This window comes from Chiroxiphia lanceolata, chromosome 10 (genome assembly GCF_009829145.1).
Source record: "Chiroxiphia lanceolata isolate bChiLan1 chromosome 10, bChiLan1.pri, whole genome shotgun sequence".
Lineage (NCBI taxonomy): Eukaryota > Metazoa > Chordata > Aves > Passeriformes > Pipridae > Chiroxiphia > Chiroxiphia lanceolata.
The window spans coordinates 18,145,079-18,289,257 of record NC_045646.1 but is presented as its reverse complement, the minus strand read 5'-3'; the positions used below and the strand labels follow the sequence as shown (position 1 = coordinate 18,289,257).

Here is a 144,179-nt window from a genome sequence, read left to right as displayed (position 1 = left end):
GATGCTCAGTTCTTTCACCAAAAAAAAAAAAAAAAAAAAAAAAAAAAAAAGAGTACATGAGGGCCTTCAATGTAATTGTGTAACCAAGGCCCCTGAAGCCCGTAAAGGTTTTCAGAAGTCTCAGGATTAGGCTTTAAGACTGGACACCTATTCCCAGTCTTTATCTTGCCCCTTACTTCCTTTGTGGTTTTGAGGAGTCTTATCTCTGTTGCATGGATGTGTCACAGGATTGATAAAATTTCTATCAATTTGTGTATCAAAGAGTTGATACACAACAGAGATACTCTGAATCCTGTTGTGATTCGCTGGTCAGGGAAACACAGGGACACTTACAACATGCCAGCTTTCCTGCTAAGCCAAATTTAAAGCTCAGTAGCTTATAAAAAATAGACACAACCCAAAACTTGGGTTGAGAACTTTCTCCTTTAGGAGTGAGCACATGTACAGTCTTGGTTTTGGCCACTATTTATTTAAAGTCTATCAATGCTGGATAAATACAAAATATAAGGTAATGCAGCTGTTAAAATGGGATTAAATGGTTCCCCTCTTTGCTCAAAGGAAATCTTCAATAGGGATTCCTGTCTGACACTCATTCAATCATTGACCATTAGCTGTTTCCAACCAATTTAATGAAAATGTAACAACTTATACTGAAATTCTATTGCAGGAACCCATCATCTAGCAACACCTTGCTGAACTGGGGACCACTGGAGTTTTTCCTTCTGTCAAAATAGTATTAGGGTCTTTTTGAGGTGGCTAAAGTATGCCTGTCTACTGTTTAAGAGTCAAACATTTTCAAGCCCGTCAGATGACTTGGACAATGAGGCAAAGGCAAAAAGACCCACTTTGGAACTTCTTTGCAACATTAACCATCTAACATGAAAACAAGTTGAGTCCTTGCTTCATGCATGAGTTGTTGTCACCGGTGTTTATTGCGTAACATTTGGTTGTTTAAGAGTTATTTGGCACTTTTCCAATACAACTGACAGCTAAATAATATATAATCTGTTTTTCAGCAAAGCAATTACTGAGTAAACCTGAACACACCGAAGGAGTAAACGACAGGTTACAACACCTAGAACAAGATACCACACCTGAAAAAGCTAATATTACCAGAATAACTATTATCTGTAATCACCAGAATATGCTGAAATTATTGCTTTATTTAGTGGAAGATTAAGCCACCTGCTCTTAAAAGTACATGCTAAGTACTTGTTTACTGCTCTTCCCCCCTCCTTGCACACACTTAAGAGATTCCATAGTTATCCTAGCAGCACATTGCTGGTAATGATGTGTGAACCTCAAGTTTCAGGACCAGACTGTTCATAGAGACAAAGTCCTCTTAATCAAGCTACTCATTCCCCTTGAAAAGCAAAACAGAGAATCTAATCTTATGTCAGAGCTCATAATTAGAGTTGTACAAATACTAGATTTTCAGAAAAATAAGGAAGGTAATCTAAACTGCTATGGGTTCCATCTTTACATTGAAATGAACCCTCTGATTCCTCACTCTTAGCAAAATATTTTTTAGGGTCAACATTTGAGACAAAAATCAAAACTTCACAACCTGTCCAGCTAGATTAATAGAAGCTTAAAATTTGAATTAAAGTGTTTCTATTTTCTCCCACATTTGATTAAAAAAAATTAAACATTTCAATTAATCTAATCCGTATATTCTGGAGGAAATGTATTTTTTCAGTACTTTCTCACCACTAAATCAGAAATTTATTACTTGTTCCTACTATCATACACTGCCATTCTTATCATAAGTGTGATAAAGAATTAAAGCCACCAAGGCTTTTCTTTAAGCTACCCTCTCTGCTTTGAATTTCACAGTAGCAATATTGAGTAATCATCATCAATGGATCTCCCTAATCAGAGGTGTTCATTTAGAAACAAAAAAAGTGTGATGATAATAACCACAGCAACAAACTGTAGATGGAGAGGGCACAAATTACCACTTCCCTTCATCCTCTATGTCAGTTCAATGCTTGTGATAATGTTACATCCATCATTAAGCCCTAGGAGAGCCCAGAACATCATAAGACAATGAAGATGATAGCAGAGCACTTTGAACATACTGTATGGACTTATTAAAAGGCAGTCTAGTTTCACTGAAGAATTATTATATACTGTAAGATTTTCCTGAAAATCACTATATCTGCTCTGAAAATCATTATATCTTGAAGCAATTAAATGCATTTGTGCAGTCTTCAAAACCAAGATAATCTATCATCTCATCCACAAAATAAGTATCTGGAATAAATGTGATATTTGAAAAGGAACTGAACCAAAACCAGATCCCATCATCTAAGCAGTCTGGAAGAGTTTTGACCCAGTTATGCACTTCCCAGCACACATCTTCCTCTCTAGTAAAGCAGACTAAGGGTATGTGCACATACTCTTTGCAGACAGATACGAACAAGCCTCACCTTTGCCGCAAGCAGCTTCCCCACTATTCTTCTGCCATAAGCAGGATGCAGTGCCAATGGCAACACCTTGCCCTTCAGCAGCTCCCATCTCCACACTGTGAGCCCTGTAATAGCCGTGGCAGCACAGCTTCTGATCCAGGAATTGTGCACACATGGTTGCACCACTTAAGTGCCTGTTTACACATTGTCTTCAGTCCTGCCTTAACATTCCTCTCCCAAACACCTCTGTGTTTGCAAAAAGTCCCATCTAAAATCCAGACTTGGCTCTCAGCTCCAGCCTGTTTCTGAGCCAAGTGCAGCACACACGAGCATACCCTGGCCCTAATCCTGCACTCACTCCTACATACTACTCCCACTGAAGTTAGCTGTCATCCCGCATCCAGGAAAGGTGGTCAGGACACACAAGTCTTTTTTTTCCCCAAAGTTGACAGTGCTGGCAACCTTATTTCTAGGTTGCTGCTGTTTCATTGCACATCTTCGTCCTCTACTCACTGCAAGCACGAGCAACAATGGAGTTCATGAAATTATTTGCTTTTAATTCTCTGCTCTTGTGGACAATTCTTCTATTCTCAGGTGGCACTTAACATCCCATTTTTATTTATGCACCCTCTAGGGCTGCACAAGCTGCTGTTATTTGGGACAGAAGGAATCCTGTCTCCCTCTGACCTCTTATTAACCACTTCCTATTTACTTGGATACATTTACAACACTTACTAATGCTGGATATTACCAAAATTATAAGCAATAAGCATCAGTGCAGACCATTTGATTCAGGCTGTGTAAAATGCCACAAGATGACTGTAACCAAATTTTATTGTATGTATTAGTTATTGTATGCATCGATGTATATTTTTATTGCATGTGATAACGCTTTATTTTATGTACTAAAGCAAGTATTAATTTAGGCAGGCTTTAAAAACATGTAAATAAGTCTATATTTACCCAAATATATTTATCTGGATGGAAATGCTGATCTTCCCCATGACCAAATTTCTGAAGGTCACATACAAGCAGGTATAATCAAAACTTTTCAGGCTTTGTTGGAGCAGTGTTTTTTCAAAACTACCAAAATCAAAAGGTTCACATACCCACATTTCTATGTGAGTCAGCAGGACCACTAAGAGAGTTTTCATAAACTTCTAGCAGTACATCAAAAAACACTTTTTGAGAATATTCCTTTTGGAATAATCCCCATTTTACTGCAGTCTTCACAGTCCAAGAGGGAACAGTAGATGGTGCTGTTTGATGTCGTCTTCTACCCTCACACTTTTTTATCAATGGAATTATCACGTTGTTCTTAATGCATTTTTACAACATGGATTAAAGAAACTTAGTATTAGGACCTTACAGCTACATCACCACGTTTAACGATTATGAAATATTTATTCTATAATTATATTTCTTTATTGCTTTCCAGACTTCATTTCAAGGCACATTTCTTGGAATTTCTTACCTACTTGGAAAGTGAGAGTGGTCATTTTACTGGTCAGAAGGTCATTAACAAATGCACGATAGAACCAATCTTTGTCGTAACTTGTCATGAGAATTCCCCCAAATCCTCCCAAACCTAATTAATTGCAGGGGGAGCAGGGGGCAGCTGGAGTCATAGAAAAGACCACAAAAAATAATTAACAAACACTTCAAGATTTCTTTTCATCAATTTGCAAAATTCTAAGTATATACCCTGCAGAAAACTAAATTAGTTATAAGTTTAAACCTGACAAGTGGATTCCTTGTTCGACCAAGAAAAAACAGACTTAAACAGATTTTAATGATGTTGGTTTCAACAAGCTAACATATAATTTATGACCTGGTATCACAGTTTTTCTTCCTGTTGTTAAAAATACAGTTCCAGTCTCTTGGCTGCAGGACACCTTTCTGTCACTCTCCCTTGACTGACTTGCTCAACGTCACATTCAAGCTTCTTGCCTTCACTTTAAAGTCCTTCACAGAAATAACCTTCTGCTGCCACTTCTATTTATAACTAGTTCTGTGAACTTAATGATTCACCACTTGTGTTAAGCTTAATGGATATGTCTGTTTATGCCCCCATCTACTCTACACTTTCCTCTGCACTGTCTACAGGATCCCATACATCTGTAAAACACCACTTCAGTCTCTTATACATTTTCATTGTCTCTCCCTCAATTATAGGGCTTTGCAAATAAATAAAGTGCAGCTGAAATGTGTCTTCTAAAACTGAGGACATTTGTATTTCTATAATATTTACACAAAAACACAACAAGATCAAGACAGGTATGTGCAGTAATATTCAAAGATATTCTAACACTTCAGTAGGACCATTCAGTTGCACGCACAAAAGTTTTTACAGGACCGACTGCACTGTTTGAACACCTCTGCTTATTGTGTGCTTCTCATGCTTCTACAGCACAACAGCAGCTCAAATCATCAAAAGCAGCTGAATGTTTAGATGCAAGATTTCTTTGCATGTCAATGCAGAAAACAAAAGTGCCTAACAGAAAGTTTGTATGGTCAAATAAACAAATCAACAATATTGTACAAAGCAACAAGCAAACAGGAACTAAGTCTTGCATGCAACTTGTTCCAAAGTACAGCAAGATTTTGTTTTCAAAATATGGGTTTTTTCCACAAACAAATATTTCATGTTTTATTTTCCTATCCAAGGAAATGGACTTTTGTCAGCCTCCCCCCACCACTGTTTTCCTTCTCTCTATCGCTACTTCCCTTGTCAGCGGCAAAGGCATTTGGAAGAGTTAGTGTCAGACCAAGGCAAACAACCCCACTCCTTTCCTTCAGTGTGGGGAAAGGAGACACTCAGAGAGTAAGACCACCCCACCCCCCAGTCTTCTATCTGCATTTAGAGACTGGCAAATTTTCAAAACCTGGGAATAGCTTTTGCAAAAGTCTTCCAGACTGGGAAAACAGGAGCAACATTGCTGCTGGAGGGAGTAGACTTCCCAGTACTGCAAATGCTGTCTGAAACAGGTACCAAACACAGGTACCCAGCAGCTGAGGTGAGGATCCCCTGCAGGGACTCCACATAACCTGCACAGCCTCAGCCTACAAGTGGCATGAAGGGCCTGGCACAGCCTCAGCACAGTGAGAGACAAGCAGCAAAAACAATGTCACCTTTTAGAGCACTGCTGTCAGAGAGCTCCTCCATCCCTTGCTCTACGACAGAGGAGAAATAGTGGCCTGCCAGCAAAAAGGGAAGGACTACCCTATTTGTCTCTGTTTGTGATGTGAAACAAGGCATGTTAATTCCTGCACTCACATGAAACATTTGATATGAACTTTGTCTGGTTTAGGATAAATTTTCTTATAGCACAGTCTTAGACTTAATTCCATAAACAGAAACAACAAGAAGGGCAGGAGGAGCTGCAGTGTAAGAAAAGGAGCAAACTGGACAAGGGAATCCTTGTGACTAGCTGCCTGAAGGACCAGGGTGGCTGCCATGTAGGTACAGCATAACTACCAAGCCATGTCCCTGCCAGCCCCTCAAAACCTCAGCTGAGAGCGACTCCTGATCCTCCTGCACCATCAGCCAGAAAACTACACATGCTGCACAATGGTCTTAAGCATTTAACAGCTCTAGTCTTTTTAAAACAGCATTTTTCCCCTTGGTTTTTTTCATCTAATTTATTGGAGGGAATATATTCACCTTTTGAGACAGGGACACATTTCAGCTCACAGCAGCAGCCGTGAAGAATAGGGGAACAGCTCTTTCCACACAAGGAAGACAGCTTTAAAAGTTAAGCCATGGCTCTGAATTAGGAAGCAAGGCCTGAGACCACTCCAGTCTCCCCTTGGCAGCCCAAAACATTTAGCACAGCAGGCAGCTTGAATGAAGGCTTTCTTTTCCATAGCTACCTGGGCTGCAGCCACTGCAATCCAACTAAATAGCAGGTGACATCTCTGCAGATAACTAAAGAAGCATGGGCTGCTTTTTGAGTTCAGACATGCCATTTTCATCATCATCTTGGGATATTCATGTTTTGCAATCACTTCCCTTTTCTGTCCATGAAAATTCCTCATGTACCCACTGCCATGCAAGATTTCAACCCCTGAGCACATGCACACAAGTTAAAGCAACAGCATGGACACAATTGTTCACCCAAGTATAATTCCCCTGTGGTAGGTTCTGCAGGGAGGCTCCATGTATTGCACAGGGAATTCCTGTCTCTCCATGACATCCGCCATGCTCCTTCCATACTTTATGGACTGGACATTCCCTTACATCACGAATGAAGGCTGGGTTCCTCCTCCTGTTCTTTGCTGTGGCACTCTCACGCTCAACAGGAACACAAAAAAACTGCCATAACAGAGCAGGTTGTAACTATCACATTATTCAGCACCTGCAATTCCTGGGCAGAGTCAGTGTCTGTCAACCTGTTGCAGGAATAGGCCTTTGCTTTCTTGCTGTTTTAAGATGCTAGGCCCAGCCATAAAACCTACAAGCCACCGCAAAACATGAAGCCATTCATTTCCTAGGGTTTCATCCTTGCCTTCTTTTTGCTTTACAATTCCCTTCTGCAAAAAAACTGGAGCAGAGACACACACAGCCTGATCATGTTTCTAACTCTGTTATTCTGTTTCTTGGAAAGTACAAGGGTTCTAAAAATTCATGTCTAAAACTATATGTACAATCCTACATTGCCAGTCTCTCACTGTGGAGAACTCACTGAGATGTGGTTGGAGTTCTGTCAGGTATTTAGGGCACACACCTTCCCCCTCCACAACAAGGAGGCCAGCCTCCCCTCCTTTCATCAAAGCCTGCTCCAGCAAGAACAATCCCTTCTTCCCTAAGTATGTGCCCCTCCTTTTTCTTCTCCCAAACTTCCTTGTTTTTCAAACCCTTCTTCAGACGCCTCTGCCAGGTGCTGATCCCATTTGCCACTCTGCTTCCCACTCTTCAGAGCAGGCTTTGACATATTTCCTTTGTTCTTTGCCATCTTCACACACCCTTTAATGAGCCAGGTAGATTTCTTAAAATTTTTGTGTGTCACGCTAATCTGCCTACTCACACCGGGCACAAACACAGCTCCCACAACTCCTGAGGAACACAAGCCTCAGAAACTGGACATGTAACTCTGCCATGGTTTTGACCAGATTGCTTCCCCGGTCCTGCTCACCATGCAGGTGCCTGAAGGCCTGTGCCAGGGGAGGGAGGGTGGAGGGATGGCTACAAGAGACACAGGCTGGAGGGAAGAGCAGCCCCCATCCCTATGGCAGCCGTATCTGTTGGTGCTGCCTGAAACTCCTTGGTTAAAACTTTTTCAAACCCAAAGAATACACAAATGCAAGCAACCCAAAGGTACATTCATACACTACAGACAAACTCACACTTAGTTAAATTCTTCTTCTGTAGTGCTGCTACAGATCCTGGGTGCTCCTCCCCTACCTTTCCATGATTCCTGCCTGCTTGAGACTTTTTGCTCTCTGATGGAAGAGGGCAGCTTCTGTCTTGGCCAAACTGGCCAATATAAACAAAAACAGCTCCCCAACATTTTTTTTTTAAATCCAGTTAGTGAGAAGCAACTTCTTGTGCACCTGATTTTTATTAAGTACCTTTGAGTTCTCTCCAGAAAGCCATTGAAACTAAGTTGCTGTGACATTGGATCTCTACAGGGAAGATGTAGTGGTAAATTTGCATGTTTTCCCAGCCTTTTATCTTCTGATGACTACATCCCTTCTTTAGATAGCAAAATGAAGGCCTTGAGATCTCATGAGCCCCTTGTGCTCTATCCCATACAGGAACAATACTGCTACACAGACAATTTGGTGGTGCTCCCCTTGTGGAACAAACCAAGTGTCCGTCCTGGGATTTCCTGTAAGCTCACTGCCAGCTGTAGTGGTGCTGAGTAACCCAAAGGTGAATTGTGCATCCCTTGGCTTTGCTCAGCAGAGTTTTGGGACTGCTAGTGATGTGAAGCACTTTGGACTGCATGTGGCACTCCAGCACTTGCAATGGATGCTATGGCAAAAACATGCCAATGGGATCTGGCAGCTGGCAGGATGGCAGCCAGCAAAAGAGAAAAAAAACTTCTCATTGAGTAAAACTTTAATCTGATTCGAGAAAGCTATCTGCTGTATCCAAGACATATTGAGGATATCAAGCAATTCTATACTACACTTTTTTAATTAAGCCTTTAGCAGGGTTAACTGTGAACTGTTCAGTCAGTAATCAAGGTGTAACTTTCAGAACTTTTCCTACCAGGGCACTACAGAAAGGAGAGTAACAAAAGAATTTCTGCTTCCATAAAGCATATACGTATTTATAATGGATCCCCCACCTATATCATTCCCAGCAATCCCATTTAACCATTGTTAGTTAAGTTCCTCTCAACCAATTAGTGGGCATAAGAAAATAGCTTTTCTCCTTTCCCTTTAGTCAGAATGTAAATATAGTTTGATGTGTCTGTATGGAGGTGCTGCATATGATTTTCTTTTGCCACATTTCGTTTGTTTGTTATTCCTTGAGAATGTGGGGCAGAGCACAAGCAGTGCTGGGCAGCAGAGGGGGAAGCCACGACACTCCACTTACTCCCTCTCTGCAGGACAGAAGACAAATATCAACACCTGCTTTCCTCCTGAGAGATTTATAAACATTCATCTGCTATATCACCACAGAGTAACTGTCCTAAGAAGGATTTCCACGGGCTGGAATCTGGCCCATGTACCATCTTTAATTTCCTAGAGGTCATCTATACACCTGCAGATACATAAACCTACAGACCACTGCAATATTGCTACCCAGCAGCACCAGTGCTTTCTCTCACAGAAGTGACTCAACACTATGTCCGAGTCCCAGGTGTTAGTTCCTGAACAGCTAGGACAAAGTTCCTTTGGAATTCTGTCACTGCTGTTCACTGCCACCTTCTCTTGACATAATCCAAGTGTCAGGTGTCAGACTGTATCTTAGAAGATCTACCACAAAAAGAAATCACTTTGGAGGGAACAGCCAGAAATTCTTTTACCTTATTACAGAAAGAATCACAAGACCTTCATTTGATTCTAGCGACAGCTGAAATTTGAGCTGCAAATTTAAAATACTAGTTGTTAATAGGATAATTTCTACTCTACCATATTTGTTGTAATAGTTCGTATTTTTCTATCTATGAAGTAGGACCTCATCAGAATCCAGTAATAGTGGGCTAGGAAGTATTCACCTGTGGCAATTAAAATTTCACATTCAGAAAGTCTGCATAAAAATAATGGCTATGAGGATGCCATTTAGTTTACAAATCACAGCCATAAAAAGAAAAAGAGGAAAATGCCAATAGTAAGTTGAATTCTGTATTGCTATATTGTGAATTGCTATATTCGGCCTCTCTGAGGAAGGAGGAGAAAATCACAAGTGAATGTATATTAAAAGACTGTCTTTTTATGTAAATGCACCTGGGGAAGGTAAGATAACAGCAAATTCTATTATAGGTACACACATCATTTACCACCATCAGCAGCTTTTGTGTGCTATATTTTTATCCAGAACTAGTTACAATAGTCAGGAAAAAAACACTCACATTACTCTAGAAACAAAACCAGGCTGACCTCCCTACACTGCCAAAACTTAGATTTAATTTTATGAACCTGGCCAAGATCTCCTTTGTTTCCTTTTGTCCCCAGCTCCTCCCAAAAGATCTCTTAAGAACATCCAAAGTAGTAGAGGCAACTTTGAGATATTGGAAGTATTCAGAGATCCTCTCTCTGTAGCTACGTTAACAATTTTCAATTACTGTTAGGCAGTGCCTGTTGCTGATGATGCTTTTGGGTAACTTTATCTGTCAAGATATTTGTAGTCTATTTTTATACAGGCAGGAAGCCAAAAGAAAAGAAAATAAACCACCTACCACTACAAATGAATCCAGTAAAGGAAGGAAAAGCAAGCATCAGCATTACATAGAGAAAGAAATACTTCCCTCCTATCAAATTTCCATCCTGCTAAACAATCCAGCAACCAAAAAATTAAAACTAACACAAAATGAAGACTCAAGAATGAAAAACTTGGTTTTCACTGCATCCTGGCATCACAGAGCTTTCCAGACAAAAATCTTACATTCTCTTCATCTTCATTCTGCTGTACCTGCTTCCACTATAGCTGTGTGAGGTGTAATGACCATACAGGAGAGGTAAGAACACTTACAGCAAAGAACACTTGTAATAGCACTTTCTAGTTTGCCTTGAATGCTTTTACAATAAGCAAAAGTTCAGCATTAATAAAGATCAATGAGTCACCTCCTAACTCATAGAGCTCTCTAGTTAGGTAAGTGGAGACCTCTACAAAGCTGAAAAATAAGCAGTGACCAATTTTAATTGAGTACAACAAACATTGACTGATATAGTATTGTTGAATAAAAATAAAAAAAGCTACTGTTTTCTGAAAAATTAGCTTATGCATGACAAGTGTCTTTAGTGACCACAAGGAGTCAGGACAGTCATTGAAAAAGCTAATGAGACTGCTCACAGCTCCTGCAGAAAAGCACCTCGTGATATTACTTCACAGTAAAGAGAACCTACTTACTGCACCTCAACCTAAGACTAGAAGTATCCCATAATTCTTACAAAAAGCAGCACAACTGAGACCTCATGTCCTTGTCAGATTCAACAAGGGTTTACTGCACAGAACTGTTTTCAGGGAAACGTCTGTGATTACACCATTATGTAGTACTTTAGACTCGTTGCAAGTTCCCCTCTGTGTGAGTGAAATGCTGCAGATTCCACAGATATTGTTCATGGCCTGACCCAGCCACTGTACTGCTTTCCTTAAGAGACAAGGAAAAAAAAAAATCACTGAGCTTATGTGTCCAAATGAGATGAGAAGGAAGAGGACAAGGAGATATTGAATATCTCTTTATAGCCAAGGGAATCTATATGCTAGCCAATTTATTCCAGGGATGTACATGTGCAGCCTGAATAGATATCACAGTTTACCTAAAAAGATATTCATTACCACTTTAAACCTGTACCAATCAATCAGCTGGGAGATGGGGCTGGGAAAGGTTGAAGTGAGAAGCTGTGCAGTAAAAGACATAGAACAACTGTAAACTACAGAGTGCAGCAAGATGAGTAAAACCTGCATTTGTCTCTTGTTTTGGTATAATGTGACTGTTAGGATTTATTACCCTGGGCATCTCTCATGTCATGTGAGAATCTCTATGCCTGGGAAGAGTGTGGTTGTACAGCACAAAAGTGCAGAGGTTGATGAACTGATCAGTCAGAACACAGCTTTTGCTCCTTTTCCCTCGCAGTCTTTTTTCCATCATTCCCAGACGCTGAACATTGTTACCCATGTCCACACTGGCTTATCTAAACTCACGATCATGTGTCACAATCCCATCCAATACATGCTCCATATAGTTAAGATGTCTTAGCATATCTTTTGCAGAGCTACTTAAATATAAAACACGCAGCATCTCCGTGCCTCTGAAAGTTTCTGTTTCTGTCCTCAGAGGACCTAATTCCCCATAGGCAATGGAAGTACACACAGAAATTTTACGTATAACAGGAGAGACAGGAGAGTGAACTAATCAAAATATTCTGGGTAGTTTGGGGATTTTGTTTTTGCTTGGTTGGTTTTTTATGATACATATTTGTGAACACTTAAAAAAAAAAATCTACCAAATATCTCAGTTTGGTAAAAGTTAAATCTCATTGTCCAAACGGATATTTTCTGTGAAATAGATTTTTCCATCATCTGACTTGAAAAACTTTATTTGTTCATATATTTCAGCTGTCCTTCCACATGATCTTGCAACACCCACCTCACTTTTTTGAGGTCCAACTGCTTATAATTTCCAGCAAGTAGCAAACTGACCATGGGGATGCTTCCTTTGAAAATTTTCAACAGAATTTCCAAAACATGTTTCCAGTGGGATCTGGTGTATTGATTTCAACTAAATCTGTTTTTAAACCTATATAAACACTTGCAACTATGTCGTAGCAGTTTAAAAGGGTCTAAATTCAGTTAGATGAGAGCACACACCCTAACCTAAAAGCCACTCAATTCTGGTGCCTTCACAAGTTGTCTCTTGCCAGTGAAGCCAAAGCCTAAATTCCAGGCATGAAACAAAAGGAGCCTGTTCTACACCTCACCTCATAATTAGGGAAACAGAACACAATGGGCAGTTAAAAGGTGGGGTTTAGTGGTGGTGATGTTTGCTTAGTGACTATACGTACATCAGGTTTAGTTCTGTGTTTAGGACACCAAGAAAATCCAAAAACCACCCAGGCTTACAGTGAACAGCCTTTACCACAACTTCACTGCAACAGTTAAAACCATGTGCTTCATCATACCATATCATACCACTGCAACTCACTGATGCAGATGGGCCCCTGGCTTTCATATCCTCCTTCGGAAGACACAGTTGCACCATTCAGCACAAACAGCTTCTTTAAAGAAAACAATACTGACAGACCTTCACAGACAAGTGAAGTATCTAAAAATCCTACTACTGGTTTGGAAAAGTATTCAATCTGTAAAAGCAGGAAGGTTCTGAATTGCTTATTACAGGTACAGGGGTTTATGAATTTTTTTCCTCTATTCTGTTAATACTGCAGACCCAACACACCTACAAGCTACTGAGACAAAATTCACTATTTCCTGTTTTATCATCAAAATTGACAGAAGAAAAAACTCTCAGAGATGCACAAATATAGGCAGGGTTTGGAACAAACTCTTACAAGCTGTGGTGAGGATAACAGGATGCCAGAAGGAGCAATTACTCTTCCACCTCCCAAGGCAGAGCCTCAGTGCACACAGAACCACAGTGTGATATTTGCAAGCTCATTTTTCAGCCTCGAAGAGCAATGCTTCCCATCTCTATAATTTATCATCATACAAAGCATCAGTCTAAAAATCCTACTCAATGTTTTTAGAGAGAAGAGTATAAAAGAGTATCAAATCCGCCACATACCAGAACTTGTGCTTTGGGTTGGTTTTGTTTGTTTTTAAAAGAGTACAGTCAGTCAGTTCAGCTATTTGAGCACAATGTAACCATCCATCCAACAAACAAAATTAATAGCATCCACTCAAATCTCAGAGCATTGGTAAATATCATCATCTTGATTGTGTTATCCACCCTTAGGTCTTCAAACTTCACATGAAACAGTAGTGCAATTCTTCCAAGCTTTAGTAGGAATGAGGATCCAGTGAAAAATTAATTAACTGCTGGATTTGACCCCTTTCTATCATTCAAAATACCTGTAACTTTCTAATTTTACTACACTAAACGCAAGTTTGATACTAAGCAAAGCTAAACCTTATTTTGGTGGAATTTTTGTACAGGAAGCTTTTCACTTTTTACAAGAACCATCACAATCCAAATTTAAGTGAAAACAACACAGAAATGCCTTCACTGACTTCCCTCCACTTTGGATCTGATTTTAAGTCTGCAGTTTTCTTCTGTACTGTGAAAATACAGGCTCAGGATAAAGCTCTCTGCAGCTCTATTTATTCAGCTTGTGTCATGACAGCTTGAGAAAAAAGTCCCAGTTACTCCTCCAGTGAAGAAAAAAAAAAGTTGAAAATAAACAGCTCACCAGAGCACCAAAGCAGAAGGAAACATGAGATTAAATGCCAGCATTTTACACCTCTATTTTGTCCACTAAACCCAAAATGACACTAAGATTTTTCTAGCTAAGAAGAAGCACTTCCAATAAAAATCAATAGAAGTATCACCACCAATCTTATGGGGAACAGAGCTGCTTCTTTAGAAAATCCCATCCTAAACTCCTGGAGAAGTGTTGACAGCTTGGGTCACTAGAAACTTGAAAGCCATTTGTGAGGGAGCAGCCTCGCTATCTAAACACACTGCAACAGCAGTTGGTCTCGTCGGAAGAGGAAACGTAATTTCCAATTACTCCACTCTTTCCTCTGTTCCTCTCTGAAAAACACCCAGTGGAGTGTGCATCCCACATTCAAATGAAGTTAACCAAGGTTCAGGAAACCCCAGGATCCAAGGTGGCCTCAGATTTCTCTAGCCAGAGTGCTTGTAATTCTACTGCCCAACATGGATTTTCAAAGCCAGACTAAAATCTGTGATATTGTTACTCTAAGTCTTCTTTCATTTTATGATTTATAGAGTGCTAATACTTTCCTCTCCTCCTTGTACAAAAAGGAGTTTATGACCAGTCAGGCACCAGAGACAAGTCTGACCTGTGTGCTGTAATAAATCAGGTGCCAGGAGCAGATGGAGAAGGGTTGGGAAGCATACTAAAGTCATTCTTGAGTTACACCTGTGGTATATAGTCTACTCAAAAGATTTTTGACCCCATAGCACAGGCATTTGTTTTCAAAGCCGGCAACAACAAAAGAGGGGTAGAGAAGGAGAGAATGTGAGCTGTTGTGGGTCCCATTTAACAAGAACTCAGACTCCACAGATTTCCACAAGGATCAGTGAATCTGCAGTGGGGTTTTTTTGTCAATGTCAAACATAACTATAAATCTGAATTTTATTTTCTAGATATTTTTCCTGTTTCATTACAGAAAAATGCTGCCAGGACTAAATTCAATGTTTTGATACAAACTCTACTGCAATTTTAACAGGAGTTTTAACTAAGTTTTACGAACTATGAGATTGGTGTGATTGCTTGAACTTAAAATTTCCACTGTGGGCTAAATTTATACAACATATTTGGTCTCCAGACCACATTCCTTTCCCTGCTTTCATTTCCATCTGTCATATCATCTCTGAACTTGTCCTTGAATATTATTGCAACTTTGAATACAACGTTTCTGTGGTTTTTTTCTCTGGCCACTTCTTTAAAAATGTATTTTTTTTTTGTGTGGTCTCTAGACCAAGATGAGGCAGAACAGGCAAGATTCCACACTCCCACAAACAAGACAAATCAAATACTGAACACAGAAGCTCATGCAGAGGTTCCACTTAAGTCAACAGAAGCCACATGTGGCCATTCACCTATGACTTTGAAAGTGTTTACCTTAATCATTATTGGGGTCAGAGCAACATAACTGGCTTGCATTTTTCGTAGATGAGCTTCCAGTAAAAAAGCATAATGCAAGCATATGACAACAACATCTACTCAAGCAGTGTCTGCTCAGACATCAATAAACAGTCCCTCCATTCCCATTGCACTCAATTACTTCTCTTCCATTCTCAGTAATAGTCTCTTACGATTCAGGTTTCCCTTCGCAGTGTCTCATATTTTCCACTAACTTAAGACATTTAAACAAAGATGTTTGCTTGACTTTTGGCCTCAATACTACTTTTGTTTCATTTAAGATTTTGAAGAGAGTACATTAGAAGTTGAGGGTTTTTTTAAGGAAAGGAACAAAGGAAAAGAAAATAATTCTCTTTGACATCTGTTCTTTTGACTTCCAGCTAATTAGAAAAGCTGTATTGCCAAGTGTTATTTGTTTGCTGTTGTTTTCCTTAAATATTTTTAGCTCTTTTCCATCATTTCCCATAAAATCCTAGGCCAAAACATCACTTAAAACATCACAGAATTTGTGTGTTGCTAAGATGATATTCACTCTTTACAGGAAAATAGATTGTTCTGCTTCTCATGTGTGTAGAGGCAAAACAGTTACAAATGACAAAATTAAATGAAGTGATATTTCAAAGGAAATAACGTATTTATAGTAGAAAAATATTTTATTACCCTCACTGTCTTGATCTGGGTCCGTTTTCTGAAACCAGCTAAAGAGTAAGTCCATGCTTCCAATAGCAGAATTAGTCTTACATAAATAAATGGTTCAATAGTCAGCAAGATTTTGCTGTCTTAGGATGGACCCTTACTGATATTAAGAGCAGTGTGTTACAGCATGCCAGCAGTGGGAGGGAATTGAAAATAAGTGAAAATGAGCTTCCTAAATTAATTTATCTGAAATAGGTAACTTAAAATTTTTAATTAGAAAAATAATCACGGTTTCTACTCTTGCTCCGTGAAAAGAGAAATATATTATTTTATGGATGCAGTTGCACATTTTTTCATCATTGTCAATCTACAATATCCTGTATCTTGTGTTTACCACAAAGAAGGTTGGTCACTCCAAATTTGCCAACATCTGGCTTTAGTGCTTAAAGAGGTAAAAAAAAAAATCAGGAAACCAAACATACTTTGTTTAAATAGGTGTAAAATAGCACTGGCAACAATAGCACTCAAACAACCTTTTGAGTTTCTTGAAGTTTTGCTTTGGACAAGACTTTCTGTACCCTCTCAGCTTTTCTACCAGGGCTCACCAAAAAGTTTGCAAGTATCAGCTATAAAGTCAATGGCAACAATACAGAACAACAAGCCACAGGACCTGACCTGCCAGCAGCAAAACTTTAATGCCCCAATACGGTCAGGTACGTGTGTGACACATCGAATTCAAAACTGTCATTCAGTAGAGAGAACAATTTGCTCGTCTTACTATAGCCTGGATGCCAACCAAACCAATTTTTTCAGCACCTGGAGCACCCTTGTGCCAGGATAAGTGGTATTCCTGACAACAGTGCATGACCAACATTTGCAGTGAATTTAAAATAGGATGTTCTCAAAACAGCTCTTTAAAGTAACAATTCCTTTCCACATTAAAGATACATAAATCTCTGCTGACTGACAGACATTGAGTCTAGTGGTTGTTTCTCTTATCTCTTCTTCTTACTGATTTATATCCCAACTAAGTCAGTTATATGATTGTCTTACAAATGTGAAACACAGGGAGGGCCTAAAATCCCAAACTTTTATTATCTGCCCCTTATTGTTGAATTTCTGCGAGAGAAAATAAAAGAAGCAAACTCAGTCAAGCCGTGAAGCAAAGAGAGACATCAGTTACAAAGATTACATCACTGACTGATTTCATCTTCCCAAAACCAGAGTGTATTCTATTGAGTTTGATGTGCCAGGACCAGAAATTGGGAAACATATCAAAACAAATATTTAAAAACCAAGTACGCATTGTTGCTCTGAGATAGGATTGTTTAAAATATAAACAGTTATGCAAATAGGAAACATATTGCCTGGAATACATGAAATGCAATGCACAGTAACCAGCAAAAGTAAAATTGGGCAGTTGGATCCTTACTTGGATCTTCTTAGCCCAGCTGCTTTGGCATTGTGCAGCTATGCCCTTTCCACATGAACTAAAGGTTTGGCCCAGATGTGAGTACAGATAAAGTGTGACTGTTCCTAGGCAGTACTGGAAACCTATGATGCCCAGTAAAACTGCTGGTCTATATTTGCAGTCTCTTTCTTGCCTTGTTTCTTTTATTCTTCAATTATGTGGGTTTTTTCTCTCTTCCCAACAAAATTCCCCTCAACTGCAACTGAAATGCAGACTGTGTTTCACAGTGCATCCAGACAGCCAGTCAGAGCAATGGGACCTACTGTCTATCATTACATTATCCCCAACTTAAGGCAAATTACTTTACTGTTCTCCTGAAACAGCTGTCACATGGAAGTTTTACAAAGCTGTAAGAAAGTTAAAGCTACACAACTCTACTGTCTACTGTTCCTTGGGTAGTGAGCTCTCTAGTTCATTGTGTCAGGGAAAAACTCTCCCAGTAAACACAATTCTTTTAGGCTCTTTAAATGAAGGAAGGTGTCAGGTATTGTGAAATGAACGGGAGGAAACCAGGAACAATATCTGGTTTGTTTAGCTGCAGCTTCCCTGGAACTATGGCTGATGGGCTAAGCACAACACAGGTGACTGCCTCAAACACAAATGTGAATGTTTAGTCTTGATTTGAGTGGATTACCACTGAGAGCCCAAGACAATAGTTGCTATAAAGTCATTGTACTTGTGTGCTGCCTACTGATGTGGCTGTTCTCACTTGCCGGGCTAAAAGTGGATTCATAAGTGTGGTCAACTGAGGTTAACTCTGCAGTGAAGATTTATATACATGCTTTCTGAAATCATCAAAAAATGAACACCATTTCTCTGACATTGTGAACACTGGTACACATGCACTAAAGGAAGTTGACAAGCTTATGTCACTAAGCTCGTTTAGTTAAGCTGGTGCTATAAAGGAGAAAGCAAAAAGAAAAGTTAAACAAGAGGCTGTAGCACACAGATCAGACAAAATTTATCCACCCTTCACACAGCTGAAGTGAGCAACAAATGAACACACTCAGCAACGAAAGCAAATAACACTGGTCAGTTCAAAGGAGGCTTGGATCCATGTTTGTGGAAGAAACCAGAAGCAGCAGCCACCAATTGAACTTGTTAGTTCACAGTGGTGATGGATGGGTTGATTAGATTTTTCCGGGTTAATAAGGGCAGGCTTCAATGGGTCAATAAGCTTCTCATCTTGTATACATTCTACTGGTAAATAAACTAACACTAGACAGTCAAAGTAAGAAGGGGAAAAAAAAAAAAGTGATTAGGCTCTTTTGTTCCTCAGTATCTGCTTTCCCTTGTTGTGAGAGATGTGATGAGCTGTGGATTCTGCAGCAAAGCCTGAATGTAAAACACTGAAGGGGCAAAGAATTTAGTTTTGACCTAAGCACATTTGGGTGGTATAATGATGAAGGACAAGAAGTAAAAGTTAAAATGAAAAGCAAGGAGACAACTGAGAAATATAAAAGCCTAAGGTCTTCACCTTTCTCCCTTCTTTTCTGACTAATGAAAAAACAAGTCACAAAGAACATGACACCATTCAAAAGAAACATGTCCCACAGAGCGTCAGGGGAATCAATTTATTTTACTGGAGTCTTGCCTGACTGTAAATGGACAGAGTGTGAAATCAAAGCAGAAATGCAGCAAAAGATTCTCAAGAGAAACCAAAAAGGGAGAATATGCAGAAATCACTTGCCCAAGAGGAATCAAACACCCCAAAATTCAGACCTTAAGACTTAGATCCTTGCATCCTCCTGGGAAGCAGGTCAGCAGTAACTATGAAAAGGAGGAGACTAAGCACAAGCAGCTGTCAGGAAGGTGAAAACCAGCAGAAGGTGGGCATCCTCAGGCACCGAGTGAAAAGAAAACAGGTAGGAAAGGAGAAGGGCTGAAATTTCTCTACGGTACAGAGGCAGCAGCAGGTGGTAAAAACTAGCCAGATGCTCAGATGATGAAAAACTAGGTCTGGGCTGGTTTTCAGGGACAGGGGCACTGTATATAGTTCTTCAGTGACAGAATCTACCCCTAAATTGAAGATCGAAGCCCAGTCAGTGTAAACAAAACTTTTGTTACTGAAACTGGCTGCAGGCCCACGTAACACAAATGGACTAAACAGATTACATGGCTCACAGCAAGTGTGAAACTGGGAGGATTTTCAGAGGTCCACCCAGAGCCAACACTTATCTAACTTGTTCTTTAAAGACTCCAGAGAAGACATTTCTTAAATCTTCCTCTGTTAGCTGAACTATCCTTCATCTTAGGAAGGCTTTCAGAATATGTGTAAACCTTTCTATTAAAATCAGAGTGCAATAAAACTTTACATTCAAAGAAGCCTAACATTTTACATCTATAATCCAGACACCTAATCAGCTGTATTTAAAACACTTTGTATTGTAACAGGAAGCTCTTTCTTAAGTCTTTAAAAAAATACTCCGTAAAAAGTAACTAGATTCAGTAACCGCACTTCTACAGTTGATTCCAATTTTCCGTAACAAGGAAAGTGTTCCTGGAAATATGATTCTTATTGTTGCTTAATGTTGATGAGTTACTCAACCAAAACTAATTAGTTCTAGAATGGAAAAGTTGTATATGTGAGTTAGGCATGGTCTCTGGAAAAAGCTGTTCTACTGCTGTAGATCAGCTCCCCTTTATGGAATAAAATGCAGGAAAGGCAGATAGTCAGCTTCTGGAGTCTATAAAATCCAACCAGGTACAACTGTGCCTTTACCTTTGCACTCTCTATTGATACAAGGAAAGCAGTGTAATTGCAATAACTTTTAAAAAGAGCAGGCAACAAGAACACAAGAATTACTTCCCAATTTCAGAATAGCCTTTGAAATGTTTATAAAATGTAGGTCATTCTGACTGTGTTTACTCAGCCTAAGCACCATAGGGCTGATCTAGTCAAGTGTTTTATATCATCAGGTAGCAGGAGCCAATTCAGACTGTCATCTGCTTTGGCCTTGATCCCACCATGGACTCAGTCCTATTTGAACAAAACAAGTCATAAGTTCAAGATACTCTGCAGTTTGACAAATTATAGTGAAATGAAGAGGCATGGAACTAGGGAGCTAGATATTTAGCAAACTATCCTCCTGTATTAAAGATGCATTGTCAGCCCTCAAGAACTAAGTACCTGCAAACTAGTGTTCTGCATCTCAGAAAACAAAAACCAATTCCCCCAATAATCTCTATATCTATTCAGTTTAGTATATAAAGAAATTATGACAGCAATCTTAGACAAAAATAATCTGTTCTTCCATGTCTTACACACTACTGCTTTTTTTTTCCATGTGTAGAATTCTTTTCTGTCGAGTTGATAAAATTAAGTAAATAGATGTTAACCTACCTGATTACTGGACAGAGATACACCAGAAGCTGATACAACAATCTCAAAATAAATATTCAAACAAGTGAGTTGAAATGCTCTCAGGAAGCTTCCTCATTCGTTTGATTAACACAGAGGGTGCCTAACCTGAATAGTTTTAACTGAACTGCTAAGTGCAGAGTAGATGAAGTCCCATCTTAATTGACTGAAGTGAAAAAAAATAATTTTAAAAAAAAAAACACACAACAACAAAGCCACACTGATTTAGTGGCAAATTTTCTTGGAATGCCTAGAAGCTGTACTTCAGTCTTCAAGATGACGATCAGGTTAATTCCTGTGTAGTCACAGCAATGCAGAGATGCTTTAACTTGGGATGGTTTCTTGCATGGGAACTGCAAGGAGGTGTTTTATAGATTGCAAAACTTGCTACAAGCAAAGTCACCAATTTGCAGCCTAACCCCATCCAGGGACATCTAGACCCTAGAGGGAGATGCGATTCAAGAAGATCTGAGTCACTAAACTATTGTTATAGCTATTCTTTTTGGCCCAGAGTTTTCCATTTGTGGGTTTTCCATTTTTCAGCAGGTTTCAAAGGTATTGTTTTCATGGCAATTTTCTACAGGGCTGGAGGGGGTGAACACTCTTTTATCAGCTCTCACTAGAAGGAAGGAAAGAAAAAGTCCCCAAATATCTGGATAAGTTTGCCTAAATTTAAACATGTTTGAATTCTATTACATCCCTGAGTCACTGAGAATTGTTAATCAAACCACAAGTTCCCCAAAACAACCATGAGAGATTCCTGAAGCCACAGTTCTGTCTGTTTAAACACCAGTTTCAACATGAATCACCAAAGCTATTTGAGGTAGGAGTGAACAAAACTTTTAAGTCCCTGAGATTAGCATTTCATCCAGCAATAACATGTAATGTAGGAACATCTGAAACATGCAAACAAGGATAATGTCCAAGTGGAGAAAACCGGCAATGAGCAAAGGTTACAGAAACAGATCCTTTTGCATTGGAAACAGGGTACAGGCAGAGAAAGAGGTTTGTGCATCCAACTGGCCTCAATGAACTTTGAGAAATCTGAAGACTTTTTGAAAATACTGAGTGTCCAAACTAATTGAAGAAACTTAACTCAAGAAGTTTGAACAAAGTACAGATTCCCATATTTTCAGTTTGTGCAAATGCAGAAAAACACCATGAAATTAATCTGTTCTGCACTGGGTGGTACCCAAGTCCCCCGAGCTTTAAGCACTTTATGACCAGTCTTTCTGTAAATTATAGAAATTCAGCTCACAGTTGGCTGACAGGTGTCCTGTCTTGTGATTCAAAAAGGAGGGAAGGAGGGAAGGAGGGAAGGAGGGAAGGAGGGAAGGAGGGAAGGAGGGAAGGAGGGAAGGAGGGAAGGAGGGAAGGAGGGAAGGAGGGAAGGAGGGAAGGAGGGAAGGAGGGAAGGAGGGAAGGAGGGAAGGAGGGAAGGAGGGAAGGAGGGAAGGAGGGAAGGAGGGAAGGAGGGAAGGAGGGAAGGAGGGAAGGAGGGAAGGAGGGAAGGAGGGAAGGAGGGAAGGAGGGAAGGAGGGAAGGAGGGAAGGAGGGAAGGAGGGAAGGAGGGAAGGAGGGAAGGAGTTTCAAATTGGAAATAAAATATCTTATTTGCTTTTGCAGAAATTTATTAAAAAATAGAAGTAAACCACAAAAACAATATCTAATGTTTTCCTTTTAATTCTAATAAAGGCCACATACAGTTTAGAGAATTCAACCATATACAAAATAATTATACTTAATGGAAGTGAAGGAAATTTCTTATAAGTGCATATAAGGAACACTGAACACATCCTTAGCTGGAGTAAATTCATGATGCAATGCTGGATTTAGGAAAAGGAGACTGATTTGCAATCAATGGGGGTCTGTGCAAGAGGGAGATCCCAACTAAAAGAGTGATGGTCATATGCCTCTAAAAATTTATTTTTGACTAACTAATCTAGTAGGTATTTATAAAGCATGACAGGTTTGTCTATGCTGATGCAAAACTAATGGTCAGCAACAGAAATAGTAGGCACCAAACTAAAACTCACAGATCAAATTCCTCCCTCAGTCACACTCCATTAGCTGAAATGACAAATGTTCTAGATTTGAAATCCCCATGCTGCCTGGCATACATAATCCTACTTCTTCCCCCTCTGAAAAGTACCAAGTATTTCAGAAAAAGGTACAAAAAAAAATTTTCTATTAAATGCAACATAAGAGAATCAGACAGAGGTAACCTCTCCTGAGGTTACACCGTCCAATCCAATATAAATTTTGGAAGTTTAAATAAAAAGTGGGGGAAAAAAAAATCTGAAAGTATTTTATCAGAAAAAATTAAAAAGGCAAATGAAACAGGCACAGTTGCCTCTTGATTCTCACATGGCTCCATTGGTTGAGTCAAAGTCTGGCAAGTAATCAGATGACAATAAGAAATCATGATAACCAAATCCAGCTGATTAACTGATTAATCAGGATGACCAGTCCAAATTTCATCAAATATGTCCATTAAATATGTCCATTGTTATTTTAGTTTCATCAGACTTGGACTGGTGAAGAGCACAGACTGCACAATACAGCTGAAGTAGTGCTCTCTTGCTCAGTGCATAAGTAGCATATAGGACAGAAGTTTAAACACATAAGTGCTGTTCATGGTTACTGTATTCTGCAAAATTTAAATAAGTAGATATTGCCATTGCACACAAAGGACATGCCTATACATGGCAGAAAAATACCCACAAAGCACGAGGTTCCCAGGCAAGTCACACAGTAAGAGCAGTTGCACGAGCTTTACCTCCCAGGATGTGCCATCACCAACCCAGATCCAACGGCTAAAGGTGAAAAAAAGTAAGAAGGGAGAACCCTTATGGCCCATAAAATGTGAGCTGCGATAGCCAGTCTGGAGAGAGGGGGCACAACTGGTAGAGTAAGTTTTCATTTCAACTTCTGCATTATTGATGGAGAGAGAAGTGGTGGAAAAAGCCCAAGTCAGACAGAGACCTCAACTGCAGACACCCAGAGAATCCTGGTAAATGCACAGGGAAGCCATAACAGCAACACAATCAGCTCTGACACAAACAATCAATGTTTCCTAAGATCTCTTTATTCCAGACATGAGAGAGGACCTGAAGCAAGTTAAATCTGAGAAAAGAGAACCAGCAGAACTGTAGAAGCACAGAACTGTGCAATCTAATGGTCACACACCAAGAGGAAACGTCCATCCAGTCAAAACATCTCTTCTTTATAGCGTGTATATTTACACAGTTTTAATCATGAGTCATGCCAGGACATAAACACACAAGTGAAAGAGAAATCTGTTGTTTAAATATCTCTTAAGAGTGGCTGAGAATATGATTAGAAGTGTTGGGATGTTTATGCTTTCTTTCAGTTCAATTGTGCCATCAGACACAAATCATGGGTAGTACCTGTGTGACACCTCCCATTCACCCTATCCATCTAATTCTCTTCAGTGAGAGGAAATTTGTTTCCTGCATGGCACAATGGTGTAATTCAGAGGTGACACAACGTTCTGACTATAACTTTTGCTCCTAAGCTTAAAACACCAAACACACTCCAAATAACACATCAGTTCTTAAGTCTGTGGGCTCTCCTGAGACAAGGAGCATTTCATTTTGTGCAGCTGACTGCAGGCCAAAGGTTTCAAGAACGAGTGGCTGGAAAACCTGTATTTCCCTGAGGTTCTTTTGATGCAGGATTGCTTGCTTGCCTTTTTTATTGAAGACACTGATTTACATCTCTCTGTATAGATATAGAATATTTGTGTACAACAAAGCAGCTGCAAGCATGGCATGCGATGGGGGATGCAGATAGTTTTTAAGGCATTGTTTTAAATGCAAATCATGTAAACAATCAAAATGTTGATATAAAGGTTTATGAAAAAAGCTTTACCTGTGTACCAGGTGGGATATAGTGAAGTTTAGGCCCCACCAAGAGATGTAGATCTGGAGGTTTAGTGAGTTTATCCTATAGGGCCACTGGGATAGGGCCAGCTGTGCATCCAGGCTGACACCAATATAAGGCTAGAGAAAAAAGTTAGGATGTGGATGGTACAAACTGATTTTGTAGCAAAGAAACCAAAGCTTTGTACGCACAGAAGGATGCAGGATCAAAGCATACACATGAAAGTTAGAAAACACTTTTCTTTTTTTTCTCCCCCCTCCTTTCTTTAAAAATAAAAATAAAAAAAACCAAACCCAGAAAACCCCAATACTGAAGTGACTTGAGGGCAATTAGGGGCAAAACAGATTCCATTTTGCTCACAATTCCAAGACCGGAACCAAACGTCATGATTCAGCAGGGGAGTTTTCATCAAATGATCACAAAATGAGAATTGTCATTTTCTAGAGTGTTCCTGTGAAAGCCAGGAACCCTGCCAGGCTAATAGCACTCGCTGCTGAAGACAGATTACCCTTCCTCTCCTCCAGCCCGTCAGTATCAGCATTGATAAATAAACATGAGAGAACTCATGTGAGGCTCTGACAGTACCACTCCACTGCAATTAACTCATTCCCTCAATACACAGCAGTTTAGATGAATCAGCAAATACCAGGGAGATAGAGGAAAGAAGAGACAGAAGATGTCCCGCCAAAACTTCTGACTATATAAATAAAACCACATGACATTGCATGTCCAAGTAATTTAAATGGCTATCTAATGATTCTAATGTGCATCAAAAAGTTTCATAGACTTCTCCAATAAAAATTCTCTGCTGGAAAGTAAACCAATACATATTTACTTAAAGATATTTTATTTAAAAGGAAAAAACAAACCTTAGAACCTTAGCATTATGTTGAGTGGACTTATTTTTTCCCTTCCCCTAAAAAATTACAATTTGTTGGTTCATCAAGGTCACTGTGGACCACAACACTTACAGGTTTTGCTGGAACAGGGACCATGCTCAGCACATTAGGGCCCAGGTTCTGTTTCAGTAGCACATTACCCTGTCATCGTGCCCTTTCCAGATCAGACCTGTGTATCTGTCTGTAGAACCCCCTGTGCCCAATCTCCCCATAATAACCCTGGGTAGTCACAAACATCTATTAAACACAGGTTTGAATCTGTTACCACATTGAGACATCTCTGTGACTCAAGGCAAGGTACAAAGCGGTCACTATAAGCTTTTGACACTTGTGCCAACAAAGCTACATCCAGTTTCAGTCCTCTAGACACAGGAGGTAGGAATAATGTCAGTCAGCATGCAACTGTTACTCCGAGACAAGTACTGCTTCGCCAGGGCAGAAAACAAGGACGGCTACCCCAGCACAGCACACTGGCCCTGACCACAGTCTTCTAAATGAGCCAGAAAAAAAGAACAATTTTCTTTTATCTTATTGAACATACACTGAGTATCTTCTTATACACACAAAGACACCTAGCTGTGTAACCTAAATTGTCAGAATCTTTTATCCTTGTGTTAATTTTATGACCCCTTCCGTTGTCCTTCTTCTTGGGGGATGAAAGCAAATATATGGCGGGGGAGGGTAACTGCTGAAGGTCATCTATATTTAATGCAGTTTCATGTGCTGGGTCACGTAGCATTCCCAGGCTGAAAAGAAGGCTCTGTTGCTGGGAATTTAAAAAACAAGTTGAAAGTAGTGTGCAATCATACTACAAGGAGTTGTCAATCAGGTCTTACTGTGCCTTCCAATTTTTTTCAGAATAGCCAAAAAAGTGGGAAAGTCTCCAGGCGTGTCATTCTATCATGGAGGGAATAAAGTCTTTGGAGGTTTCACATTAATTTGATTCAAAACAAATTATTCACTTATTCCCAGTACTATGAGCTCTATTAATTCACTCAGCTTACTTACAGAGCAAAGGATTTGCTGTTACACATCCCACACAAAAAAAAAAAGGGAAAAAAAAAGCCTGTTTCAGCTGCTTAAGTTTGTATTACATATTGCTGCACTTATTGAGGTTCCAAGCTAGGGAAGCAGGCTTGCTCAAGAAAACATGGCAGCATGTGTTTAATTTTAAGCATGAGCTTTCCCAGTCCCACTGCATTCATACACTTGACTGACGGAAGATTTCAGTGTAGACTAGTGTGCTCTTCTGAATCCAGGCCAGAGAATACTTGAACAATTCCATAAAGTCATTTTAGATGTTCCTCTGATGAGAAAAATATTTTCTCTCTAAATACGAGGCTCTGTCTGTCTATACCTACAAGTATTCCACAGATGAAGCAACAAGCAGCATCTGATATGCAAACTAGAGAAAAGAAGGTAGGGATATGTATAGTGCTAGGCTTGCTTTAATTCAGGTGTACTTAATTTTCCAGGAATGCAACAGAAGTCACTGCCATGAAGTTTTCCGTGCATGAATAACTACAGCAAAATAATGCTCAATGTCTGCAGCTGCCTACAGGCTCCAGGAAAACTTGGTCACATACAATATGTATTGTATCCTCCCCATGGATGCAGAAAGCTTCATTTCTAGAGAACAGAGCTGTAAGCAATCAAAATGGACCCATGATGACAGATTCAGTACTCGATGTAACTCACATACTAGCAAACACCAGAACTTACACAGCCTACCCCAGATCAACCTACTCCAGATATACACTAGCACGAGGGTACTACAAAATACCCACCATTTTATCTGATGCTGCTTGTTTGTCATACTTTTGGCATTCTGAGAAGGAACAAACCTTAATACACTAAAATACATGTGCACACATAGGTATGCACATATACATATAAAACTAGAAAAAAACCTAATATTTCTCAGCAGAAGTTTAATCAGAATTAGACCTTCTTGCAGACCAGTCTGAGAAAGCTGCAGTATTAATTCACAAAAGCTAAATGGAAAGTGCAACATGCCTGCATTTCACTGAAGCCTTTCATAAAGTATCTGAAAACCCTAAAACTAAATTCAAAGTGGACACCTCCCCAAAAACAACCCCCACACATCAGCTGCAACACATTACGGAGGACCACAATAAATAGCAAAAAAATACAGGAACTAAAGCAGGATACATGATCTAATTGGTTTTAGCATGTTTCTTACTAGCAAGGAGGAAGGAACAAGAAGCTTCTTAATAGAGATCACCAGATGAGTAATATTAACTTGGTAGAGAGAGACAAAGAAAAATAAAAAACAGACAATAAATGAATCCCTCTCTTCTTGTGACACTAAAATTTTTAAAATTCAAAGCACTTATTAGCATGTAGAACTGAGTATTACTGACACACTCTCACAGCATCACATTCCCTTGCCTGGGCTAAGTCCTCTTTATGGTGCTTTCTCTCCACCCCCCTTTCTTCTCCAGTGCTTAGTTTGGAGTAGTCTAGGAATCTCAGAGGTGTAAATCATACTTCACAGTCCAGAGTTCACCATGAATGGAGTTATTTTGGCTCTCCTATTCCCATTTCACACTCCACACACAGAAAAACAGAAGTGGCTGTAAAGGAGACTGACAAAGTATCAGATCAGAGGTTTCTGTGAGCTCTGGAAGCACTGTACAGATGCTACTTTCACACATAGAAGACATAAAATGAGGTGGACAATTCTCATATTATAAGAAATGGTTAACTCCCTCAGCAGCTTCACATCATGGTATGTATGTAATTTTTTCCCATCCTCTCCACCCTCACTCCCTTCTGTTTCCAGTGCAGGCAGCCAACACATCATGCAACCAAGAGGGACCAAGAGTTGCAGTGCCTTGTCATGTTTCCTTATGCCAAGAGAATGAGAGGTACCTTTTAACCTCATTCTCTCAACACATCAGTGTGTCAGACAGGGCTCTTGCTTGTCCTCCAAAGCAAGCATTCAACTCCCAAGGCTGTACATAGGTCTCATGCCACACCTCTAAAATTTCTCTACCTCCACTAGTTCACTGGTTTAGATACCAGGAGGGGCAGAGGGACGTGGCTGCACTGAAGGTACAGAAACACTTGTGGCTGAGGACATGCCTGTGGTGCTGCAGCATGCAAGTGTCCTCTCTCATTTGTTACTAATAAGATCTCCTGGGCAGGGACAAATAGGCTTTGACACACTGAAGAAAATGAGGCCAGTAATGCCACCAACATGTCCTGTGGCTAATATTGACAAAAACACAGTACAGACAGGACAGGGAAAAGCCTCATGCTGTTGGCATACACACACACACACACACCCCCCAGGCATGCACTTTGAAAATTGTTTGAAGAGCTTGAGGTCTTGTTGTTAAGCAAGTTGTGAATGTTTCCAAAAAGCCTAAATGCTAGACAATGGCAGCACATTGCTAAAGAATGTTTAAGGGATATAGGCTGATCGCATAATTGCCTGGTAAGGCAAAAGCAGAAACAGTTTAGAGAAATAAAGGACATGGGTTTGAATGAGACTTAAAAAAAATTATCTTTAATTTTTAAGATGACAAAGCATACACTGCAAAGAATTAAAAACCACTGACTACAAGATAAAAATAGTAAAAGATCTATCAGGAGAGCAAATCCACATTTACACAGCCTTTCAGAACACAGTGTTTGAAAGAGTAAGTCTCTTCACTTGCTCCAAGCCCTTACAAGGCACCCAACTGAGAGCGATTTTCATTTCATACACTCCAAAGTCAGGAGCATGATGTGAACACAGATAACTTGAACTTTCATTTTTTCACCCCAAACTCTGTAGATGAAGCAGCCAGGACACGTATAACATAGACAAAACACTGATTTGTGGGAGAACTGCAACTCTGGTCTTGTTACTATAGTCAAAACCATTTTAATTGGAGTTGGACGAATCAAGCAGAAGTACATCTGTGAATGTTTTCTGGCCTCCTGAAATGCTTATGTGCATTCATTTCCACATCAGTGTTCTGCACATATCCCACCCCCATATTTAGACAAATGGAGCAGCCTCTGCCTCAGATGGCCTCTGCCTAGCCAACAAATCCTTGAAGGCTGAGCAAGTATCACCTTATTCTTATTATCTTCCTTTGGCACAGCTATGAGAAACAGAGCACTATGAGCTAAGTCAACACCTACTTCTACAAATATTCATGCTGGTAAGTGGGAAGAAAATTTTAGTTTTATGAGAAGAGGATTATGCATAACATCAACCTCCCTGCTTGCACACACACCAGAAATGCTTAACACATCCCAACAGGAAATGAGAACAACATCTGATGGTTCAGCCCAGGCTGAATACATATAAGAACTTTTTCTGAATATTGAAAGAACTAAAAATCTACTCATCCTTAAAACAATCAACACAAAATCACAAATACTACACACTTCAGAAAAATCAAATTCTTAACCTTATAATTCTACTAGCAGAAAAAGAAAAGTTAATACATACATGGAAATTTATTTGCCCTAGTTTGGCTTTGTATGCACAGTAAGGAAAAATCAGAGCCTACCTTCCACCTGAAAATGATTACTGTGCTCAGTCCTCTGAGCAGCAACTGGCTCTGTAATGCAGCTACATTTAATGTACCTAAGCAGTTCTATAACAAGTAGAGACCATTAATCAGAGACCTTGGATATGGCAGGAAACAAATTAAAGTCTCAGAAGACTATACCATGTTCTATCACAAAGCAGTGTGTCACATCACATGCAGGATATCACAAAGCACTTAAGCACTGTTCTTTTATATTAAGCATAGCAATACGTTCTATGTCAGAACTCTATTATTTTTTTTCAATACTTATTAAGCAAGAGAAAAAATAGTAAATTGTGTGGCAGTCTAACATGTTCAGTATAACTCTGAACAAAGCTTGTGCAATATTTTAGCAAATATTTACTGCAGACACAGAGAAACCCTTCTGCTGCTAGGTTTGTGATCAACTGTATTTACCACTCTCTAGGACTGAAACATACACTTCAATTAGAAGCTGGTGAAGAACAAATGCATGCAAAACATGGAAAAGGCAAGGACTCTAAATTCACTGAATACACAACCTGTTTTTCCACTAGATGCATTTTAATTACATTTTGCAGATGGTTTTTTTCAGTGTTTTGCCATAGCATACGAAATTAATTTTTGAGGGGAGGAAATGCAAGAAGAGCTTTTCTATATTTACATGTTAAATAGTATTTGCTGGTCTAGGCAAAATGCATTCTGCTATTCGAGAGAGGCACTTCACAGGGACACTACACTCCAGTTCCCAGGTCTGAATGATTCAGAAGCAACAGCATTCCCCTGCAGTGGGTATGTGCATGCAAAAACTACTCCTCTGTCTTAAACTCAGAATCTCGGTGTAGGATGGATTCCCATTCTTGTTGCACCAAACTGGAAGCAAAAGCAAAAAATGTCCACTTTTCACTGTTATTTTAAAGTTGACAAGATTTCTCCAAAATTTAGAAAATATATATTCCAGCAAGAAATGGATTACAGGAAAAAGAAAGAAAGAAACTTCTTTTTCCATTACCTATTTTAAGCAATGCTTTGATTTATTGTGAGGGGAACAGATGAATAAGATAAATGTGTAGATCTCCCCTTGAGATCTACGGAGACCGCAGAGACAGTCCGGTGCATTTTGCAGAGTATTTTGGTTTTTAAGGAGTTCAAAGAATACTTTCTTCTTCAAAGTCAAATTTCACCACCACTGGCCGGGTCATGTTCCACTTCTTATTTCGATTCCTATCCTCGATGAACTCCTGGTAAGGATCTTGCTTTGAAATCTCTTTCTTGGAGCGTACATAACCAAAAAAGACAGTTAACGCCAGGAAAGAGTAAAACAACATGACAAAGAGGACGAAGAAATAGGCGTTGTCATATGGTTTGTATTGTGGCTCTTTTTGTTCTGTAGCATTTTTCCTTGTGTCCAGGTTCCTTTCCAGAAGTTGCAGAACACATTGCGAGATGAGAGAAGCTAAAGCTGTTTGGTTCATTTTGGGGAATTCGAAAGCACATCAGAAAACAGAGGGGAGTGAGCATCCAGGGGCCCCAAGTGATGCTTTGCTCAAGTGGGACTCTATCCACTAGCTCCAACAGGAGTTGGATCTGGCCTGTAATCATTTCCTCTTTTGGTAAAGAATGCTGTTAAGCACTTATTGGGTCCCAGTCACTTGATAATGAAGCATTTGGCTGATAAGCCTGCCTTGCCTGTGAAGTCTATTAATAATAACAGTATCAAATCCCTGAGACATGCATCTGCCAGGCAGTTTAAAATGTGCAATTTAGTGTTTTATTCCCCTACCCCCCATCCACACCCCAATATTTGGGGAAAAAAATCTGCTCAGGTTACTAGGTGAAAGGACTTTAAAAACACCAGTGGGATGTGATAGGTGTGTAGGGGCAGAAGAAAAAAAAAAAAAAGGCATTTCAGTCAGCTGCTATCTACGAGTTAAGCATGAAAACTCAAATTTCAACTCGAATTTGACAGCCTCAGAGCTTAGGTGGAAAGTTGAATGTTTTAATGTGTCTACATTAAGCCTTAGGACTGATAGTCTGTAGCTGTGTGCTGCCACAAATACCACACAGGAAACATGCAAGAGAGTAATATTAAAACAGAAAAGAACTGCTTATAAAGTCATTCTGGAAAATGAAACCCTTGACTGCCACTGACAAGTGGACTACACTGAGTATTTTCAGACAAGGAGCAAGGAGGTTAAGTCTTCTCCAGTGTGGTTTCTCACAGGTCATGTCTACTTGCATGATAATAGCAGAGCAGTGCTCTGTGGATTCCTGCTTCCTATTGTGTTTTACAGGCTAGGTCACTCTAAAGTAAATTGTTGTTTTACAAAGTAGTGAAACCTTATCTTGCTACAAAAAAAAAAGAGTCCTTACTGCCACAAACGACAATACCAGCTGTTTCTTTCTGTGATCTGAATTCTGGGGAGTAAGCACCATGACTTTGAAGTGGAGAGCACATCACCAGACTAGCAGTTTGCCAACTCTGCACTGTTTCTTTAGGCCTGACCCCCTGAACTGATTGTATGATGACTAATTCACATGCTAAGATTGCAGTATATCGGTATCACTAAACAGCCTGCATTTGTCATTAAGGGTTTCTTGTAAAAAGAAAGATGAAAGTGAAGTCTGTAATTTTATATGAGCAGCAGACTATGCTATAAGTACATTTAGAATATGCAACTTCTAGAAGAAATGTTCAGCTCCACATTTTAACTATTTGTTTTAAAATCAGCCTTAAAAAAAAAAAAAAAAATCCCATAAAGAGCAATACCAAATCCTGTTCTTGGTTGGGGCCAAGTTATGGGAGAGATCTTATTCACCTATTCTTGTGGGTAAAGGAGAACAGATTCGGGGGACCTAATCTCATTTTGAGGAAAGAGAAGAAAAGCTTTATCAGCAGTTTAACTACAAATAAAATACATGTATTCAACTAGTATAAAATCTTCAGGGGACCTATGCCCAATTTATATTCATGTAACTGGAAAAAGATTTTCATCTAGGTTTTGCGACTTTTCCAGAACTCTGTAAACTCTTACTGTTTGTTTGTTTTTTAAAGAATTTGCTTCAGTAAAAGAAGTATGTGATTCCACACAAATTAGGTTGGACACATGCTAATCCTGTAAATTTCTTGCCTGTTTGAGAAAACACATGACCTCTGTTAGCTAAGTTTCTGGGCCTTTTCAGTATTGGCAAAATAAAACAAAATGGGGGGGGGGAGGGTGGCTAGGACACCACAAATGAGAAACAAGTGACAAAAATCACTCCAGTGAATTCCCAGTAACAGATTTGGGTACACTATGAACAAGGAGAGCTGTGCCTGCACTTCACCACACCTCTTAAAGCACAGCTGCAGCACCTTGAAGTGTACACTCATTATTTCTTAGAAATAAGAGGGTCTAACACTGCATATTGTGCTATGCAGTAAGCTTCACGTATCTAAGCAGTTTTTTAACAAAAGGTACACCACTTTGTACCTTTTGGGGATCTGACTGTCTGAATAGCAGGGAAAGAAAGTATATCAGCCTAACCCTGGAAGCTAAATTATCATGTTAACCCTGGGCCATGCTTGTCAACACATGAGCTTCATCCCTCAGGTAGCTCACAAACCCAGAATCCTGGCCCACTGAACTCAGTGCTACACCTTCCTTTCCAAGCATGCTGTAACATGCCCATCTCTCCCCAGAGCAGAAACTACTCAGGACCAGAGTGCACCACCCTTAGCACAACAGATACCACATTTCACCAGTTTCCACATGACTGCTCACAGAGCAATCTCCATCTGAGAAAGGATGACACACAAAGGAAGACTTCTAATCTTAACACTGTCAGCTGCAAAAAAAAAAATTTAAAGGCTTTGCATACACATGTAAAAGAAAACCATAAGCCAAGGAACACACATACCACAGAAGATGAAGTCTTCCCCCTCTAAACTGAAAGAGGCCTCCAGGCATCATTTCTGGGTAAATGGAGGGACCTCAACTGCCCCCTGCCCAGCCTTGGGAAGTGTTATGCCTTCCAGACACAGCTGGAAGCTCATTCCCTCCTGATTTGGAGGAGCTGCTCACTGATAGACCATTGAACTCACCTGTGCTGTCCTGCTTTGCTCCTCCTGAAATTCTCTTGCACAAACACACCTGCATCAGGAGTTAGATGATATGACCCCACCCAATTAAAGGCAGATGCTTATTTATCCTCCTGCTCATCTAATGCAATCTGAGTTTATTGTAATTTAGGGTATTTCCGTCCACTGTTTCTGCATTTAGTTGAACAGATCAGTATTCTGTTAGGCTACACAAACAAACACTACTTTAAAGTTGTTTTTTCTCTCCTTTTTTCAACCTCCCCCAAAAACCTAAAAGTACATAATGATGCTTTGAACAAGATCCTAAAGAGCTATTTCCATAAAGTGGTCCAGTTCTTTTTAGAGATGTAAGTACATGAAACTCTTCAAATGCGGGGGGACAATGAGTGAAGATTAAAAAGAAAGTAAAAGATTAAAAGGAAAAGACCATAAGAAAAACTCAAAGGGGGGGAAAAGATCAAAAAAGAGGATTAACTATGTTACTTGTTGTTTTTCAGAAATTAAAGAAGTATGGAGGATAAGGAATTTGTTTCCTTTTGGCCCTAGAAAAATGCCAATTATGGTAGCTAAATTGCCAGGATCACATATCAGTATGCTTTGGAAATGTGAGAAATGGATGGGAAATATAAACACAGGGCAATAGCTTACAGTTATGTTATGAATTAAGCCACAAAAATATCAAGATTTAGTCACTGAACAAGCTGCCAAAGTTAATCTTTCCTGATGAACTTGAGCAGGATCAGAATCGAAGCAACAGAACTGTAGTTTCACAGATCAAAATCGCCTTGTTCACTCATCTTTGTTATCTCTGGGTCTTCACATACCTAAAATTTCCAGTAAAAATCAAGGGAAAGTGACTGGGTGTAAGTGACATGGATATAAGATCAAACTCTTTATCTACTTTGTGTATTCATTTTAGGAAGGTTTATTTAAGCTTTAGAGATAAAAAAAAAATAACTACTCCAAGTCTCTTTTTGTCAAGAGAGCTTGTGATACCATTCACACTAGTACAGATTATGTTTTCCTTTAGATTTTTTTGGACACAATAACAGAACACTCTTTTGGAGCATGGAGAAACTCCTTACTCACAGGTCTTTTAAATATATGGCATTTATGTATCCCTTTATGAATAAGGATTACAAAAGAAGGCAGGTAGGGATTTCTGCCCCAAACTTGATGCATGTCTAAACCCCAGAAATAATTTACCAAAGTCTATAGGGTAATTTTACCCAAACTGACTACTTTTCCAGAGGCTCACAGATGGTTTTACTGTGGTTGGTTCTCACCAAGGCAAGGCAGACCAGTCCTGCACCCTCCCACTACCCCTGGGGTCAGGATCTGGCCTGGGAGATCACCTGTGGGACTGACACAGACCTCAGATGTAAGATGTCATCACCGGTACATCTCAGTCTCTGAATTGAGACCGGATCCAACGAAATGCTCTGAAACCAAAGCCAGCCTAAGGCGAGGGTTCACAGGAGAGGTCTGGTCTGGCAAGTGCAGTTACCCAGAAGCCAATATGGTCCCAACCATACCTAGTTCTGCTCACACGTGGATCACCTGGGCCCACTGCAGCACTGGCATAGCTCTGCCATGTCTCAGTAGTACCTGCAAAGGGAGAGGGATTTTATTTTACACAGTGCTCCGTGCACCGGGAGCTGAGGTGCATGGAGCACCAGAAACAGCACACGCTTCTCCCAACCATTCCCAAAGGACAGACTGAGCTCTGCTCAAAGGCACCCATGTCTGCTGTGGGTGGGAATGCCTCTGCCCTGGCTGCTCCCCTCAACCACCTCTTGCTGAGGAAAATGTGCATTTAGTAATACTGAGGGGCTACAGCATCATCTCCCCTCCCCATCCACTGTGTGCCTTTCCTGGGACAGCAGCACCCATGCGGAAAACCGTATTTAGGCTTTACCCTCAGCAGAAACCACCCTTCAGGTTTCTCAGAGGATTCCCAGCATGGTTCCTGCTGTCTCTCCACCCACAGGAAAAGCCGTACTGTTTCCACAGCACATGGCATCTGGACACCCTGGCACCAGAGAGACCAGATGGCTCACACACCACAGAGCCCCATCCCACCACTGACAGCTCCTGGTCGAGCGCTGTCCCCCTCCCACATCACACCCCTGAGCTTCCCCAGTCCCAGCAGGTCAGGAGCTGCTCCCGGCAGTGGCTCTGTGCTCTGCTCAGGGCTGTGTCATCACAGCTGGTGAGGGCCATGTTTTGGCTGCTTCCCATGTATTCCACAGTGGCCCCTGTGCCACCCATGCCCACCACAGGTACTCTGTGCTGCACTCAGAAACCCTTCCAGGCTGTAAAGGAAAAGCTGAACTCCATCTTACCTTTTAACACACATTCATTTTCCCCTTTCTGAAATCAGGCAACCCTGACTGTTCAAAGTTTCCCTCAGGTTTCAGAGCCAGGCAAAACAGTGATGTGCCATTTCGGGATGTTGGTGCAGGTGCTGCTGGCACTGCCCTGCCCAAGGCAATGGGAAGGTCAGAGTCCTTGGGAAGAGCAGGCAAGAGAGAAATTCTATTGAGCTGATCCAGATGCTGGGAAAAAAGGTGTGGCTGGTGGGAACCTCCAGAGTGGCAGGACTCAAGTTTATTGGAGAGCCACAGGGGAAAGGGAGGCAATGGGGAGCAGCCATGACACAAAGGGAAGGGAACATCTTCCACCATCTGGAAATTTTAGATGGAGATGATGGAGAAAGATCGGATGGTCCCTGCAAGCCACACCATCCCCAGCCCCAACAGACCCTTCCCCAGGTTAAACATGGCCAAAAGAGCATTTCAAAAGCCTTGGGAGATTTGTACCCTTTGTTAATTATTCTGGTACTGACCATGGGGACACTCACACAAACGTGGCTCCAAAGAAATTTTTTCCATCTCTGAATTGCTGAACTATAAAATGTTATGGGCTAAGTGTGCAGAGGACACTTAACACCCTTAAAAAGTAACAACCACTCTTAAAAAGCTAAATTTTTACAGGTATGTACACTTGAGATCATTATGAATAAGTGCATATATATGGAGAGAAAAATACTTGTGTAAATGAAACTGAGTCTGTGAGAAAAAAACGTGAATAATTGTACAGAGCTGTGAGAAGAATTGAAATCATAATTGTGTACAGCATAAGCAAAGATACCTGAGTGAGCACTGAAAGGAGGAGAGTGAGGGAAGAAACAAGTAGCTTAACATTTGGTCATGGCCTAAGGGACAAACTTTGCTGAAGATGAAGACACCGAAAGGTTAATAAAGCTTCTGAACTGTTTCCAATTCTCAGACAAGGAAGTAATAGTTCCGCTCTTACCAGTAACTGCTCTTTCATATTTGTGTATCGAGCTGGCTTTATTAAATTATTCAGCAAAGGTCAAATGTGATGTGTCTTCCTAGTTTTATTATGATTTTTCATGACATTGCCTGAGTAACTGAATAATAAACAGTGCATATAAAAATGCTGCAGTGCCCAAGGTGTCCACAGGCGCTCTGGATTATTCAGGCAATGTAAATGCATTAAACAAAGATTTAAAATATGTGTGAACACTGCAAAGTGTTGCTTGTGGGAACCATGATAGCGATAGAGAACCAAGCACCAGCACCATGTACACATGCTGATTTTGAAGCCTGCTTATATGAGAAATAGTTTATAAGTTTTTGAATCTGACTAAATCATCTAGCTACAGCACTTTACTCCCTGTGACTGATGAGAACTTCTCAGCCTGTGATGAGCTGCCTGGAAGTGCTGGGAGACAGTAGGTGAAAATCTGACAGATCAAATGGCCTGTTACCAACAATGACCACAGGAGCAGACTACAAGTTTTATTACTTTACAACAGACAAATATCTTGAACAGATTCAAATCAACCCACATGATTCTTTAAATAACCCTATGACTCTCCAGTTGCCCTAGGCAATATCTAGATGTCATTGGAAAAGCCAGAAGAAATGAAAAATGGGATCTAATCAGGATGCAGGTTTTCTTGCAGTTAAGTGAGCAGCAGAACATTGAAGTGAACAATACAAAGAAGTTCAATTCAAGCTGTTCAAGGTTTGATTGCCTCATTGATATTGCCTTAAATTAATTTTTTGTTGTTTTATGCAAAGATACCTTTTAGTAATCCACTTTACAGATTTTAGGGCAGAAGACTTGATGGATAGAAAATATTGAGAAAGTTCATGGTTACCAGCACAGTAAAATGTGCTTTACACATCAGAAGTAAACAGCAGTGCTCTTATATATGTATGAGAATATATCACAGAATTTAGACATAACAAATAATTTGAATGCTATAGTCTGCCATAATTCTGAGAAAATGCAAATACATCCTTGCTACAAAAATTATTAGTAGCAGGTGATAATTTCGGATGGGGTTTGGAATTCCAAAATTAAGTACCGGTATTTTCTCTTTACATTTGGAGATCTAGGTTACAGACCTGTAGCCAGACTTTTTAAAGCTTGAATTTGCACAGACCTTAACCTAGGGATTAAAAAATTAATATCACATATATGCAGAAATGGATTTCTGAAGATATAGACCTTGTTTAACAATCATCTGGTTTTAGTGAAGATTTGTAGATTCAGATAGGCATTTTGTGCCTTTCAAAGTGGTTCAGAAAGATACGCATCAACATCATTTGTCACTTGTAGAGATGAGAGACTTTTAGGCAATATTGACTAGAAAACCCCGTGTGACTATGGGAAAAAAATGTTTATTTCTAGGTTTTGTTTAAATGGGAAACACTGAAATATCCAGGGAAAACAAAAGGATAACAGGTGTCATTAAAAATTATTCTTTTCGTAGCTCATTCATTAATGCTCGAATAAAGGAATAGTAACACATATCAAGGTAAATATATGGCAAAATGCATATATTGGGTATTGTGATAGGAGTAGAGGTTATTTCTAGATAAAGGAAGATTTAAAAGAAAATAATAAAGTAAAAATCATGGTTGTGCCACAATGAACAAATATTTTTGCATCAAAACCTGTCTCTCAAGAGTTTCCTATTCCAATGAGATGGCAGACAGCTGAATAAGCAGCTGTTGTTATTTATTTTCATCTTGTAAAATATGCTCACTCACACACACACAAAAAAGAAAAAGACAGGAGGGACCCTGAAATCTGCCCTTTCTCTGCTCAGCAGTGATTGGGTTTTGGACTCCATTGCTGTGAGCACATTCCTCCAAGCTATTGCATGTCATTTCTGTCAAATGCAATATCCATGGCAGGCTCATTACCCTTTGACTTTCCAAGTGTTCAGGATTTGTGCCCCAGACAACACATGTTGTTCCCAAGAACCTCTTCAGCCTGGACAGTGATAACAAGAAGGGATCAACTGTGCCCCAAGCAATCCTTATAGCTCTGTCAAAGACTCCTACAGCGCATCATAAATCTGGAAACTGCTTAGTCCCCTCTGCCCCAGGCTCCTCACTTCCCCTGACAAGACCTCATCCTGGTTCCCTGCTTGCATGGCTTGCTGTGAGAGACCCAGATGATTTCCATAGAATCAGAATGGTTTGGGTTGGAAGGTACCTTAAAGATCATTTCGTTCCAATCCCCCCACATCTGCCTTTTCTCCTTATCTGACTTGTTTCCAGGCTCTCCAGATCTGCATTAGGATCTCACACAAGAAAGTGCTTGGGAGAGGCAAGTTGAAAAGAGGAGGGAGCAGCCAAAATTCCTGTTCTCTAATTTGAGGTCAATAAAACACCTCAGTAGCATTGATGGGACGGGGAGAAATCACAGCTCTGTCCCAGCCCCACAGCTGTTGGAGCAGAAAAGGACAGGCAGTGAAGGTGGCACTTGGCAATTCTCCTGTACCAAGGGTACACCTCTCCTGGGAAGGAGCTCTCACACTCACAGACATCACCCAGTTCCAAACTGTGCAAACAGGCTTCTATTCTGCATTTTACAGCAAAGGGATTGCAAGTGGTGAAACAGAGGTTTACTTAGCCTTTGTAGCAAGCCCAGGACAGGAGACAAATGCCAAAGGCCAAGTCCCCAGGGAGGGGAAGAAACATTGAAAAAAAACCCAGAAATATTAGAAGTTTAAAGCAGGGAATAGGTATAAATAAGAGTCTTTTAAATTTTGATAGTCTCAGAAATTAAAAAGTATATCAGAGAAACCTAAACTGGAAGGAAAAAAAAGAAATCCCCTTTCCCCATTTTTCAGCATATTTTTAATGTTGTCTTCTACATTCCTTCCTTTTCCAGTGGAAGAGGGCTAGAATCAAAAGAACAAAATAAAAATAAAAAATAAAAATAAAATGCATACAGAAATAAAAGATGAAAAAAAATCAAGGCAGTTACATCCCCTACAAAATAGTGAGGAAATTAAATGTCCACCAAGCCTAGGGTAAAGTACAATTTCTTTGCACACTGATGTGCCACTAAGACTCACTCCACTCATTTTGCAGGGTCTTCCCCATGTTTCCATCAGCTTGTGTGTAAGCCTAGCAAAAAAATCTTGAGGATTCTAAGGAAAAAAAATATAATTCAGGACAGATACTGCCCGTAATTGATTACAAAGTTCCTGCATTGTATGAAGCCACCAAGTTGTCCTATTTGTGCTTGGCTTAAGCCTATTTTATTGTTTTTAAAATGGACAGAAAAGGCCTCTTATAAGGAAGATGTACTATAGTACCAACAGCACTTGAAAAATGCATAGTTCATTAACACACACACACACAGTTCCACGTGGCACATTAGCAGCACCTGGGCACAGAGCCTGCCCAATGCTCCTGCAGCCAGGGATGTGTGCACAACACACATAATGAATACAGTTTGCATTGAAGATAACATAGTTTATTTCTTCATGATATTCAGATTAAAATGTATCAATGTATTTAGCACAATACTACATTTTAGGACAAAATCATCAGTGCTTTGCAAGTCTTCATAATGTTTATTCATTATAAATAGTAAATATTTACTGAGCTTTTTACATGAAAGACATTTGTTTTTTGTATTCTTTTTTATTTTATTTTTTTTGTGGTTTTTTTTTTACAACATGTGTTGTTGTAGAGGCTGCAACACAAAGATAATATTTCATTTTTCCATCACCCTTAAGACCAATGTGTGAACTAACCTCTGTACTGAACCTAGTCTAACTCACTACTTCATAGTCCTTAACGCTAAAAGGAATGTATTTGTGTTCTGCCTCCCTCTTTTTACAAGAATAGAGAGAAATAAATAATCCCACCTTCCATCGTCCTCCTCCTCTCACCATCACAAAACACAAATTTATTGACATTCTAAAATGTCACAATGCAAACTTCTTGTAAACCTTGGTTCCTATAATTATACTTTCTATATTGGATATCGCTGTATAATTTAAACAAATGTGTCAAATACAGGCCCACCTCTGTCTATGTCCTGTATATCACTAAAAAAAATGTAAACGTAATCAGTTCTTCGTATTGTTTCCTGAAGATGACCTTTAAATCACGATTAGCAAGCTGGATTTCAGTAATCCAGCAGACTGCAACGTCTCTGTATTTTATCATCAGGAATTATGCACTGCAAAAATAAAAGTACCTGCAAAAATATAGTTCTGATTCTATCTCTATGACTTTGGATGATCCCAAAGTTTGTGTGAGGTACACAGTATTGCACATTGCTAGGCAGTTGTGAAAAGTCAGTCGCGTTGTTGGTGGGTTTTTTTCCTCCCATGTTTGACCAAAAAGGTACAACGGACTGGGAAAACTCCACATACAAAAAGGTAAAATCTGCTTTTCATGTTACACAAGATCTCGTCTCTTGGTAAAGCAAAACTCATGAGTGACATTTATTGACAACGTGATTACAGAAACATGGTAAGGTAACCAATAAGTTGCTCTGGAAGTCTTTTGCATTTATCCTAGCTTCCTTAGGGACTGTGATATTTCCTCTTGATGACAATTTCCAGTGTGTAGAATGAAAGCGGTCCTCCTGACCTTGCTTCAGAAACTGAGCAGTTTTAAAGTTAGACTAAAGTCAGCACTGGATGTCAGATGAGTCAGAGTACGCAGAGCTCAGCCGCTCTAAGTTTAGTTTCAAAATGTTCTATTTGTCCCAATCAATGTCCATTAATTTCAACAGCAACAAAAAAATGGAATGTTTGCCAGCCAGTGATGTTCAATACGCTCTGTTCTCTATACCCACTCATAATGAAGCATGTCACATTTATTCATTATTGCTTTTGGCCTTTGTCTTCTGTATAGCTTTGTCCAACCTTCAAAAGTCTACTAAAAGCTATGACTGGAGAGAACATAACAAGCCTGCTTCTCTCAATGGGACTGCCCCAGTTTAGGCTGCAGCGTGTTGAGAAGATCCCTCTTATCCAAGCCTTGGAGTGAGACCGGAAAACAAGACCAGCTTTAACTTGAAGTGGACAGTTCATTTATGCAATATCTGGCTTCAGATAATGAAAGGCACCTGCAAAAAAAGCAAAAGAAGCTTTTTAAGTCATGCAGTGACAACCTCACAGCATGGGGCCATGCCAACTACAGGTTGACATTGTCATATTTAATACTGATATATCAAAGGAAAGGGACTAATATTTTTATTCCTAGGACAAGTTTGACAAAACTCTATGTATCTGGGACTATATACTGTAATGATTCTTGAGCTGACCTCATTAAGAACATGTGTTTCTAATAGCGGAATGCCAGCGGTTATTTCATTTTGGACAACCCTTATGTTTTACCTAATGGCAATCAGGTTTCATGTCTCAACAATTAATAACATCAAGATGTTGTTGACATCACTTAAGAAAATAATTATGCAGCAGAAATCTTGCTCGAACAATCAGCTATCTCACCAGTGCACTCTGCACGGCTCTGGAGAGAAGTAGCCGTCAGCCTTTAGGATCTCTGCTCCCAATTTTCTTGGTCACAGACACAAAGTGCAGCCCGTTGGTAACCGGGTGCGGTGTCGCAGTGTCCCCACACTCACTTTGTCCGTACTGTCCGTACTGGTATCCCGTGACGGGGTCCATGCTGTAACCCGTGGTGCTGTAGGTGGGCGGGCAGTAGGACTGGGATGTGGGCAGGCTGTCTAAGCTCTTCATGTGATCCAGCCGCTGGCTGCAGCTGGCTGAGACAGTGGTGGTGGGCTCCAGGCCCCCGGTTAAAGGGGACAGGGCGTAATCAGTTTGGGGCTGGTGAGGCACACCACCATGGTTAGTCAAGAGTCCCATTACCTAAAATGTAGAATAATAAAAACAGTTAAAACGTGTGATGAACCTTGTTGCTTACAGAGCCACGGAAGTTCCCAAATCTGTAATTTGATTTCCTAAACCAGGTAGACTTGATACTTGAACTGTGCATTGAGTAGAGGAAGTAGAACTTGGTTGCATCATCCACCAAAATAAAATCTGATGGGTAAAAAGCAATAAAAAGTGATACCAATGGCAAATAAGGAAAATTAATATTTTAAATGTTTATAGTTTTAGAGTGCCTGATCCCAGTCACAGCTGGGATTTCTGCATGTTTATTCCTTGAGGACTAAACTGTAAGAGAACAAAAAGCACGTAGTGGCTTTCACCCATGCCGTCCTGCATGATCAACAAACATACAAAAAGATGTGAAAAAGCTCACACAATTTTCTTCTCCAAGATCAGCAATCATTACAATGAAGTTAATTTGGAGCAGATCACAGCAACACTACCAGAAGCAACAAAGAACCCCACATATTGATGATTTTCTCAGTGCTGGGAAAAGGGCAGAGCAGCAGCACCTCCTGCTGCTTCATGCCCTGTGAAGAAAAGAATGTGAAAGAGTAAAGTGCTGGTCATAGCACCAGTTATCAATTTCGTCCTCTGTGTTAGAGGACACGACAGAAAGGGTCAGGTATTCCAGACTGGCTTCTAGTCAACTGTGACTCCCTTAATAAGCTGTTTCTACAGTAGCAGTTATGAAATCAACAGTCCCAATGAGTTTGAAAAGAGGTTACTGGGAAATACATGCTTGTCCCTATAAAAGTCCAGCCCTCTAGGTTATGATTTCCAGTAGAATAAAAAAGAAAAAAAAAAAAAAAGAAAAAAGAAAAAAAAGCATCTGCGCTTTCAAAGAGAAGCGAAGGAAGAAACTAAAGTGATAAATTTTTGCTGTACAAAAGTCCCTCACACTGTAGGATGGTATTTCCTTTCCTGGCACATCTCTATAACACACTTCAAAAATAAGTGTGGCTGAGAGATTTGCTTCCTTCTGCTGGAATAAATTGCACTTCAAAGCCTGACAAACAGTCTGCAGCTCATAACGAATGGCTGGCGTACAGCTTCTGCCAAAACTACGTGTTCTGATAATTTACAGGCTGTTCGTGCTCCAAAAAGGCATCACAATTATCTGACCTGCTATTTGATAATCAGTTGGCTTCACAGCACTTCTTACCATAAACTGAAGAGAAATTATTTAAATCAGAGTCTATTTTGTGAAGAATAAGTTAAACCTCATAACAACATATCTGGTTCCTAAAGCTCTGATGCTCCTCCCTAAATTGTACTTCTTTTCCATCTCAAACTAAAAGACATTCTTACTGCAGGGAGCTTGTGGTCCCAGCTCCAAATTTTGTTTGTTTTTTAATAAATAAGTGAAACAAGATCCAGGGATAGTGGTTTAGGTAGGAAGGAAGACCTATCCAGGTTTTGAATGTCTGATTAGGAAAAGAGCAAGAGGTACAAGCAGAGTACTTCAAAAAGAGACACCCAGATATCTGCATCAAGAACAAAAAATATCTTTGCATTACATGCACCCAAGACATCTCACTAAAAAAAAAAAAAGCCTGAGAAAGAAGTTCAGTTACTACATACAGCACTGAAATGTTCACTTCTGTTTCACTAAGCAGGAAAACATGAGTTTAACTGATGGTATCTGTTGAATGCTTCAGTTTGTGAAAAAGAAGTTTCAAAACACATGCAGAGTTCATTCAGATACTGAAATCTTTTTTAAGTTAAAAAAACATAAGAATTTATATTCAGGCTGCAAGATAGTTTCTACTTCATTCAATGAGTCTTTTCAGTGCACAAAACCTGTTAAAAAACTTGAGGTTAATAATAAAAAAACAACTCTGGAGTCACCACAGTTTGAAAAATCATGTTATCTGCCCAGCAACTTGCACAGCATTTTGTCCCAAAATTCCCTAAAAGGTGAAATAACTGGGCTCTCAACTTTTTCTTCCAAAAGTTGGTTTCTGAAAACTATTAAAATTACTAAAGATTATTTTAGCAAGTATTTCTGTTTCAGAAGTTACAAATCTTTTTCTTATAACTTTGGAAATAGATATGGTCTGAAAATCTAGTGTGCTTAATGACCTGCCATTGCATCAGCAGGACACAGTATTAGAACCTACATTCATTTAGGTTATATTAATCCTTGTCCTTTGAAATTATCACTGGTAGAGTTAAAAGAAGAGAAAGATCTACAAAAAAACATGGCTTAACTTCAACATTTACATTGAAAATTACTACTTTGGAAAATATTTATGTTGGCAGGAGTATCATGGTTTTGACTACAGTTTAAAACACACAGGGGTTTATCAGAAATCTGAAGTAAGTGCACAACCCTTTCCATCCCTGCACAGCTCCAGTGTGATACCAATATTTACAGACTGTACCACATTCTGTTCCAAGTTCAAGAGCAGAGAGAAGGGGTTGTGCTCACATCACTCTCACAGCCCTACTGGAACCCCAGTGGCACTTTTCCCTGCCTGAGCACTCTCACATCACACCCTGTCTCTGCCAGGACTTTTAGGACTGATTGCTGAGTTGGCAAACAGCTATATTACCAACTGCATATTTTAACTAAAGTTTTTTTCACTTTAATATTTTCGATAGAATAGAGCCCCAGACAAATATTATTTTGACTTTACCAGCAGAAAACAGTGAGCTCTAAACTTTTGGGATTGGAAGCTATTTTAAAATTTGAGATTAGTCTTGAAATTTAAACCTGGATCCAGACATGGTCTCAAATGCCTCTCAAACTTGAGTAGCCTCTTTATTTGGGTAGAGATTTATCTCCTTTGACAAACTAAAATTAGCTTTTTGTGAGATTTACTTTAAAATTTTTAGGTTAATTAGATAATAATACAAGCCTTTAGGCATCATCTTGCTAAGTGATGCAAGATGATGGATATGCACCTAGTAGATAGACTAGAGCAGAACTGACAGAGCTCTCTGTCTTGGAGGTGGAGAAAACTGAAGCTCAAACAGTAACTGTCTTCTCAAAAATATCTTCTTCAGAGGCCTTCAGAATCATCCTGCAGTTGATTAGTATCTAAATAATTAGATTTTTGGTCATGTCTGTTTTGAAAGCTCTAAGGGAAGTAGCCTCAGGGCAGAAGTCTTTTGTAGGTATGTGCCATGACCTTATCACCCATACAAGGAATTACAGGAAGGGCATGGCTGACTTTCACCTAATCAATTAGAAATCCATTAATAGGCCATGTCTGCAAGATCCTCAGCACCCTCAGCTTAGCAGTGCACAGGAAACACACAAAGACCTAGATTTTGCAACTCAGATGTTCCATGGATATGAAGCAGTACAGTTCTGAAGAAGTAAACAGACCTGATTGTTTTATAATAACTAAGGTACAAAATATATTTATTCATTCTCTATATGTACTTCCTTCTGAATGATTTTGGGAAAGTAGTAATTGTCAGCCTCACTGATATGGAACCCAAGGGCTAATCTGACACCTATAATTAAATGATGCAATAACTATTCAATTTATTTTAGAATAGAACACCTATAAATGAAAAAAAAAAGGATATAATTTTTTACAAAACACACACAGGAATGTTAAGGCACAGCCTTTGCACTTATACAGCAAAATACAGTATATGCAACTGATAAAATCACCATATTTTATTAGAAAACAAAGGAGAAATTAGGAATAAGTAAAGGAAACACAGTGGACTGCAACAATCAAACTCTATAGAAAAGTTGAGACCACATCTGAAACAATCCAAAATATTCCTTAGGACAAATCCCTTGCTGGTGGAGTTAGCACAGAATCACCAGCTGAGGATACGATCCAGAAAGAGAAGTTGAGTGATGAAAGCCTTAAAGGCCACGTACAAAATGTGTGGTCCATTATCAGGTATTAGAAAATATTATCACCAAAATAAAGACCATTAAACTGAGAAAAAGCTTATTCCATTTAAAAGAAACTTTACGTCTGTTAACATGGTTGGTATTTTAGGATGTAGGACCTACCATAGGCACAATAAAATTCTCATATGTTTTAATTCATTTACGGATGCCTGCGTTTAATATGCTCTGTGACCATGTCTGCAATTAATATGATTTATGAGAAAAGAACATGTGCAATATTTTTTGGGTACAGTGATACATTATTTACCCCCTCCCGTGAATGAAAGATTTAATGAAACAACTCAAGGAAAATGGTTGGCAGTTAACATATTAAGTTGAAGTGACAGAATCATGAGTAAACTTTAGCACAGTTAATGATATCCTCTTATCTGACCCTGACACATTTGCAGCATGTAATTTACAGAAGCTCTGTCCAGGGAATCTTGACAAATGCTCCTAACGATGTCAGGGCAATGTTCCATTCTAATGTAAAACAGATGTGGGTCAGATACCCCCATTCATCACTAACACTGAAAATTTCAAACTCCTCCCGAGATGAATGGCATTACCTGCTGTTAACTCTTTTCACTGTAGAGAAATCTCTCAAAAAACAAAATATTGTCCAAGAAAGAATACAAAAAGGACTGTTATAATGCATTATAAAGAGAGATTTTAGAGGATTAAATTAATTAGGGACATGGATGTATACCTGTAGGATCCTAGAATGATGTTGCTGATTCATTTTATATATATGAATATTTCTGCTGAATATAAGAAACCTGACAGAAAGCATTTTTGTGTCAAATGGCAAGTGTTGGTAACCACATCCTTGGTGGATGAAAACAGGAGCAAATGCACTGATTTTGAACATTGATGATCTGACCTTCTGTATCCTCATATCAAATGAGACCTCATACTGATTTCACACCACCAGATATCACCTACACTGAAATAAGAGAAGTTGCACTGGTGTATATTTAGGATAATTAAGAGGATAACTTGCTCTTTCATGAATTATATTTTTATCTACACAAGATTACTGATGTTCACAATGCTATCACATGAAACTCCTGTCTTTTTTTAGGTGCTAGATCATAGAGACATGGAACCTGATAACATTACCAAAAAATTGTAAGATCACTTAATTCTTAAGCTTCTGGTTGTATGAAAAGCATCCAAAGATGACTCAAAAGACAAAAGAAAGATCAGAGATTAACATATAATTTATATGAATGATTTATATGAATATATAAGTATATATTTAAAATTAAATATTTCACAACTTTTTCAGGCAGTCTCAGAGATTGTAGGCTCATGAATTTAAACGCTCAACTCTGGAAATATTACTTAAAACAATTCATAACAACCTAAATTTGAGATTGGATTGCTCTCTGTCTGTGAACTCTCCTTCTCCCACCTTCTATTAAAACTGAAACACAAAAGTAGGATTCTGGACATTATGAGCACCAGCCCAGCTCTTACACACCTTCCAGCCACAACTACATGGATTTGTCTGAAAGCCAAACAAACTGAAAGACAGAAGTTAATGTGGACATTCAAAAATGTGCAGTCATCTGTTTATTGTTGCTGCTATATCAATATATTTAATAATACATTATGTTATTTGTAAATGTATATTTTCAATATTTTATATATTAGAATATTTACAAAACAAATAACAAATGTTATTTTGCATGATAACAGTTACAAAACTGTTGAATATGATCTATTTGTACTCACAGAAACAAAAATAATCAACCCCATTGGCTGAACTTTTGTTTTTTAATTAAAAAAAGAAACCACCAAACTCGTGTTCATGAAAATTATATCATGTGAATTTACTTTCTTCCTCACAAAGAAATCCCTGACCTGTCTCATGTTCTTGGGTCATTAAGCAAAGAGCTCTCAAAGCCAAGTGCATTGTGACAAAGATCATGAGCTTCTCACTGCTGTGGGACTTGAATGCAAGTGAAATGTTTCTGTGGGCAACCAATGCAGCAGTAATCCAACAAAAGGTATAGGAAAAATTAATAGCTGCTTTTTTTTCCTCCTTCTCATCCCTCTTAATGAGGTAATGAAGGTTTTTAGCCCCTGGTTCATGTGTCTCCCTTAAAAACAGAGTTAACAAGACAATATGAACATATCTAACTCATTTGACAGCTGCCATCAGTTCCATACTTCAGGTTAATGAAAACCAAGTGCTCTCAAAGACTTAAGGGAAGCCCATTGCCTAAGATCTATCTCACCAAAAGGAGTTACAGGGTAGTTCTTAAACTCAGGCAGTGAAATGTTTTGACAGTAGAAGAAAGAAACCTTGAAAGAGCTTGCATCTTTACTACTGTTCATGGAAAAGTTTGGAATTTTCTTATTAAGATTATTCCTGAGCACCAGATAACGGCACGGGAACTGCAGACTTTGTTAAAGCCTGTTATGATCTTCTACACAACCTCTTCAACATTCAATCCATTTCCCAGTTTAAAACTACAGCTTTTAAAGCTACTGGTTTGATTCAATTATGGTGGGAGAAGGTACAGAAGAGGAAAAAGTAGATATGAGAAGTTTTTCTACAGGGCAAGGAGGAAAAAAAATATGCCTAGCAGGAGACAGGTAGCACACACTTCTTCTTTTTCCAGTAAAACCTTAACACTGCAGTACTGTTTAAGCCTGGGTGACCTACAAGTTAAATGTCCTACAGGTTAAACATAGAAAGTACATGGCCTCATGGGCAGGAACCTGAGCAGAGTATTGTTGCTCCACCTGAATCCACAGCAGCCCAAAACAGCTACAGCACTCTCCAAACCAGCAAACTGCCTGATCTCCTGGTGCAGGGCAAACTCTGCTGCTTCCACACTAATAAAAAGCACATGACGAGGTCAGGGGATGCCCGTGTACACCGGAAAAGCCTTTTCCCTTATCTTAAACGAAGCAGTTCAAAATATTGATATCCTGTCCTAAAAACAGTCTGCTGTTTGCTGTGACCATACACCTGCAGGTGCGAGACAAGTGTTTCTGCAGCCGGATCAAAGAGCTGGCAGTGGCCTCTGACACTGGGATCAGGAAGGGACAAGCCAACTCAGAAATATGCCCAGGTGCTGTACTCATACATTAATGCATAGATATGCTACCCACTCAAAATTTTGAGTGAACAAATATTTGCAAAAAGAAAGTGCACTGAGCAACTGAAACCTAATTTGAAAAGGGAATACAATATTCCCATAAATGTATGCACGAGAGGCAAGAAGCTGCATAATAGGCATAGAAAACATAAAAATATGCAATTTACATATATTACACACTAATAATCTCTGTTCTGATGCTATTTTTAAAGAACTCTGGCTGAGATGGCATGCTTGCAGTTGAGTTGCTTTTTCATTAAATACAAACAAGGACACTCCAGGCTATCAGCTCCCCAGGACATTAATCCCTGCCTTTTTCCTGCAAAAGTCAACACTTCACAGGTCTGCAAGACAGAGATTCTCTCACTGCATCCAGGTAACAATGAATAAACCAGATGAACAAGGAGAATAATTGGTCATCTGGAAGATACCTGCAGATCTTGTCTTGATGTTAAAAAGTGCCAAAAATTAAGAAGGTGGAACTCTTTTTGTTCTCTTTTTTTTTTTTTAAAACGAGAGCAACAACATTTTAATACCCAGCTTGCAAGACAAGTATGTTATATGTAGCATTATGCTTCCTAAAACTGACCAAGACATACCATGTCCTCTAACCTCCAAATTCAAGGCTAACACAATAAAAGTAAAATAACAGCACCCTGGCCATCTCTCCCTGTCCTGTGCCTTCACCCAGTGCTTGCCTTAAACAACATATTTGTCCATCATATTCAAGAACAAAGTTAGAATGGAACATCCCACATGGAAAATAAGGCTTCCCCAGAGTTCTGTGTGTCAGACCTCATTTGCAATAAATTGATGTCAAAGGGGAGAAAGAAGCTTAAGTATACTAAGAGTATGATCCTGTGAATCTTAGTATTAGATTTTGTTCTGCACATTTTGAGGGTGGTGGTTTTTAAATCACAAAAGATTATCTGGGCTTCAGACAAAGCCCCCCCTCTCCACCTCCCCTAAAGTCACCATAAATTCAGCTTTACACACAGTTTGTCCAGAGCATTTGCCAGCAAGAGACACATGGATGGGTGGAAACATTATGTTAATTGCTCACACACCCAGATTTATTGTGGTCAAAAATCCACTGGCTAATAAAAAGACCCTCTTTCTTTCTCATCTAAATTCCATGCACACTGGCAGGGCACTGCAACGTGCCCACTCAGCAGGAAAACTCCTACTTCTCATCTTCATGAAACCCCCAACGCAGAGCTGGCTTTCAACTTTCCATCCACTGCCACCTCATCCTCTCAGGCAGCACCTGGGAGGCTGTGGGAAGAGCCCTGAGGAAGGGTGGAGAGGGGATGACCTGTGACACACCCCACAGCCAAGGGATGTTTCACACACTGACATTGCAACCTACGTGACCAACAGCTGAGGTTCCTTTGGTCTTTGAGACTTTCCTGTTTTGCTACAGCCCCACAAGTGATTTATATGTTTGTGGCTGTTTCACTCTCTTATATAAACACGAAGTCTGGGTATGCCACTCTATAAAGCTCTACATTTTAGCTCTTAACTCATTGTTTAGGCACCAAAACTGACTTGAAGGAGCTGTTGGTAACACCACATGAATTTAGGGCTTGGATTTTTATTTGTTTAATGTGAAGACCTTTATCAGTTGGTGAAGGTAATCATTCAGTTGCCAAGTTGTTGTTCAAAATCTAAATGGATGCAAGTTGTCTCCTCTATGCACTGAGTGACAAATGCATGATGTCAGCTTTAGAGGGATCAGTGTCCTCCTAAACCTATTGGTAGAGTTGCTGGACACAGCCGGGAGCTCTAAACACTGGGTTAGAAAAAGATTTCGAAAGTTTAAAGAGGGGAAAAAAAAGCCAAAACAACAGAAGTTTCATAGTGTAAAGACAAGGCTGGGTGTAAGGAAGCACAGTAACTGATTAAAGCAATTTAATCTTCTCCAGGATCTCCCTTGATTATATCAAACCTCAAATCAGCAAGACTTTGGGGGGAGGAAACCTGGCCTCACTTTTTTGTCCCATTCTGCCCAGCCATCACAAGATTTCTTTACTGTTGTGCTCTCCTTCTGGGTCACAGACAATAACAGCTTTGTGAAAGGAAAAATAAAAGATCACGTTTTCCATAGCCAGAACCAACATACATTTCAACTGACACTAACAAACACTTTTGATGGATTAACATAGAATCCCAAATAGCTAATTATGTCAAAAATGTAGAAGCCTTGCACACTATGAAATTAGTCACTAAAAATAAATAAATAAATAAATAAGGCAACTAATATGTCATGCATTTTGTTGGAGATTGCATTTAGAAATCAGAATTCTTCCAAAGGAAATCTATCCAAGTCTTGTTGGAAGTACATCAGTTTGTTTTTCTGTTGGTATTTTTTTCCTGAGGTTTCAAGCCATAAAGTTTTGTACCCCACTCTATGCTATAGGAATCTGTGAATCTTAATTACATTTACCATTACAAAAAAGGGTTTATGAACTTTTGCCTTTGGGCAAAAATGTTTATTTCATTGCCTTTGTTATTCATTCTTTTCAACTCCAGTGCCTTTGAACTTTTCAGCTGCACAGAGTTATCACCGTTGCACAGGAACCAGGAACTGTACTCCCGAGATGCAAACCACAAGTTGAAGAAAACGAAGGAGGCAAAGATATACGAGTCGTTATTTTGGCCACCCTTTGTGCCATTAAAATCTCATTTTCTGCCTATTAGAATGCCCTCTCCCTGCTTAGGCAGTGGTGATAGTCAGTGATTAGTGTGTAATTGAGTATAATTGTCTTTTCACTTTTCATTTGTGTCATTCTGAGCTTCTCTCTGTTTTTCTAACCACTGAGAGGAAAAAAGGGTAAAAAGCAGATAAAGCTGTTAAAACTCTCACTTTCAGCCCTGAAGAGATTTCTGATTGTAATTATAGATTACATCCTCTTTGTGAATCTTCAGAATTTAGTGGACATCTCTTTCCAAGCACCTGGGCAAAGCTCTAGCTAATAAAATAAACTACCATCTATTTAAACTTTAACTAATAATGTCGGCTTCAGACAGATGACATGTGTAGGAAAATTTAACCAACCTTTTGACACTCAATTATCAAAGCAATTTATTAACATGATGTCCTTAAAAGAGCTCACGCGAATTAGAAAAACAATTGTGGTATTCATGCATTTATACGTTGCCAAAGAGCAGTAATACTCCTAATTTATGTATTTATAACTTGATTATAACTCATCTCAATGCACACTCATCTCAATGCTCAATGCTCCTTGGAACTCTTCTCGTACAACTTGCCTGTAATTTTCCTGGACCAGTCGGTAAAATCTTGATGAGGTTATCTTAAAGTGATATTTTATTCACAGAAAAGCTACAAGATCTATCTTCAGGAGAAGAATAGTACATTACAAATGGTTGACAACTGAATGCAAAAGTGAAGTCTGCCTGATTCCATTATAAATCAGTTGAAATTAAATATAAGCTATGACTCTTGATTCAGCCAGTAGGAGGAAAAAATTAAAAAAAAAAAAAAAAAAAAAAAAAAAAAAAAAAGAAGGAAACTAGCAAACTGAAATCATGTGGCTTATATAAAGAATACATTATGGTTTAAATTTGGCAATTCATTATACTGTGGCCTGAGGGAATAGACTCTTTGGTTCTGGTATACAGCAAATCCTCTGTCTGAAAACACAGGACTGACCTGAGGTGAGAGGCCATTGCCAATGGCAGGGTTCATGGGATTTGAGGGCCCGGACGGAGGCACAAAGCTGTCTGTATAGCTGGAAAATCCATGCCTGGTGCTGGGTAGGCAATAGGCAGAGCTGCTCTCTGGATTCGAAGGGAGGCTGCTTTGGTGTACAGTGCTTGGAGGGAGAGGCTGAGGCCTATGGACGGTACTGCTTGGATCAGACACAGCTAGAAGCAAAAGAAGCGTGTTGATATGTTTCACTCCTTTATTTCTGGCATAATAAGTTCATTATGTGAATCTCAACAGAATTGCATCAGAACCTGCACCTAAATACTGGTTAAGTAGGAAGGTAAATCTTTATTATTGCTAGATATTTAACTGGCTTGTAAGATCACACAAAAATTCTTAAACAGACTGTAAACATCATAACAACAGACACATGCAGTTTTCAGACCTTGGAGGACATCCTTAGTGGGCACATATTGGTCAGCAATATTATATATATATATATATATAGAGAGAGAGAGAGAGAGAGAGATAAATAAAGGAAAATATTTATTTGCTTAGGAGACTAATAACAGGTTTTCCCCTCCTGGTCACAGCACAGAAATTCTGCTGTGGTTTGTAGCAAGCCTAGCAATGCATGGGAGAAGCTCTGGGCTTAGAAAAATTCCCTTAATTAGAACATCCATCAGCAATTAGCATCCAAATCTCAAGGAGGAAACACAGTAACATATTTTATAAAACCTCACCAATAAGGTTTTTCTTTAATATTAAAATCTAACATACTCTAGGTTTGAGGCTCTGTTCCCTCACCCCTCAAATCCACCAAAGTTCACAGAATTTCTGATAACATAAAGAAAAATTTTTACCATACTGAGAGTTGCTATTGTCTGATGTGAAACAAAATGGTCTGAATAGCTGGTTTTTCCGCCATCAGATAAATATTCAGAAGTTTCCAGTGCACCACCATTGAAGGCCTCAAAGAATCTAAAGTGCACCTGCCTCCTTCTGCACCACTCTGGGCAGCAGAGGAGGCCAGTGCAGTAGAAGGGCAGGGGTGTGTGTACATCTCTTTACCAAAGCTGCACACCTACCACACGGGAGGTGATTATTTCTCTAGCTAGCACCCTTCATGTAGAACCAGCCCTTTCTTGCAGCAAAACAAACGTGAGTTCTTACGTGCTTAAAATCAGCAGGCTTGCAAGGTTCTCCCTGAGTCAGACCCTGAAGTAGCCAACACATTAGAAAATATTTCTGCAATGGATCAACATGGTAAACCCCCCAGCAACACTATTTTAACCAAGTACCTGTTGGCTACTGTACCTTGCGGTATGGAGGTGGGTTGGTAAGAGGGCTCAGAGAGCTGGTATGTTGGCAAAGTTGGCATGGCACTGGGTGGAAATCCTCCAGGGATCAGGTGGTTGAAAGCCATCAGTTGATTGGCTCCTGCCTGTTTCCTCCATCTGGCACGACGGTTACTAAACCAGACCTACAAATGTTTTAAACACGAACATTTGATTTTTGTACATTTAATTCAGCTGTATCAGAAATAATGGCATCGTATTTCAAATGCATTCAGCGTCTGAGACGAGGGACACACAAGGTGCACACCAGACTCAGTGCTTCTAGACAAGAAAGGTGCCCTTGGCACACACTTCCACGGTTCAACAGACAGGACATGGGAATTCCGATCCCTAGTTTCCTCTGCTGAGAAGAAAGCTGACTGCTCTTTCAAGCTTTATTGCTTTTAATAGCCATCAATCACTATCATTACTGTGCCACATTTAATAAGAAAGGGGAAACATCTCTCCATTTAATCTAAGCGCCAGCCAAAGCTATTTAGTCTGTATCATCTTTAATTTGCTGACAAGTTAGTGGCAGCACTTAATGCACTATTAGAAGGTGCATGTACTTATATATTGGGATACTATATTGTCCTAATGGCCAACAGAACTTTAAGCTTTTAATTAGAAAAATACAAGCCCCATGTACAAAACACACAGATCCCTCCCAGCAAGTTTTCAAGTATTCACATATGTACAAAACATCTCTTAATAAACTTACAACAGTAGGTCAGAACTTCAGCACTAGATTAGCATTTCAGAACCACTTTGAAATCTGTTCCCAGGACAGCATAACCAACCAGATGGGGTTTGGATTAGTGCAACATTTTAACTATAAATCTGCTTTTCTTCATGCCATTCTCAGTTCGTTTTAAGTTTTCCAAGTCTTGGATGGCTCTTATTCCCTCCAAGAAAGGAAGAGGCAAGACTTGCACCCATGAAACTTCACAAATGTAGGCATAATAATAGAGCTGCAAAACACATAGGTTAATACTGATATTACAGCGATTAAACTGCCACAAATTGGAAGAGTCACTGCAGGGGTGCCTGGACCAGCCTGCCGGTACATTCCCCTGCTGCAGTTTCAGAGCAACTTCTTGATTACAGAGCTCAGGTCCGTGAGTTGGATGACCACAGAAAAGAAAGGTTGTTTAAGATAACAGAAACTACACACATCTGTAAACAAGCAGACAGTTGCTCATAATCCTACACCCTGAAGCAGCTGCAATGATCATCCATGGATACTATCGATTAGGTAAGACCTTAACTGACTGTTAGCACCTTACAAGGTGGCTCTGCACAGCCTGTAAGGCAGCCTGGCCTGAAAGCCACTGAGGCAAGTGAGCTGATGAGCCACATATTGATGTATCTGCAAAAACTGGGGCTCAGATCTGTCACCCTTCCTGCAAGCAGCCCATGCTGGCTTATGAATCAGCCATCACAGACTGGAATTCTAGGTGTAGCATCATTTATAAACCATGAGTGGGCCCTCACATAAGAGTATAAAACCAGTTTGAACTACACTGTGGGCTTCTCTGCTTTCTGTTTCATAACAGGAGTGGTGGGACTCACTGGGCCATCTGGTTTCTGACGTAGGCCATCTGTCACCACGTAGTTTGTTTTGGCTTCATACTCTTTTCAGAATGAGATGCTCGGCTCATACAGCTGCCTTCTCCTTTGGCCACAACTACTCCTCAATTATACACTCCCACTCTGGTTTAAGATTTAGGACAGAGGGATAGACTGAGCCTCTGTTCTACCTCACAAATCCCTCTCTTGTTTTTTTGTTGTACATACTAACTCCCCTCTGCCTTCACATGAGCCATTTCCTAAAGCAGCTGGCAGGGACAAGTCACCAGGGTGGAGATGTGAAACCTGTGATGAGCAATAGTTGAAGGTGTGTCTAGATTCAGCAATATTTTTTTATTTCTCATCCTATAGACATCTATACCGTTTTTCAGTTTTCTTCTTACCCTTTACTTCCTTCACTGACACGTTAAGTCTAAGTTTCTTATTTACTCCTCACAAACTGCTTCCACCTGCCTTTGTCCCCCAAAGTGCACCAGTCTCACACTCCTGCAGCAATATCTTCTGAAAACAACCATATTGGGAAGGAAAAGAGGACAAGACGCACTGGAGAGCAAGAAAGAGGATTTGCTAAAGAGCCAAAGAACACTTAGGAAGGATAATGGAGGTCAAAGAGTAAGGAGGGAACAGCAAATGCACGTTGTAATTAGCCTATCCAGGTCATTAACTGCAGCTTTTTCCTTAACACTCTCCCTTCTTCAGGTCAAGAAGGTTATCTGATGACCTCTAAACACTTTAAGAACACTGACTGAACTACATTACATGAATGGATTTCACCAAGAAAAATGAAGTAACAAGATTTTGTTTCCTCTACGGATAAGCTCCAGATCTTTATTAAAATGAGTCAGGTCCCAAATGTTAATTCAGTGGAGAGTGATTTGCACTAATGCCAGGTTTTGTGCTTTTAATTACAGGCAGATTTTGGCTCATTTTACAGACTTGCATTTTTTCCAGAACTGCAGCTATGTATTAGACATCCCTGCAAGGGACACACTCAATGGTATCAAAAGGTCTGCAGCAGCCACACAATGAACATCCTGGTGCACGGCTTTGTTGCCACCTGGAGCCCCATTAGTACAAGTGGGACTCTGCAGGGGTGCAGAAACCTGCCTGGGCTGTGCAGAAACCAGGCTATGTGAACTGGGATATGCTACTTGACTGGCACCCATGTCACATGCCAATGGCACTGTCACAGCTCCAGGCTTGTTGGCTCCAGACACTGTCACTCCACTGCAGAGCAAGTCTTATTGCCACTAATATCACACACACTCATCACTACAGGACAGTAGAGGAACATAAGAAAATAAAAACAAACAAAAAAATCAAATCAAGAACAAGTTACTCAAAATTAAACAACTCAAACCTAAATAACTCAACTCTAAATATTTTATTTACATTTTTGTAAATTTTATGGGAATTAGTCAGATCTCAAGCTTTATTCAGAAGCTATGTTAGCATAGCATATTAACATATGTTATGCTAACCGAAATTATTATTTTTTTAATCATAGTATTTCACTTGGACTACAGCCTTGATTCATTTTCAAGAGTCCAGATTTTTTTTATTTTTTAAATCCTCACATGAAAAATCCTTGTTCACTACTATCACTAATTAAAGAAATCTTGAAAAATTTGCTAATATCAAGCCAAGACTTAAAAATAAATCTAGTCACCACAAGCCAATGTGTTTGCTTAGAAACATATTGTAAACACCTGGGGAAATATTTTCTTTTGTTTGTACATTTCCAATGTGATTTAAATACAGTGCCCCCTTATGTGCAGCAGATTTCAGCTTCCACCAACATGAAGAAATCCTCATCTTGTGAGTGGCCCTTTCAAATCTAGCAGGTCCCCATAGGATGTTTGTGCTCTCCTACAGCCTCCCTTCTGAGAGGGACACAACCATCACCTGGATTCAGGGATGCTCAGAATACAGTGCAGCCCCTGGAGAAGATCACAAGTGTCATCCTGTGATAAAGTGCTACCCTGCAGTGACCACAACAGAAAAGCAACTTTAAACTATCTACAACTACTCCACCTGACAAACTAATATATTTTGTGTGTTGCCTTCACCAGCAACAGTGTGGATCTCAGTGGCAGGCAGACCAATCCTAGGTCTGCATGATCAAATCACCAGGACCACACTGAAATCCCCCATGGAAGCAAAAGCAGTGGCTAAGCAAGCTACTGCAGTTTTGAGACTCAAAACGCAGCGGTCTTACACAAGAAGTACTGGGTCTGAAGGAACACAATCTACTCATGCTGGTGCAACCTGCAGGAGCTCTAGTTTAGGTGACTGTTGCGCTTGGTGCTGTGCAAATGCAGACATGGACAGAGGAAACATGACTCGGCTGAGGGATCCAAGCATCCAAAAACCTAAGTCTGCACAGAAGCCAAGTTACGTTCATTTAAGTGAGGCTTGGGCTCCACAGTTCCTATGTCACTTTCAAAGCTGGAATGTAAATAACCCAGATGATTTGGAAACAAAATCGTACCCCAGAGTCTGGCCAAAATTTACATCTCAAAAACAGAACTGGAGAGGATGAAATTTAGAACAAAAGGATAAAAAAAATAGCTCTTTCAGTACTGGAGGCTCCAGTTTTTCCTAGTGCCTGGAACTAGACTGACCAAAAAAGAAATTCCTCTGCAGTAGAACATAAAAATAAGTATTTTATGCCAATGTAGAATGGATAAGGTGAACTAATAGGTTTCTGCCATCACTATTTCCTAATATTTAGATCCTGCCTCTTATTATCATTTTTCCTTTAAGTAGTTTTCAAGTGATCGTGCCAACATCTTATTTTGTTGATCTCAACAGGATATTCTTTAAAAGACGCATTTATTCACTTGGGAACACACTAGTGTAATTAGCCTTGACATTTCGACAGTCTGATCATAAACACAGAGTGCTCTATGTGCTTTTAAGGCAAAAAGATCTCTGATTCAACAGGGCAAAACATTCAAGATGTGAATGTTGCAGAAAACCCGTGGATATTTTGTTATACACAGTCCTGACCATTGCAAGCATGAGTGCCAGAAACACACAAAGTCAAAAGACTGATGTATTGTTAACGGTACTTCTAATTTTAGATGGGGAGGGGGGTGTTGGGTTTTTCCCCTTTTGCCACATGATATTTTTCATGGTAACTGCCTCCCCCACTCCACTGTTCCCCACCTCTCCCTTCCCACAAAATTCACATGTTCAAAATAAAGTCTGACCATGCTGGAAGCGGGAGTCCTTGGCGGGTGTTCCACCAGGGAAAGAATGTGGGCTGTGCCAGAAGCAGCAGGGGTGTTGCCTTGCAAAGAGAGGAGGTTGAAGAAGGAAATCGCTAAGAGGAAAACATGGCAGTGTGACTTCTAAAGACCCACAGTGTCCAGTCCTTCAGCCCATACCGATACCTCACTTATTTCAGCACCCACAGAGTGGTGTGTGCAGGAACCGTCACCCTCTCGCTGGGTGGAGGGCTAACACCAGCCCACATACCTGCCTGACCAGGCTGGAAGTTCACTCAAAGAACACAAGAGTGAAGAAAAAAAAAAGGGAAATAAGTTTTTTATCTCCCTTTTTCTTTTTTTTTTTTTTTTTTGCAGTAGAGTAAATGTCCGTCATGGTTCACCAAGGTATCGGATGAGCTCCAAGGAGAGAGCTGCCAGAGACCAGCCACAGAAACAAAAGTAGAGATAGAATTGCTTTTTAGTACAACTAGTTGGTAAATCAGCTTCACTACGATGTCTGTACACCCCCAGCCTCACAGGAATAAGGTCCACTGTGTACAGAGGTACGCTGTGTTTCCTCACAGCATCTCAAAGCAGCACCAAAACCTGCTGGGAGCAACCTGCCGTGACCACCAGTGGGAACGTACAAGGCTGAAGGTTCTCTGCCTGCTCAGAACTGCTCTTTATGGTAATGGGAAGTCATGATGCTTGAGACACAGGGAGTTATCAATGCAATGGAAACCAGAGTTCTTTTAAAACATAATGGGGGGGGGGGGGGGAAGAAGGAAAAATGTACCAAACAACCAACCCCCCCCCAAAAAAAAAAAATCCAAAACCCAACACACCACACACACACACAAAAAGAAAAAAAAGAAAACCAAAACACAGACCAAAAAGCCAGTAGACTGTGCCAAAGGGAATAGAGACTTCCAACCACCTCCCAGTGTGATCCAATGTACTCAGATCTTATAGGTTCCTTTGAAAAGACTTTGGTTCAGTCCTAGAAAAACACTTCTAAAACATTGCAGCTGAATAGTTCTGAAAATTATTCAGTAATAAACAAATTGAATTGTGTATTTATAAATTAAAGTGACACTAATTGGAGCCCTTAGGCAGCAGGGACCAGAAAAAGACAATCAAAATCACATCCCTTCTTTTCCTTTATATTTACAAATATCCTCCTGGGCCTGCATATGAATTTAGTTGGCTAATTTACACATAAAAATTTCCCTTTCCTGGGGGAGGGTGGAATCTGCAATTACAGGGTTATCTACTGCAAGGATACACAAAGCTTTTTCTTTCTTCAGCCCAAATATGATGCAAGAGCATCGGTCTCAAGAAAAGGCACTAGAAATTCTCCATAAACCACATCAGGAATAACCATGAAGATCTGCTGAAAGGTCTTAAATGTTTCTGAATCCGTCCTACATTCCCTTGCTCCATCTTCCCATAGGACTGGGCAGTTCAGCATACAGGCTCAAACGATTTCAGAGGAGCTGGGGGCAAGCTAAGATTTTTTTTTTGGCACAGATCCCCCCTCCCCTATGATGTCTCAGTAAGTGCTTTTCACTGTTTGCTACTGAGAAGAGGCTATTAAAGCTGAGAGATTGGACTTTGGAGATTTCAAACCTTACTGCTAGCTTAAGAGTCAGAACTTCTTCTCTCACCTTTCCCCCCACTATCCTCCTCCATAAACTATCTCTTTCTCTCCCTGTAGCACAGTGAAACAAAGAAAGCAATATGTAAGCAAAACACTTGAAATTTTTTTTCAATAAATTTTCTTCTGGCTACTCAAGACTTCTGAGCTCTTGGGACTTATTTGTTGAGGTTATAATAAGGCTTTTACAATAGCTGACAAGCTGAATACAAGTTTGACATGGGAACATTCAATCCCATCCTAGCAGCCTGGAGAGATCTGCCTGAATTTTCAGACATGCTCTGTTGATAAACAACATTTTTCTTTTTGGAAGTTTTCAAGCAAATCAATTTAAAACTGGGATCTGGCTAAGAAGAACATTTTCAGGATAGGGCATAGTCATGTTTCAGAATTCTTCCTGACTTGCCCTGCACATTTTTTTAATCTTTTAAATGAAGGCTCCTCCTTTGGAGCTCTACTTATCTTTCTGAAATGTATCTGATAAACACACAAGACCAAAGAACTCCCCCCTTCCTTCTGTCTAAAGTGCACCTGCAGCCAGGTGCACAGGACATTGTCCTGGCTCCACATCACATCGAGGTTCAAACACTGGGGAGAAGGATTCAGCAGTTCTTGAGTGGAAAGGTGCTGCAGGAGGAATTGCAGGGAGCATTTTAACTCTTTATTACATTCAGTGCTGAAATATTTGTGGTGATTCTACTTAGACATCTCATGACTCTTGCAATGTGGAGTTTGTTGCAACACTTCTTTTGCCAAAAGCCTTTCCTGTCCCCACAATTAGGTACACAAGTAACACCGACAGTGTAAAGTCTGTTTTCAGTTGCTTGATCAGCTTTCAAAAAATTCCCCTTAGGGGCTGACGTGTTCTAAGCTTGATCTCAAACCAGAGGCAACTTTTTTTCCCCACCTCCAAGCAACCAGTTTAGAAACATGCATTTGGTTACCCCTCAACAGTGGGAAAGTGAGGAAATAGATGGTTCAGTGGCTTAAGACTCTTCCTTTCACAGGAGTAATAGACTGCCTCAGGGAACAGAAGGAAAGGGGAAGCACGGGGGAGGCAGGGTAAAGAAAACAAAACATGAGATGTGAGCACTACACAGAGGGACTGAGGGAATAGCAAGGTTGGTCCAGTTGTGATCAACTACAAAATTGGACCTTACAACTCCAAAGGGAAAGGGAAAAAAAAATGAAAAAAACCTTCTGAGCTCAGTTGGATTCAGGCTGCAAAGCGCCAGCTCTTTTGGATGATGCTTAATTGGGAAGCAGTCAAAGAGATCTTTGTGTTTATATCCATATAAAATTTGGTATCTCTGATCTCTATCATACTGTTACCAAAAAAGAAGTGTGACTAAGAAAGCTTGAATGCTACTTCAGTGTGGCTATCCAGCCCTCTCAGTCTCAAGTCTCTTAGGGTTATTTTCTTTTCACAGGTCATCTTTTACTTCATGCCCATCATACATGGCTATTTTAAGAGGCTATAGAGAGGTGCTGAATGCTGATAAGGCAAATCCTGTATCCCTTAATCCACTTCTAAATCACTCTGCCAGCCTTCAAGGGTACCAGACAGATGGAGTGCACTAGAAAACTGCCCACAGGCTGGTTACTTCAACCCCAGCTCATCTTTAATCCAGAAAGGTTTTGTTCTGGTATTTTAATCATTGATTGACTGGGAACTTTCTTCCATGCTGGGTTAGGTAAAATATCCATGTCAGAGGTACTGGGGAATTCGTGAGGCTGTAGATCATACGAGTGGTGTGAGACAGGATGCATCTCAAGGGAACCAAGGAAGCCATAAGGAATGTAAAAAGTCACAGGGTTAAAGCCACATTAAGACAGCTGTTATGTTAATGAGAGTTCTGCTTTTCCTCTAGCTGTGGGTCATTGATTTAGAAAAACATGAACAAGGTCTTTTTAATTTTATCATATTTTTCCACTGAAGCTAACATAGAACAAAACATTATATCTTAGATCCCATTCGTCTTACTAACAGAACTTGTGAGGGGAGTTATCTTCATTACGTTTGTGCACAAATTATTCTCAGGGCTTGATTTGGTCTTACCTGGTCCAAGTCTATATACAAAACTGTTTTGCAAACATTTCACTTAGTAAACATGTTAAGAAAAGAGAGTCTTGCACCACTGAGTTTGCCTTCCAGACAAATTCATCCACGCATCTGATTTTCTACCACAGTCATAACAAACACAAGAAATGTGTTGTGAAGTCTTCTGCAAAAATGTTTAGCAGGTAAAACTGAAAAAGTCTGGACCTTTCAAGGCAGATGCTCAATAATACAGCTGTGCTGCAACAGGCATGCTTGTCTTAAAAAGTCGGAGGGATGTTTTGTATTTCTTATTTGAGTTTGCAGTGTCTGAATGCCTCAAGTTGAGTTTCAAAGGTCAAAACATAGTAAAGTTTCGCCAAAGAAACCAAATTCACCTGCATCCTTGGTTAGATCACAGTCACCACTCATTTCTCTTTCTTTGTTAGATCACAAGCTACAATATTTTGCTTTTCACCCAACCACATATTTGGTTAGTTACACTTGCAATTCAGACTGATTTAAAGGGGGTGTAGTTTTCTCACTGACCCTTAGATGTTAAATAGTAAAAGACCAGCAGAAGATTCTGCTTGTGGTATATTAAACATTTTACAGGATGTGTTTCTTTGCCATGAAACCGAATAAGTCCTAATCTAAAATTGAACTCCAGGGTGCAGTTTGTTCCAGAGTTATCTGGTTGCTATTTTCCCATTTTTAGACAGCTAAAAATCTAGGTTAATGCCTTTTTTTAAGTTTAAATCAACTCCATGTTACTGCTCCAATACATTAGCTTGTTTAAGGCAATCCAGATCTACATGAAGTTGTAAAGATTTAACAGTTATTTGAGGGTTTATTTTCCTTAGAATTAAACTAAGAGTGGGGATAAAAGATATTACAAGGTTTAAACCAAGTCAACTACAGAATCTAACCTAAAAATTAACTGTAAATACTACACCAGTAACCTTGCTCACTTCCATGGCTTTGTAGACACATTGTCCTTTAAAAAAAAATGTTTTTCTCTCCTCAATGCCTGAAAGACCCAAACAACAACAGATGAAATCAGTTAAGTAACCATGAGTTGGCACAACAGCTGGCCTGATTACATGCAGAGTGCTGTCAAATGCATAAAACAAACAAACGGGGATATCAGACCTTCTTCTCCACAAACTCAGTATTATATTCATGGTAGGTATGGAACAATTACTGGGGAACACACAAGAGTTTTTTTCAAAGCAGTTGTCTCAAACAGTTGTAAAACCATTGTCCATGTAAACTGTAAAAACCCTAAGGCTGTAAACAATGTTGCTTCACATTTTCCTTCTACTCCAGAGTAGGATCATATAAGATTTAGAAGGACTCACACGCTAACAGAAAATTAAATTCCTTTTGTTAGGCAGCTTTTCAATACATACCTGGACACGAGCCTCTGTGAGTTTGGCTCTTTGTGCAAGTTCTTCCCTAGTATAAATATCAGGGTAATGTGTCCTCTCGAAAGCTCTTTCCAGCTCTTCTAGTTGTTCTGCTGTGAAGGTCGTCCTGCTGCGACGCTGCTTTCTTTTCAAAGGTAAATCTGGTTCAGAATCGATGTCAGAACCTTCATCAGACTGGGGTGCTGGTGCTCAAAAAAGAAAGAAAAAATAAAAGACAAAAATTAACTTTAGTAGAGGAGAAAGAAGAGCAAAATTTTGGAGCAATCAATGACATCCTCTTGTATGGAGGCTGTGTTGGACCAAAGGCCCCTCACATGCCCTGAGTCAGAACATGAGGAACGCCAGAAAGAAACAGCCCACACACAGCATGTCCACGACACAGGAAGGGGCTACCAGCTCTTGCCATCAGCAGTTTATAGAGAAATCAATGCAAACTCCTTCTGGATTTCACAGACATGGAAATAGTGAGGTCACACACACAGCCAGGCAGCTCCTGGCAGCATTACTTGTTTCCCCTGGCAGTCAAATGAATTCCAGCTATAGCTGAACCCATAGCTATAACTGTGAAGGCTGCAAAGCCTCTTCCAGCGCCTGACCCCATTCACTCTCTCCAGCAAGTGGTAATGAACTAAGTAGACTTTCAAAGCAAGTCTTCACTTGCTGTCCAGGAGACCAGAATTTCCTCTTGCCCAAGTCTTCAAGGGAAACCACCTAAAGAGGGCAGACATTCCCCAGCGATGCTGAAACTGCTTATTTAATGGAAATGCAAGCATTGCTGCTACTACTTCAATAATGCCAAAGAAATTATTGATATAGACATTGATTTAATATAATCCTTTTAATGTAATTTATTTGGAAGTAAAAAGTTTCTCAAGCTCCAGCTAAAACCTCCCACCATGTTCGTTTCTAGCTATCTTACATTTCCAATTTCACTCAAGCTGTTTGAACTAATAAATACACCCAATCTCTTTACTTAGTCTTGCAGCATGAGAAAGACAAAGTGCTTTTTCAGACAATTCAGCTGAAAAGTTTATTAATTTCTGTATACCAAAAAACAAAGGGAAAAAAAACAGGCAGAAAAACAATAACAAAAAAAAAAAAAAAACAAACAACAACCAAACAAAAAAATATTTCAGCTGAACCAGTGCCTCTTATGTGAAAAGTGTCTTCATTTTCCAGACAGCATCAATATCTTAGACCCAACATACACAGAACATAAGGAGAAACTTCTGTGGATGTCTGCATCAGTATAATGAACAAACGCTCAACTGCCAAAGTCTCTTACTTGCATTGAAAGTTTGCCCCAAATAAGACTGGACTAAATGGTTCTCATTCTTAAGAATATTGTTCTCTAGAACAGAAGAAAATCAGCTCAGACATCCTATCCCAAACAGTTCAAGTTCATTCCTTATTACACAAGCAATCTAGAGTATCCCAAAATGAACATAATACATTGTCTGAATTAGTGACAAACCCCAAATCTTCTGAATTGGGGTCCCAAGTGACACCTGCCCTCCTCAGCAACTGCCCCAAGTTACAACCCTCCAGGATGGTTTCATGCTGCCATCCAAGAACAAAAAGAAACTTAGGGTATCTAAAATATAGTTCCCCAGTGTTATCCTGAGATACAAATCACCCATCTTAAGCAGAGCAGCTATTTCTGCCCACCTAGGCTAGAGGAAGAGAGCACACCAGCCATACTACCGGGGCCACACTGCCTAGCACTGCACTGTGCCCATACCTGATGTGGTGAGATCTGACACAGAGCTCAGAAACGTCCCTTCTGGAGACAACTTGTCTGACAAAAGTTGCCTTTGATTGTGTACAAATTGAGTTAAAAAAAAAAAAGTCAAATACCGACGTCAAGAGCTCAGAATTCAATGCTCTTTCATATTCCAAATGTATGTATAGAACTTCTTCAAACATCTGTGTATATGCCTGTAAAAAGCCAGCTTAAACTGTGCAATTTAAAGCGGATATTTATTGCTGAATTTCTGAAGTGAATTCCCTCACCAAATGAATGGGAAGTATCAGAAGATATATCATAATCATTCTTAAAATGTTTTATAAAGACTTAGCAAAAATCTTGAATGTTTCCTTGCATCCTCATTCTTTTCTGCAATAAGAAGGCAGAACTGAAACCCCGACTTCATTTCATTTTAGTTTTAGATTTCCATTTCATTAAGCAGTATGTGAAAGGCACAAAGGTAAACCAATAAAAAAATCCTGTAGTATCTAAGAGTCCAGAACAATATGTCTGATCAAGGACAAGCATTCAGAGAGAAAATAATAAAGTAAGGAGAGAAGGTATATCAAATGAAGTGACCTTCATATCTATCTGCTTTCATTGACATTGGCTGCTGTGTGCAGCTTTATTGAAAACATTGCCTTCCTTCGTCTTATCTTCTCTGTGATATTAAAATCAAACAAGTGTAATCTCAAAGGGTAGTCACATGTCTGTACCACAAACTGTACTGGTTTTATTTCTTAAAAAATATTCTTAAACATTATTAGATTCAAGGAAGCTTTTATTCTTATTTTTTCCTGTGAAAATATCATTACTAGATTTTTATATAGGTGAGAAGCCAATCAGAACATTGGCTAAACACATAAATTGGATACACCTCAGCCTTTAAAAGAATCAGTATTTAATCTTATATTTGCTCAATAGTCATAGAGCATTGCCCTTTTGCTAAACAGTATCTCACTAATAGGTCCACTGACTTCCATGATATACAAAGATATTATTTAGCACAGGTGAAGGTATCAGATTTTAGTTGGGTCATTTCTACCTCTATCACCAGTACAGACACTAATACACATAACACTAACCTTTGCAGATGTCCTAATGATCTTAAGTCCCCAACCCCTCAAGCTGTAAATAGGAAAAAGAAAGAGACTCCCCAGTGTCCTGGGAGATTCCCCAACCAGAATTCTTGGGATCACTGGAACATCCCTTACTGCACAGCTCAAAGTGGGAGAGGCAGCCAAAAGCACTACAAGGAGCTGAGCCGTGAAGTTTAATTAAAGAAGGAATTAAAGAATTAAAGAGAAATTATTTGTCCCTTAACCCCTCGTGACCTATCTGGTGGCCTAAGGAAATGCTGCATGCCCATTATCACCACAAAATGCAGAACCCCTGGGCCCAGTGTCTTAGGCATTCAGTCACCTGGAGTTCTGCAACCATCCCTTTTCCAAACACTGTAAATAGACACATGGGGGCAAAAAGCGAACAACAAAATAACACACAAGAGGTCATTCTGTGGGCTGTTCTTCCTCTCAGCAAGACATTTCATTTGAATAATTAAATAACAATAACATGACAACCATTTAAAGCCCATACATTAGCACTGCAGCACAGCGCACCTGACAGAGGCAGGCAGGGAGTTTATCATGGAGAGGTTATCACCCTGCGACCCACGGAGGCACAACTTCTCTGGCACTCCTTCAGGCACTCTGACATTTTTTAAAAAAATATTACACAGCCTCTTCCTCTGAGTGTAACTGCCCAGGGTCTGCCCAGGACAAATTCTGTCTAGCCACGGAGATCACTAAAATAATACCAATTTAAAAAAATAGCAAAGGGCAGGGAGGGTAGCCGTTTATTTGCCTGCTGCCTTCCCCACACCCACCTCCCCATTTCTTCATTTAAGCAAGATCAATCTCACAGGCTCTACCCCTTGTGCCGCAGCTCACTTAAGTCTGTGGCTTGAGCAGCCCCAGCTTTGGGGTTCGCCAGGGTGTTCGTTCTGCTGCCTGTGGGGCTCACTGTGACAGCCCCAGTTGTGGGGCTCACTGGGTTGGCAGCCGACGTCCGTCTGATCCCCGCAGCCTCGCAGGCTGAAGCAGGCGAGTGACCTCCCCGTGTTTGCTCGGGTGCAGGCGAGGGGAGTGCAGCGGGGCACCACCCCCACACAAACCCACAGCAAATGACAAATGACACTTTCTCTTTGTGATCTTTGGGATTTTTGTTGACTTATTTGGAGGCTTTTGTTGAGTCCTAAGAAATGGCCTGTGGCTGAGGCCTATTGGGCCAATTTCCACGCTCCATCTGTGGTATCCATCAGCGGGGCCTTTGCCCGCATTCAGGGCTCTGACACCTGCCTGGCAGGATGCGGGAGGCACAAAGGCGGCTGCTGCGGAGGCGGGGGCGGCGGGCCGGGGGGGCCGGGCAGGGCACGCCGGGTGAAGGGGATGCACAGCAGGGGTTAATCCAGGCTCCCCCTCTCCAAACCTCCGCACCTGGAGGTGTCCCTCCAACGCTGCCTCTCCCCGCCAGAGGTAAAGGGGCTCAAACGCAGCCCTCCTTGTGGGTGAATTAGGGAGGAAAAGGGGGGAGAGTGGGAGAACTGCCCCAGGATGGGGATGTCAGGGGCATCCCAGGAGCTCCCCAAATACACTTCTGGCACTGGCTCCCCACAAGGGCCAGGAGCAGCAGTAGGTGGCCAGCAGTGCATTCCTCCCTAGATCCTTGTTTGTGTTGAGGTAGGCTTTCAGCAGCTGGCATTTAACAGTGATGGGCTAGAAACACGTCCGGCATCCTTTCTGGCCTCAAAATAAAGTCCACAGGAATAATAAAGCGGTATCCTTATTTTGTCCTAACAGCTCTACTCTCTTCTCCCCATCAGCAGTCCCATTTAGGGGCAGGCTCATATATCCATACGAAATATAATGAAGACTCTGGAGCCAACCACCTACCTCCCTCCCACCACATCAGTCCTTCATATTGCTGTGTTTGCCTGGGGAAACATGACGCCAGGCTCCCCCCTCTCCTCCTCCTCCTCCCAAAACCTCACTGTCACAGCAAGGAGCCATTAAAAAGAAAATACACCCTGCCAGGTCTGTGCTAATCAAACCAGGACAAATAAACTCTGACACTCAACAACTCCCCAAGTGCCTGCAGCCTGGGGAGGAGACTACAGATTACTTATGAATATGGCAGGCAGGGGGGGACGAGCTCAGGGGTTCCAGAGTCACCTCTCAGCCAACTGTGAGCATTTAAGACACTACAACTGAAGGCTGTGTTTATCCAAGATAAAGCCTACATGAAGGATCAGAAGATCACCCCTAAATTTCAGACTGTGGTGCTCCCACCACAGCACTTTTATCAAGGTGACCGGGACACAGAGCCACAATTTCAACCAATTCAATGTTTGCTTTCTATGCCTCACCATCAACAGGAAAGAGGACAGAGGGAAGACTTGGGTACCCAAGTTAGGTCACAGCCCAACACTTGTTATCAGCTGGACTCCTCTTCTTGGAGAGGAAAAGGAAAAGCAAATTTCAAGAAACAAAAAACAAAACAAGATATCATAAAACGTGCTAATCCTGCCACATCTCCCCTTTTCCTATGAGAAATTAAGCATCGGTAAATATATAGGAAATTCTCTACCTTGCTAGAAAGCAGCAGAGTACCTAGTACAATGTGAAATATGCACAAGTAGTAGAATTGCTTTTAACCTGTTCTACTGGCATTTTGCCTATGAAATATCAAAGAAGGGGAAAGGAAACCAAAAAGAAAGCCTCTGTTCCAGACAGGAATATCGCTCATCTAACAAGGATTAAGTCACACTTCAATTACTCCTTTGAAAACCACTGCTATTTGTAAAGGGCATACATAGAAAAAACATCGTAAGTGGCTTTTTAAACTCCACAGGCACTTTACGAAAATCTGCAGTGAGAAAATGAGAGAAATGCGGATAAAATATGTTGCTATTTAAAGTAAACTGATTAATAAGAGTAATTAATCTGTTGCTAGAATTGGAAAAGAGCAACTCCAGCTCTAAGCTGGAGAGTCAGCACAGAGAGGAAACAACCACCACAGCAGTGATAAAAGTGATCTTCTTGAGAGAAATGGATGGTATATTTATTTTGTTTGGGCTGATTCACATAGAGAAATGTGCTTTGTACAGCAAAGTGAAAAGGAAAACAGTAGCTGCAGTAAAAGGAAATGGCCGACAGTGACTTTTATTTACAATTACCAAGAGACAGGCTATTATTGACCATATGTGCCACACTCACCCTCCTTATCATGGGTTGGCCATCATGTCCATTGGGAGCTGTTAATGAACTGGGTAATTGAGCTGCTGACATGTGTTACCAAAACAAAACAATAGGAAGAAGAGACAAATGAACATTTTATTTGCCAATCAGAGTAGGTTCCGCTTTTCAGAGAACTGTGCCTAAGTAAGTGGCTGAATACATAAAACAGTGCATTGAAGGCAAGCAGATGCATGCACAATAATGGTTAACTGACAGCCTATGGCCCATCTGTGCTTAACATTTTGTTAAAGAAATTACTTGACTTGCTAAAGAGACAAATCATACAGCTGCCCCAAGTGCTGCATTATAAGAGATAAATCATTAGCTAAACTGTTCCATGCTTAAAATGACAATGCATATTAACAGTTATGCAGGGACATTTTGTCAGCACAGCTTGATGCAGTTATAACTGACAAAAAATGTGACAGCTCATAGCTATTCAACCATTTCAACTTAGAAGAGAATGACAACACTGTGAAAACAATTTAACTGTACAAACAATAGACAATTCAAGAGCTCTTCTTTTAAAAAATATATTTAAATTTTTTTTTGAATGATGAAATAATATGGAAAGGAAAAAAAATGCCCAGTATCTAACTGTTCTGCACCATTAATCTGCTAGCATGTACTTCATTCAAAACCACAGAGCATCAAAAAGGAACACATTCCATTTTAAATATCAAAGACTGCATCGCCAGCACTAAGAATAAATGGCTAATTCTCAACTGTGCATGAAAGGATAAAGAATTTCTAGAGTGAAAGGAAGGGAAAAGGAAACTGCAAATGCAACTACAAACATCTCTTCTTATTCTGCCACCTCCTTTGCCAAAAAAAGATTTGTTTTGTTGATACAAGTAACGTTAAAGTACTTAACAGCTTTGCGTGTGGGCCCGATCCCAAGTTTCACTGCTGTAATCTGCACTGGGAATTATTATGATTGTAAGTTTTCATTGAAAACTACATGTCAAAGAACAGCAGTTAGTACTCCTAATGTACAGGTAGTACACACACGTGTGTGTATAGCCCAGGGAGACTGCTAAGGAAAGGGCAGAAAGTGAGAGGAGACAGCTCTTCCTAAATTGCACAGACCAGGCCAAACCAGACACTCAACCAGATTTACCTGAACAGCTACAAAATCTGGGTTAAAAAAAAAAAAAAAAAAAAAGAAAAAAAAAAAAAGGAAAGAAAATCAAGAAATAATGTGATTTGGTAAAACTCATGCAGCCTGTGGGAGTTTTCCCTGTGGTTTCAGAGGTTGGTACCCACATAAGGGTTAGCTCAGGTTTAACGACTAAATAAAAATTAAATTGCTACAGTTTTCCCCACGCAGCCAAGAGCGCTGACTTCATAAAGTTTCCATTCACTGGCCTCAAAAGACTACTCTGCTGTTTCTCCTGGTATAAGAGCAAAGCTGGATCTCAGAAAACTTTGACCCTTGTTTGATCTCTCCCATCTTTCCTGGTAGGTCCAAGGAAGGAGTTCAGCAAGAGGGAGCCGGCACTGAGATAACCCGGCACAACAGAGCACAGACCCACACGATCACACTGTCACCAGACTGTGAGTCACCCCGGCCCGGCCCCCTGAACGCAGCCTGTGGACCCGGAGAGCTTTTCAAAAAGTGTGAAGAGGAGTCACAAGCACATCCCGTTGATTTTCACTGGGAGCTCACGAGTGCCCAGGTCTGGGGGTTTTTCCAGCCCTTCCCACAGGGAGCATCCGTGGTAACGCTGTGAACACGAGCACTGTATTTAAGCATTGCAAGATCTTCTCACTAGGACATTTTGAAGAAAAACTTCCAGAGGATTAAAGAAGAACTTTGCCTCCTAAATTTAGAATGAGGTGAAGAAAACTAAACACTCAAAACCAAATAAGGTTTGCTCGCAACAACCTTTAGGAAATGAATACTTTAGGTGATATTTTAGTATAAGACAGGGAGAGTTAAGAGGAAAGCTAGATCTCTCTTGCAGGAATCCCAGAACATATTTAGAAAGGATTGGCATCATGTCTTCAAGTCGGTATCAGCTGATGGAAGAGCCTATTGGTAACCAATTAAGACTGAAAACATTGAGTATCCTGGGAGATGGAATTTGTCAGCTGAGAAATTAAAGCAAATGAAGGCGTCCCTTGATAAATAATGAGACTGTATTAGCGAGTTAAAGCACTGCAAATAATTGAGCTGTCAGTAACCTCTCAATTGTGTAGGCAGTATGGATTTCACAGAAGGAAAAAAAAAAAAATCTATAAATTATATTTGGCTCAATCCTTTGCAGCAACACCATGCAAACAGAACTCCTAAAGTTATACAAGCTGATCAAATTACTGGTCACACCAAGATGCCAAAGCTTACAAGCATTTTTCAAGAACAGCTCTTCATTGCTTCACTGGTTCAACTTGTAGAGTTGCTAAAACATTTCTGAAGAAAAAAGAAACTGCACAGATGGTTTAGGTAAAAAAAAAAAATTTGAGGATGTTCTAATACATTTCCTATTTCTCTCAACTAGTTCTAGCACCTGAATTAATACCATCCTTTATTCAAAAGAAACACTGGCAGAGCAAGCTGTTGTAGATGGCTTCATCTCAGTGTCAGGATTACAGTCCTCAAAGTTTCTATGAGAAATAAAGGTTATCATCTCTTCTTAAACCCACAGCTGCAGCCAGACCACCTCTCAAGCTACTTTTACCTGCTACTGAGCTACACTGAGTTATATGACCATCTCCATTTATCACTTTCAGGACTTGGAATGGCCAAAATATTTCTGGACTTTTTTTTTTAAACAGAATATTGGATTTTATCATCGAACAATCCACTTCCTCTGGAAATCACTTAACTTTACAGAAGATTTCTGGGGGTTTTTGTGTGAGAAAACTGAAAGTATTTATTTTTTTCCCCTCTATTTTCCAGTCTTTAGTCAATAAAAATAAGTTAGGTTTTTCACCAAATATTTTTCTTGTAATTGATTTTTCAAGGCACTACCTACTCCTGCTAAATGCTCCTTTTCCATCCCAAGCTGTTAGTAACTCTAGGGCACTTCCATTACAACTACATAGGATTTGGGGTGCTGACCTCAAATCCATCATCTTCTGTCATGGAACCTGGTCCTACTGGGAACTGAGCCCTCCAGTCCCACTGGTCAAAGACAGCCCCTGCCTTTATGGTTGTTCCAGTATTTGGGATTAAAGGACCCTACAACAGGAAAGCAGCAGGGTGCTCAGCACCTCTTTGTGTTACTTCCCCTGAGGTTTTTCATTCCAGCTCCTGCCTTGGGTGCCAGCATGGGGGGGTGTAGGACTCTGTGCCCAAGACTCCCCAAAGCACACAGTGCTGTTTCATTCATTATAGTGTCTGTGATGCTGTTACACTAATTACCTGAATTCCATCCAAAGGGCCAGTCACCTACAGATGCTTCTTGTTCCTTACCCTGTGAGGTTTACATGCCCATGAGCTCCTGGCATCATCCTTTAATTACCCTTCCCAGGGACTGTCTCCTGAGAGCCCATGGTGCAACACTTAAGCAGAGTAGTTTGAGTCCTGTGTAAGCAAAACGTGAGCAAACAAACCTGGCAAAAGCTTGTAGATGCCACCTGACCCTTGCATTGCCATAATACAGACACTAAATGAGCATGAGAAAATGCTCGTTTAAGGGGATGAGCTCTGGTTTACTAATAATGAAGCAAGGTATACTGCTTGCTCTCTGTTCCAAAGAAACACGGGGAGCTTAAATTCCAAAGAAAACTTACAATTTTTCAGTTCAATAAGAAAACCAGAACAAAGCCTAGCACCAGCTGACCTTAGAGCAGTCAATGAAAAGGAGGGATGTGCTGGGCTGGGCTGCAGCCAGGCCCACAGTACCTTTACAGCATGCAAAATGTGCCAGTTGGGAGTCACTCTTGATCCATTCTCTACACCACAGACATATGTAATTCCCATACATTTGCTCTCATTTACTACTTGTTGACAGATGCTGATAAGTGTTCTACAAAACCTACAAGAAAGACGGTTGCTGGTGAATGAGTAATGGTAGAGATGTCAAAAATTATTTAACTAAACGTACACATACTTAATATCATCTGCTTTGAAACCTCTACAGATATTAACCAATTTATACCTGTCTCTTTGAATTATTAGCAGCCCCAAAAAACTGACAAAGTAACTCTACACCAAATTTTGTGAGATAAACACACTGACTTCTCTTAACTATTTGCTGTACACATATAGTAGAAGCAGCAGGATGCCTACTGGTAAGACCTGTAGGCTTTGCTTGGACACTTACATTACAAAACATATTTCCACTCTTGTTTCTCTTTATCCCACTCCCACAGCACCCCTACAAAGGCACACGGAGTTTAAATTACTTAAAGTGACATGATTGCCTAAACAGAGAGTATTTAAGTGATACATAAGGTACAAACCCACAGATACTGTCACTCATTTGCTTCTTGCCCTTCGCAAAGGAAGGGACTGTGAAGAATTTGGTTGTACAACCCCAGTATTACATGCAAATCACATTGCTTCAGTGGTCTTTGGATCCAGCCTCTAGGCTCAGATGCAGCCCTCAATCACCCTCAGGCACTAAGAATGTCCATGTTCAGAAGACACAAGGTAGATGTCCTTTAATTTAGTTCCTTTTACCCAAATGGGGAACCCAATGAAATAGCCTGTGCTTTTTTTGGAGCATGAAGAGAAGCTCATTTTTAGATCATCTCCCACAGACTGAAAATCAATGGTTTCATTAAAAGTGATGATTTTACCCTCCAGAAATAGGGTACGTTCTCAAAGATAACAGTGGAACTGGTCCCAAAAAGATTTACGTTTAAAATCAGAAAAAAAATTGCCAAAATGCAAACAGATGAATTCAGAAGAGTTAAAACACCTAGTTTCTTAGCTATAATCTTTCATCTCTGTAAAATCATCTATCTTAAATTGTTAGGCTTTAGGGTTAATTGATAGCATCCATTTAAAGGTTCTGTGTTTTCCCAAAAGTCCTCAGCATTTCAGGGAGAGCGAGGGGGAATCTGGGAGAAGCTTTATGTCAGCTATAAAAATCCTGGCTCCTGCTTCATCTTGTCTTCCAGTGCTATGGCACCACTCAGTTGTGTACAAGTAGAACAAACAAGGACTCAGCTAAGAGCACCACAGCCTGCAAAGACTCGTACATGTGATGCTGGGCACCCACCACACAAGTGAGAGTCCTAATAGCTCCATTGTAAAACATGCAATGAGAGAGCTTCCTTAGGTAGAAATAAAAGTAGCTCTTGTTTATAATTTCTCCTGAAAACTCTGAAATCCTCTTAGCATTTTACCACATTTAAAAGCAAGAGGGCTTCTTGAAAGCAAACTCTCCAGGGTGCTTGGCATTTACCTTCTACCATATGAAAACATAACAGGTCCTAAAATGGGAGCTTGAGTATGGCTACATGCAAGCTCGTTAATCTCATCTTCTAAATCCATTCTGAAAGAGAAATAACCCCATGATGAGTACTGGAAGAACTGCAACCACTAATACACAGCCTGCCTTCCTTACCTATGCAGACAAGCAGTACATATTTTGGTGGGCTTTTCCAGGAAGCTTAGAAAAGACATGCATTCAAACCGCACTGAATTTCAGCAAAAATCATGTTCTTTCTTTTTTATTTGACAGCAAATTTTTATAATGCTAATTTTTTTCTTCAATTCATACCCTGCGGATTGTGAGATGCAATCCTCTGTCTGCTTTAGGTCAAATCCTGCTGAGAGCCACATCAAAGAGTTAAATACAGATTAGGAAGTCAAAACTTGGCCTGCAACCCAGCCGGACAGAGCCCGGCAATGGGGCCTGACAGATGCCCCAGATGCGTAAGGGGGAGGCTGCCGGAGTGAACTCTGCACAATAGCAGAGAGACAGAAGAGAATAAAAGCCGCACACTGCCAGCCAGCCTCCTGTGTCCGCAGAGGGAAACAGGGATCAACCCAGAAACAGGATCTTTGCAGCTTTTCTAAGTGGCTTCCTTTTTATTGTTATAGAAGCAGGGTAAGGAGAACCAGGGTCCCAGGTTTAATACTTCACAAGGGGATCACAAAGCACAGAAACCAATGCCAGAGTTACCTTGTGAGTGTAGTGGACTTTTTGCCTTCATTTACTGTTGGCTAAGTGACGTGTTCCTCTGTCCCTGGTAGCACATAACTCTCGTGCCTTTGGGCTCACAACAGACATCAAACTAGACATCAATTCTAGAGGGGTTTCACTGCTGTGACAGCTTGCCAACATCTGCTGCAGATCGGGTACCAGCGGGTTGAGACCACTGCTCATCGTAGAGCTCAAGAGCCTCAGACTCTACTTTAAAGTCTAAACATGTCTGTGCACCATCATATGCTTACATCATTAGGTCCTTTTCACAGGGACATTGCAAGATCTGTGTTGGTACAGCTCCCAGCACAGTGGCAGTCCAGGAGCAGGGCTCCTGTTTACCATAGCAATACAAATAACAACAAGTGGCTGACTGACAGATGGCCTGGAAACATTTCTGATGTTTTCAGTGACAATTACCTATTCAGACACTCCACTTAGACTTTCCAAATCAGAGTCTAAGGGCAGTTACCAAACAACATCTTACAAACAAACTTTGACCCAGGCTGTGCTCTGGTGAACATTCACTTGATTCTAACATATATCATCACGTATAAATGGATTAACCACCATGTGCAGTAGATAACTTCACAGTGAATGCTCAGACTGGGATCTTCAAAGAAGAGCCTGTATCTGTCATTAAAATTAAGTTACAGTCATGCTGTTCTGCTCAGGTACCAGAATTTGTATTGCCAAAATCCCTGCACTGTGAAAGTCTCCTTCAAAACATGAGAATTGTTTTGCAAAACTCAAACATTCAGATTTTTTACCCCCAATTTAACTGCTTAGGAAAAGAGTTTGCAAAAAGTGTTTCGATTCAAAGAAAACCTCATCCAAGCTTCCACACTTTGTCTTGCTTTTTTAATCCCGTATCACTTGGAATTATTTCTATACTGTTCTTTACAAGACACAAAACCAACGTAAGTGCCATTGAGATTTTTTCAATCAGGATCTAATCCAAGATATTTAATTTCAGTCAGGTTCTGTGTGAGCGAGAGTCTAGACCATCTTCTCTCCACTTTGAAGCAAGTGGGACATCATTGCCTGTCTCAGAATGGTTACACATTTAACTAGAAAGACAAAAATCAAGCATCATTCCCTCCAGGAATGTTATTGCATTGGAGAGTTCAATTTTCATTATAATCTGGGACCATCAAGGTTCAGTAGAAGGTTTGTGATCTTTCTAAGCAAACCTGGACTTCGTTTTGAATTAAAAAATGGGCCTATTTATGGTTTTGCATCAAAGTCATGCAAAATGTCTGGTTTTGCATGGATTCAATTAAAGACAAGCCTGAGGCACAAAAAGTTCAGATCCTGATCAGGATCCAGACCCACCCAAAGCTGAGGGACATTTAGACTAAGTGACTTGGTTCTTGTCCATCTCTGATTCCAGCACGGAAACCAGGTGGGACTCACTTTCAGCAAATCCCCAGTCCTCCCCAGATTTTTGCAGCTTTTCCAGCTTGGAATGTCAGCAGAAGCAGGAGGGTTCCTATGACTTCTGATGGGATCTGAAACCCATAAGACACTGCTTGAGTCTCTGCAAACCAAAACCATGGCATCTTCCCAGCTCCCACAAATAAGCTTTAAGCCATAAGAAAAAAAGAAAAGCCAAATTAACAGCCATACTGACAGCTTTATAGACCCCTGAGGGTTCTGCCTACATCCAAAGACAGGGAGGCTTTTCTAAATTAGAGTGAATTAGTAATCAAGTTCTTATGAAGGATTCATTTAATAAATTAAAGGGCAGAATTCAAAACAATTCCAAAAGTAATCCCTTGGCCACAAATCATTCTCTGTACAGTGGAAAAATGGAACATTGTCATTCTGATGCTTGTCTTAATTGGCATTCGGTTGTTTTCCTCTTTTAAAGTAATTGTTTATTATGTTAGTGGGCACCATCTTGTAATAAACTAATGTTGCCGTCAACTTCATTAGGAACAAGATAAACTCCTAATTCTGTCTAATAAATTCAAGTTCTTATTTGGTTAATTTTTGCAACCAGAATTAGGGAGAAAGAATTAGAAGTAAATTTGATCCTGCTGAGCCACAGAAGGAACCAAGATTCCCACACTCCCCCTTAGCCTCTGAGTTCACCAGCACACTTAACAAACTTTTGACTTTCTGAATTCTGCACCCCACGTACAGTATGGTTTCAGGAATCTGTTCCCATGACACAGTGAGAGCACTCAGCTCCCACTTTTTAGCAGCGCTCTGTCAGGACCAGGCTCTAGCATAAAGCATTTTACAGAGTTTGAACTCTCAGTTTAGCAGTACAGATATTCTCACAAAGTTATAGTAAAGCCCACAAATTTTCTGAGCACTTATATCAAACTCAATGCAGCAACCATTAAAAGTGACGACTTACAGACTCCTAAAATGCCGTTCCCTTTAATATGATTTCCTATGGTAACACACAATTCATTGCAAGGCCTTTGCACCTATTTAGGAGCAGACAGACTTTCAAATTAACTTCATTGGAGCCATGACAGATTATACCAGCAATGGCTCAGCTGCTCTGCCGTTTGGGTATGTTTCCAATTGTTGCCATTTCATGCTTTCAGACCATGGTTGCGGCTTGGTGAGGAGGGAAATATTTGCCCTTCTCCTCATTTCACATTTCTCCTTCCAAACTTTCTCCCCCGCCTTCCTGATTCTGTGCTAGCAGAAAAACAAAATCTAGTTAAAGTCTTTTGTGAAAAATGGAAAGAGAGAAGGAATCATCTGTCTTCTAGAGGGAGAGGTATGCGGTCATGGCACTCACTCAGGATGCTTTACAGTGGAAACCAACTGGCCTATCCATGACCAGTAGCTCCCTCTCTATTTCTACTCTTCAAAAGGTCCAATGGGTGCTTGAAAAAAAAAGACAGATAAAAACCCAACTAAACAAAACCCCAACACAGCCCCAAATAAGCCCCAAGCACTTGAGTCTGACTCTCCCACGCTCCAAGTAATCATCTTAATGCCCAATAGACGGTAGTTGCATAGATGAAGTGAAGGAACTCAGAGGACCTGGAGACGTCTGGTTACAGCTTTCACCTCAGTGCCAGGGAAACACATTCCTTCCCTAAGGTAGGGACATGCCCTGCTCACAGGGCAGGACAGCAGACAGGACAGGCACTTTCTCCCCATATTCCCAACCAGGAATTCCTCCATCTGGAGTCAGGAAAATTCTCCTGGCAAATATGATGTGCTCCAAAGAAAAGTCAGGTTTGTCCCACTGCCAGGGGTCAACAGGAAAGGCATTTTGTCTAAAAAACATTAAAGCTTGACTGTTACAGCTCAAGGTTTTTATTTCTGACTTTCCTCATATATCTTACCAAAACAAAATTCAGAAAGATTTACAATAAAACTTAATTAAGAGCCTGGAACTATTCTGCTATAACTGTACAGAAGAACAGCCAGCACATGACTGGTTTCATGAGCATGATGCAGTTTTCCATTATGCTAACTGATGGCTCTGGAACTTGGGTCTTTCCAGTGCACAATGTTGTGAAAGAAATGCACAATTCAGGTCCACAATATTCATATTATGCAGGTGAAAATCTAACAGATAATCTCTTTTCTGTCACCTCTTGTCAGGCTGGTTCTCAGAAATACCCAGTTATCATTGCACATTATATTTTAATCGCCATTCAATGCAAACATAATGGGCTTTAGTGAATAGTCATATTTATTATTCCTACGACTATGCTCTTCTCTTCCCCTCCAAAGCATAACCAAAGCTGCACCGTTCAAACCCATCTCTTTAGGAAGTCAGGCAAAGTGGCTCCTAAAGGCATCAGAATAACAGTATTTAAAAGAACCGTATTCCATTTTTTTCCCCTCTTTTTTTTTGGCTTGTTTCAATGGGGAGCATCTTAGCGTGGAACTAAAATAAGTCAACACCACGAAGCACAAAAGATTGCAAGGATTTTCTGCAGCATGGGCTTGTCAAAGCAAGTAGGCAGCCTTTGTGTGCTCCGGCACAGCAGGAGCATTCCTCCAGGTCTGAGTGGCGGAGCGCCCCCGGCCGCGGCTGCCCTGGGCGCCGGGGTTCCCACACCCAAGGCGGTGGGAAGAGGAGAAAGCAGAGCTGCAGAAGTAGCGTTGTAAATGGGATGAACTGGTCAACACGCTTCTTAGGAAATCCATGGCTTCCAGGAAGAATCACGTGGAAAGATTTACAATACCTCCACATCAAAGGGTTTGACATTGGCTATACTGGTTCTTTCAAAGAGAAAGACATGTCTGTCCCCTATAGCATCAGCTCTGACTCAGGAAAGAGTGCAAAGACACTTCTGAGAATCCCGTATATACAAAAGTATGTTTTAGCTTTGGATTTAAAAAGAAATAATATAAAATTAAAAAAAAAAAAGGTAATTTAAATACAATCTCCATTTTCCTTTGCTCCGTTAAGGATGCCACAATTTAATTCTTAATCTTGCAAAGTGTTCCGATAAATTGCCAAGTTTTCCCAGTTAAAACTTCATATTTCTGTTTTCCCTCAACACCTTGCGCCGAGGCAGCTTTAAGGATAACGCCTGTGTCAGAAGTGTGAATGGATGACCCTCCCATACACATTGACCCAAAGATAAACTTTGACCTGATGTTTGCTAATAACACTTCTTCTTAAGATGCCTTGTTTCTTTTATGAACTACTGCTTGACTCTAGGATCTAGAAGCTGACACGCATTAATATACATCTCTAGGTGCCCTTTGACTTGGCCATCAAGACCTTTTGACCCCAGACTTGATTCCTAAACCCTGTCAATTGTTTGCAAGTGGAAAAAACTTATTTTCTAGTAATAATTAATTTTGCTCATGTTTTATTAAGCATTCTCCCTTCCTTTTAAGTTGTTGTTGTTTGAATTTGAATATAATGAATGTTTACTTCATTTAGTGGGTTTCCAGATTACCAAAAAAAAAAAAACCCTCCCAAGATACTCCTTTAGAGTTTAATCTTTTGTTTTCAGGCTTAGTAAAACTCCAAGTAACATTCAAGCTTTCAAGCTCCTTGACATTACTAAAAAAAATCCTCCCCATGAACAACAATATATTCTAAAAAGCCTCCTTCTTTGCACTGCTTTTCAGATTATCTGCGCATTTTTGCAGCTTCACAACTTTTTTCAGATCACTTTACATCATGTTTCAGATTCAGTCCTTCAGCCACAAAAGCCAAAGGCAAAACTTCCACTGATTCCCATGTCAACAGCATCCAGCCTCTGGGCCGAGGCACTCAGTGCCACTTTCTAGCCAACATTTGACATTTTTAGATCTACTTCTTGGAAGAAGTTTCAGTGTCTACAGGAAAAAATAGATATTTACATATATTCCTACACTCTGTACGCTCTGTTCTAGCAGCCATTCACACACACAGTGCACTAAAGCAGAGGTTGAAGATCCCACTACCAGCCCATCCCCGCCGGCCGAGGCACGCTGCTGCTTCCTGGTACATTCCGAGATGGAAATTTCTAATTCCTGGATTCATGTTACATTATGGCAGGAATTTCTGCACTTCTGCCTGTTTTACATCAGGACTGAGAGATTGCACAAGGAGAGTGAATGCTTTCCAGTGCTTAGATGATGTATCAAGTGTACGTCGCACACACAGCACTACAGCACTCAGCGTCTGGTAAGGAACACCACCAAATGAAAGGCCTCCAGTCTCAAGAAGAAGCACTGGGACACAGTAAATGAGAGGGTTTAACAAAGCAAAGTGACTTGCCTTTTTTTTTTTTTTCCATAAAGTGCGGTACATACTCAACAATTACAATGTTATATTCTTAGAGCTGGGTTTGTTTTCTTGCTAGGCAAAAGTATTTCCCGAAAGCTCCAAGAAAATGCAGTTTAAAATTATGTTTTGCATTTAAAAAGCAAAACTCATATAGCACCAACCAACACTCGCTGAAGAAATCAAAGGCCAGGAACACATCAGGGACTTGCACCAACAAGGACAGACAGAAGCCAGTTTCACAGAAAACACACTCGTGTTCCACTTCTTCCCGCCACAGATAAACTAGACTCCAGTTTGGGGTGGTGGAACAGTCAGATGAGAAATTTTGTGCTTTCAGTCATACCACTGACCCCTGAGGGGTGCATCCCAAGCATTCACCCCACATCTCAGGTCCCTTGGCTGACAATCAAGAGGGGACCTAGGGCAGCATCCAGGCTCAAAGCACACTTGCCTCACAAACATGGGGGACTCAGTCACACACACAGCATCCAGGAAACCCTACCAGGCAACCAGCAATAATCAAGGGTTGGGATTTTTATTAAATCCCTATGCACATCTGAAAAGAGCTACCAGGACAGAACATACCCCAAACAATGTGGGTTTTGGATTGGGCTTGGGGCCTGATGGCAGTTGGGCAGATTTCTGTAGGACTAAACCATGAGTTGAGACAACTGCAGCAAAGAAACAAGATCAGTTCCAGGCAAGGCCCTGGCTGCAGCATCTGTCCCACCAATGCATGCTGCAGCCACGGTTCACTTGGTTTGAAACCAAAATCTGAGGCAGCAAAGCTCCCTGAAACTCTTGCAAACAAGACTGGGGCAGATATCCAAACTCTCCAAGTTTCCACAGAACAGGGTATTCAAACCCCAAGTTGTTTACTGAACATTGACATAATAGATAATGCACATCATGGGACTTCAGTGCTTTCCGTTTTCTTTTCCTAGCTCAGCTGACTCCATCCAGCCATCTTTCCTTTGCTCCATTTGCAACGTGAAGACTATTGCTTCCTTTTGCAGTCCTATGCTCCAAATTTTAGATTGGCAGAGCCTATTAAACTGGTATGCCATCCAGCAACAGAGTGGACCACCCATCTGGGACACACACTAACCTTCCTTGTTCTGGGCAAATGCATCTACCAAGGGAGTGAGGACAGAGCACTTTTCGTTTGCAGCAGAAGAAAGAAGTTTAGATAACATTTGAAACAGCTTAAAATCAAAAGAGAGAGACAATGAAAACAGACCAGCTAGTGAACTACACCTATCTGTTACTGCCGTGGATCCTGGTCCAAGTCCAGCTGGAGACATGGGCAAGGCATCTTGCACCAGCTAAGGTTCTGTGCTCCCTCTAGAAATCCTCTCTATTTTCAGCCAATGCAATAAGACTTTGTCTGTCTTGATATATTCAGAAGGATCCTTATAAAGCCTTATCCCTCTTGTAAGGGGAGAACCTTTTAAAGACAAACAAATTTAATTTATGGCTTTGACTCCAACAGACTATAGATAAAACCCTATAGACATCAGGAGGGACCCATACAAAACAAAGGTCAATGGTTCTGTACAGTTATTCCAGCTGGAATTCTTAGACAGTGAAGTGTTCACATAATGCCATTTTCTCTATTACTATGTAGCTTTGAAATCATTCTATGCCTAGCATATACAAGAATTCCTCTTCTTTTCTGCTCCTAAAAGAGAAAATACAGTGGCCACTATAAAAGAAAAGATGATATTTTTTCTTGTATGATGGCAGAACCCTTCATACAAGCACAACCACACTGAATAGTCTTTTAGATTATTTGTTAGACTGAAGTTCAAAGGAGGGTGCAATGTAGCCAGGAAAAAAAAAAAAAGTCCCTCTGGTTAAAATTTAGCATGGAAGATCTCAACAAAAGTGATTTTTTTTGACTGTGCCAATGCTTTTGTTTTCTCAACAACAGCAACAAAAAATTATTTCTTCCTTCTCCTCCACAGTAAACCATTACCAGCTGTCGATGGGGTATTTTTTAACATGCGTTAAGTCATATTGTATATTGTCCATTTCATGTGTGTAGAGCAATTTTTGCTACAAATTCTTTACCATGTAATACCAATAAACCCAGAAGTACCACCCAATCTTGTTGCACAGCTTGGGGCTTATTAACACAAGTGGGATCCCACCGAACAGGATCGGGCTGGAGACTGAAGTTACATTTACACGAAGGTGATGCAGCAGCATCTTCGAAAAATGCAAACCTTTTCAGACGATTTTGCATGTACAAAGCAACAGCCACCCTTTCAAATTAAAATCCATTCAGGTTAAACAGACAAAAAACCAACCAAACAAACAAAAAAAGTACAATTGAGATGCAAGTAGTTCAGTAATGTTGTAAAGCTTCACTTATTTAAAGATGGTTCTTGCCACACACTTCTGATCACGTTTTGTCTTATTACATAATTCTCTGCATCAGTTGGATCAAGGCCAGAGCACTTTTCTCACATTGAAAATTCATTATTTCCTTGTTTCAATAATTTGACAGTTTAATGTAACTGTGAAGATAAGCTCAGGAATCTTTTCTTATGCCAGGACCTTAAAATATGCCTGTTTTGGGGCACATTCGTTTGGGGAAATAAAATCATGTATTTGTTTTAAACGTGCAAATTCAGGCCAGTGGAAAATTAAACCCCATGGGGATGATTTAACCAACAATACAAAGAAAATTGTGAGGCAGATGTGAAACTTTGTCCTTAATTTACCCTCTTAGGGCAAAATAAGGCAGGAATCTCATACCATGTGTGCTACATCACTTAGGTACAACAGCATATGTTAAGTAAGGAGAGTTGCAGCCTTGGCTCTTAATCTCATTGTTTATTGTGGTTTAAAGTCTGACTCTTAACATTATATGTGGTTTAAAACTATATTTGGAGGAAAGAGCAAAAACGAGTCCCCCAGGTCGGTAAATGTGTTTGTCTTTAAGGTTTGTTCCAGGGGAAACCATGCATGCCTTAGCTCGCTCCATATGCAAACCCTTACACGATTTTTAAACATGCTAATGCTCACATTCTGCATCTCAGGTTAATCGAGAAGGGTTTTTTGTTGGTTTTCTACTAGCAGCTTGCCTACAATCCACCAACCCACCACTCTTTATGTATATATGTTGAATAATTATGAAGCTGTGAGTATTTATCACCTTTTCTGAGCAGTAAGCAGAAAGAAATACAATACTATTACTTCCAGCTACTGGCTTTCCCAAGATAATTAGATAACACAGTGGACTGAAGCCTTGGTTAGCCCAATGCTGTTCAAGTTAAGTGATTGACATGCCTCTGTCTGGCTGCTCTATTAACTGTTTCATTTTGTTGCTATTTGCAGTTTGCTTGGCTAATACTTCGAACAAATACAGACTGTTTCTTTAGCCTCTTTTTTCTCTTTGACCTTCTCCTGCCCATTTTCTTTGAGTCACTTCAAACTGCCTTGAAAAGGCCTGTTGAATGTGCACAGTCCATCAGAGTCCCAGGTTCATCCCATTCCTTGCCCTGAATGCTTTACTTCAAAGATGGGCCGCATTCTTTAATTGCCCTTTGAATTAATATCAAAGGGTCACAATGCGAGTGCCAAAAGAGAAAGAGGCTTTAATGAAGCAAAGAGCTGCCATTCATTTGCAGATAAGCACGTTTTTATGCCTGACTGGTCACCATGGCTAAATGCTGGGTGAAGAGGAGGCAGGGCAGGCAGAGAGGCTTTTACTTAAGTGGTGATTAGTTCAAACAAACAAGAGTAAACAAATAAAAAACAACGCAAACATCCCCACAACAGAAAATAAGTTAGTATGGCTGAATGTGTTAAAAAAGCACCAACATCCTATTGTGTTCATAAAGCCCTTAACCCTTTGCAAAATGCTGAGGTGCAGCCTCTGCTCCAACCTCCTTGTTCCTTCCATAAAAAACTTTGGAGTTTAAACTTTCACTCTCAGACAAAAGACACAAGTTGTTTTAACACAGTTCTTTCCAGAGGTATTAAAAAAAATAAGTCTAATTTTGCAATAAGGAATAAAGAAAAGGAATTGGCAAGTTAACTTTGCTTATTTTTTTCTGAGACAGAGCATGTTCGGCAGTTTGCATTTTAGTGCCTATGAAGTAAAAAACTCTATACTTAAATTATTATTGTTTACATTTTCCTAATGCATTCAGTACTGTGTTAAAAACTTGTGGGTGTTCAAATTTCTTAATTGCCCAAACGTCTCCAATATTTTGTTATAAATTCCAATACTTGGGGATTTTGTTTGGTTGACTGACTAGTTTTGCTTATTTGAAACCTATGAAGCTGCACTAAGAAAACTTACTCAGCTTCTTAATCCTGCCTATGGAGTCTTCAGTTTTCTCTTTAAAATTGCAAGAATATAGAATTGAAATGAGAAGCTTTAACATATATTGTAATGCAATTACATCCACAATGCAAGTGAACAGAAACAAGAAGTTCACAGGTGTCCTCTTTATAAATTCTGACTTATTATTTATAGACTCAGGCTTCTCTTTGCACAGAAATAATAACTTACTTAACAAATACAAGGTTGTTTTCTTGCAGAAGAGTTATCCCCCCATGAAAGCGGATTAGCTATACTCATAACAGTGTAAAAGTGCCTTATAAGTGCATTCACACCAAGAATTGTGCTGATATCTCCCATAACTAAGAAGGTTGTAGGGGTACAAACAGCCCAGAAAAACACAGACCACATTTTTAGCCCCGCTTCTTCAAAATGGTTCTCTCATTAATATTGCATCCACTCGAGCCTAACTCCATGTGCAACCTGTCACAAGACTTTCCCTTACCAACACTTCCTGGGATTTTTTTTTTTTTTACTCCTTCGCTGCTACCCTGCCCCTGCCTTGCTCAGTAAGAGCACCCATCACCCCAATCCTGGAATCTTTATTACTCACCAGAACGTGAAGAACTTTGACCTTAAACATCCAGCTGGAAACTCAGTACTGACAAACACTGGAAAAGGATCGTGCGTTTGTGAAGTGGAGGGAAGTAGCACAGTAATGAAAAATAAGCAAGAGAAGAGCGAAAAGGTATCAGCTGCAGAACAGGGACAGGAGAGATTTTGAAATTTCAGTGCCAACAGCAGCACAGTTAAATTGCTTGTTTTTCAGAACATAAAGCCATATGTTGAGCAGCCTGCTAGGAAACTGCTCAACTGTACTGCCTTAATTTAACCTACTGAAATTTGGGTGGTTCTTTGAGCCAGCCTGATTTGCAATCCTGCTTTAATATTAGTCAAGTCCCTTGAAATGCTAGATTAACTCTGAGATTTATTTCATTAATCATGAAACATCACCAAGGTTGTACTATTCCTCTAATGCCTGATGCTCTTCTTTTTCAGAAGTGTTGTATTTTCTATCAAACTTTCAAAAAAATGTTAGCTAATTTATTTTTCCTATATTTTCCGTATTTCAGATTATTAGTTTCACTCTTCTTCAAATACTCACAGACAGCTCTGTACATAAACCATTCTGGCCCATTCGAATTCCTCTTCTAGAAATCACAGCACAGCTGACACCTCCACAACACCAGCCTCAGCAGAGCATCAGAAATGAAACTGCGTCACACCACATGTAGAAATAGCCATTTATACGTCACCTCCACTCATATAACATGAATGTTTCCCACATGCACTTAAGAGCAAAGCTGCAGGGACAGTGGGCTGAGCAGCAACCTGACACATGGCACGAGCTTAGGGCTGGAGATGGCAAAGTTGTTCCCAACAGCTTGCTCCAGGCTGAAGACTGGCTGCTTGGCCAGCTCACAAGCAGTCTCCACCATGCCACAGCCTCAGAGAAAACCAGAGAAGCAGGTCCAGCCTGGTGCCACCAGGTCTGTTTGCTTCACAAGCCAAAGATGAGGCTCAGATACAGACAGCATGGAGTCCCAGAGCCAGCATGGCCCCATCCTCACCACCCAGTCTCACCCACGACAGGCACTAAGGTACCTTTACAGGAGCTGAGACCTACATTTTCACCCCCCATGAGGGCAAAGCTAACAAGTCAAACCTACTCACACATCAATTGTCATAATCATTACATTATTGAAACAAACACCAGACATGTGGACTGTCCTGTGCAATGGTGTCTGCAGTTTGTATAGATCTTGAACTGCTCTTACTCATTAGCACACAGGCTAGAAATACAGCAAAGTGTCACAATTATAATTCCTGACTATAATGTATAAATTACAAATGCAAAGCTAGATGCATGAGTCTCCAACAAGGATACCTAGACTTTCCACTTGGAACCTGTTGAGAATCAACCTAACAAAACAAATAGCTTAGATGCTTTCCATCTTTCAAATTTAGGTAAAATTGCTTTACCCTTATGTATTAAAACCTAACAAAACATTAAAAAGAGGAAAAAATTGATTTCTCTATTAAATTGACTCTATTTTGTCCAATCTGTTGCTCCAGCTTCTATCAGTACATAAAACATATTTAGTGTTACGATAATAACTGTTCCAGAATAACCTGATCATGGGCAAACAGAAAAATAATAGTCACCTTACATATTCACTACCATAAAAATAGTTAATTTGCTATATTTTGTGAAGCAAAGGGACCCTTTATTATTGTGATTATCATTACTGAATTATCAAGAATCACCATAAAATTTAAAACATAAGCAAATGGATTTCTTAATGTTTTGTACTACATAAGTTCTTTTCTGACACAAAGCAGAACAGAGCCATTCATAGATACAAGCCACTTCACACAGGAGAGGGACATGAACACAACCACCACTACCCCTCTGCAATTAGCTGTCCATCCAGTACTGCCTGGGGCATGTGTGTTCCTGGACAATATTTCCCTGGAAGTTTTGTGTCAAACACCACAAGACCATTTTGTAATAACTGGATTCAACTATTCTCTGCTTTTTGTAATTTTTCAACATTATTTCTGGGTTTTGATGTCATTTAAAGAGCTTAACCATCACACTTCAAAGTCTAATTGTCCAGTTTTTTTTGTTATCGACAACTTCAGTACTAAATCCTATACAAAGTAATTTATTACTGACAGTTGGTTTATTATTGTTACTAAACAACAAAAAAAAAAGGGAAAAATATAATGCATATATATATTAAAAAAAAAAAAGTAAAAATACTGTAGAGTTTAATTCCCTAATCTTCAGGGAATTGCATGAAAGTAGCCAACTAAAACTTGGAAGAACAGCATTCCCCTACCATCTATGTACTACATACAGAAATAGAGAGTCCTAAAACTGAGAATCTGGTCATTGCTACCTGGACTGATCTACTGCCCATTTCAATAATTAATTGAAACCCAGTTGTTAAACCTGTATCAATGCATTCATCACACCACACTCAACTTAATGCAGAGTTCCCAATACAAATAGTATTATTGTTTAGCCAAATTATTCTCCAGAACATCATGTCCATGAGAGCACCATTCTTGGGGTGTATGCAGAGACTGATGCAGGTGGGAACATCCTCATTCATCCCCTGCCCAACACCTACCTGCTGCTGGGATATTTTATCAAAACCTTTAGGTCTTCTTTCAAAGCCCAGGAAGTTTGTGGATGGAAGACCAATGAAACTGAGCCACTTTCTTTTTTTAAAAGAAAAACAAAAACCTTACAAGATCACTGAATCACTGAAACTGAAAAGCAAATTGGATCTTAGAAAACATATAAACTCAAAGACTGAGTTTTCAGCAAAACTGAAATTTATGGGAAAGCACTCAGATAAACTGAACTGTGCTCCATCATTCCAGGTCCTCTGCAGGACAGGTCTCCCAAGACCTCTAGCTCTAACTGAACAGAGTCCCAGGAGGCACCAAAAGACTTTTGATACATTTTACAAGGTTTTCTGTACCTAATTTTTATTTTATAAATTTCAGCCTTCCTATTTAATTTTAAGACATTCTAAAGTTCTTCAGAAAAGGACTTATGTGTCTTTAAAAAAAAACCTTCTTTTCCCCACCTACAAGTTTTATTAGTACATCTGCTTAACCTTAAGTCCAAATTAATGGAAAGGTTTGAGGATTTTTGATCTGTAAATGTTCAATGACAAAACTTACCAAAAAAACAAACACTTCAGACAGTTACAGAACAGGGACCTCTAATTTTCACACATACAATACAACCATCTTCAAGGAAAATTAGAAGCTGTACAAGAGAATGAAAATGTGGCCATATGTTAATCCTTTAATCTTTAGAGACCGTTGGTGTGACCCCAAAGCACATGCCATGATGTGATCTATCCCAGGCTCTCAGCCCAGAGGGCCCAGTTCCAGTCCCATTAAGCCAACAAGAAGCTCCCATTGACTTCAGCAGAAGCTCCATGAGCAGCTCCCAGCCCAGGACTGCAGAACTGAGCTGGTCTTAATCAAACTACCAGTTGGGAATCACAGAAAATATTTCATCTGTCCCTGTGCTCCAACGAAACATCCCCATCATTTCAAGAGTTAAAGGAGAGGCAGGAGGAACTCACCTGAAACTGCTCTTCTCCACTTATTATCCAAAGCACAGGCATATACATAGGCCCTACTTTTTTTCCTCCCCACCTTTTAGCCCCCAGAAGATCCCAAAACCTTGAGACCACTTTTGCTGATCAACCATAAATAACAAGCAGGGAGTGCTATGCAAGCTAACAGGATTTAAAGAGTAAAATAAACAGGATCCAAAGAAAATTTCCAAACAGCTATCCTGCTGAAGGTCTCAATAGAAAACATTTGTTATGAAGTAATAAGAATTTGCATAATTTTGGGGAATACTTTGTTTTCAAAGTAATTCTCTTTTTCACCTGCTTAGGACTTGACCATGTATGGCTTTAGTTAAGTTTTGTTGATGGCAGCTCATGTTTAACCAACTGTTTTTAATTTACAAATTAAACTTGTCAGAAGTAGAAATCCTTCCCTTGGAACCTTTCCAATATGTCAAGAATTAATTCTAATGAAAACGGCATTGCCTAAATGCAGGATGGCCAGTTACTTACTTTATTTACACAAAGTCCTTCTCAGTTTCTTTGATAAAAGCAGCTAAATCTTTTTCCTCTTTCATGTTTTGTCAGCACTTGATTCCTTTTGTCCCCTGGCTATTTGCCTAGCTGTGGACAATAAGGCAGGAAGAATAGAAGCAGATTGTTGGAATGGCCCTCAATAAACCTAATTATGACATGTTGACTGCACTCACCATGACATATTCAGGAGATCCAGGCTTATTCAATTACCCTTGCCAGGTTTCTCTTTCAGACCTAAAGTTATCCTTTGACTGTTTGTATTTCTGAACAGTATTCATGTTCATTGTGAAAGAAAATCCCCTGGACTTTGAGGGGTTTCTAAGTTGATGCTGTTATTGTAGCTAATTTTTATTAACTGAATGATAACATGATAAAGAAATAGACTTTTGTTATGTAATAAGAACAAATCAGTGTGTGCTTAAAGTTACACCTTTCTTTCCTTCCCCCCTCCCCCCTCCCGCAGAAGACTGACAGAACCCATAATTTGAGTTAATAAACAAAACTATTTTCTCAGCCTGTGTTTAAATTTCAATGGCACTGAATATAACCACACTGAAAACTTCTGGCAGCCCCAGAAATCTTCCTAATGCAAAAAACTACACCTCCTTCTTCCCATAAACCTGTTTATCCCCAACACCCAAAAAGCCACAGAGGTGCTCAGCACTGTCAGCACCAAAGACCATCTTTCCACCCATACCTTTACACCAACAGCTATTTCTTCATCTGTTTGAAACAGTGTAGACAAATCTTTTAATTAAAAGTCAGGCTATACATTGGGGGAGCAACTTACTCCATGGAAAAAATCGTTCAGGGACCATGCCAACAGTTTCTGCAAAACCATTTTAGAGGGACTGTGTGTCAAGTGGACAAAAGAATGAAAAAAATGAAAGAATGCTAAAAGCAGAGACAGAAAGAAGCAGCCCCAATCAAACTCAGCTTATACGTCAAGCAGTTTCGAAAGAATTAATATTCATGTCCCTATTTCAAACCACTGCTCGGCTATAATTAACTGCTTTGCTGTTGAGCTCCCTGCTATTTCCCTGAACAGCTCCAATGATTTTAAATTAACAAAAGTCTGCAAAACAAACTGAAAAAAGTATTAAAATCATTGCATTAATCACTTCTTTTTAAGCTAAGTGACAGATCAAATTTGCTCAAAACTAACATTTCACAGGCGGGCAAAATATGTTGCTCTAGTAAAAATGAGTACGTTACTGTTTGCTGGGACAGCCTCTTTTACTCTGAGGGACTGTCCCAGCTGGTGGATTCAGAGCTAATACTCCAGGTCCTTCCTGCCAGCTCTGGTGCCTGCTATCGCTGCGGGAAACAGCCACCACAAAAATTGATTCTGTCCATCCTGAAAGAGGCTGCCAACTTCTGCACATCCCACAGACTAACTGACCTGTGTAAACCAGTGTCTGGGGGGGGAAAAATAAAGTGTAACTATTGTTTCTGACATTTCTTCTCAGTCAGCCCCCTAAAGGACACTCTTTGGAGAGAGAAACCCTGATCCACAGCGAAGTTGAGCATCTCTACATTTGTTTTCATTCTAGTTAACAGAAATCTGAATATGTCACAACAGTCGAAAACTTCAGGGAAAAATTCCTTTTAAATATATTCACTTTGTCTCAAAAGCAATAACAACAAAATAATCAGGTCTTTAACCTGCATTTTCTAAAAATAAAAAAATTAAAAATTAGAAACAAAATGTAAAAATAATAAAAAAATATTTAGTTCTGCAAAATATTGAAATGAGTGATTTTATGTAGCCTAGATTCTGCCTTTTGTTTTCTTCAGAACAAAATGCTGCCATAATGGTCATGATTTGATTGAGTTTCATGTTCAAGGGACTCATACCTTCCCAGCAGAAAATAGTTCTGAGATCTCCAGGTCAGCACAACTTCCAAAGAGTGTTTAGAAAGACAATAGCACAAAGTAATTCAAAGGATATTAGCAATGTTCACATGGAGGGGTGCCAGAGGAGCGTCTTGAGGTTATAACCTAGTTTACTAAATTGTCTACCACACAAAGCATATTCAGAAGATTGGGTTTTGTTTGAAGCTCAAGGGTTGGGGTGGATTGTTTGTTGTTTTATTTTTATTTTAATTTGGAGACTTTGCTGACAGCAAGACCACTGAGCAGCAAAAGAAACATTCCTTAATATGCAGAAAATCCTCCATTTGCATCCTTTTACTAATAAAAGCAGGTACAGCTTTGCTTAAATAGTTACAAATTCATCTTTTGTACCAAGCATATGATTTTCTTCTGGCTGCAAAAACAATGTGACTGGTAAGACCTTGCTCTGCCCCAACTTCACAGTTTACATGTGTCTGCAGGGGCACATCTGTACACTCGTGTGTGTGAAAAGTGGCACACACAACAAGCAGAAGTTACAGAGCATCATTCCTTAAGACTTGCAATATTTCTTAACAATACATTCAGGAAACTAATATCAGTAGACACATACATTAGACTAAAGTAGGCTATACCACCTTATTACAGAAGCTGCATTAAAAGCAATCAGGAATCCTTCAAATTTTCCCCAAATTATGGTATTATTCGTTCCATAATTTGGTTTATATTATTAAATAGAATAAGGTTCTTTGTAAACAGCAACAAATATCCCCAAAGAAAAATTAGAAAAATAACTTGACCTTTCAACAGAGATAATTCAATACCTGGCAGTACATCTTACATGCCCTTGCTCAGCAAAAAGTCCTCTGTTGTTGAAACTACAGAATTATCCATAAAGCCAGATTGAGATCTCTGTTACACTGCTGGAAATCAAGCGAGTTAGACAAAGGAATCACTCTGATTTGATGCCAGCAGGCATCAAATTTGATGCCAGGTCCAGAATCTGATCTAAAAACATATTCTATACTGTGGCACTATTTCCTAACAGTTTATTGGGAAATCAACGTGAAAGTACAAATTTGTAATGCTTCAGTCCATTATTTATTGTTCCACGAGAGCAACTAGATTAGGTCAATATCTCAGCTTATGTTGGTTTCCTCTTTGCAACCTAACAAAACATACCAAAAAGGAGATTAAAATTGTTCTTTTACTAAACTACAGAAGCATACAGGAAAAAGGAGATGATGGCAGCTGAATACAAGTGTACTGATACTGCTGCTGAGCTCTTCACCCAGCTCTCTTCCCATGCAGTCAAGGACAGAGGCAGATAAGTGCCCGAATGCCTCCTGAATATTTGTGTAGCGGAAACTTTTCAGATGAATTTTCAGGGTTTTATTCTATTTTGATACCTGTAAAGGCTCTCTCTGCAGTTGCCCGTGGCACTCCATGAGTTATGAACATCTGATGAAAAGTGGCAGTAAAATAAGGATCCCTCCCAGTCGTCAACTTCCCCCTACCTCAATCTCTAGCAAATCAGGTGTGGTTTAAATTTGGAGAAGGAATAGCGTAAAACTAATACCCTGAATCTACCTAGTACTTTTCCACTAGGGAAGTCAAAAGACATTTATTATTTTATAAAAATAAGTACTTTGGAGATGAGAATATAGAGACATTATCATGGTCAAAAATGTTCTATTTGTATTGCAAGAGTCTAAAAGTGTTCCATGCAAGTAGGAAACAAATTCTCTCATTTCCCAAATATGTTTTAAACTCTGTACAGTTCATGCAAAACAAGGACTACTATCCAATTCCCACTAATGGTCTAAGACTGTCAGCTCACAACAGAACCAGAATCCGAAACACACTTCCTTTACTTTTGAAAAACTAAAATTCTGCTGACAACTCTGCCAAATCCAGGTCTGTTATCCCATTTTTAGCTCTAAATCCTAATTATTCTTTCAGCCTTTTCCCAAAATGAAAGATAAAATTAATTGTGTTTGTTCATATACTTGATTTTCAGAGAGCTAGATGGCATTGCATTATGCTGAAAGTAAAAAAAAAAAAAAAAAAAAAAAAAAGATGCAGTATTGCACATTTGAAAATTATAAAGTATCATAATTTCAAATTACCATTTTCCACAGCAGCACATATCTGGTCTATGAAACATCCCCTTGCTTTGCTTACTGAAACTCTCTCAGCAATGAAGCTGAACTCACCTGAAATCATTAATGAAGTGGTCACTCACCTTTTTTTCCACTTAAAGTGTTTCCTTAGAAGCTTTCCTAAATAGGTGTGCAAACCCTTGCACAGGAAATTTAAACCAGCCAACCCTAAGCTGCCTATTCTGTATCTTCAGCTGATGGCTTCAAAGCACCTAGACAGAGTCTGTGGGCTGAGTCATATAGTGCATTCCCAGCAAACATCACAACCTCTACTTTTGTGGGCAAATCATTTATTTTCAACCTAGCCCTCACAGAAACCCTGTTTCCTCTAAACAGCCTGACTGAAGCCAAGGATGCCTGAGCACGTACAACAGGCTTGAGCCAAAAGAGAGAGCATGCAAACAGAGATCTTCCACATCATCCCAAAAACTTATTTTCCATTCTTGAAGCCATCAATTCAGACACACTATGAAACAGTTACTGGAACATGCTATTGCCAGTTTGTTCATAATTACTGGTTCTTCTTCCCAGCCTAATGCATAGCTAACTGAATGAGGGCTGTCATGAAAAGGGACTCAAATTTTAACTCTGGTGCAGCTGGATGATCAGGAGAAGAACACAGAGAAAACACACAAAACCCCACAGTCTCTTCCATGCAGCATTTAAGTCCTAATACAGGCTCATACAAAATGTGCTTTGAGAACAGCCTACCTGAGCCTGCCCTGAACCTCAGAAAAACTGCTTTATGCTTCATGAGATTGGTGACCCAGGGCTCTCCTTCCTTGCTTGGTCACTGGGTCCGGGGCAGCACAAGTGGCACTCTCTGATGCTCATACCCCACTTGTGGAGGAGGGCTGGCAGGGGGGTTACTCACTTGCCTATACAAGCATTTCTCAAGTATTAGAGCCAAGATGCTGCAATATTCCTTTTGTTCCAAATGACACCTGGCTTTCCCTACCCCACTCCCCAGAAAGTGAGTAGCCCTGTGTGCATCAGCAGTAGCACCAACATAGTTTAGGGCTGTGGTACAGATTGCTCTACTTTGTGGTCTTGGGAAATCATAAGAGCTGCTTTCTCCATCAGACATCTTCTGGTTTCTCTGTTGTGTCTCTGCCTTTGACAAAGACTGGTGTGACACACACAGTCCACTAAAGTAAAGTCACTTCTTCACATGCCTCCAAAACACAGCTTTGAAGGTAACACTAACACTGCTGCTTAAATTCATTTTAAAACTAGATAAATGACTTTAGACTGAAGCATTTAACATCCTGTAAATAAACTCCTAGGTAAAAAAAAAAAAAAAAGTTTTAAAATTCATAAAACAAAATGGTGATGTAAAGTCATGTTGAAGATGGATGCTATTTGGAATTCTTATTTCCTATCACATGAGCATCCCCTTTACAAACCCTGACACTCTGCATACATATTTGCAGACATGAAGATTGGTCACCTTTTTGGTGTACAGCAGTTATATCCTTGGACTACTTATATTAAAACACATTGGGGCTATTTTTCTACCTTAGAGGCAAATTATAGCATATGAATAATGAATATCTTTTTGGATGTAGAGAAATAGATCATCTTCCCCTTCCCTCTGGCATGGTGCCTTCCCAGCAAGGCAGAAGTGGAATTCAAGACCTCTTTATGAATAAGCAATAAAGTCTCATGAGATGGAATAGTTTAGTAACATCCAAAAAGGCAAATCAACTGGAGACTGAGACCGTTGAAGCTGAGTACCTCAGTTTGCACAGAATTTATTACCTCCTCTGCTGCAGGAGGAGAGTGTCAGTTCCCAGCTCAAACAGCTCTCCCCATCTTACCTCAAGAAGAACCTGCCAGGAAAGAAAGAATCTAGCAAGTTTTCACTTTGGCCTTTGAAGTTCTTCCTTGGCTGACTGATGCTCATCCATACATAACTAGAAGAAAAGAGTTCCATTGTGCTGCTCTTTATACCAAGTGTATTATTCTCCAGACAAAAGCTTTTGAGCCTTAACTTTTAAACACACCTCTCTTTAGGGTGTGCTGTTTCTAAGTCGTAAAATCTTTTCTGTTCATTTAAAAAAAAAAAAAAAAACAGACATCTTTTCCCCTTCATGTAATCTACTCTAGTTGTTAAATTTTTGTATTACTTTTTGCAGACACACAGCAGTCAGCAACAGAACAGACAGCCCTTGTCCTCAGAAATACAGTATTTTCCCCCAGCACTGTCCCCAATGGCTTATCCAACCGGGTTTTAAACATGAAACACAACCATTGTAGGAACTCCCCGGTTTTAGACGAGACCTGGTGAATAATCACTCTACTGAAAACATCTCCAACATCTGGCAACTTGCTGCTATTTGCAGGGTCTGTGCACTGGGTCAGGCGGGGATGCAGGAGCAGGGCAGGGGGTTAAGCAATGAACATGCTCAGCACCTGCTTGCTCTCTGCCTGATTCAAATCAGTATTCTCCTCTCATGCCCAGGAATGCTAGAATTCCTCTGTTTCCTCAGAAAAACTGAAAACTTTTTCTCCCTCGAGGAAAGGAGAGGAGAGAGGGAAAAAGAAAAAAGATAGGGAAAAAAAAAGAAGAGACAAAAAAACTTTTCTATTTAAGGTCTGACTAAATTTCATTTAAGACAATGCAAGTCTTGCTATTACATTCAATAAGCCTTTTTTGAGATTTATGAAGAATCTCACATGTTTGACACTATTCATTAGAGGAATCAATGGTGTTAAAAAAAAAAAAGAAAAAAAAGAAAAACACACAAACCAAAACCTAAATTTACTGTTTAAAGAACAGACTGCAACAATACCCTTTTTCTTGAAACTCAAGAAGTCAGTAAAAATTATTTGTTTCAACAACTCTGGAAATCAGATTGTGCCTTACTGCAAGTTGTACTGCAGCTTAACATCTAAAAACTTTTTTCTCTAAGACCTGTAGACAAGATCAAGCCAGTGTATCCACTGCAACCGGCTCCTCGGTTTTCTGGCTCATAACTTGATGTCCAAGTTGATGCACAATTTCTCTTTGTCAGGAAGAATGTTTATAGAAGAAATTTCAGATTTCATATAATAAAAGTTCAAAACCAAACCAAAATAGTTCATCTTTAATCAGCCTGTGTAGCACAAAATCCCACCACTGAGAAATGCATTCTCTTGCATAAAGATTGAAAGCTACAGTTTTAAACCATAAATACTGGCAATATACAACAAAAGAATGCTAAAGGCATGATTTTTGTCTCCTTCTTCTGCTCAGTCCATGTTTCTGTTTTAACAAATACACTAGTAAAAAAATAAATCTAATTTTAAAAGAAATAAAATGTTTTAAGCAACTATCCAGAAAATACGAGTTTTTAGTGAATGCAATGGCAACACCAAGTTGCAGAAGAAAAACCAGGGCAGGGCTTGCATGCCCAGTCACAACCACATAAATTTCAAGCATCGAATACTCTCTTAGAACCAGTGATTATTTGTATTATTGAATAGATTTTCCACACCACATATTTGAGAAAATTGCAGGGTATTCATGGGAGACCCAGCAAAACCAGCAAAAGACATGTATCAATAGTTGCTGTATTCCAGTAAGCACACTATGGCTCAGAGCCTCAATATAAATTGAGGCAACACCTCTGAATTCGTGACCTTGATCCCAGACCACACTAGCTATTGATCTGCTTTAGCTGTAAACAACAGTAATAAAAGTATTAAAAATAAAGGTGCACAATCTTTACCACTTTGTCAAAACACACACACCTGCTGCTCTGTGCCAGGGCTTGCAGCATTTCTCTCCTCAGTTAAGTGGCCCCTCTACAAACAACACCTAGTGTTCCCCAGCTCTGCAGCCCCAAGGGCTGGATTCTAAGGACAGGCTGCAACCCTTCCTAGCCACAAAGCACTTGTTCTGAAACTTCTTTCCATCTGGATCTGCAGTTTCAGCAGATGAACTATGGCATCTGAACCTTATAGCACTTTTGATTCCTGCACCTCAAGCATTTCGAGATAACATTGAGGGAGGAAAATATCATTGGTCCCATTTTTAACAGAAAAAAACCAAATAAATAAAAACTCCAAACAAGAAAAAAAAACCAAACAAACACACACAAAAACAAACAAACAAAAAAAGGCAACCTCCCCCCCAAACCCACACCCAGGGGTGGGGGTGAACCACAACCACACAAAGAAAACTGAAAATTTAACCTAACAGGATCATCTGACAGAGAAACAGCTCCTTCTCCACTGCATGCACCGTCAGGATGCACAGCAAGGGTAGGGCATGGAGGGGGGAGGAAATTAAGGAAAGCATAGAAATTGGGAAACAGCAGCTTCTTCCTACTCAGGGGGAGCATGGCCAAGCAAGGCAGAGATCAGTAACTGGGAGGAGGAGTGAGCAATCCTATCTCAGCTGTCTCCAGGCACAAGCAATGCAGAAAGTCACTGAAAGAAATGCAGAGCAAATTGCACCAACTCCAGCCAGTTTTCCTTCAAAACAAAGCCAACTCTTCCACCACCAGTTTTGCCATAACCACTTTTCTCGTGTTTGTTTGTATTTATCACTTACTTATAAACGCATCAGTCACCAGGATTACTCCTTCCTTCTCAAAAGGGGTGTTAAAAAAAAGATCCCTTTTCCCAATTCAAAGATGCAGAACCACACTCTTCACAGCCCAGTCAGAAGATCATTAAAGCCTACGGAAAAATGTCTTGGGCAGCCCCTTTTCTGCAGCAGCAAACCAGCACCAGCTGTCTGGGGGCGGGGGGTGGGGGGGGGAAGCCCTTTAGCCCAAATCACTGGAACCTGAGGGATCCACTCAAAGAGCTGAGTGTCACCAAGTGCAAAACACCACCTACAAAGCACAGCTGTGACCACATCTCCACCTAGAGAACACAGCGGTCCCGTGTAAGCTTTAAACTTCACATTAAATATAATGGAAAGCACTTGCAAGCCTCCCAGAAGAAAAAGGCAGAGCAAAGAGCTCCCTGGGTTGGAAACAGAGTATCAGCTCCCACCTGTACCGGGAGCCACCCCTGCACCCCGCCCTGAATCACCAGGGCTGTCTTCACTGCTCCAAACTCGCACTCAGAGAAGCACAACGGGTCTTTTAACCTAAGGATCCCCTACAAAAGGGAGCCAAGGTGCCCCGAGGGAACTCACATCACTCCAAAAAACCCCTGAGGTTAAAACAGAGGAACAACGCAGAAGTGCATCCAAAGAAGTGCCTTCTTTACCATCCTGGGAAACCCACCATTCTACATGCCCTCCCTATGCTAGCCAGTGGCCAAAAAATAAGCCCCAGGTGGCCTGTTTCTTTAATAGAGTGACTTTTCTGCATGGTAACAACTCAAGATTAAGAACAGATGAGTCCCTCATCCACTCTTTGATCACCTGGAGGATCTTTTTTTCCCCTCACAGCACTTTTCTGGGGTGTTTTATTTTTTATTTATAGCTACCATTATCAGGGTTCAGATACTAGATATAGTTAGGATTCTTTTAATACTCGCTCAAAATTTTTGTACCTGATTTCTTCTTCCAGGACTGACAAGTCTGTTCCTGATGTCAGATTAAGAGAATTGTTTATGTCATCAATCATCACTCCATCTTTTCAACTGCCAACGCAAGAGAAGTACAGTGACTTTGAATTCTGGTTTGTTTTAAGTACTTCCTTGGCCAAGTGACCTCTAACAGCTTGGAGACAAATCTTCTTTACAGCTGTCAGAGTTTAGGGTTTGACAACCATTCGAATTAAGGCACTGGTATCTTTCTGAAATTTTCATTTGCTCTGTTGATTAGGATCAAAGGTTGAGGGGAGGAATGCTGTATAGGGGGACAGAGCACGCCTCCTCTTCTGGCCAGGGAGGAGCCAGAAATCAGAGGCAGCAAGCAGCACTGCCACCCCCCCCACCAGGACAGAGCAGATTGGTAACAGAACTCCTTGTAGCAGAGAGCCAGGGGGGTTTGTTTGGCTTTTTTGCTAAATCATGTATTAAAAAAAAAAAAAATGTTAATGCCATTTTCTAAAACAGCTCTTTTTAATTTGTTCTGCTTGTAGTATTTTAACAATGCTTACTTGGCGTGTCAGATCTCTTCTTTACCAACAAAAATACACATTTAGCACTATAAGGTGTTGCCAAGTCTGAGAAAGTGAAAGCGTTCCCTCAAATCTGAAATATAATTAAACTTTCATACAGGGCCAAATTCAATGATAACCTGCACAGCCCTTACTGAGAGCACAGGACTGTTCAGATGTAAATCACAATACAATTTGGTATCAAGAAACTTTTTAAACATAGAGGAAGAAGGAAAAAACGAAAGGATAAACAAAATGTCTGCTGTATGCAGCCATTTTGCATTTTGTGAGCATCCCAAGAGCCTGCAACACTTCTGGCTGCTTCAGTCCCTTCGGGGCACCAGCTCTGTGCAGGCTGGCCCGGGTCACCTGCCCTGGTGCACACAACATGCAGCTCACGACAGTCTCAGTGCTGTTCAGAATAGGTGGACAGGCAGCTGGTTTTAAAAGTTTTTCAAAAGGAAACACTGTATTTTTCTGGAAAACAAGTTGTGGGTACTAAAGCAACAGAGGCTTGCGTGGTTTTCTGTAGAGCTGCCAAATATTTGAGCATTTTTGCTTGAGCCTGTTGATTTAAAAGAGAGCAGGTCAAATCAACTGTGCTAAACCAGGGATGAACCCACAGGGCTTTTTCCTGACTGTGACATCTGTTGTACAATCTTCTAAATAGGTTTCTAAATGTTTTCCTCTATTATTTTCCAGTTCCACGGACAGCGGCAAAGAGCATAGTTAAGTCATATACCATGCAGGGAATATCTACCACGGGCAGAAGGAGAGGTCAGCACATACAATGCCTTTCTCTGCACTCCATGTATTAAAAATCTACAGAAAAAAATTTGTAGGCTGCCTCCAAAATCCTGCACCATAAAGATTTGATTTCTACTCACTTAAAACACCACTCCTGAGCTAGTAGTTGTTTGGAAAAATCCCTTCCTATATGTAAATATTGATGATCTAATTCAGTGTTTGCTCACACACCATCATCAGTTTACCAGCTACAGTGGAGTTAATCTTGATTTATACCTTAGTAAATGGAATTCTGGAGATTTTTTTTTTTTCCAAATCTGTGCTTTTCAGGATTTCATTGTGAAAATGGCAAAACTGTATTTCGCTTTCCATTTTCAAATTTCATTAGCTAAATATTTTCCACTTCCCTTTTTTCTGTCAAAACACCCTTTCTGAAAACAACTTATTTTGCTGATTGTGAAACCAGCTGAAACCTAACTTCCAGCTAGTTCTGTGTAGGTTTTATTTTGACCACTCAGCCTGACAGGAGGGGCTGGGTTGGTGACAGAGTATTTACTGGGACACTGATCCCCCCACCTCACAATCCATCTGACCCTTCAACACTTCACACCAGATCAAACAACCAGCCCTTAGGTCAAAATAAAAAGGAAGTCCTGCCACACCATTGCTTGCAAAAAGGGATTTTCTGTGGAAAAATTCCCTGCTACTCCCTAAGCCTCGTTTCTGTAAAACCTGTCTGTATTCATCTCCATCTCCTGTGAGCCAGCTAAAGACACAGAAACAGAAAGTAGTCAGAAGTCCAATTTGGTTACACTGAGTATGGTTGGTGCTACTACCTCGCAGGGGGTATATGGGTTATATATTGGTTACATTTTTAACAAAGCAGAGTAGTTTTGCCAAAAGAACTGCGGTTGCTTTTGCTTCTCTGGGCTGGTACATGGAAGAGATTCCAATTATATTGGCATGAACAGTCCTACTCATTTATATAAGGTGAATAAAATTTGACAGGGGCTGAATAAGCTGTCTGCTTGCAGAAATGTCAGCCACAGACAGTTTATTCCTCATACTATTCAAGCCACAGTGATCTATGTGACATTATATCTGATAAAGAAATTACTACATAGTCATTTTTGGATCAGACATCCAACATGAGGCATATCACAAATATAAAAATCCTTAAGATGGGTCCTTATATGGGCTTGTGTGTGATATAAACACTGATCAAGTTTGGCAGAAAGTGTACATCCAGGCAAATATCCATTAAAAAAAAAATCAAAAGGTAGCACGGATAACACTGTGCTCACCACAGCTCTCCATGGAAACAAAAAAGTTGAGTTCACAGACTTAAGGGAAATTTGTATTGAAAATGCTTTCAAGGAATGTTACCTCTTACTCTAGGACAAAATGCCTCCTTAAGTAGCTGAGTATTTGTAAAGTATGCACAGACTAGTATTTTAATCAGACATAACGAAACAGAATAGAAACAGAGGGTATTTAAGAAAGGGAACAAGAAAATTATGATTAAAAAAAAAATCTGTCTTAGCCCTTCACTCTGCTGTTTGTCACAACAGCAGAAGAGGCACACCTACCTAAAAATCAATGCAAAACCAGAAGAGGATATACTGGCTTTACCAGGCTTCTTACTACTGTTTTTGAAGCTAAATTTCTGTGTCAGGTGGATGCAGAGGAACCTGGATCTAACATGCACACACCTTACAATTCACATGAAACTTCATATCATAATTACAAGACAACATAACACGTTCGGATTGCATGGTCTCTTCTACAGAGGATGTTGTGGGATATATTTTACTATCTCTGAAATAAGTGTAGCTTTCTACCATGCAACAGGGAAATGATTATTCTCAAGGAGTCTTAATTTTCTGCACAGCCTGGTTGATCCAACTTTCCCCTTTTTGAGAAGGGACAGTACAACTATCCTCACTGAGGCAAGTAGGGTCCATAAAATCCAAACTGAAGAAAAGGCACAAAGAAATGCTGCAAGCTTGTTTGTGTTGCCTTTATACTGAGAGCCCAATTTGGAGACTGGTTTGGCTTCTCAATCTCCCTTTATTTTATTGGCAGCCCTGGACTATTTATCTCCTATACGATTTAGTATACAAAGAAAAGTCATCTTTTTTTTCCCCTCTTTAGGCTACACTCATCAACATTGCATGATTACATGCAACAAAATGGGTTTTAGTAAAATTCAGTTAAACACATTGTATTTTAACTCCTGCAATAGTAACATTTCAATGCACTGTATACTAAAGTGATTAAAACAAAATCAAATCCAATAATGCAAAAGAAATATCCTCCGCAAAACTGTAAGAGCATACAGTGCATACATAAAACAGACCATGCAAAATAAGGATTCCATTCAAATTTCACATCTCATTAAAGACAATTTGGCCATTAATCCATACGGGTTTAGGAGCAAAGAAGGATTTTCCAAGACAGATAAACTGAAATGATCCTCCTTTGATCTCCGAGGTTAAGAATCAGCAACAATGGAAGATGAACAACAAGGGGCAGAACCACTGGCCTTTTTATGTGCCACAATGGCATCAGCAAACAACTACTTAATCAATATTTGGCCAGGGACACTGAAAACTTTCTTTTCAAATTTTAATTCCTAGTTGTAAAACAACTGTAGGGCAACCAGCAAGATAAGACATTAAACTGACTGCTTAATTGCCTTTTACTGTCTTACTAGTTATATATGCACATTCTTAATAGTTCGTAGATCTTTATTTACTAGGATGAATAAATGACCTGTCAACAATTACATCAAACTCCACTAACTAAATAATCTCATCCCATGACACACTTTAACTCTAATGTGTCCTCAGTGAGTTTTAATTTCATTACAATTCACGTTTTTTTCTAGGCAGAGTGATTTAAACTGAATTAGCTTAACAGCATGGGGTAGGAGTACTCCAGGGCAAGTAAAGTAAAATGCCACACTCACTCTACACTAAACAAGGTCTTGTGGTGAATTATGTTACTGTGTATAATTTTTATTAGCCAGAGAGCTCAGCGTTTGGGGAACACTTGGAAGCAACCTGCATTTTTATTTCTATATTTTGTTCTTTCTCTGGCCATATGTGTTTGCTACATAGGATTTAAAGTGACATTTACATGGAGAAATTCACATTGACTGGTTTGCTCTGATTTATTGCTTTGTGTTTCACTCAATTTCTTCTTAAATTAACCAGAGAGCACTTTGTAGTTCTGCTTCATTTCCCAATGAAGTTTTATTACACAGCTCTGGAGACTCATGATAATTTATCACTATCAGCTTTATTGGCCTCCCTCTTCTAAACCCTGTTCCAACCCTTATCAATAAGTAATCCCAATACTAAATTAACCATCCCCAAATAAGTGTTAGATAAAAGTGTTGTCTTTGACTGATACAACAGAGAATCACTATTGAGAATCAGACATGGAAAATTATTTGTTTTAAGGATTTTATCAGTATTGGCTTTCACTTTCAGCATTAATTGCTAATTGGCTTTTTATCTTATTAAAACCTCTGTCTGTCTGCTGATTCCACCACTACCTCTGTAAACACAGACACAAAGATCCTTGTCCTCAGTAAGAGTTTTGCCAGAGTTTCACTCGGGATTAGAGTCACACTCTTATGCAGCGGGTACTTTACACTAACAGAATAGAACAAATTTGGGCCCCATTCCTGCCTGCCCCAACCCACGTGAGTAACGTTACACACATGAATAGGTCCTTTGAGGGGCACTCCTCGCTGTTACTCTCCTATGACAGCATTTGCAGAACTGGAGGTCTGATACCCAAACCACCAAACCCATTTTACATAATAAACCTGAGGATTTCTCCCAGAGCTGCTGTTGCTCAGCACATTACAGAGCTGGTTTCAAGAAAAACCTGATCTCTACTGTGGTAAATTCCTGCTGACGTCAAGGATTCTGCAATCACAGGAGGATCTAGAAAGCCGAAGATACAAATCGCATTTTCAGAGCAAGTCCCAGCCACACGGAAATCAACCATCCACGTTTCTTGCCTCAGCCTTTTCAGAATGACACTAAGTCTAATAGATAAAGATTTTCTAAGCAATCAAATAAGATGTTAACTTGAGTACAAATTCAAGTTAATGAATTACTGTGTGTGAAGCAATCTCACATTTGCTAAAAAAACTTTTGGCTTTGTTCTATATATATGCAATTAGAAAAACGAGAAAGGAAGCCCAATGCAACTTTGTTTGAAGAGGTACTGACTCTTAAGTTGAAGAGGGTGTCCCTAAGACGGCAAAACATGCAAAGCCATTAATAAAATCATGATTTTAAGAAAGGGATATGATGTATTTATATATTCCTTCAGAGAGTCGCTGCTAGATTAACACCCTTTCTTCCCACACCTGAAAGTATTACTAGTGCTTGTGTCAGGCGATTAGCCTGCAGTTAGTCTGACAATTAGCACTCTCCTCAAAATCCCCCCCCCATCCCAGCTCCCTCCAAGACAGGAAGGTATGGGCTACTCCCGGCAGCTCTGGAACTGCAAACTTCACTTTCAAGTCACTCTAAACACAAACATTTAGCACCTTTCTAAAAATGCTCAGCATGCTGGGACATCACGCTTGATGGTGAGGTCATTATTGATCACTGAGGTCATCAGTTACTACTATTATTAGCTTAGAAAAATTATTTGGAAGCAGAAGCCTGGCCCAGAGCCCCGCAGTGATGATGGGTCAGGCAAAAGAAACAAAGCTGTCCTGGGATTGCGTGGCATCACCTACATCAATTTAAGCTTGTGCAACACCTGGCTTCTCTACCCAGGCTATTAAGATATGAGGAAAGAAAAGGGGAAAAGACAGAAAATATTGTTGGCAATATTTGCCTTGAGCCAAATACTGGACTCACTAGGGAATTTTTCTTAATTAAGCACTATTTTCTTGTCAGCTCTGAGAGCCTCAGAAACAACACTGTTCAAGTTACACGAGTTGATTTCTTAGACTTGCTAGTGACCAAATATATAAAGTACTGTATGAAATTCCAGACTCAAGAAGATAATTGCCTGCAGCCACAGTCATCATATTGCATTCAATAAGTGAATCTTTACCGGGAACACTGAGCAGGGGAACACACTGTGCTTCTCAGCCCACAACAGCATTGCACGTAAGTCCTCTCACCACTATGCCCTGGGACAGGGCACTGTAGCAAAATCAGGACAAGCCCTGCATTAGAAAATCACAACCAAAATCTAACTCAGCATCTGCCTTGTCCCAAGCTCCAGCCACTAACCCAACAGTCTACGATGCAGAAATGAATGGGATGACTCAAACTGATATCTGGTGCCTGCATGTTAATCCCCTCCCTTAATAAACTGCCTTTATTAGTTTAGCAATCTAAAAATAACTGGCTGCATGATAGTGACCAATTCTAATCAAAACATCTGCCAGCCCATCTAGCCTGAGCTACCCTTTAGATCATGTGCCACCACTTCAAAGCCTGTGCATCAAGTCAGTAATTGTAACATTGCATCTAAATATTTAAGCTAGGGGCTGGTAGTCGCGTGTCCCATTTACAGTCAGCATCTGTCCTCTAATTCCATTACAGTACAAAGCAAAAATGTTTCCCAAAACTCACAAACAGGAAAAGCATCACACAGCTAGAGAGGCAGCAGCAGCTTGAACTTTCGAGCTGCTGAGCAGGGCTTTTGTGCTAAGGTCCTTTTTCTTTCTCCCCCTTCAAACTCCCCACATACACACACTAAAATAGGGGTGGTGCTGAAATTGTATTAATGTGAGCCTCAGGCACACAGAAAAAAAGAAAAGAGGAAGGGGAGGGAGAGGGGGGAAGGGTTTGGTCCAAGATGAAAGTAAGAAGAAAATAAAGGAGGCAATTTAGTCTGCTGTAGCCTGAATTGCTCTCAGTACAGCCAAGGGTAGAGGCTCGGGATGAGTAGGGCCCTTTTTGGACGGGTGCGCATGACTGGGGGAGGATCCGCCAGGACAGGGCCCGGGGGCCAATTCCGCTGGCTGGGAACAGAGGCCCCCTTTGAGGCCGGGCGGGGGGGTCCCGGCCCCGGCCCCAGCCCCAGCCCGCGCCGCCCGCTCGCAGCAGCCCGAGGAGCAGCTCTACACCCCATCACTGGAGTGCTGAAAGCCACCGGTTTCTGCCAGAAAACAACAGCTATTTTATGAAGGGGGGAGTTATCAGATTAGTCAGCAAACCAAACCACACGTAACTCCCACCAAAGGTACAAGCGACTCCCTCTTCTGTAGCGGTTATGCTAAAAATAAGCCCTGATGTGCCATATAAAGGCACAAAACTTTCTCTCTCATGTTCTTTATTTATGGCTTGTGCCTTTAAGAGAAAATTATCTCGCATGCAGAAATACAGATGTGCTATTGTAGAACTACCAGCTTCCTGATACATACACACTGTGACAATCAAGGTTTTCTTTAAATATATACTCAAAGTTAGGGTTGAGGGTGATGCAAACAGAAATGCTGAAATACAGCACGTACAGGGCTGCACGTGTGGCATCAGTAAACCCCGGTGAGAGAATCATATTTAAGTGGCTGCAAAGAGGCTGGAACAGAATCACATGGGGCATACCAAAGTTTACCTACACTTATATATGTGGTGGGAAAAATCCCAAGTCACATAATATACTGTTTCTATCACACATTTTTCAAAAATATCATGTTTCTATACTCTCTAATCCCACTCTGCTGTAAGTGCTCTCTAAATCTTGAATTAGCTACCCTTAAAATGACAATTGTTATCCCTACCCTCAGAAAAAATGCCACTCCTTGAGCCACCCAAAGGTCCACAATGAGGAGGGGATTTCAGGCAGTGTCAGCAAACATCCAGCACTTATGTGTGCTCCTGAGCAGAAGAGCAATACTTTGCTCTGTGCTCAGCCTCAGGAGTTGCTTTCTGATCTATCCCACACCCTTCCCTTGCACCCACGCTCTGGGATACCTCAAGGTCCTGAGACCAGAGCTATAAAAATTCCACATACTGCAAAAGATTCACACTTTTCTCCCTCCGTAACATGGAGCACTCAGTGCTGAGCTACCACACGAGGGTTTTGCTGCACAGCCTGTGGATAACCTTTGGACACACTGCAAGCAACCCGAGTATTGGAAAGGGCATCTGAGATGCGCTGCCAGCAGGCACCCTCGGCCACACCAGGCCTCATAGCCAGGCTAGTGGGCACTGGCAAATATGATCCTGCAGCATCAAAATCCTTAGGAGCACTGCCAGGTATTTCAATAAGAGGGCAGGATGATTTTTATAGATAGGGTGAAATTGAACCTCCTCAGCTGGCAGTGGGCGTTGAAGCAGAACCTTTTTTTGTTAATTGGATACAGAAAGTAGTGGCAGACCTCTTTTATGGTTATTTTTTTCATGTAATGATCTCACTAGTGTGTTGTCCCTATGGTATTACAATACATGTAAGGCACAAGTATGGCAATACATCTTTTCTGGAGCAGCAGAAGGCTCACACTGCAGCATCCTGACCACTCCAGTAATGAGATTAAGCAACAGCTTGCTAGTCAGGGAGGGGGAGCAAGCATTGCTGTGGGAAAGAGCATGCTCTCCCTCCAACTGCCAAACCTTCCCAGCCACTGTCACAGAACAGACAGGATTATCAAAGCTGCTGTTTCCACGGAACTGTCCGGTCACGTTCATGCAGCAAAAACCTGCTTGCCCAGGGCAGGGTAGGGCTACACTACCCCTTTTAATCAAGGGAAATTTGCTACTGATCGAACTGAAAAGAGGAAAAGTAAGACATTCACATCCACAGATAGTGAAGGAGAAGATACATTCAGGGACAGAATGCAGCCTTCTCATACAACTGGGAGGCAAGAGTGAGCCCCTGTTCACAGCAAGGCATCACTGACTTTCCTGCAAGAAAAAATTTTGGGATTCCATTGGGCTGGCAGGAAGCAGCCATGCACCCATATATAATAGATCAGGAGCCCCCCTTTAAAGTGCAGAGAGTCAAAGAAGAGGAAGATTGTTTCAAAGACAAACAGGGATGGGTTATATTGGTAACAAAATTTTTTCTCTTCTTGTCTCTATTAATTACTCTTTGTTCCATAAAGTAATAATATTATCAAAGCTCACTATCTTCTGTTTCTAATCTCTATCAAGAAATTCTGGAAGGCAGCAAAACCAGTTATCTAACAAGTAGGACACTGAATTTAGCTATTTTTCCCTTGATGCACATCCCCCTTGGAGCAATCCTCTGTTGAAGGAGACACTGGAGGAAACTCTGAACCCATCGTGTGGGGGCAGCTAGACCAGGCAATCAAATCGTGTCTTCTGGCCTTAAAATCTCTTATTTAGTTTTCATCTTCTGCATGTTTGTATTACACATATCCACGCAAACACAGACACACAGAAGATGAAGTTTCTTAAGCATTTTAATAACAGAGTTGAAAACTATGTTTTGGGAGAGTTTAGGGGTTTGTTCCTAAAAAACAAGGACATTTCCTACTGTTAAAAAATGGGTTCCAGTTGTCCTTGGATGGCACCAGCATCTCAGATGCCTAGAAATGCTAGAAACACTTTCTGCCTAAAAAGAGCTATTTTTTTCCACGACGGAGAGTCCATAAAACTGCGTGGAGCATCAGCTATTAGGGGCTCATTGAATAATTCATCCCTCATTGCAAGCCCATAATGTCTTTTCTCAGCCTTTTGTGAGGCTGTTTTCTCTTCTTTTCTCCTTGAATTATAAAAAGGTTGCCTTCTTTTGTTCACATCAAGCTGCTGCTAGCTGAAGCTTTGTCTGTGCAAAGCCAAAGTGTGAGTTTCAATGGACTCCCCCCTCTTTGTTTTCCAAGTTCATCTCCAAGTGTAGATTGTGTATAGAAGGCCTTCTTTGTAAAAGCTGGAAAAGTTGTACAAATGTTTGACCAGCTCATTTGGTACTTTTGTCTCGCCTTCTCCAGTGCCTGTGCATGTGCTGGGCAGCGACTTCCACACAAGAGGCCGTCGGCCGGGCCCTGGCCTGCCCCTGCACCCTGGCCCAGCCGGGAGCCGGGCATGGCCGCGGCGGGGGCAGCAGCTGTCCCCCCGGAGCAGCCCTTCACCTCCGCCTTGTTCAGGTTGCAACCTCCTCACAGCCCCTGGCCAAGCACCAACACATGCTCTTCCCAGCAGTTTTAGCAGCAGAAAAAATAAAACGTGTGGCTCCCTGCCCTGTTCACGTCTGCAGAGACTCGAGGCTCCGCAGTCTTTGGCTACAACTGCCCCTTCTATGCAGCTGTGGCCTTTTGCTTGGCTTGGGAAAGGAGCCCCTGCGTGGCTGTGACTGGGGAGCTCTGTGGTGGCTCCAACGCTCCCTGCTCCCTGGTTACTGAAAGCCAAATTCGCGTTGACTCCCATCTTCGTTCCCACCTCCGCACCGTTACTGCACACTGTCGGGTCGTTCCGGCGGGGGAAAGGGATGCGACGGGACGTGGCAGCCATGCCATTAGGGCTAGTCCCTCGCCCTACACCTCCCGCTGCACTGGCCGTGGGGACAACCTCCGGGAGAAGGGGAATGATGCCGACCAGCACCTGGGACTGGTACTGCCCCATCCCAGGACCCTACAGAGAGCAGGGGGAAATGGGACTTTACCTCTTTCACTGAGGATGCCATCAATGCTGTGCTTGGCCTTCTTGTCGCCGTCCTCCACCTCCTTCCTTTCCAGCTCAGCCTCCTCTTCCTCACCTTTCCCGAACTTGCTCCGCAGGATGCGGCTGATGGAGCTCACTTCAGGGGGGAGTGCAGAGCTGTGAGCGGCTCGTCCCCAGCAGGCCCCCCGCGGCGGTCGAGCCGAGCCCCCAGTCAGAGCCACTGCCCGCGCCCCACAGCCGGCATCAGTCGGGACATTGGGGAGGCAGCGGCCCGCTCCCCTCCCCGCGAGGTTTCACGAGGCATCGTCCCGCACCGGATTCCAGGGCGGGCACAGCGGCTCTCAAGTGTCTTTTTTTTTTTCCCGAGCCCGGGTGGTGGATGATAAGAAAAGATCGCGGACACCCGCACAAATACTGCTCCGGCTCCATGTGCCCCCCCGCCCCATCCCACAAGTAATCCACCGGCACAGGGAGCTGTTCCCCATCTCCTACTTCCCAGCTCCCGGACTCCGGCAAGACACAACCCCTCCTGCGGCAGCAGCCCGGCGGGGACGGCGGGGAAGCGTCAGGAGGAGGAGGGGAGGAGAATGAAATTACAATTTAATTGAAAACACCCCGTCGAGCACAAGAATCCTCCCAGGACATGCCAGCCGCTCCGTGGGCACCGGCCCGGCCCGGGGCTCCGATCCCAGGGAGTCGGGGTTCACCCGGGTATCGGGCTGCCCCCCCACCCCCGGACTGCCCCCGACTCTCCGGGACGCGTCCGAGCCCCCCGCCCCGTACCTGACGGCACCGTGTTGCGGTCACACACCCCGTCCTTCAGCAGCTTGTCCCGGATCTCCCAGCTGAACATGCCCGCGTTTTCCCGCTTGTATTCCTCGATTTTCTTCTCAACATCCGGCGTCGTCACCTGCTTCAGTAAAGACAAGGCGAGCGGGCACAGTCTGTAGGGCCAGAGGCGGTCGAGGGAGCCCGGTGTGCCCCGCCGGGACCCCCGGTGCGGCCGGGGCCTCCCGCGCCACCGCCAGCGAAAGCCGACACCGGCCCCGCTTAGAAACCCCGTTATAAAACACCCGAGGACGAGTAGGGTAAAATCATGAGGGGACACAGAAGGTAATAACGGGCCCGCATAAGACAAGCACTCCCCGCGTTAAACGAAACGTCGCAGGAAGGCTTCCGGAGCTACCGGGAAGGTGGGACCGAGCCCTCGGCAAGGAAAACCCCGAATTAGGCAGCACTGGCTGCCGTGCGTCCGAGCTGAAAGTCCCGGGTAAATTCTGGGTCGCGATTAGCAGAGGATTTCGGGCAGCGAAGCCCCAGGTTAGTAAAGTTTCGGCTCAACAAAGGTTGCAACGCCGAACGAAAAAACAGCATAATAAAAAAATCGGAGAGGTTCGAGTACCGAAAGGTTCCTTCGGTGGCCTCGTGGTTTTAAGATTAAGCTAAAATCAAACAAAAGATCGGTCTCCAGTCTGGGAACAGCCTTATGTTCGGATAACACGCTTATAAAAAATTACATCTACTGCCAACACCGAAAGGAAAAGTTCGGGCATTACTACTTTAGAAAAAACAAAGGGGGGAAAAATCTAGCAACAATTTCCAACAGAAACATAAGCCTTTACTTTTCTTTAATGGGAATGAAAAGCTAGAGGAGAAGGCTAATCTTGGGATAAGAATTCGTCTGCATTATTGCGAGCGCAAACTTTTCGGCGGTGTGGCTATAAATACACGCAGCTTTAGAGCGGGGAGAAAAAGTAAACAGAGCAAGAGAAGGAGCGGTAGGGAGACAGACAGAAATACAGATCGTTTTGTTGCGCTTTGCACCGAAAGCTGGAAGGGCCCGATCCCGCCGCGCTGTGCCAGCCCTTCGCCGGACCGACCGCGTCCCGGTCCGTCCCGCAGTGCCGAGCCCTCCAGTGCTCCTGCGGGGATGAGTGTAGGGCATGCGGGGCTTTGGGCAGCCAAGCGCTCAAAAAAACACCCTTTTCGCCCTAGTTTCGTTTGAGTTTTTTTTTTTAATAGTGTTCTCTTAATTAAAGTATCTAATTTCCGCGAACTCCAACAATATTTTCTAAAACCTCTGGAAGTTTGTGAGCAACAGGCAGGGACACGGCAAGGGTGCTGTGCCCCATGTGTGTCTACGCCCACCCCCGGCCCTCCCGGGTGCTGCCGGCCCGCCTGCAAACCCCAGTGCCAGCCAGTCTGGGCCGTGTCCCAGTCGGGCCTCGCTCCCCTCCACCGCGGCCGGGGTTTGCCCGGCTCCGGGCGGGCAGGAGGGGCTCACCTTGGGCTTGCTGCCGCCGATGGCCCCCGGCCGGATGGAGCCCGTTTCCTGGTACCTGCAGAGAATTTTGGAGACGCAGCCGTGGGACACTCGCAGCTGGCGGGAGATGACACAGGGCCTTATGCCATGGTGGGCCATCTCCACTATCTTGTGCCGGATATGGTTGGGTAAAGGCCTGCCATTGATAAACACTCCTCCGAGCTGATTGACTCTGCCCTGGCCTAGAGGGGTAGAGACTAGAAAAGGAGGGAGGGGAGGCAGGGGAGTAAATGGCGTTAACGTCTTCGGATCCTGCTGCGTCTTTTTTTTGTTGTTGTTGTTACTGGGTTTTTTGTCGTTACTTTTCTATAAAGCAACTCCCTCCCGCCCGCCCCGCCGCCCCGCAGCGCGCCCGGGGCCCGCAGCTCCCGCGGAGCCCCCGCCACCGCCCCGGCGGGCAGGGGAGGGCGGCGGGCACATACAGGCTTCACCTGTTGCACTCGCGCCCGAGCCGGCTTTCAAGGCCCGCCCGACTCCAGCGGAGAAGGGGGAAGAGATGCGGGAAGGCCGCGGTGTCCCCGGCGGCGCGGTGGGAGCCGCCGCACCGCCCGTCCTCCCTCGGGCACGGCCTGAGGGTCCCCGGCACTGCGCGGCCCTCGCATGGTCGCTGCCGTGGGGAAGAGCGGCCACTCGCAGCAGCCCGGCCCGCCTGGGACATGTCCACGCTTCTAAAGTTCCTCCCGATTTCGTTCACATGGCTTTTATTTGAGTTTAATTATTTTTTCTAACTTCGCCCTTACTTTTTCCCGAACTTTGGGCTCCCCAAACCACCGCCCTTTCACCCCGCTGAAGAGAGGACTCGGGGCCCGCTGCGCTGCCGACCTCCCTGTCGGTTCCTCCCGCTCCCGGGATGGGCCGCTCTCAGTGAGCGAGGATGGAGCCGCCGGCCCGCAGCGGCCCAACCCCTGCCCGTCCTGGGAAAAATCCCTGCCCTGACAGCCCAGGGGAAACCAGGCGGCTGTTCTGGAGTGCTCTGTGCTCCGATTCTGGCGGACCGGGGGATCCGCTTTGTCCCGGAGTCCCGGCACGGAGCGATTCTCCCTTTCCCGACCGGGAGCAGCCCGAGCGTGGCCTTACCTTCCAGCGGGAACCCGCTGCGGGGGTAGTTCTGCCCGGCCCCGGGGCGCATCATCCTGGGGACAGCTCCGGCCAGAGTTGTCATCGCGGCGGCAGCGACCGACAGGGTTATATCCAGGTGAGGGCTGATCTAGGGGAGACCCGCGCTGTCAGCGGGCCCCGCCGAATCAGGAGCGGTCCCAGAGGGGGTGGGGGATGCCGCCGAGGGGCGGGGAGGAGGCAGCTCCGCCACTGCCCCTTTGTCAGTGACCCGCGCTGCCCCGCACCGGGAGGGCAGGGGCCGGGCCGGAGCCCCGCGGGGCGGCGCGGCTGGGCGCGGGGAGGGCGGGCTGGCGGGGCGGGGGGCGGCAGCGCGGTGCCCGGCGCGGTGCCCGGTGCGGCGGGAGCGGCGGCCGCGGGGCCGGGACCATTTATCGGCTCCGTGCCCGGCGCGGCTCCGCCGCGGCGCCGCCGCGATTGGCCCGGCCCGGCCGCGCCGCCCCCGCTGATTGGGCGAGCGGGGCGGCTCTCCCGCATCGCCCCGGCCCGCGGCTCCCTCACACCGGCACCGCACGGCCCGGCCCGGCTCGGTTCGGCCCCGGCACCGCGCGGCCCGGCCCGGCTCGGTTCGGCCCCGGCACCGCACGGCCCGGCCTGGCTCGGTTCGGCCCCGGCATCGCACGGCTCGGCCCGGCTCGGTTCGTCCCCGGCACCCCACGGACCGCCACGGCCCCACCCGGCTCGGTTCGGTTCGACACGGCACGGCAAGACACATCCCGGGCTGACCCCACTGCCAGAGCCGTGCTGGGTCCTCTCGCCGCAAGCAGAGCGCGGCCGGCGACGGGGAATCTATTCGGTGCTCCCCGACGGCCGCCCCTGATCGCAGAGAGAAGCACCAGCCGGGGCGGCCCGGACATCGCATCTCTCAGGACCCCGTGTCACTGCGGGACTCCCGCAGGGACAGCGCCCGCCTCGCTGCCATGAAGCGCTTTTTCTCCTGGGTCCGCTCCCTGAGCACCAGTGGTGGCGGGGCGGGGGAACAACCTCCCTGCTTTTTCATTTTAAGGAAAAAATGCTTCTTCCCTCATTCTTTCTTTCTACCCATTTACTTTGAACCGAAATCTCTAGCGTCCAGAAAAAGCATCTCTGGAACAGACGGTGCTCACGGTTTTGAAAGAGAGATCTATCAGTGAGATGTCCAGGGGGATATCTGCTTTTAAAAACCGATGGGACAAGAGTGTCTCTGCGTTTCACGCGTGTGCGTGAGCGCTTATATGCAGGAGTGTATGGGTGCGAGGCGGTGTGTGTTAGAGTCTTACTAACAAGCATTTGTTCCCAGGAATTTATTGTAGTATTCAAACTAAACTGCTGGAAAAATAAAAGAGGTAAAGTCTGCCTCGGAGCTGGAGTGCCCACAGCAGGATATGACGCCAGGAGTGTTGTAAAGACTGTCTGTCCTTAGAGAAGGTACCATTGTGCACGGCCTTTTATTTATAACTTGGTAAGTGCCAGCAAACTCGCCTCCTTTACACTCCGAAGTGCCAGCCCAGCTTTCCACAGGGCTCTTTATTTGCAATCGTCTATTCAAGAACTGTCACTCCCGAGCTTCAAGTTATTCAAGACCTTAATCAATCAAAAGGATGGGAATCGCTCAGGTTTCCTCCTTTAAAATGAGGGGGGGAAATGTTTTCTGTGCTGCCTGTCCGCGTTCCCTTAACCAGCCGAACGATGGTTGCGGGGCCGGTGCTGGTCCCAGGGAGGGTGGGGGTTCGCGTTATTTAGGCAGAAATCCGGAGCCGCAGTTGTAAAAGAACCGGCCGCTGAGGGACCGGCAGCAGCCCGGCGGGGACAGCGGCCCCGGGGGAAATTCGGAGCCTCCGTCGCGCTCCCTCTGCAATGGGGGGCGAGGGGCCCGCAGAACAACTGGCACTTACCGCACACCAGGGAGGCCTCTGGCCCGTGGTCCCGCTCTTTCCAGACCCCCACCCCGGCCACCAAACCGAGCGGTTTCTCTCGCTTTTTAAACGCACGCAAATAATCCCTAATGCCGGGTGCTGCCCGGGAGCGCTCCCGCACCCCAAGGAACAGGCTGGCAGGAAAAGTTCGCACGCAGTAAAAATCAGCGTGTATTTCACAAAGCGTTTGTGTTCTACAAACACCCCGATGGCCGGAGCTTTGAGAAACCTGTTAGCTAGCCCTGTGGAAACCCAGCCCCGTGAGATCTGCGCCGAACCGGGCGGCGGAGCGCCGGCGGCGGCCGGGGGAGCGCCGGTGGCGCGGCCTCCGGAGCCGTGGGCACTCTCCGCCGCTCCACAGACGGTCCGACGGCGCCGCGCCACTCGCCACGCGTCTTTTACTGGAGAAAGGAAGGCGGTAGAAGTGTTATTAGAAAAAGAGACGAAACTACTTATGGTTTAATTCGCGCTTGGGAACCCCGCGGCGGGGAGCAGGGCCGCACGAAGTGCACTCGGTGCCAACAGCATCCCCGTGGCCGCCCCTCTCCCCACCGGTACCACGGCTCCGAGAGTGGGAGCAGAAACCCTTCCATCGTGATGCTCGGGCCGTAACCCTCATCCATGCGAGGAGGGGCACGAACGGGGACTGCCCCGACTCCTCACCCGCAGAGGAGGAGGAGCGGAGCCCCTCTCCCCGGCAGGAAAACCGGCCTGAGCAGTGTCTCAGCTGCTTTCCCCCCACCTTTAACGACGCGCCTTCGTGTGAGTGCCGCGTATATTTGCGTGGGCCCAGAGTCGTGCCCGGGGCAGCCCTGGCAAGCCCATCTCGGTGCCAGGAACCGTTTCGGGAGCTCCGTAGCCGCCGGAGCTCCTGGGGCAGGGGACACGGCTGACGGCTCCAGCAGCAGCTCCGACTCTCGCTCCGCGTCCGGCCCCGTGGGGCTGCCGTGGATCCCGCCGCCCCAACGCCTCCCCGCAGTCCCAAAGCTCAGCTCCGCTCCCCTAAGACAGGCTCCTGGGCCGGGCTCGCGTGGAAGGGAGGGGAAAGCGATGTTGAAACCCACCTAGTCTCGCCCTCGCAGTCCTGTGCTACCAGACACCGAGTGGCCCGCGATGAAACAGCCTCATCTTCCCGCACGGGAACTGTGAAAAATTCAAGGCAAAAAGATTAGGCACGAATGCCTGGCCCCGCTCCTCCCTCCCCTCCGCGCCCCCACCCCCATATTACAGTCCTTTAGGCCAGCAGAGATGATTTCACGGTTTTCCAGTGGAAATAGCTAAAAACGCTTCTGCTAATTACAGAGCTCTTCCAGGCCAGGTGCACTTTTAATTGGATTAGTAAGTGCTCTATATTAAACCTGCAGCACATCAAATGGACAGTGAAAATTAGAGCTATTAAGAACACAGGCAATCATTTCTGAATGATAAACAGTGTTGGTCTCCCCTCTATTAGAAATAAATCAATTACAACTGTTTCCGGCTTTTCGTGCACAAATTCATTTCTGATAAGGATTTCAAAGCGAATTCCCCGGCTATTTCCAAGGGATGTGAAGTGTAGAGGAGTGTACAGTCTGGTATATAGAAACGTGTACGGAAAGGAAAGGAAAGGAAAGGAAAGGAAAGGAAAGGAAAGGAAAGGAAAGGAAAGGAAAGGAAAGGAAAGGAAAGGAAAGGAAAGGAAAGGAAAGGAAAGGAAAGGAAAGGAAAGGAAAGGAAAGGAAAGGAAAGGAAAGGAAAGGAAAGGAAAGGAAAGGAAAGGAAAGGAAAGGAAAGGAAAGGAAAGGAAAGGAAAGGAAAGGAAAGGAAGAAAGAAAAGAAGAAAAGAAAGAAAGAAAGAAAGAAAGAAAGAAAGACAAGAAAAACTGAAAGAATGAACGAAAGACAAGAAAAACTGAAAGAATGAACGAAAGAAAGACAAGAGTGGCATAATTAGTGTGTTTGGGTGCCTGTAACTGCTGATTCGTGCTCCACGCTGCCCTCACCATAAACACCTTAAAAAGAAACCTCTGGGTTTGGGTCTCCGGCCTTGGGCTCCCTCGGGGCTACTCGGTCCAGCTTCACCTCCTCCCTGACGGCTCTCACTTCATACAGGTTTCCCTCCTTCTCCCCCTCCCCCGGAGCGAGCGGGTTTGTGTGTTTGGGACACCCGGTCCCACCCGATCACGGCCTCCCGGACAGGGCAGAGGCCGAGAGCCGCTGCCCGCCGGTGAGGGGCGGAGGAGCGTGTGCCCGGCGGGATGGGGACCTGGGGTTGCGGGGCTGGGGCTGTGAAGTTCCAGCAACCGCTGTCCCGCCCCGAGCGTGTCCTCCGCGTTAGGAAGGTCTGTCCCCGCCGCAAGCCTGACATGAGGGACGGGAGCGCTGCCACGGACCAGAGGCGTATTAAGCCAAACTGGTATCGCCGTGTTCGGACGAGAGTGATCGACGTAGGACGGCGAGTTGTAAAACGCCACAGAACAGAAACTTCAATACTGTTCGAGTAATTTGAGGTTAGTGTAATCTGAAAGGTTGTTAAATCCCCTGCTTCTAGAGAGGACGCCACGGGACATGTGGCGGCGGGGCGCGGGCGGTGCGGGAGCGGGGCAAGGAGAGAGGCAGTAGGTGGTGACATCCCGCGGTGCCCCGCCGGCGGCCACACTGGAGAAGTGACCGGTTACAGCGACAGACACTGCGTACAGCCCGGTCACCTCCTCAGAAATAGGCTCCGCGAATGAGCCCTCCCAGGAAAGCCCCTCCGCGTCGTATTTTCGCACATCGCCCCCCCTCCCCATATATGGTCCCAGAGGTGTTCGGGGACATTACCCATCGAGTCGGGGCTGTGAGGGAGCCCCGGGGCAGCCGGCTGGGAAGCACCGCCCCGGCGGCGGGAAGCGGCGGTGGGACGTGCGGGGTTCGCCCGGATCCCGGCCGGGCCGCTTCCCCAGCCGCCGGGATGGGAGGCTCGGGGGGAACCGGATCCCACCGCCAGGATTAGAGGGGAAAGTACCCGCTCGGACGCCTCCCCCGGCCCACTGAACACCTCGCCGCCCGAGCCTTCAGAAGCCTTCACCCCGGAGGAGCCCGGGCCGAGGGCCGGTGCCCCGGGAAGGCCCGGGCTGGCAGTGGAGTGGGCAGAAGTGTGCCCTCCGCCCGGCTCCTGGGCCCAACCAAGCCTTAGCAATATTTCGAGACAAGTAGCTTTAAGATTAATTTTTTTATGGGGTTTTTTTTTGTTTATTTTTTTTTTTTTTTTTAGTGGCAGAAACATAATACTATTTGGCGAAAAAAGAAATTACCAGCAAAGGGCCGGGGAGATTAACATTTGGAAACTTATGAAATGTAATCTGCATATCCAATTGATTCCCAGCATATCAGTTGAAAGGATAAAGATGCGTATCTCCATGATGGATATTGCATTAATAGGCACATAAATAAAGGTTGAAAAGTCATCACTGAAAGCTTTGAACCTTTTTTCCTTGCTTTTATGTCCCATCCGCACGTTTCAGCACCATCTTTTTTTTTTTTTTTTTCCCTTTCTGAATTGTTACGTTTTCATTAATTTGCAGATCAGCGCGACTGGCAGCTGGAGAAGGGACGGCTCGATACGAGAGGAGGCTCTGCGGAAGGGCAGGGATAGGGGACGGGACATCCCAGATCCCCCGAGCCGAGTCCGGGGACCATTTTGGAGCCCCACTGTCCGGGCCGAGGGGAAAAGAGGGCATCTTGCCCCTGCCATTAAGGAAGAGTTTTTCTCCAAGGGTTATGTCCTCCGGGGATCGCCTGTGCCATCGCCACGGAGGAAAGAGAAATCTGGAGGGTAACGGCAAAGCACTTTCGCGGTGGGAATATACGGGATAGCTCTCGCCATCGGGGTCCCGAAGGGAGCCATGACAGAGAGTAAACACCCAAGGGGTGGGAGTTGGTCTCCAGGAAGGGCCGAAATCTATCTTCCCGTAAGCCGGCGAGGCTGCCTGTGGGAGAAAGCTGAAACACTTAACCCCACAAATGGCTCCCTTTGCGGCAGCGGCCGCCCTCTCTCCCTGTAAACTGGCAATAAATACAACATGTATTTCACTAACTCCTCACCTTTCTGATTACTACCAGATCCCGCAGTAAGCGATACTACAGCTGCCACTCCGCACTGACACGTGCCCGCCGAACGAGGACAGGGATGTATCTGCAGTCCTGAGGCTGGGGGCAGGAGGGAGGGGCGGGTGTGGGCTACAGGTCCCGGCCCGCAGGGCCCGAGGGTTCCTTGCAGAGGGCCACGGCGGCTGGGACGAGACGGTCCTTCCCTGTAAAGAGACGAGAGGAAAAGGCGGCGCTACTCATTTATTTATGACTTTAAAGATTACCATCGAATTTCGGGTGCATCTCAGAGAGGGGCGGCAAGACCCCGCCACGTCCCCGATGGGAGGGCAGGGCCGGCTCCTCGTGTCCACCTGCGAGTCACCCTCGGGAGACCCGCATCTCCCTTCCCCACCTCCTTCGTAGTTACCAGCCTCATGTCAAAACGAAGCGTCTAATCCTCGTTAATTACTCGTAAAAACACCAGAGATTATTAATTCCAGCAGTATCACGATAGATTTCCACCGGGAGTTTTACTGCAGCAGAGAGACCACGAGGATTCAGGGACCCGAAGCTCGGACCATCAGGTACGTCTGGCTTCGGAGCAAGGGATTTGCACGGCGGCAGGGAGAAAAGAGGAACATCCGTGGCCCTGCGTGACCAGGTCTGTCAACAGGTACCGGGGCACCAGCAGGCATCCAGCCCTCGATCCCAACGGTCGCAACTGTCTTCTGGGACATTCCTGCCTCCCTCTCTCCTCGCCCTCTATCCAATACGATCGAGCCAGGAATTAACGATATTAAGGGGGAAACGGCCCTACTAGCACAGACATTGAATTCATTAATCGGTATTTCGCCCGCAGCTATATGATTTCATCGCTTATTCTTTTAAAGATGAACTGGATTAAAATTTGGGAAAGGATAAGCAGAAAGAGAGTGAAAAAGACAGAAAATGAGAAAGACCGAAAGAAAGAAAGAAAGAGAAAGAAAGAAAGAAGGGAAGGACCGGAGAGGGGTCCCGCCGGTGCCGGGGCTGCGGCCGTGCGGTACTGTCCGCGGCCACCCGAGCGGGTGAAGCCGTGGCCCGGGGCAGCACAGCACGGCCGGCTCCAGCCCCCGCTCCCCGCGGTGGGTACTGCCCATCCCCGAGCGGGACCGGGAGCCGGCTGATGACGCTGCTCTGCTGCCGCCTGCTTTCCCACCATCCATCCCACCCCGGAACGCAGGGATCCCTCTCCCCAGCCGCCGAGCGCTGCCCCTGTCAGTGCCAGGCGCTCATTTCCAACGGCAGAGCATCACTGGCTTCAGTAAAACACAGTGGGAACAGACGCAGTGCAAGATGTGGGGGGTTCGGGGCGCTTTCAGCACCGGCCCGTGGACACCTTCCCGAGGGGGCAGCTCCCCAGGTCCCGGCACCGCCGCCGCCCCCGGCCACACAGCTCCGGGAGCGGGGGAGAGCTGGTGTTCGGCCCGACGGGTTTGCCTCGGGCCAAAATTAAACAACTGCCCGCAGAAAATAAAGACATTGGAGTGAGGGTTTTTTTCGGGGGCAACTTCACCCAATTAATATCTAGACGAATACTTTTCGTGATCATTACCAAAGACAGACTCCTCCTTCAGAAAGAAAGCAGAAGGAACTTCCAGGACAACTAGAATGTCACCTATTTTCTAAATGATGTTGATGCTTAAATAATGCAAGGAAAGCTAAATTTATTCTCACAGAGAAAGGCTTGGTACTTGACTAGAAGAAAGTGTTTTATATTTTAGTTTTACAGTTTCATTAAATTTACTTTTAAGTTTTCAATAGTTACAGATTTATTTATTTCCTAGAGGAATACTTTCTGTCTCCTAATATTAACCATCCAACTAACAAGTCCTTATTTTCCACGTGGAAATCAAGGTGGCATTATTGCTCATCATCACTTTTTCTAAGTCATAAAAAGTTTCATGTTTCTCCTTTTAAAGGAAAGCAAATTTTGATTTGTATCTCAAGCATGTTCCTCAAATTTCACTCATTAAAAAAACCCAGCCAACCAATCAACCAATCAAAATTCCAGCCAAAACCCAAATGCTGTTATTGCTATTGGTTATTAATCAAAATATCACAAAATAATAATCAAAATGGATTTGTTAGATTTTTCTACATATTTAAACAACTTAGAAGTAGGATGGGGAAACAGCTTGTATCAGGATCTGTAATGAGCTGAAGCCTAAGATTTAGATTCCTTGACAAATCAAGATTAGGAGGAATCAAGCTGAGGAATAAAAATAATTAAAAAAAAAAAAAAAAGTAAAAATCTTTCAAGCTATTCCCCCCAAATTTCATAATCCAATGAGACAAATCAACCTCATGATATTTGATTACTGTAAAAATCTTCTTAAAACAGCTGAAATATTTCTCAACCAAAACTATGTGTAAGAGATTACAATCACCTTAATGCAAAATCTCTCAATCTGCATGACATGTGAACAACACGCCTGAGAGCAGCTCAGATCCTAAGCTTTGAGGCCAGTTTCAGACCCAGGTGTTTTCAGTAAGAGGAGATAATAGGCAGAGGGCCAACATTGCTCCTTCTCCAAACACAGGCAAGAGTATTTTATGCTGCATTGATCAAAGATCAACGTAGTTGAATATGTGCAGTATGAATGTGTGCATATCCCATGACATAAACCACATTTTGTTAATGCAACTTTGGCATTTCTTCCAACTATCTCCTTTTCTACATGCGCTTGGATAAAATGTAAAAGCAGGATAAGTTGTAGCATTTTCTAGCTCTAATAAAAGCAAGCCATCAATTTTAAATATCCTTCAGAAACGTTAGGAATCATAGCCATGAAAAACCCACTGCTTCCTGGACTCATCTGTAACATGAAGGGAATATTTGTACTGTTTGTGTGAAGATCTTGTACCAATGGGCAAGTGACAGGGAGCCACCTCATGTAGTTTAAATGAGCAGAGGTTAATACAAGCAAAGATTAAAGTTTTCTTTGGCAATATAACACACTAACAAAATCAACTAACCTCCAGTGAGAAAAGCATATTCTCTAGGCTAGTAGAACAGACAGGGACAGAATAGCTACAAAGCATCTCTAACACATGAAAAAGGGCCATTGAGCTCAGGAAGATTAAAGTGCACACAGAGAGCTATGACAAAGTTAGACACTTTTAATTTCAATGAATTTTAGGCTCTCAATTTTGTGTCCATAAACGTATCTTGCAACATATTACTAACCACTGCATTGTTTATGCTTAAGCCTGCAGGTCAGAGATGGTTAATAACCATTGTTCTGGACACATTCATGTTTAAATACTGGCTTCTTCGGCAGTAAGAAGCTGCAACAGCACCGTTCCTTGGGATTCACAAAGACCATTGCCCTCAGCAAAGTTTTTCAGCCCCAGGTTTGAATAGACATAGCACACCTACAGTGAACCTGTAGTTCACACTTAAAATTCCAGCTCTGTGTGATTCTGTCTGTTTGCACAACCAGGACAGCCAGATGGAACAGTTCTCCCACACCAGTGAAATTTTTCACCAAAGTAGGATTTGAACTGAAAATGCACATTAACCCTATAACTACACCTGTACTCCCCTGCAGGTAACTGCCTGCAGAAAACTTCCATCATGTGCAGAAGGCATTTTATGCGAAGTGTTTGTCAGAAACTGAAATGGTTGATGATTTATGCATTCTAGGAGACTCTTGCAGGCTTTTGACTTTTGCATTATACCTCGGATGGATATTTGGGCTTGTCCCTCCTCCAGTAAAGAGCCGAGCTTGCAGGCTTTTGACTTTTGTATTATACCTCTGACGGGCAATTAGGCCCATCCCTCCCTCCAGTGCTGAAGGTGTCAAGCCCTGAAAAAGCAAGAAGATAACAACTCCCCGCCTCGGGGGAGGTGTAAAAGCATGCTGAGGGTATATAAACTGGCTGGTGACTTTGGGGTTTTGGGGTTTTCCTTCTCCCCCACCGCCTCCGAATCGAGACCATCGCCTTCAAGACTGCCAAGCTTCATCGCTGGATCCAGTGGGCGGTGACTGTATAAGTTTCTTTCTCACTCTCATCTTTTCTTTTTCCTTACTCTCCCTTACTCTTATCCTGTCTTTCTCTCCCCTATGCATTTTCTCCCCCCTCTCCCAAAGGTTATCTCTATGTCACATTGTTATATGACAACACCCGAAATGCTAGTATACCTGTTGATACAGAATTGTTAAAATAAACCTTACCAATATATGTTTTTAGACACCGATTATTCAGTGTCTTTTCACTCTAATCCACCGCAAGGGAGTTATTGATAAAAACCTGGGTTACCTCCCCTCCCCTTTTCCTGGGACGGGTCGTAACAGTGTTACACACAATAAGCTACTTTGGGACGTAACAAACCCGAATCCCTATGAGTTGTTATTTCATCTACAAAGAAAGAGTATTAAGATAAGAAGCAACAGTATTTCCATTGAACCTGTGACCCATCATATTTTAAAAATGTATTTTGACAGCGCCAGGAAAAAAAAAAAAACCCAGAAATTTTTTATCTGTTCTTAAAAGTATAAATGCAGACAGAAACTCTCTTTTCAGAGTAAGATGGTTTTTTGAGGTTCTCAGACCACAGTACTATGATTAAGCCTGATTTTCAAAACATGCTTCCAAAATGCTGTCTCAACCCAGCCAAAAATAGATGGGATGCAAACTACCAGTCACTTCGGGAAGTGCAGGTCATTGCTCTAACTTGTAGGGATGTACAACTCCATATCTACTGCTGTTAGCTACTTTTTTCATTATTTGCTAAATTTCAAATTTTCATAAACACGAGAGTTACTGCTATGTTGCTTTTTGCATGATAAAATACATAAGTCTCTCCAGATGCAGGCCTTTTAACCAATCAACTAGAGTTTATTCCTTTGATGCATTTATGAAATACTTGAGTGGTTTTCTGTCAAACTTGCCTTTCAAAAAACAAATACTTGCCATTATATAAATGAACGCTGTATGATTCTTTACTACTTACGGGTTAGTGATGCAAAAAGCAGTATAATTTCTTCTCTGCAACTTCAGTATTTTACTAGAGACACTTTCAGAGGAGAGAGCAGAAATAACATTTTTACACTGTGGCACTGAAGGTACATTGTAAATATTAAAAATGTAATTGTGCTTTAAAAAAAATTGAATTCTTGAGCACAAGTTATACAGAAGGGTGACATGAACGAAGGGAAGTTGTGGTAGTGATTGTCCCCACACATTTTCAAAGGCAGAAGCTGCCCATGAAGACCACAGACTGAGTCTCCTCCTGTGGCTACAGTTATCTCCAATGAGAACTTTCCTCCAGCAGCAATGGTACCTGTCCCAGGTGACATGGAAATGCAGTTTGCAGCATGTGACTACCCCCCCATCTGCTTTTCTCTCCCTCTCTTGGTCTAATACCACCCATGTCTGGCAACCTATTCCAAATCCTGCACCTAACATTTGATCTAATCTTCCTGTCTGGAGTTCAGTACGCTCCATTCAGGTAGAGGAATTGGGGATTACTGCCACAAAAATGTTGAGATCTTTTGGCGCAACTGGAAACTACGTATCTTTCAGAGTTCACACAGACTGTGATCACGGAGAGGTAAAAAAAATTCCCGAGAAAGATTCAGGCCGCTGTCTACTTTCCTGATATTTCCATTCCTTGTGCCCCAGACTGAGTAAAACAGGAAAATATTGCACAGCAGAAAAAAAAAAAAAAAAAGGCAATAAACCAATGAGGGCAAGGAAAAAAAAAAAAAAGCCAGTAGCTTGTATTTCCCACAATTTTCTCCACGGTGTTGTGGCATACCCTGTCTTCTCTGCTTTCCCACACAGTGCCCCAAAGCACCACTTTTTTCTGCAAGAGGTGTCGATACTGTAACTGCTGCACATCCCTTCTCCTGACAATCTCTGTGCATTTTTAAACAACCAGAACACACAAGTGTTGTGACTGAAATAGTTACAATAATAAAACACCACCAGCCACACAGATTTTTCTCTTTTTGTATAACCTTTTTTTACTGAAACTTGAGCAAAGTTTGGCTTTGGACAAGCAATCTGTACGCTCAAAGGAACCCAAAATACAAATATAATACTGGGATTCTACAGTAGCCAGAGAATGTATACAATGCATGATTTTTTTCTGACTGATACTGTGATGTGGATCCAGACTAACACTCTTGAAACCAGTGGAGTTTCCCAAAATCTGCATAAGCAGAGAGAAAGATCTGGCATATTGTCAGACTGCCCATTTTAATTCGGCTCTGATGTATTTTCAAATATATGTGTAGGAACCCGATACGTAACATGATCGTTCAATGTGAATAAGCCTGAAAATCCTGTTTAGGCCTGTGATCTTCAACTTTTTCTAATGCGCCAACCTCTAAACACTTTAAAGTTTAAAGTAACAGATTTAAGATTCTGATTATCGATTTGCTTTTCTTAACTTACCTTTCGCAGCTCCTTTAGAAGAAGTCCATGGATCCCAGTTGAAACCATTGGTTTAGACAAAATGGCAAATACTGTTTACAGAGAAAAGGCAAGAATAAAAACTATGATGTGGAAAGAATTGGATGGGAGTATACACTTCTTACTGTAATCAGTATTTCAGGGCACAGCAAAGTAACAGCTTCCATGGGCTGGCAGCTCCTGCACACATTGCACATTGGTGGGAGCTCACCAGAGTGCCAGGAGCACACCTGTGACACCTGAGCAGCTCAGGGCAACCAAAGCAAAGAACTACACAGAGAGCTCCAGCTGAGCTCCACGAGCACTCAGAGCTACCTCTGGCACGCCTACAAGAGATGGAGTTGGAGCAGGGACTGCTGGCTGGGCTCACCTGAACTGCGAGGGACTGGAGCTTACCTGGTTGAACAGAAATACGCGCGCTGCGTTTGCAGTAGAAGCACAAACAGGTAAATCATGTATTGGTGCATATGATGTACACATGTACATATTTTATATATTTATTTTTCTTAGAAAACATTGCTGCCGTTTATGTCCATTAATTTACATATATTTATTCCTACTACAGTATCATTTATAATAATACTTTCACTTCTATAGCACCTCCTCTTCAAGGATCTCCAATTGCTTAAAAACTTTAATAAATAAAGCCTCACATCTTGCCTGTGAGGTAGGTCAATGCTATTATCAAACTTTACAGATGCATTAACTGAAGAACAGAGAGGTTAAGGCCCAAATTTTCAAACATTTGTACCTGAAGTCAAGCACCTAAACTCTCATTTAGATGCTTAAATAAAAGTCTCATGATTTTCTTTGGTGCAGAACATTCACAACTACTGCTGAAGTCAACAGGGGCTAACGGTCAGGCCTGATTTTAGGAGGCATAACCTTTTAGCTAACGAGCAACTCCAAGTTGGAAAACATTGGTCTAAATACACGAATCATGGTCAGAGCCACAGCTGATCCCAGTAATTTATCTCCACAGGGCCTTTATAATATGATATACGACTTTAAAAGGCTGGTGCGGATCTTTTTAAATAGACGTGACACAAAGATCATATACTGTTTCCATAAACTGTGTCCATCGTCACAGAGTTTGTATAAACATCACTTGGGTTTGTGGGGTTTCTTGGGCGTCAGGGGGTTGTTTTTCACAGATTTGTGATAATCAGGACAATGCACAGTACACATCACTTGTGCAGTCATAAAACACATCACACATCTTCACCTGCTGTCTTTACATTTCTACATAGTAAATTCATTTGCACTTGTGATAAATATAAGTGGTCAAGTAAAGGTCTATTAAGAGGATACTTGTCAGAATATCATGCAGACAGCTTGCAAAACACACATACTAAAAGATCACTTTTAAAATTCTTGAATTGTTAAGCACGAAAATAATTACTTCATTCCATTACAGTACTGTGTAGAAACACGGAATAAGTAGCATTATCTTATTCCCAATAGAATAGATTATAACAACTAAGTAAGTTAAAAAAATTCAGGCACCAAATGAATTATCCTGCAACATAGAACAGTATCTATATAGAGTGTTCTCCTTAATATACTACAAAACCAGCTGTATGGCAACGTTTTTCCATTTCAACTTATGAGCATCTCTGTGATATTCCAAACTTAAAATAAAAACGTTTTCTACTGGCCGCTACAGAAACTCTCAACACAGAAGAGAAACTTACCAAGAGGGAAAACCACCATCTTATTATAGCTATCTCGACCAGAGGCAAGCGTTCAATCACAAATTATGCTTCTGCATTCCACTTTTACAGTGATGCTGAAAGTTTGTACTTTAATGTGGGCTTCTCTCACTGTGTAAAAATTGAAATCAATGGCCAGCGAAATATTACTCCCTGCCACAGGAGTCTCTTTGCTCCATTTCAGAGCTCCATTAATTAAATAATCTTCCATAAATTGCTGTAAGTGTTCAATGTAGTGTTTCAGTCTCCCACATTAAATTAAAATTTCAAAGAATTAAATAATACAGCTTATTTTAAGCAACCATCAGAGGGCTCAATGGCCTTGTAATAAAATTATAATAAAACCGTACTCAATACATTGTAGGAAACTTTGGCTCAGTCTCTTTTAAGATAATACATTTCTGTTACAGCTTCTTCTACATGTACTTGTTAACTTCATAAAAGGGAAAACACAAAGCGCATTAAACATTGTAATCCTGTTCTGCTCCTAACCACAGTGAATCTCTCCAATTATCTTCCAGGTGGGGGCAACAGTAAGCCAGTTTTCTTTAATCTCGATTGTGTCCTTCTGCATCAGGGGCTCAGAACCCAGGGTGCGCTCCCGCAGAGGAAGGGAGGCGCGTCAGCCCCCAACCTCCAGCTCCCCAGAGAAGCCCTTCCAGGCTGGAAAGGCGCGCCCTGCCCTCCCTCCTGAGCGTCCGGACCCTCCATGACCCCTCGCCGGGTCACCCTGCAGCCCATCCCCATCGCCGCGGGCCGTGCCGGTGCCAGGGGGCCGGCGTGGCCGCAGGGCTCACCATGACATCAGGTCGGGCCTGGCACCTGTCACCGCGGCAGGACTGACACCTGTCACCAGGGCGGGCCCGTCCCGCCCGGGGGTCACCGCACCCAGCGCGGGGCATCTGCGCGCAGGGTCCGCGCTGTCCCCGCACCGCCGGACCCCCGCCCCGCGCTCAGCCCGCCCCGCGCCGCCCGCGCCGTGCAGCCCGGCCCGGCCCGGCCCCGCTCGGCTCCGCCGGGGCTACGTATCGCTCCTGCGGGCCCGGCCCCGCGCGGTGCCGTTCGCGGTGGCCCCGCCGGTGGCCGCCTCGGGCCGGTACTTGAGCCAGCAGATGAGCCATGTGACGACGACCGAGAAGAGGGCGAGGATGCTGGCCACCGACAGGCAGATGGGCCCCACCGGCGACGGCGATGCCGCGGCACCCGGGGCGGCGTCCCCGCCGTACTGGTTGACGAAGATGAGGCCGGTGAAGAGCAGCACCACCATGGAGAGGAAGGAGACGACGACGCACACGCAGCCGGCGCTCAGCGCCGCCCGCTTGCAGCTCTGGCAGCTCTCGTAGCCGCCGCCCGAGGAGCGCGGCCCGGCGGGGGCGGGGGGCGGCGGGGCGAGCGCGGCCGCCGCCTCCCGGGCGCGGGGCGGGCGGCGCGGCGGCAGCGGCGGCAGCCGGTCCTGCGGCACCGGGTCGCGGGCCCGCAGCTGCGGCGGGCAGGCGGCGGCCAGCTTGGTGTTGACCGGGAGGCCGTGGACGCGGTGGTCGGGCAGCGCCGTGCGGTGGCGGCAGAGCGGGCAGGCCAGGGAGCCGCCGGGGGACCGGCCCGGCCCCGGCTCGGCGCCCGCGGCGGGGGGATGCTGCGCGGCGCGCAGGTGCAGCTGGCTCAGGCACTCCTGGCAGAAGGTGTGCAGGCACTCCAGCAGCTTGGGCGCCCGCCGCTCCAGGTCGAAGTAGTTGTAGCAGATCTTGCACTCGTAGTCCTCGCAGCTGGGGACGGCGGCCGCCGCCGCCGCCTCATCCTCCCGCTGCCCGCCCTGCCCTACGCCGCCCGTCTGCGTCGGCTCGGCCATAACATCTCGCCGGAGGGGGACGGAGAGCCGCGGAAAGGCGGGGAGTCCCGGGCCGCCCCACGCCTGGCAGGCGGGCGGGGAGCCGGGGAAGCCGCGGCCCCGCCGCCTCCTGGCCGCGCCCGCGGGCTGCGGCGCGGCCCGGCGGGGAGGGCGGGAGGATGGAGGGAGGGAGGGAGGGAGGGCTGGTGGCCGCCTGCCTGCGCCGCCCGCCGCGCTGGCGGCTGCCGGGGGCTGCTGGCGGCTGCCGCGGGCGGGGGGCGGGATCGACGCCGCCCGCCCCCGGGAGCGGCCGCCGGTGCGCGGCGGGGCCTCTCCCCTGCCCGCCTGGCGAGCGGTGCGGGGCCGTGCGGTGCAGCGGGGCCGTGCGGCGCGGCGGCCCGTGCCCCCGGGATGCCGCATCCCAGCGCCCCGCGTCTGGCTCGGCCGCGGGAGCCGCCCCCGCAGCGCGGCCGGGCGGGGGGTCGGTGCTCTCCCGCAGCCCCACCGCCCCGCAGCGCTGCTCGTCTCTGGGAACACGCTTGTGTGCCGGGGAGATTTTTAGTCTTGGAGTGCTTTTTTTTTTGCGTGTTTTTTTTTTTTTTAACCGTTTTGTTCATTTCTGCAGTTGATGAGGATTCCCCACCGTCATTATGCGCTGGGTCCAGCGGTTACGATGAAAAGACCCTCGTTAGGCACGAACGCCGCTGGTGAAGGGTTAACATGGGAATACAGGGTGACATCTCTTCCATACACTGCAGTTCACAGGCTAACCGATATTTTGCTGCTTTTCAGGAAGAACCTTTTGTGCACTGTGATTCTCTTTCATTTTGCACAGTGAAAATAAAAGGTGTTTTATTCCGGAAACAGGAGGCGGAAGGAGCTGCTGATGTTGTCATTTACATCCTGACATCACTGAAAGGTTGAGAGCTTTTGCCTAGTTTAATGGAAAAGAATCCAAACAGTGAAACGTCCATAGCTGGTGATGTCATATGTTAAACAATTTGATAGATTTCACTAAATCAAAATCTGCACTGCCTTGTCAGGGAAGTCTGGAGCAACTCCTTTGTCTTCAGATGTAGCACAGGCTGTAACAGTGATTATTTCTCTTTGTAGTTCTGAAACACTACATGAGGATAGCTCTAGCCAGGTAAAGCCTGTGTTTCAGGCACACTGCATTGCCCTGCTGTCTTGCTGAAGCTGCATCTTAGGCATGTCCACTCTGGACTGAGAGCTGTTTCAGCTTGGACACCTTACCCTCTCCTCTGCCACGTTATCAGGAGTGCTTCATGGCAAAGGCTAAGGAAAGCTCCCTCTTCTTCTCAGTGCTGGACCCTTCTCACTGTGCAAGGACTTAATTTGTTCTTGAGCTCTGAGCATTCTTGAAGAGACAAAATGAGGAAACCGTTGTTAAGAAAGACTGGCTTGTTGAAAAGATGAAAAACCCCATATTGGTAAATATTGGTAAATATGCCATCTGTGATGGCAGATCTGAAGATTGTCCTTGAGAAATAAAACTAGTAAAAGAGGGAACCTAAAGTTCCTTAGCTTAGCATAAACCAAAATCATGGCATAAAGTCAAACAGAGAAAAGTAGGAACATTCTCTGTACAGAGAGACATGTCCTTTTTATAATTTAGCCTAGAAGATATAAAGTCTTTTAAAATCTTGATTGTGTCTCTAAAAAAAAAAAAGCAAATTACTTTTGCTGTCGCTGTCCACAGTGCACAGCTACTTGGCATGTGGAGTAAAAAACTGGTCCTTTTTAAAAGCCAACACTGGTTTGCAACCTCAGAGATAATCTGCTTGATAAATTTGGGATGGTTTTCATCTAACTCTGGTAACTTCAATTTTTTAAATGAAATCTCATCGTATTTACTCAGGCATTCTTATATTCTAAAACGTATGTTTCTGGTGGTTGTTTATTTTGTTTTGCCTTTTGTTTTATTTTTGTTGGGGTTTTTTTGCTTGCTACTGTTTCCCAAATAGCGTCATGTTCCTATTTAATTAGCTCATTGTTAAAAGATGTATGTCAAATTATCCCAGGCACCGCCCTTCCCTTTAATATTATTGTCACTTTCACAACCCTCCAACTTCCAATTAATTTTTAAAACATGTGAAAGTCCTTAGATCCAAGCAAATATGAATTACTTTTTCAAGTAAATTTTTTTGAGGCACTGTATCAAATGCTTTAATAAGGTCCAGATATATCAGCTGCATTTCTGGTTCAAACTGCTTTTCCCCTGTCTTTTGTGTTCTGAATTTTCTTATCTGATGTGTATCTGCCTTGAGGTCAACTGAAACTCTGTCTAATAAGTATATGGAAGTCAGAATTGGGAAAGCTTCCTGTAATTCTGGCATGAAAACTACACAGATGGGGAAGTTGAGCATAACTGAAAAATAGTAATAACTTAAAAAAGCTAAATGCAAAATTAGGATGAAATTTACTTTTTTTTTTTTTTTGATAAAAGAATGAGAAAAACTGGTGTGTAATCACAGAAACTTCCATGTTCATAATTACCCCCATGAACACAAAGCTGCACAACTCAGTCCCACACAAGCAAGGTTATCCTGTGCCATGCAGTCCCTAGGGGACATTATTAAGCAGAACATGTAGGGCACGAGGTCCTCACAGCTGGTGAGGTGCTGCTTTGTTCTGTGGAAGGGTGCAACTCCTGTTTACCTCTTTGTGTCTCTAGTGGCATTTGCAGGTTCTGTCCTTACCCTTCTGCAAGCACAGGAACTCATGTGATAACATGGCAAGTCAGTTCTTGGAGACAATCAAACTGAATGCTTTTTCGTTAGTTTTCTGCTGAAACAACTCAGCACAGCAGGTTGCTCCCTGGGTGCATGAGGTCTGTGGCCACTGGAGGGAAAACACTGGTGGCTGTGGGGTCAGGAGAGGAGCTGAGGCTGGGACAGCAGCGATGGTGATTTACATGCACTTACCTTACTATGGAACACAGCTATTAACGAGTTCAGCCCTTCTGTCTTGGTCCAGCATCATGTCATGTGTATATTTTAGTCATGCCATGAGATGTTATAGTCCAGAGCCAGGCTTAAAGGGCTGCTGTGACAACCTGAAGAGTAAGCTGTGCTCTTGTATCCACTGGCAGCCTTATAGGATAAGTGGGATAGTGTCCAGCTGTAGCTCTCCGTGGGTTTGTGGCTTCACCAGGCAGAGTGTTTGTGCAACACATGCTCCTACTCTCTGCAGAATGGTGCTGCCCTGTCTCCTCAGTCACTTGGACAAGCAGGGTGTCCAACCTAGAGTTAAAGGTGGCTTCTTTGCTGGATTCTTCTGGCAATCAAACCTGTGATTCTTCACAAGCAGAGAAGCTGGACCATGAATACTGAAAAACATCTCTATGAGGAATTTAAAGGCTTCCTAAGTAGAGACTGAGGAAAAATTTCTTCAGATTTCTGGGACACTTGCTGTATTTCTGAAGATCCAGATGTATTCTCTCTTTTAGTCACTTTAATCACAATGAGTGTTTATTCTGTGGATTGTCAGCTTGTAGGGACTGTTCTTTAGGGGGAAAGGTGTATTAGTTATTGTAAAAATAATGCCAAATGCAGCTGAGCCGATTCTGAGGGCTGATTTTTGGCTGAACCACTATTGGAGACTTTGAATGTTATTCAGCAGAAGTTGTGTTACAAATTTGGAGCAAAAGTGTCAAGCAACCCTTACAAAATATTTTTTCCACTTAAAAATAGTCATTCTGTAGCTGGTAAGAATTGACTTTTAGCATTTTAGATATTGGGCCTGATTTATCTAGTGCAGTGTGCCAGTTTGATGCCAGTGCAGGATTGGTCTAAGAAGAGCTGTAACAGTGTAAAATGAACTCACTGATGAACCAAGCCCAAAATTTCATAGAAGAACCTCCCACTTTTCAGAAGGGATGTACAGCCCTGCAGCAGCAATATCATGTTTAGCCGGTTTATTTCTTCAGAATGTCGGTGTTGTTGTACAGTAGATATGTTTAATGAAATTTTACATCTTCCTTTTTATTTACAGGTAGGACAAAATTTATTCCTGATGGATGAGCAGGACAAGAATGAATTGGATGCCAGACCATTCAGTAAAAAAGTTAAACCCTCTGTTTTATGCTTATGTTTTCTGTACATTGCAGCAATTAACTAGCTTGTTTAGGACTGATGCAAATGTCATTGAAATCTGACAGCTCTGAAATCTGACAGTTCTTGTGATTTAATATACTGCAACAATTGACATCAGGAGCTTTCTGACAATATTTCATATCAGGAGTTTTTTTACTTCTATAAAAGCCTGCTTATCATATGACTTTCTAAATTATTTTAACTGACTGAGCCTAGAGCTCATTTGGTAAATATTTAGAAAAACAGAACTCTCTTATTTTTCTTTCTTCCACTCAAATTCACTTACGCAAGATTCCTTCTCCAACCCCAATTCCACTGACTTTTGAGGACTGGCAAAAGATGTGCCTCATTTTTATGCACTATCATTGCATAGTAGGAAACTGCAACATCTTCTGCTTTCTTCACATTAACATTTTATTTTACATAAAGTATTTCTGAATAATTTACAATTATAGTGCTTTTTTACCTTTTTCTGTATTGGAACTACTATAAAAGCTATTGCATGTGTGGTCTATTGTGTTCAGTACAGAAAGGAGTGTTAATTTTCAATATTTACAGGGTATTTCAGGGAGCTGAAAAAGGAGAGAAAAAGGATTACAATTATGAGCAATTCTATGTCAGTCACAGCCATATAAAAATATGTTAATCTCTTAATGTATATAACAGGAAAGATGCAGAGGTAGAAGCAGATATACGTTTGACACTACTCTCCCTAAAAAAACCCTCTTCTTGTGTTGTAGCTGCTAAATTCTGTCATTTCAGCCACCTCAGGCAATGAGAAATATGTGACAGGACTTCACTAAGCACTCAACTTTGTCAGTGAGGTCTGGGCTTCTTCTTTTCTTCTAGGTTAAGCTTTAAGCTTCACTTCCTCTCCCAGTGTTGACCTGCAGCCCCAAGCACAGACACACCCTCAGCTGGCATCAGTCTGATGCCAAATTGTGCAACAGGTTTATTGGCAATGAAAGAGCGAGAGATGTAGGCTTAAGGCTGGGGATGATACATAATTTCTGATGGGAATAATTTCTGGTTATTCCCATCCATTTATTTTCCATAATCCTAGATTTTCAGCACATCCCAAACAGGTAACTGCATTACAAGCTGTTAAGAAAAGGTGAGGAACCATTTGAAATTTTGAGGGTATGACCATTAAGTGCAATATACTTACCAAATAGCTTAGGTTTAACAGCAACGAGGAGATCACTACAGACTTGCTATCCAGAGGAAACCCAACTCAGAAATGTTATTTTAGATGTGGCAGACATGGGCTGACTCTACAGTCTGAGCAGAGGTGACTCTGGTATTCCCTTTGTAGACCTACATTTAATCCAGCTGATGGAATAATTAAGATCGATCATTTGGGCTCCAGAGATGTTCTCTCCTTGGGTCCCTTGGGCTGCACAGAGCAGCAATACACAGCCAAAGGAGTCTGCATTTCTCATGGAATGGTGCTTTATTAACAGGTCCTTGGAGCAGGAACTGTGTTTCTGTGTTAGGGCAGGTCTGCCCTGGGTGTTTGCAGGGATTTAATTAATCTCATACAAAACAGTATTTAAATTGATGCAGTCTTCCAGATTGGTTGCAGCTTCAGGAACAAATGTATTTTTATAAAATTTACCTTCTCCTAAGCAAATGGCACTTCTTCAAACCATTTCCTGATGATAGAACTGAGTCAAGAATCCAGGAATTGGATTCTTGGATTTAACAGTTGTTTTTTTTCAAAAAGGACCAAGTTAAAAGGAGAAAAAGAGGGAAAACCTCAGAGAAGGTTTTGGCCAGCATTATGTTTTCTACACATCAGAGTAATAGTGAAAATTTAATCTGACACTGGATGCTGATTTAGGTGGCAGTGTGGGGCTGGCAGAGCCTGTTTGGGCTTGCTTGGTGCAGTGTTCTGGCACAGCAGCCTCGGCAAGGGGACAGATGTCTGAGGAGCAGGACGTTTCAGGATGAGGAGCTGCTGTGTCTCGTGGCACCTTGGGGCTTAAAATTAACTGAGTGTCATGGCTATATTGGCCACAGTAAAGCAGCTTGTGGGGAAAATATAGCCAAAATTAATAATTACTATTAATGGCGATTAGAGTAATTAGTGAATGCCAGCATGGCTATCTTATCTTGGGCCGTTACTTTCTGCTACCCAAATTGTTCCTGCATCATATTGAGTATATGGAATCACTGTAAAAGATTACTTAGTCCTTTGAGAGCTCAGTTTAAAATACATAGTACATGTTACATTTACTGATTTTTATTACAGGATATCATTGGTAACCTTGAGTTAAAATAGGGATGGCTATCTCTGAACTGAAATCCTGATCCAGTGAAGCTGGTTAAGAGTTTTTTGTCATCAGCTTCAAGGTAGCCAAGTTTTTGTCCTTGATAATGACAGGGACATATTTTTTTTAAGACAGCTTGGAAACAACTACTGCTGCTCAGACCACAATATTATGTATATGTGTTTGAATGAATTCAGAATGAAAAACAGAGGAAGAGCTTGGGAATTTTTACATTCATACTATTGTGTATATTCAGATATTAAAATCGTAAATTTTTTGTTGGTTTTGAGCTGAAGTGAGCACATAGGGGTTTCTTGATTTTTTTCCTTCTTCTTTTTTTTAAAAAACCCCCATAACATCTTCTCACAAAAAAGTGAATTTAAACATCATTTGACATGAACCTAAAACCTATCTGGATCTCTGCAACCCTGGATGAGCTCAGCCTCTGCTTTAAAAGAGGTATCAGTTAGAAAAGTAAACTAAGTGTTAGAGGTGAATTAGGAACTATTATAGATTAAAAGAGAAAACAGTGTTTTGTCACTGTATCAACCACGTATTGAGCACTGTGTGTGCTTCTGGTGCCTCTTCTCTAGGAAGGAAAATGTTCAGGCAGCTGCAAAAAGGACTGGGGATTGGGAAGATCTTCCATCTGAAGGAAATTCAACAGACCACAACTCCACAGCCTCTGGAAGAGGTGGCTTAATAGCAGTGTACAATAGCAGTGTAATTGTCTCTGCTGAACAAGCCAAGTGACTTAGACCCAGTGAACAGCATTACAAGGGGATGGAGACTGCCAAAAGGGATGCTGCCAACTTCCAAACTCGCCCTGCCAGGGGTGACTGTAACTCTAGAAGGAAAGGGATATCTGATTTGTTACTTGGCATACTCCTGCTGTATGGTCTGTGCTGCTGGCCCACTCACTTTCACAATACTGGAAAGCAAGATGAGAAGCTTGAGTTTAATGGATTGATTAGATATTAAATATTTTGTTACAAAAGCAACAAAACAACTTTCTGATGGGGGCGAAAATTCAGGATGTTATATTTGGAGAGAAAACTTCATTTAGCTAAAAATGCAATTCTAGTTGAGTTAAGACGGATATTCCTTCATCCCAATTTAAAATCTGAATTACATTCATTGACGAGTTTATGGTTCCCGAGTTTTATGAGTAAGAATAACTAAAAATTGATTAAATTACTATTTTTTTTGTTCACAATTTTTTCTCCACAAAAATGTGGACTAAATTTGTACTCCTAGTAGAAAATGCCAATTTGGAAGAATTCCACTGGGTTCATTGCATTTGTTCTAGTTGTACCTCCCTTAGTGAGTACAGAATTGGGCTCTGTGTACATAAGTTTTCCACTTTTAGACCTGAGGGAATATAATCGGGAGCCAGGCTGAGATCCTATTCCAGATCAAGTCTTTCATATGCAGATTACAAAATGAGTAAAAACAAGCTTGCTTTGGCAGTTACTGTGAAAGAGACCTTTGGGTGATTTTATCAACAGCAGAAGAGGCAATTCATTCTTCATGCTAGAAATCATCATATATCTCATTTTAGGAGATGTGATCTATACTGACTGGGGTTTTTTTGTGTAGAGAGGAAAATACCGTATTTGGGAGAAAGTTACTTAGGGCCACTTCAGGTCTCTATAAACACTTCTGCCCTCAAAAAAATTTATCTTGCAGTCTCAGAGAAACATTTTTACCCTGTGGATTTAGATCAATATTTTTGTTTTATTTACTTCTATAGTCTTGTCTCTTTGACTGTCTGAGGCTTCAAATAAGATTTCAGAAGCTCATCTCAACTTTCTATAATAATTTTGCTAGAAGAGTGGACATGGAGTTAGAGTTGATTTTCTCTTCAGCAATTGACAGGAGATCTGCCAACCAGATGGATGATCCATGGTGGAAGGTCAACAGTCATAGTTAAAAGCTCTGTAGATGCTGCCATTGCTTTTCAAAAGTGCATATTCCCCAAATGACCACAAGTAAATAGAGATAACAGGGTGGGCATGGATGTCTTCTCTAAAACAATCAGTGGATGTTCCAAGTCTTGTTGACCTGCACAGTGTGCATGCAAGAGACACATGGGCTGTAGCACTGTAAAGGCTGCCCTAACATCCACCTAAAATCCACCCAACATCCATTCAACATCCCACCTCCCAGTCAGAGAGTGCAGCAGCTCCTATCAGGTGTGGTTGGTCACCTCTCAGATGACATCTGATGTTCTGGAGCTTGATGCAGAGGAAATATGTTATTAAAATAGTTAAAAATAAGGCTTATTAAAATAGCCATACAGGCAGTTGATAGAGTTTTGCATTAAAGTGAGATAACAAAGTATGGCCATGTTTCCCTCCTGCAAAAAAATATTGAAAATGCCTGCCATTTGGTGATATTTAAATGCATTTCAAGAGCAGAATGTTTGCTTTGAGAATGAGGCATAGTAGAAAATCACTCCTACTATGAGTTACTGGAGGTGAAGGACCAATTATGACTCCATTCTGAAGAGGGAAGAGGAAGCCACCTAGGCAAACCACCTCCTCAGTCTGTCTGCCTCTGAATTCAGTGATGTCTCCACAAAGAGTTCTGTAAGTGCAGGGCAGCCCAATATTTCTGTCTTCTTTATGGATCCCTTTTCCTTTCTTCCTTCCCCTCATCTGAAGATGGTCACATTTTTTAGGGTTGCAAACTGCTTCAGAAAGCAGGGGCAGGACAGCCTCAGGCTCTGGAAACACACTGGTCCCACCTGAAAGAAATAGTCATCTCAACATCACTTATTCACATGTAAGAATAGCAGTGTCCTTGCTTCATCAGCAGCTGAGTATTGCTAAAATCAGGGCAAATTCCCAGAATATAAAAGGATTTTTCTTACTGTCCTGTGCAGTTAATTTCACAGATTCTACTGTTTGAAGTGGATGGCTCATATTATTTTTAAATGAGTCAAGGCAAATGCTGTCAGACCTCCTAATGATTGTTTCTATCTACTATACCTTAAAAAACGTACATATGTATTCTTCTTGGTTTACTGCCGGTCAAGCAATGTTAAAATGTTGACATATGGATGTGGGGTTTTTTTTGTCTTTAAAATAGGATCAATGACCTTAAGATTTGTCGTGTAAATAGTAGAAATAAAGCAAAAAACCCAAGAGCTATTTATGGTTTTAGAATGACATCTGTAATGTGGGTGGCAGTAGAATGAAAAAGTAGAGAATTTCAAAGCTGTTCATAGTTGAATGAATTGACTGGGCATATATTTTTTAGTGGTTTAAAAAGCATTAGTTACCCAAAGTTTATGCATAAAACCAAAATAAATATATGAACTAAGGATAAAATAAATCTATGAACTGGTTGCACAAATCTCCATCCATCCATTTAATTGCTTATTTTCCACTCCCACCCTTTCTTCTCTGGATTGTTCACTCATAAATTGCCTGAAAAAAAATTATTTAAGAGGACAGCAGCTCCCAGCAAAAGCCACTGTTGCCCTTTTCAGGATGCTTTTTGTTGGCCAAGTCTCTGCAGGGACTGAACAATCCTGATGGCCAGGTTCACCTGCCCTAGCAATGCCCAGCTCCATACTGCAAATAGAGAGATTTCAGAGGAAAGAAAAGTACCCTCGGAGGATTGCATTGCAAACAAGTGTTGGGCAGCAGTGACTCATGCTGCCATAACACAGGGATAAGCATTTAGAAGATGTGGTGCTGCAGCTTCAGAAATAATGGCATGAAGCTTGGCATGTGCAAGCTGTCACTAAGGAGAAGCTATCAAGGGGCAGGATGGAGAGGCTTTCAAATCCATTCTTGCTCTGAAAAGGATGAAGAACCACGGAGAACATGCAGTGCACGGAGGGCATTTGGAAGTGGTCTCTGCCAGGGCAAGATAAACTGCTGCTGCCCAGCACTGGTGAGTATCAATTACTTTTGCCACAGAAAAGGTATGTGATTAAAATCAGCAGCTCCTTCCTTGTCCATAGTTTTTGCTCAGTTTTGTACATATTGGCTGTGAGCTGCCCATTAGCAGCTGACTGCTTGGAAACAGCACACTGTGTTCAGGCTTCCTGCTGTGCACGTGGGCTCAGAGCAGAACTGACTTTTCTAGTATAACAGATTTCTTGAAAGAAAAGCCAGTTGTAAAAAGTGGAGTATTGTGCTGTAGTCGACAATAATTACTCGAGAACTATAATCTTGCAATCATTTTTACACATGCTGAATGAGTAAAAGAGACCATGCCAGCAGATGTCTTGGAATAAAGCAAGCAAAGAGAAAGGAGGATTGTTCAGCTGTGCCCTTCCAGCAGTGTCCTCATCTCTTTAGCAAAGGTGTACTATCAGTCTGACCATTTCCAGGGGAGCTGGTTACAAGGATCTGGAGCTGGTCACCATTAGCAAAGACTCTCCCAGGCACCTTCACAGGGGTGATTTACAGAACCTGCTGAGTATCCTTGTCTTTGTGTCATCCCTTCAGTCCCAGCACTGAGTGCTGTAAGCAGAGATGTACCAGGCAGCAGCATGGGAGCCACTGCAAAAAATGCTAGAAACCCTTTGCATGGTTCCAAGTACATCAAGGCAAAACTCAGCCCAGAGAAAGGAAAGTTTTCACCATTTTAAGCCTAGACTGCTGTTGAGACAATCAGAACTTTTTTCAGAGGGCTGGTATATGGTGCCATAAATAAGATAATCAGACAGGTCAACTCTTATAATAGCTAAGTTTTTAAATATTTTTTGGGGTTAAGTTTGATATTTAAACACAATTTTGTTAATTTCTCTTCTGCTGTTGTTTTCCAAAACACTGGAATAGTAAAGGTATGGTATAGGCTACAAATAACCAGAAATGTTGAGAACACCTCCAGGAATTTCAGAGTAGATGTGCATGCAATTGAAGTGCCCAAGTGATATGGTGCAGAATAATTATTTAAATGACATGCTAATCATCTCTGGAAATTAGCAATACCATTTCAAGCAATTCAAATCATAAACAATTACATAGAATTATCTGGTTACTTACACTGCAAACAGAAAAGTTAATTATCCCTACCCAAGACAGTGCTGCAGCTTCAGCACATTCTCTTTCTTGCAGTTTTTGGAGATGCATTCATCTTTCCAAGCTCTAAAATTCACTTTGCTTTTGTACTTTCATTCTCTCAGACTGAATATATGACTATATATAATAGGGATTTTGCAATAAAATTATGAGAGAATTATTCAAGAATGGGTCTACAACTCCATTTTCCTCTGTGCCTAGAATTGTGGGACTTGATGAGCAGTTTGGACCCCAAAGGACTGATATGTTTATCACACACTGTGTGATGGAGCTTTACATTTTAAGACCATCTGTGCAATGACAATCATCACTATGTGTTCAGTGCGTTGAAGCCCGTGGAAGTATTACAAAAACAGGATCCAGCCTTGCTGTACCACTCAGCTAAACTAGTGAAGGTTCTAGCACAGAAAACATTTCATCCTAGTCAGAAAAGACCTACAAAACATGCAGACTTGAGATCCATCACAGCTGTGCAGAGTCCTGCTGTGCCAAATCAAGCTGGTTTTAGGTTGTTATGTCTCTAATGGAGATCAAACCTGGGAGAGATGCAATGGGAATTGTACCTGTCTGTGGCATTAGGTTGCAGACACAGGTTCCTTCTGCTGCCGAGCAGAGCCTGGTGAAACTCTGTGATTCTTTATTGACCTTTGTTGCAAACATTTTTTCCTAAAAATATTTCTTCAAA

The 144,179-nt window shown here is 42.1% G+C and overlaps 1 protein-coding gene across 7 annotated transcripts; it reads right to left on the bottom strand.

The window, feature by feature from the left end:
• Positions 1-41,063: 41,063 nt before the first annotated feature.
• On the bottom strand, positions 41,064-116,256 carry PAX3 (paired box 3). 7 transcript variants are annotated; one of them, XM_032698336.1, is made up of 9 exons: positions 116,079-116,256; positions 114,963-115,198; positions 113,462-113,591; positions 112,680-112,814; positions 65,378-65,583; positions 55,446-55,611; positions 54,132-54,346; positions 43,204-43,450; positions 41,064-42,684 (listed from the first exon to the last, which is right to left on the bottom strand). In XM_032698336.1, the coding sequence occupies exons 1-9, from the start codon at positions 116,161-116,163 to the stop codon at positions 42,650-42,652; spliced, it is 1,455 nt and encodes a 484-aa protein (XP_032554227.1). In that variant the 5' UTR covers positions 116,164-116,256; the 3' UTR covers positions 41,064-42,649. The 7 variants fall into 7 exon arrangements, with proteins under 7 accessions (XP_032554227.1, XP_032554229.1, XP_032554228.1 ...); XM_032698338.1 differs by having other exon boundaries at positions 65,378-65,577; XM_032698337.1 differs by having other exon boundaries at positions 113,462-113,588.
• Between the last annotated feature and the right edge of the window lie 27,923 nt (positions 116,257-144,179).

What these genes read in the sequence shown, in the direction of transcription:
- PAX3 (XM_032698333.1), bottom strand. Translation starts at nt 116,163, where the DNA reads ATGACAACTCTGGCCGGAGCTGTCCCCAGGATGATGCGCCCCGGGGCC. An exon ending in TGGCATCCTCAGTGAAAGAG is followed by an intron (nt 65,584 to 112,679) that starts GTAAAGTCCCAT and finishes TTCTTTTTTGAG; the next exon opens with CACCAGCACCCCAGTCTGAT. An exon ending in GCAATGGCCTCTCACCTCAG is followed by an intron (nt 43,451 to 54,131) that starts GTCAGTCCTGTG and finishes TCTACATTTTAG; the next exon opens with GTAATGGGACTCTTGACTAA.